The following is a 144,179-nucleotide window of genomic DNA, read 5'->3' as shown; positions in this document are numbered from 1 at the left end:
TTCTCGCCCCATGCTAAAACTAAATATTCAAGGACATGAATTTAATGGGCTACTGGATACAGGTGCAGACCTTAGCATCATCTCTCGTCAAGAATGGCCAAAACATTGGCCATTACAACAAGCCACTCAATCGCTTCGAGGCCTAGGAGTGGCGACTAATCCCAATAGAAGTGCAATGCTATTAGATTGGAAGGATCCTGAAGGATGTGAAGGAACTATACAGCCATATGTATTGGATCATCTTCCCATAAATTTATGGGGACGAGATGTCCTAGATCAATTAGGTTTGACATTAACAAATAATATCAATCAAAATGCACCCACTATTATGGCTAGACAAGGTTTTAGGAAAGGAAAAAGATTAGAAAAACAAGAACAAGGTATAGCAGCACCAATACAAATAGATCAAGGAACAGACAGACATGGGTTGGATTTTCACAAAGGGCCACTGAGACAATAAAAATTACATGGAAATCAGAAAGACCAGTATGGGTTCCTCAGTGGCCCTTGACTAAAGAAAAGACACAAGTAGCCCATGATCTGGTCAAACAACAATTAGCGGAAGGACATATACAACCTTCTGTATCTCCCCATAATACTCCCATTTTTGTCATCAAAAAGAAATCTGGTAAATGGAGATTACTGCAAGATTTAAGAGCCATTAACAATGAAATGGTCATTATGGGACCTGCTCAATCGGGGATTCCTCAATTGTCTGCTTTGCCAAAAACTTGGTATGTTTTAGTTATAGATATTTAAGATTTTTTTTTCAATTCCAATTCATCCTGAGAATAGTCCACGTTTTGCATTTACTATCCCTGCACTAAATCATGAAGGTCCTGATCAGAGATATGAATGGAAAGTACTCCCTCAAGGGATGGCTAACAGCCCAACTATGTGTCAAATTTATGTTAACAAAGTAATCCAGCCACTTAGAAATCAAAATCCTGAACTACAAATATTTCATTATATGGATGATGTATTATTAGCACACAAAGCTAAAAACACATTGCTAGAATGTTATGCCACACTTACAAACTTATTAAAAAATTATAATCTAGAGATAGCAATAGATAAAGTACAATTAAATTTTCCAAATAATTATTTAGGAGTTCTATTATCCTCAACCATGGTCCGTCCACCAAAAATTCAAATACGAGTAGATCAACTCAAATCACTTAATGACTTTCAAAAGTTATTAGGAGACATAAATTGAATAAGGCCTTATCTAGGTATTCCAACAGGAGAATTGGGACCTTTATTTGATATCCTAAAAGGTCCATCAGATCCAAATTCACCCCGAATGTTAACGCCTGAAGCAAGAAAGGCATTAAAAATCATTGAAACATATATGGAAAATATGCATTTGGATAGAATTGATATAAGTTTGCCTTTATTATTTATTGTACTACCAACAAAAAATATTCCTACAGGAGTATTTTGGCAAGAAGGTCCATTATTATGGATACATTTATCTTATTCTCCTAACACTATTCTTACTAGGTATCCTGAGGCTGTAGGACAATTAATACTCAAAGGAATAAAAACAGCAAAGGCAGTGTTTGGAATTTCTCCCCATAAAATTATTACTCCATATACTATGAATCAAATTGATGAATTAGCTAATGAGTTAAATACTTGGGCAATAATAATGTGCAAACCTAATGTTTCATTTGATAACCACTTACCATCTAATCCTTTATTGTCTTTTTGGTCATTGCATCCTGTAATTTTTCCAAAAATGACAAGAAAAACACCTATCATGAATGCTCCAAATATATTCACTGATGGGTCAAATAATGGTACAGCAGCAATAGTTACACCTGATCAAACTTTTACATTTTTAGTACCCAAACAATCAGCTCAAAAGGTAGAGCTTAATGCAGTATTACAAACTTTTGTGATGTTTAAAGATTCTGTATTTAATTTATTTTCTGATAGCCAGTATATAGTTAATGCTATAGTATCCCTTGAAGATACTGGTAGGATTTCCCCTTCTTCTACTGTTTTCTCTTTGTTTTCCACTATACAAAGTTTAATCTGGGACAGAAAATATCCATTCTTTATAGGACATATCAGGGCACATACAGGATTGCCTGAAGCCCTTAGTTTGGGCAATGATTTAGCAGATAAAACTACACATGACATACATATTTTCTCTACACTAGAAGAAGCTATAAATTTTCATGAAAGATTCCATGTCAATGCTAATACTTTACAAAAGCGTTTTAAAATAACTAAGGAACAAGCTAGACAAATAATAAAACAATGTCAAAATTGTGTGACCTTTTTACCACAAGTTAATTTTGGAGTCAATCCTAGAGGATTGATGCCTAACCGTATTTGGCAGATGGACGTCACACACTTGCCAGAATTTGGAAAATTAAAATATTTGCATGTTACAGTTGATACTTCTTCTGGATTTTTGATGGGCTCCCTTCATGCCGGCGAAAAAACTAAAGATGTTATAGCTCATTGCTTACAAAATTTTGCCACTGTGGGCGTTCCAAAACAGTTAAAAACAGATAATGCCCCTGGTTATACGTCTACTTCTTTTAAACAATTTTGCTCATCATTTGGCATTACTCATATAACAGGAATCCCATACAATCCACAGGGACAAGGCATAGTTGAAAGAGCTCATCAAACTATTAAAATGTACTTATTAAAGCAAAAAGATGGAATTGGGAAGGGGTACATATTCCCCAAAGATAAACTTAAAATAACCCTTTTTACTCTAAACTTTTTAAATTTGGATTCATCAGGACTTAGTGCTGCAGAAAGGCATATGTGTCCAAAAAATGTACATAAGCCCAAGGTACTTTGGAAAGATATTCTAACAGGACAATGGAAAGGTCCTGACCCAGTAATTGTCTGGAATCGGGGGTCTGTTTGTGTGTTTCCACAGGAAGAACAGCAGCCAATTTGGATTCCGGAGAGATTAACTAAAATCCTGACCCAGTGATTGTCTGGAGTCGGGGGTCTGTTTTTGTGTTTCCACAGGGAGAACAGCAGCCGATTTGGATTCCAGAGAGATTAACTAAAGCGATTTCTACAGACCAAAAAGAAGATGATTTAGCTCAAATCCATAATAGCTGATATCCAAAACTCCAATTTGGCTATCCTTACATCTGCCACAGAACCAGGATGCTTTTTTCAATATCTATTTTATTATTGCCCTTTCCCATATCATGAAGTTCTATTTTATTTTTTTGAGCTCATACAGACCTAGGTTAATGTTTTGCTGATCAGTTCTATTTTTTTTTTTGACTATAGAGTTTTTAAACATTGCAATAGAGATTTTACCTGTAAAAAGTTATAAGGCCTTTACTATTATGTTATGTGTTGTATGTATTATATTATGTGTGCACACTTGTGTTTTGTGTTATATGTTTGAATGTACGTATGTCCAATGTACGTATTTCCATATATCATATATGATGAGCGCTCATGAAAAGATGGATCCAAATATTTTTTTTTTATTCACGTGATTTAAATGGTTTAATTTAAATTGGGTAAATAACTGTTAAGAATTGTTTTAATATGTAAACAAAAAAGGAGGTTAACAGATCTGTTTGTTTACTCTCACCTTTCGTTTTCATTATATTTAATAATTCTCTTCACTATAATGTAAATTGTTAAGAAAATTGTTTTCTTTTAGTGCCTTCTGGAATGTTACCTAATTTTTTCTTTAGCCATTATTGCCAGAATTTCTATCTTCATCCCAGTGCCGATGAAGATAATATAAATTGTTAAGAAAATTGTTTTCTTTTAGTGCCTTCTGGAATGTTACCTAATTTTTTCTTTACCCATTATTGCCAGAATTTCTATCTTCATCCCAGTGCCGATGAAGATAATACAAATTGTTAAGAAAATTGTTTTCTTTTAGTGTCTTCTGGAATGTTACCTAATTTTTTCTTTAGCCATTATTGCCAGAATTCCTATCTTCATCCCTGTGCCGGTGAAGACAAAGATAAAACTAATCTACAGTTTCTGCAATAGCCATCACTGAACTGCTTACAGAACTTGCACTGAACTGCTTACAGAACTATGTGTCACTTGTATGCATTGTGAACTATCTGTTGGTTCAGCGACTTGTGGTAGTGTTGGGGTATTTTTGCTGATGATATCATCGGTGGTACAATTTTCCCAAAAGGAGCCGTCAATTGACTTGGTATATCTTCCTCCCTTCTGCTTGTCATGATCATTCAGCTAAAATTTGGGGGTCAACAGAGGTGAGGCAAAGAACCTCACCCCCCCCCCCCGCTGAGACCTCTCCACAGGTGTGGCTGTATACTGGACCGGTAGTCAATGACGGGTAAGATCCAATTTCAATGGTACCAACCTAAGACAGGAGGCTGACGCCCTGAGGTCAGCTCATCCGAAGACGGGTAAGGACCATATGTAGTATTGGACAACCTAAGGCAGGCACGGTCCCTAAGCCACATGCTTGTTGTTTAAACAGAGAGAGGGAGATGTTGAGAGCCACAGCCAAAGGGGCCCCAGCAAACTTCCAGCTGCCAGCAAGCTTCAGACTGCCAGCTGATGATTGGCTCACAGTGGCCCCAGCAACATCTAGCTGATTGGCTCCTCTGCGGTGATGTTCATTGGGCTGTTTCCCTGCCATTCAGACTGCCAGCTGATGATTGGCTCACAGCAGCCCCAGCAACATCTAGCTGATTGGCTCCTCCATGGAGCTGCTCATTGGGGGACTTCTTTGGCTCCGCCCACGCGACCCAGCCAATCGGCCTCAAGAGCAGGAGGATTGTGGGAGGTGGTGAGGTGGGTGTGAGGAGAGGCTTGTGGAAGCCGGTGGTGGCAGTTGGGCTCTGAGGGTTTTTCCCTGGAGCTGTTTTGTTTGGCATTTGTAGTTCTAAAAATAAAGTTAGTTTCTTTTTGACAAGTGGCTCCTGATTTGTGCTAAGCCAGACTTCGGGACCGGGCAAGAGCAAGGCCATGGAGGCAAGCACGTGAGTTTTTAGGAAGCCCCTTTAGCTAGCAATGAATATCTTAGCCAGGTTGAAGGTCAGGAAAATTGCCCAGCTCAGATCAAGCAGGTTACCATCAAACCAGAGTGTGGGTTTTGTGATGGTGTCAGGTCAGGCATACATGCAGATCTCCCCTATGCTCCATAGTGAGTGTTTTAGATACACAGTGTTTAACCCTGGGCTTCAGTGTGGACCCCAGGACTTGAATGAGCACTTCAAAACCAGCTTTCCCTCCAGGCCCAGCAGTGCAGGTTTCAAGACCACTTCATGCCTGAGAGGGAAGCTGGCAAATGGGAAGTCTGGATATGATATCCAATATCCAGCCCACATGTGACAAAGTCCAAGCCTGTCCTGGAGACTCTAAACCCCTGCACTGCACTATAGGAAAGCCTAGCCAGCCGTTGAGTGATGTGCACAAGGGCATCTGGGTTGACATCATATCCACAAGACCAAGCAGCCCATTGCTGCTATTCAGGGTTGAAGGGTTGGTGAGTTCAAGCCCACAGCCTGGGCTGAGCTTCCTGGGTGGGTTACACTAATTGAATGTGTTATGTCACTTTGTTTGGATTGTATTTATACACACAAACTCAACATAGACAATGCAGTGAATGATGACTCCACTTAGGAGGAGTTAACTTAAGAGACTATAACATATATACAGTGAAAACTACTTTCGTTATATGCTCTTAACATCCCATAATTGTGTTAACAAGTTCTTTCTGAATTCTTTCTAAGTTTTAGGTTCCCAAGGTCCACAGGCATGATTTGTGATCTTTTGGAAGTTTTCAGATATTTGTATGTCTGTTTATATTCCTTTCTCCCTTGTAGCATTTTCTTTTCTTGTATTGTCTAGTATTTTTCCATAAAGTGATCTCTTTTAGTTACATTCAATTTACTGCTCTCCCAGAGCATTCTTTATAACTGGAGGTTAAGTTTTTAGGTTACACCTCAAACTTTACATACTTTCTATCCTTCCTGATGGAAATCACCCCATAAGTTAGGAAAACCACAGTATTTCTATATCCTTTATTACCTTATTGTCCTCTGATGTCTCCTAACATAACCACACTTTTATATATGAAAATTAGTTACTTCCTCCAAACCAAGACAAAAAAGATCTTTATTGTCTCCAGTCTCTGTCCCTGTCACCAAGGGAATTATGATAGAGTGCTTAAACACTGCAATTCTTTCAGACTTTTGTTTCCTAGAAGCATTACCCTCCCATTGGTCTGAAATTACTTGAAAGTAATGGCCATATTTATTTTGCTCATCACCAATTTATAGGTAGTACCATGCAGAGAATATACTCAATAAATACTTATGAATGAGTAATTACTCTTGACCTTCACATTGCATATGGAGTTAGTGTTGTAACTACTACACTAGTTGTATCCTCACATTTTATCATAATCACCCTCTTCGAAAAATGATATATTCAAGAAATACTTTTGGTAATTGTTAATACAAAACATAAAATAGAGTTTGAACAGATAAATTTCTTTTCCCTCACACTTTGAAATGGAAGAGAAAGACATTACCATAAAAATAAACATAACTTTGACAGATTTTATTATAGCAATCTAAAAATATTATTTCCTTATATATTTAGATCAAAATCATAGGGAAGCACCCAAATATATAGTACTAAGTAAACTAAAATGAAATTTACAATCCACAATTAATTCCGAAGTATTGATTTGACAGATGAACTGATGAAATCTTATTATTAATCTGTTTTTTATTCAGTTTAGTAGTATTATCTTAAGTTTATTGAGCAGTTATTCTTGTTGTCAGACTGGAATTAAAGAGATGAAGCTAATAAGATGTAAGATCTATGAATTAGTTTATAAAACACACCCATATTTTATTAAAAGTGAAGAATGTTAACATTTCTCATTTGCAAGTTCTGCTTTAGTTCCCCAGAAATAAAAAAAAATCATAAAGGGAATAAATGACTCATGGCCAAAACATCTAATAAAAATTGTGATCATTCTTTCCAGAATTCTTTTTCGTGACACATGAATTTTTCATGTGGTAGTACTCTTTTTGTGCAGTTTACAGTGGAATGGAATTTGAGCATGAGTATCTTTTCTTCTATTCCGCAGTGACCAGTAGTCTCTTCAGAAGACAATGAATGATATCGAGGGTCTCACTGAGACAATTAAACTACCATTCCTCCTTTGGTTGAAGCTAATGCAAAAAATAAACAGTGTGGACCAGTTCTCAGGCCAGTGTGTCTGATTTTCTTTTCCCCTTCCTCCAAATGGGTGGTCTCCATATGGAACACCTCTCCACCATAAATGCTTTGTTTCTTTGGGGAAGTTTGAGTTTCCTGATGGGCCAGTCCAGGTGGTGAGTTCAGTTTTATGGCCAAGGAGGTGGGGCCTGCAAATGGGAAGGAGTAGAAAAATCAGAGTAAGAAAGACACTTCCAGGGAATAGAACATTGGTTCATAGTATTCTCTATTGGGAGCTTCCATGTTGCCCTCTGTCGGAGCCAGCTGCTCAGTTATATTTATTCATAGTTGAAAGCTAGTTGAGGGCAAGTATCAACAAATATTCAACAAGCCTTAGCCTAATTCACCAATGGTTAGCTGAGTGAAGAACCTCATTCCCTAGGTGCTGCAGTGCTCTGCTTTCAACCTGTGATGGGCTGAGTTCTCTGCTGCTTGACACTGACCCTGAATACTGATCCTCCCCACAAGGTCAACTGCTATATTTGATGACAAATACGCCACCTGAGGATCACAAGGCCAGGCCCAATGTGACTACTCATGTCCCACATGTTAGAAAGGTCTTCCTTTAATTGAGATTAAATTTAATCTTTTTGAGAAATAGAAAGCTGCTCTACTCCAGCTTCTTCAATATAGAGAATGTGAAGCAAAGCAAAGCATAGTGTACAGAGTCATGGAAACGGGCACCTCAGGGTTCTCATGAGGACACACGTCATGGAACAGTTTTATGATCAACGTCATGGTGCTATCAAACTCTTGACAACTTACGTAACTTCATTGCTGCCCTGTTTCTGGCCTGCTCACATTTCCTCCTGTAAAGCCCAATTCTGTTTTTCTATGTAAACACAATCTGCAGTCATTGTTACATCAGTTCCAATCCATTGTCATTTACTCTTTATAGTAATTTTAGATATTTTTTACTCTGCAGGATTTTCAAACTTTAGAAATACTGTTAAGAGAATTCCATATGGGAATTCTTTCGTAATTGATCTAATCAATCTTGTTGAACTAATCTTGTTGAGCAAACAGCTTTTACAGATTTTTAACACATCATTAATGAGGGAGACAGGCCTATATTATAATAGTTGAAAGTTTCATCTATACATGTGAAATACTGAAGTGTGTTTGCAAATGAATGCCAAACTTTTCTTCCTAGTGGGGGAGGGAAGACCACTGAAACTGCCTGGACAAACTTTATTTCCTGTCTCTCCATGAGAGTTCTTTGGAATGTCTAGGAGGAGTCACAGACTTTTCACATTTTGCCACATGTACTTTATCTTGCCTCTTTCCCTAATTCAACCTTTCTGAACAGTTTGAGAAGAGTATTTGTGTCTCCTACCCCTGTGCACTTGATGCCTTTACTGTGCTGTGAATTGTCCAGGACAGCACATTCTCTCCCATAACCCTGGAAAATTCCTACATTCAGGAAACTAACATTGACACAATACTTTCCTCTAGTCTATAGCCCAAATTCTTAGTTGTCCTGTTGTCATCCTCCATGCTTGGTTTAAGTCCAGGCTCCCACAGTTCATACACTTATCACATCTCTTTAGTCTCCTTTATAGTTTCAGAAAATTTTCAAGTTTGTCTACTTCTGAAACTTAGAGATAAACACTGTGGCATTTCTGTGTATGTGTGTGTGTGAGTGTGTGTGTGTGTGTGTGTGCACGTACACATATGCACTGCTTCATTGGTGATTATGTCTTCAGCTATTATGTGAAAAGCCAACAAATCACAAATATGTGGCACCAGGCATACAATATAGAAATAGCTGTCAACGTGTCTGCCCTGCTTACCAAATTGAGTCAGTCTAAGAACTTGGCAGGCAGGAGGTGACTAGAACTTGACAGCCTTTGAAGGAGGGGTCATATCCATGGGCTCTTCACTGGCAGCCTGGGAGGTTGGTGATGCTGATGCCCTCTGTGCCAGGGTGGAGGCCGGTGAGTGGTCCTGCACTGGCAGCGTGGTAACCGTGGGGGCATTGGGAAGAGAGGCTCTTTGCTGTCCAGCAGGGTTCCTAGAAGCAGGCTGAGGGGTGGGTGGTGGGACAATGGAATTGGACAGATTGGGGTTGGGTTGGGAGAACTGACGGGTTGAGGGGCTGGGGAGGACTGGTCCCTTTGCTGGCTGCCTGTGCTGCCTATGGCCATGGACATTGCTGTCACTGGATGCAGGAGAGGACAAAATGACCACCATGGAAGTGGGAGTGGTGTCCATGGCCATGTCCTCAGGCAGCACAGCGGGATTCTGGGAAAGGTGAGCCGATGACATGGCTATTAGGGTGGGAGGGACACTCCTAGTGGAGTGCTGGCCCTGGGTATTGGGGTTTGGGGTGGAAGGGACAGGAGTGGGTCTTGGGAAGGAATGAGGAGGAGGAGGAAGAGGAGCAGCAGGGCTGGGGAGGACTGGTCCCTTTGCTGGCTGCCTGTGCTGCCTATGGCCATGGACATTGCTGTCACTGGATGCAGGAGAGGACAAAATGACCACCATGGAAGGGGGAGTGGTGTCCATGGCCATGTCCTCAGGCAGCACAGCGGGATTCTGGGGAAGGTGAGCCAATGACATGGCTATTAGGGTGGGAAGGACACTCCTAGTGGAGTGCTGGCCCTGGGTATTGGGGTTTGGGGTGGAAGGGACAGGAGTGGGTCTTGGGAAGGAATGAGGAGGAGGAGGAAGAGGAGCAGCAGGAGGAGCAGCCAAAGAAGAGGGAACACTAGGAGGAGGAGCAGGAAGGGGAAAAGGAGGAGGAGGAATAGGAGCAGGAGGAAGTGGAAATGGAGAAGGGGGAGAGGGAAAAGGAGGAGGAGGAGGAGGAGGAGGAGGAGGAGTAGGAGGAGGAGGAGGAGGAGGAGGAGGGGAATGAGGAAGAAGAGAGGGAGTAGGAGGAGGAGAAGGAGGAGGGGGAGGAGGAGGAGGGGGAGGAGGAGCAGGAGAAAAAAGTGAAGGAAGAGGAGAAGGAAATGGAAGAGGAGGAGGAGGAGGACAAGGAGAAGGAGGGGGAGGGGGAGGAGGATCTATGCACATGGGGGTTGGGGATTCCATTCTGGAAGAGGTAGGATTGGAGGGGAAAGGGCCCTGGGTAGGAGGTATGGGAAGGTGAAACACATTAGGGGTAATTCCAACATAGGGACTGGGGCTCAAGGGAGAAGGAGGTTTCCTGGGAAGAGGCAGTGGAATATTAGATGAGGGGGAAGGTGGAGGGATGGGTAGGTTCAGGGGCCCAGCAGGCTCGAATTCCATTGGGATGGGGGAGGGGTCAGTGGGTGGGGGGAGGGGGCCTGCATTCCAGGTAGGGCCTGCAGGTGGGGAGGATGAATGGACAGTGGTGGTGCAGTCCTCCAGAGCCTCTCTTCCGCCCAGGGCGACCTGTGCCTCAGGCTTCACGTGGTTACTTCTGGCACTCTGAACCCTCCTCAGGGTGCCTTTTGAAGATAAAAGTGGCCGCTTTGCAGGTGGGGGCAGCCCATCCTGATGCCAGGCAATCAGTGATGGCAGGGCCACTGGCATGAGCAGCTTTCTTTTATGCGGCCTCCTGGAAGCAGCAGTTAGTGGGGGCCAACCCTGGGATAGAACACAGGTGGGCTTCAGGCCCTGCTCTCCCTGGATGGATGGGGAGGCAGACAGGCAGATCCACTTCTTGGGCGACACGGGGGGCCTCTCGAGAACACTATTTCTCTCTGGGGGCCAAGAACTGGCCTCCAGGGTACTGAGGTCTCCCCGAGTGACCTCCTCCGTCTTCTTCTCCTCCTCGTCCTTCTCCTCCTCCTCCTTCTCCTCCTCCTTCAGCTTCTCCTCCTCCTCCTCCTCCTCCTCCTCCTCCTCCTCTTCCTCCTCCTCCTCCTCCTCCTCCTCCTCCTCCTCTTCCTCCTCCTCCTCCTCCTCCTCTTCCTCCTCCTCCTCCTTCTCCTCCTCCTCCTCCTCCTCTTCCTTCTCCTCCTTCTCCTCCTCCTTCTCCTCCTCCTGGTCCTGATGGATCTTGCTCTTTTCTGGATGTTCCTGGGCCCTGAGCTCAGCTTCCTTAGCCGCACCAAGAGGGCAGTGAGCAGCTGTCATGGGCCCCTCAGCTTGGTGGATGAGCTGAGGAACTGAAGGCAGGAGGCGTGGCCAGCGCCCAGGAGGGGGGACCCTTACTGCTGTCCAGGGGCCGAACATCCGGGAGTTGTTCCTCGATAGCACCGGCTTTTTGGGGAACGGCCCCCAGGACGCGGGCAGCAGGATCCCCCGACAGAGGAGCGGGCCTCTGTCTCTGCCAGCAGCAGGAGGCCCCCGAGGTCGGGGATCCTGGAGGAAGCGCCTGCTGGCAGGGCTGGGGGGAGCGGCAGGTGCAGCCGGGTGGGCCCTGTGAGGAGAGGGAGCCTCCCGGGCGAGGCGCATGGGAGTTTGACGGGCCACCAGGGCCCTGTGGCGCAGCCTGCGACCGCACTTGGTGAGAAGACTGCCCATGGAGGGCACGGGGGCTCGTCACTAGGCACAAGTCCACACTAGTCCAACGCTGGTCAGCACAGAGCAGCTTGGCTGAGAAGCCAGCTCCTCCTTGGACCAAAGGCTGAACTGGAGTTCAGCCTTTGTGACGTGTGGATGGAACCTGTGACGCAGAAAGGACTTGGGCCAAGGCAGTTGGTCAAAGGGAGGCTCCAGGGTGAAGAGACCCCCACCCCCACTTGGTCTGAGCTTAGGCTCCTCCTGACTCTGCGCTGCTTCTTCTCCCACACCCACCGCACAGTTATTCTCACCCTCCAGAGGGTCATCCTGAGGCTGCTTTCCTCTGGGTTACTTAGGCAGTCATTCCACTTGGCTCCAAAAATCTCTCCAGGGTTCTACTGGACATGACTGTACCCGTCCAGAGTCAAACCACCATTGATTGCCCCCAGATAGCTCTAGTCAATTTTTCCTCATTGAGTTAGCTATTTATTAATTTCAGTCTTTGCATTTGACAAAGAACCATTTAACTTATGTTAATCCTTCCATTTGTAGTTTTCTAGTTTATTAATTTTTGATTTTATTTTAATTAAAGATTGTTTTGGGTTACTTCAGGTACATATTGGTTACATCTAATATATTTGCATAAATGGTATTTAATTTTTTTTCTTTTTGTTATGGGGATTGAACCCAGGGGTGCTTAACCAGTAAGCTGTATCTCCATCCCTTTATTTCCTCTTTAATTTTTAATTTTTTATTTTGAGACAGGGTCTCATGAAGTTACTTACAGCCTCGCTAAATTGCTTAGGCTGGCTTTGAACTTGTGATTCTCCTGCTTTAGCCTCCTAAACTGCTGGAATTACAGGCCTGTGCCTCTAAACTCAGTTTTCATTCTTTTTAATTGTTAATCAAAGTACTTGGTTGAGCATAGAGGTGCAGGCCTGTAATCCCATTGACTTGGAAAGCTGAGATGGGAAGATCACTAATTCACGTCCAGGCTCAGCAATTTAGCAAGGCCCTGAGCAGCTTAGTAAGACTCTGTCTCACAAAAAAGTAATAAATAAAAAGGGCTGCAGATGTAGCTCAGTAGTAAATCATCCCTGTGTTAAATTCATGGTACTGGACAAACAATTAAGTGATTGTTTTTATTAATTCATTCTTAGGAAATTTTCTTTGAAGCACTGCTTGAGTTGTATCCAGTAGCTTCTGTTAAGTAGTGCTTAGGACTATCACTGCTAGACACATGTACCTGTAATGCCATAGTTAATATCATTATTAAAAGGACAAAGATTTAGACTCATAAATTTATTTGGAAGAATATTATATCAAGTATTTAGGGGAGGAAATCAGGTCAAATTAATATAAGTTGGGTAAGTGTTTAAAAAAGTACCACATTGTATATATTGTTTGATATCTTCAACACATTGTTTCTGAACACTGTCTTTTGAACTAATAGCTATGCTTAAAAGGATTGATGTAACCTTTTACCACATGTTGTTCCTAAAAAAAGAAAAAATATAAAAGAAAATCACTGTTATCTTTGGCCTCCAAAAGTCCTTTCAACAGCAATTTTAAGAGAAGCTGACTATTTTAACATTCATAAGGGAGAAACCATAGTTTACTTTGTGGCAATGTATTTCAACTGAGCATTTACCTGATAGGCATTAAATAGTTTGGCAAATGTTTGAAGATACATTAATAAGAAGTAGTGCATTGTTCTCATGTATTGTTATTCAAGTTCAAAATACATTTATAGAGAACAGTTACATATCCAGCCCTGTGCTAATTCATCTACATTAGCTCATGTGGTAATACTCCTAACAATGGCTAAGATAGGTGTTGACTGGCCTTCTAAATTTGTGGAAGTTGAACCTCAAAGGAGTTATGTCCTTCTTCTAGGTAAAAAGGGACATAGGTGAGAATCAATACCAGAGCCACTGACACCTACTCTGGCTCTTGCTAAATGGCACGTGCTCTGCAGTGGGTCTGCTCACTTGACTAGAGGGCAGGTGATAGGGCTTAGAGCAGCAGAGCACCCCAGGAATCAGGAAGAAATCACTTGAGAAACATCTAACCTAGGATTCTGGAGGGTTCTCCAAGATGTAGTTGGAGGCTACGAAAAGCAGTCACAGCAGGCAGGGGGAGAGATGGTGAATGGTTCAGGATATCAACAATTATGCATATAATGGAGGTTTTGTTTTATTATGTTTTACTTTAATATTCTGCAATTGAAAACTAGTGGACTTAATGGCAACACTGATGAGAAGAAAAGGCAGAGGCAAAATAAAAGGAAAGGAAAGGAAGGTAGTTTTCAGAAGCCACAAACATTTACTATTAGGGGATATGAGATATTGAGGTATTATCCCATTCACTCTACTTCTTCATCGCTAGGGAGAATAATTCTCAAACTATTCTAATAAGATAAAATACCACTTCTATGGGTGTAATTATGTCTTCTCACCACCCACAGTTTCATATATTGATGCCCTAACCCCCAATGTGACTGTATTGGAAGACAGGGATATAAATAAGGTTAATCGAGATCATAGGATAAACTACATCCTGATTCTATAGAACTAATGTCCTCATATGTAGAGATATCAGTGATCCTACTCTCACTCCACCAACTGAGGACACCATGAGAAAACCAATAGGAAAAGCCTGAACCTGACATGGACAGACCTTGATCTGGGACTTCCAGTCTCCAGAACTGTGGGAACACATTTCCTTTGCTTAGGGTACTCCATTTGCAGTATGTTGTGGTGGCAGTTTGAGCTGACAGATGCAAGCACTTCATATTTTAGAATAGTTTCATAAAACTAATTAGAACAAAAAATTTAAAAATATAATAATAATAGTAACAACCAGTTCATAGATGATATAAATCACATAAATAAATAATGCTAAAAAAGAATAGTTTCCTAAAATTAGAACTATTCACTAATCCCTTCTAAGCACCAGTGGCTTTGGCTGTGACCAGCTATAAACAAAGGAAAGGTGAGCAATGAGGTGAGGAGGTCTTTCAGAGAGTCTCACTAAATCAGTAAGCAAGCTCTTTATTGATCTCATGTACCCATTGTTCAGAGTGCAGTTTTAGTCAGTGTTAAGGAACCTCTGGAAATTTAATGAAGATATTTGACAAGACAAATTAAAAGATAAATTAAGGATATCTTTGTGTGGAGTTGTATGTGGCATACAGACTTACAAAGATGTGATTGTTAGGAGACATTAGCCATCTTTAAATGTGATGTCAAGAAAGAAAATCCTTCCTACACACATATCATCCTGGAAACACAAGGTCATAAGTAGGCCAAAGGTTTAGGGCCATAATAAAATTCATTCATTCATTCATTCATTCATTCATTCATTCATTCATTCATTCATTCATCCATCCATTTTGGACTCCCCAAATATTTATGAAGCCCTAGTGTGTGCCAGGCCTTGGGCTCTGGTTAGGTCAGGAAGCTGATCACTTAGATTCTCTAACTTACATCATCTTTACCTCTCAAATTGCAAACCTTTTGGTTGATCTTCTTGGGTTTCTGATTCTCTTGGGTTGTATTGGCCAGAGCTCTTTGATAAAACCTCGTTTATGGTGCCCCTTAAGATCTTCACTATCAAAGTGAGGGGCCCAGCAGTAGTCTCCAAAAAGCTTCACCTTTGCTTCATAACCTCAGGAAGTATTTTTGTAACCAGTCAGGATGGAGAATCCCAGCTGGGTCTCTCTGCGCCACTGATGATAAGCTTTATTGAAACTTCCCTTTATGACTCTGTAACATTTGTGCCGATCAGGTATTCCACTGTGCTCATTACAAGGGCAGAAGGACCATATTTTCTTACACAAATGCTGCTCTGATTGGAGCTGAGAGGGGAGAATCATGAAAGGAATACCAGTTCATAGATGCTATAATTCATGAAAGCCCAACAGTGCCTTGAAAATTGGAGAAAAGATTAAAGACCACCCCCCAATAATGGCAGTGGCATTGCTATAAATACATTGGCAGATCTGTCCTTTTCCAGCTCTTCAGTGTCTTGGGCTATGGAGACTGTCTTAAGGCGCTTGTGTCAATTTCAAAGCTTTCCTCTGGAAGCTTAAGCCCTTCTTAACAGTTCTTTAATAGCTGGAAAGCGGAGTTGGATTCCGAAACTCCATCACTCAGACATTTTGTAAAACTGAAGTTATGAAGATTTAAGCCAAAATGTTGGCACCGCCATTCTTTTCTTCTTCATCTGCCACCCTGCTTGATTCTCTAGCCCCCACAGACACTCATGTCACGATCGATCCAGAATGGGACTGATCTGAATGAATCTCAGCACTGTGGAGTCATTTGTTGAGATTACCCGAGAATAATCTCCCAACTCAACTCTTGAGAAAAATCGATAAAAAGCTTATAAAACCATTATGCTATGACTTGATGTCACTCTGCCCTCATAAACACCTTTTAGCTTAAAATCTTTAAAAAACTACTTGCGGTTTTGTATTTTCCTCCCTAACCAATCTGGACAAATAAGTGAGATTTTATTCCCTCTATTTAGTTAGATTTTTTCCTTTTCCTCTAACAGGCTCACTAATCAGCATATTTGATTTACAAGAGAAAGAAGTTAATTTGGGGAATATTTATCATGAAGGTCTAATAGTGCAAACAGAAAAGGAAAGTCAGAGTCATAAAAAAGGGAAGCCATGAGAGAAAGGGACGTGTGGAGAAGGAAGGTGGAATTAACAGAGATCAACTGCTAGATGTAGAGGAAAGAGGAAACCCAATGGGGAGCCTTCAGGAAGACTCTGTTTTCAACTATTCCAATAAGAAAGGAGGGTCTTCTTGTTGCCTGAGATCACTACAAAAACTGACACTGTCCTCCAGTGTAGGATCCAGGATGTTTCTTCATAGAAGCAGCACCAAACCAACACTCCCCCCTAACGTTGCCCCCCCCAACCCTGTCCCTATGGAAACTGCTAATAATGGGTCATTCCCTACCCTTCACATATGTGAAGAGACCTAGTTTAAATAAATCCTGTTTTTCTTAGGATCATAAAATGAAGTTCAAAGAGAAAGTGTCTGGCCCTTTAATAAACTAGGTGTTAAAATAGAAGCCTCTCTCACTAAGCAGGAGGGAGGTTTTGTTAGTGGGGAGAGGGTGGCTAAGGAGCATCTGATGGGATCTTATCAGCTCTCTTTTAGGAAGAGCAGTTCAGAGCCTTTGGCAAAGACAGAGGATCAAAGACTCAGAGATCTACCAGCAAGGAGAGGGCCTTTGTGGGGAAAAATCAAGGGAAACTGGAGTTCTGGAGTTGTTATGGGGGAAACCCCACCTTGAAAATCACATGCCCAGAAGAGATAACCCAGGTACTGAGTCATGGTCCTTGCATGAATCTGAGCCAGGGGAAGTAAGTGTCCTCTAAAGGCAAACTCAGCTAACCATTTAGATAACCAAAGCACATGATGATCATGTATAGTTAATTTCTACTTAGGTTTTTTTTTTTTTTTTTTTAGCTTTTGAAATACAGATTATTGAGGTAGCTTCTAAGACAAAACCCTTGGGGGATGTTATTCTTGAGAGCTCTTTTCTAGACACTTGATGCTGCCTTAAAAGAGAGTGTACTTAAGCATAATCTCATCTTAATAATTTCAGAGTATCACTGTAACATCTACTATTTGCTCCTGTTGCATTATAATGTAATTTATTGGTTGTGCCACAGTGATGGGAAAGATGCACAGTTAATTACAAATCTGAAGACACTCACTATTAGCCAATCTTGAGTATAGTAGAGTGCAGAGGATTATATAAAAGGGTTGGTTATCTTTTTCCATCAATCACATTTAAATTTAACAGCGACTACTCAGAGGAGCACTTAGGAACTCTTCCCTCCTTTACCTTCCTCTTCAATTCATCTCTCACCTCCCTTCAGCTTTTCTACCTCTGGTCTCCCTACAGCACCCTCTCATTCTGTTTTTTGTTGTTAATTTTTTTAAAAATTGTTCTTTTTAGATATACATGACAGTAGAGTGTATTTTGACATAATATACCTACACAGAGTATAACTTATTCTAATTAGGATCCTTTTCTTGTGGTTGTACATGATGTGGAGTTACACTGGTCATGGATTCATATATGAACATGGAAAAGTGATGTCTGATTCATTCTACTGTGCCATCCTCCTTCCCTTCCCTTCATTCTCCTTTGTCTAATCCACTGAACTTCTATTCCCTCCCCGCTTATTGTGGTTAGCATCTGCATATCAGAGAGAATATTCAGCTTTTGGTTTTTCTCTTATCCTTTCAAAGGGAGCAAATATATTAGCTCCAAAACACTAAGATAGAAAGGACTTTCTGCAAATACATCTTCTAGACAGATCAATGTTTCTTTGCTTATGTTTATCACTTTCCTAGGTAACTTAAACACAGTCTTTTGCTGAAAAACAAATCTCTAAGGCCCTGCTAAGACTCCTTCCCTGCTGGGGAAAGAATGAGGGAGTAGAAAGGAGGGAAAATTCGGTGCTGCCACCATTGTGATATTTCCGGACTTTCTGATGCTGAGAGATTTGTGTATGGATGACCAAAGATGCAAAGATGGGTCACTTCATTCTCCCCTGAACATCTTGAACAGGCCAGGGCGACCTGATATCCTTCCTTTTGTGAAAGCAGTCCATTGCCTTTGGCCATGAAGGAAGTAGATCCTTCTCCTTTGTCCTGAGCTTTTCATTTCTGTTGTTTCTAAATGTGTGTCCAACATGGTGCTGGCTGCTGTCAGCATTGTTGATTGGGTGGTAATGTGGGTTATTATGAAAAAAATAATGAAAATACAAACAGGAATATAATTAATTTTAACTTGAGTGGGTAAAATTAAAATGGCCTGGCAGACAGAAATGGTGAGAAAGGAAGAGGTGTGGGTTGAGCCTTGAAGAGTGAGTGTAATAGCACTAGAAGAAGGTGGAGGTGGGGCAAGCAAAACCTGGGGAAGCCATGGGAAAGTCAGGCAGTTGGACAGTATGTGACCATGGGAGGACTGTAATGGATGGGAGCAGAGGAGATGAGAGTGGAATGAAGTTGGGTAGATGGATTGGAGTCCGATTTCAGCTACCTCTGGAAGTCAGATAGAAGGGCAGTGTAGAGGTATTAACCTTGTGCTGCTCAAACCTCATGCTCCACAAATTTGGGGCATCCTCCTGAAGAGTTAGTATTACAAAAATATTTGGGGCAAATTATTTTTTAAGTCATGCCCTAAAACAAACATGCATGTAGTTTATAGTTTGCATGATTGGAGTAATAAAATATGTATATCTGAAGAAATTTGGGCTGAAATTTGACACCTTCACACACCCAGATCCTTTTTTCCAGCCTGGTGTGTACTGGTGGAAGAGTTTGCCTATTCATTAGACAACAAGAAGTGAGGCCTCATTGCCCTAAGCTGTGGCCCTTTGAGTGGAGCATCTTTCTGGTGCTCTGAGTATCTTTAGGTATCACTCTGAAAGCTTATCTGACATCTGGTCTAATAGATCCAGATGGTTATGCATCACATTTATATTGGCCCATGCCAAGACATTATTGCTTTATCACTAGGCTTAATATCCCATGATAGGGCATTTGTGTAGTCCTTTGTAGGTTGATTTGCCATTATTCTCTTAATAGCCTTAGAAATAGTATTATCACCTGTTTTTATAAATGCAATGACATGTGGCAGGCATTGTAAATATGTTTGATGAGTTCTTTGAAGAAAGTGTCTCTGTTAGGACATGGGTCCTGGCTGGCAGGAGTTCCAACAGCCACAATCATGTGTGCAGCCCTTTGTCTTGGAAGAGTGCTTCATGTCACACGTGATCTGCCAGCCTCATGGGAGGGATGCTGACCTTCTTAATTCAATTCTCCAACTCCTGTCAATTGGTGCTTTGCTGGACAATATTTCATGACAGCTTTCAGCTGTATTTCTTATGAAGAATTTAACTGAAGCAAAACAGAATTTAGATGGGCAATTTAGCCTTGCAAATCTCTTTCTGTCTCTCAGTCTCTGTCTTTCTCTTTCAGGTTATTTACAATGCTGGCTCACTAATAAACACAATCATGATTTGAATGAACAGAATCACATGGTTTTATCTAACAGAGTGTTTTATATAATAAAATATTCCTTACAGTCTTGAAACTTCACGAAGCCCTGTCTATCTGACACCAACTTCCTGAAAGACTCATTAGTAATTAATGAAATCACTAAGAATGGTCCATGGTGACTGACACCCTCTTGGCAGCCGAATCTCCTCTTACACTTTGTTGAAATGCTATTGGCTCCGTAGGTTTGATTTGGGGGAATGGGTTGGGGAGGTGGAGAGGGAGGGAGTTTGATTACATACAGTTTTACAACAACCCTCAGTGAGAAGGGAAAGCTGTGAGTATATTCCTCCAAGTTTCTTTACTTAGGAAACTGCTGGGAGAAGTTTTCTGAAAATTCTTTCATATATCCAATGCTAATAAGAAGATTTTTTAAAAAAGAAATACTGCTAATGTCGTCGTTCTACTTAAATGATATTGGGTGGCTCAAGTCAATAAGCAAAGATGTAGTGTTGAAAATCACCCTCCTTTTTTTTTCCTCCCGTTTTCACACATTTCTTTCTTTCTTGGCATTGCCTAGATTTATTCTCCTTTTCTCCCTTTTAGGAACAGAATTTGGTATAAATAAATGATAACTGAGAAAATGGTATAAGCTGATGAGTAAATGTCAGTTTCTCTAGTCTCCTACCGTAGGATAGGAGATAACTTGTTATAACAAGCAGTTACCCACAAGAAAGATGGTGGTTTTGATGGATGTTATTCAGTTTGAATTTAATAATAAAAAACACTTCTTTTTGTTTCTTTAATTATGTCACTAAAAAAGGAAGGAGAACCCCCCAAATCCTTTCAGACTACTAGTGCACTCAAACTGTTAACTCAAAATAGGCTACTTTGTCAGAGTACTGCCCACAAAATGGAATTCTGTACATTTCATAGCCAAATGAATTTAAATTGTATGGAGCTAATATTTAATACAAATGCAAGTACCAGTGGAATTTGCATACTTAATATGCATCCTCTAACTCTCAGAATTAAACAGTTGATCTATGGGACACAAAGGGATCATCCTTCTCTCAAAGAGAATATTTTATGACCAGGCAGTTAAAAAGGCACTGACATAAACAACTGTTTGCAACTCTCTCTCTCTTTCCTCTTTCTCTCTCTCGCTCTTTCTCTTTCCTCTCTCTCATCTTCAAAAAGAAAAAGGTACACATAAGGACATGCTGTTTCAGACAAAGCATTTTAGAAAATCATTTGATATGTTTTCCTTTTTCTTTAGGGACAACCAAACCTTTGATAGTTGCCCAAGGGAGTTTCTATAATTTATTTATTTCTTTATTTTGGCATGAGGGGAGGGCCAGTATGAACAAAACTCCTCTTGGAATTGGAAATAATACTACTTCCATTATAGAAGTGTAATTTATGATTTTTATGCCATGACTAAATGGACCAATTTTTCTGGGACTATGTCAATTTTCAATGTTTCATTTAAATTTAAATTGTTAAAATTCTATCATTGTACATTTGTAGGAAGTTTACCTAGATAAAGTAGTAAGGTAGAAAACAATTATTTTGATACATTCCTTGTCCTAGTTTTTGATTCCTAATATACTGTCACTCTCTGACAGGCCGTGATTTAGAAAGACACTGTGGAAGTAACTGAATGTTGGAGGTGAGACCTCTCAAGAAAAGCATGTATCCCCATTCTTTCCTTTCCTTCAAACGCCTGAGGGAGAAGAAAGACATGGAGTGAAGAGCTGCCTCATTTTCCTGAGAGAAAACAGTGGTGCTGAGAGCCTGGTGTGACTTCTGTACCTGCAGCATTTCCTAGTGTTCAGTGTTGAATCTCTGGCTCCCAGACTCAAGGGTGGACCCCCTCCCCACTCCACCCAGTTGGGTGAGCATCATAGTGAGATCATGATTCCATGAAGCTCAGAGCTGTGCACACTTTATTGTTTTGAATTACGTTTTATCAGTCAGCCTGCTTATTGAGAGCTAGGTGCTGTCTGTGGAGTTATAAAGATATACATGATACTATCTCTGTCCTTCCAGAGCTTGGAATGTACTTAGACAAGCCAGGCATGTACACATGAAATAGAGACTCGATGTACCAGGTGGTGGAGGACATGCTACTGAGGATGCAGAGGAGGGAAAGAATTACAGTTGTATGACAGGCTGGAACTGTAGCCTGTCAAAGAAGTAGGGTCCGAGTTCGAGAAGCTTGGAGGACTAATTTCTGATTGATCTGGAACTTGATTTTCTATTTGATGAACTCTAGGGCCTCATACATTCTAGTCAAGGGCTTTGCCACTGAGCTACACCTTCAGCCCCAGAACTTGATTACCTAACAGCTTTATTTCAAAGACCCTTTCTAAATTATTTTTTTCCTCTTAAGTTCAGCTGCTAAATAATGTCCTTTCTATGTAGTGAACAAATATATTTAAAGGGGGGAGATCAAAACATGGGCTTTATGATTCTCTGATGAATAAGGAAAAGCTGTTTCCACTTCTTGGTAGGTTGGTTCTCCACTCTCTTCTTGTTTTGACTGATAATGTGAGTTTAAGCAATTAACTGAAGCCAGATCAGAATAAGCAAAACCAAGAGTCCCAGCAGAATGCTTAGATCAAGGATGCCTGTCCCTTGGACATTTCCATGAGGACAGTGAAAAACTCTAGACTATTATAGACTTCAAGAACAGCTCTTTGGAGATTCTTTGAATAGGGTGCAAAGGGAAATTGCCTACTTATGTTGGGGTGTTGAGTGGACTTGCAGGGAAAGAACTGACAGGTAAACTCTAGTTTAGGTACATAATATGTTCCCAAACGATCTAAAATGACCTTCACATGCCCTCCAGGATGTAAAAATATCACTATATTCCTTCAGCCCTCAATCTTGCTCTGCTTTCCAAAGCTTGTCTGACACCAGCAGAAACCCCATGGTTATAATTCTCTCTGCCCTCAGGAACATTTACCAGTAAGGGGGAAAATAAGGCCAGAAAATTGTTGCTATGAGCTCTGTTTTGTGGAAGTTAAAATGCTAGAGTGAGAATCTGATTGCTTCATAGCTCCACCTCTCTCCCTCCCTCTCTGTCTCTCTCCTCCTCTCTCTCTGCCCAATCCACTCCCCTTCTCAGTTCTCTCTCTCCCCCAACCCCTACCTTTTCCTACTCTCCTCCCATCCCTCCACTGGACTCCCAGTTCTGCCCCCACACCAGGCCAGAGAGAGCCTTACAGGTTGTCAATGAAACATGGAATTATTTCCTTTGATGGCTTAGATAATAGTAGCAACCAAAGCAATGAGTGAGGTTGGCTGAGACCAATGCAGTCCTGCCCGGGACTGGAGAGCCAATCACAAGAGCAGAGGGCGGGGCTTCGGTACCAGCAGATAATTGCTAAGTGCATCCCTAGCACAGTTGGTCCGAGCTGCTGAAAGGTCTGGCTGCAGAGACAGGAACGCGTAATCCTCAGCGTGCTCCATCCCTAGAGCATCCTTCCACCACTTGGCAGGGCAGCAAGCCTCTAGGCAGCAGCCCCTCTGCTCCGCGGAAAAGGTACCTCTGTCTGCGTGGGGTGGGGTGGGGGGGCGCTCCTGCATGTCGGTTCTCAGTGGCTTGCAGTTTAGCAGAGGCGCAGGGATTGCAGAAAGAAAAGTTTAGGGGAGGAAATGTGACAAAGGTAGGAATCCACTGTCTTTTGTTGGGAGGAAAACAAGCTGACAATTTGGAAAACTTCTGCGCTGTCAAGAACTGGGCTTGTTTACTACTCTTAATTAGCTGCACTCAGATCTGTGGGAATCGGTCTGATCTTGGGCTAGGGAGCCTGCAGGATTCAGGTGTAGACTCCGGTTCGCTGGGTGAAGGAAGCTAGACCCCAGGATGTGCAGTTTTCTGACCCCCGCCCCCCACCACGGACGATTCTGTGACATATCATTGGAAGGATGGTTCTGATAAATGTGATTGGTTGGTTGGGTGTTCTGCCATAGGGTCTACCCCGTCTACATTACCTTGACCTGCCTTCCCCAAACTATTGTGACCTTCAGGTTCAGTCTTTTCTCAAACTTCTGTCTCCTTCTCACTTCTGCTCCTTGCCCACTCTGTCTCCATTCATTTTATTCCATGAGAAGATACATTTCCTGGGGTCTGGGGGCCTGTCCTGTTTGACCTGGTGAGCATGTGCATGTCACACAACTTGGTGAGAAACCAACACAATCTTTGTCAGAGGAGGAGAATTGCTTCATTGATTAGCTCCGGGAAACTCTGACAGACTTTCCAGGTTTGGTGTGTCCCCCCAAAATGGGGATGGAGCTAAATTTTATCCCATGTGTGGCTTACACCCTTACCAGAGAAGTGTCCATCCTTGAGCATCCTGACAGCTCTGTGAGCTGAGGCTGGTGGGAGGGACAAGTGGTTCAGGGCTGCCTCTTTATGGGTGCGCAGGTTGTTTAGGTACGCAGGTGCAGAAAGATGGTGCTGAAGTCACCATCCATACTGCTGCTAATAACTGGTCTTCAAGTAGAAAACTCACCATGGCAGGTAGTGGTTCAGTCCAGCATCATCTCTGAGCATTCTACATTGTAGGACCATAAGGGCCTCCCTTGCTCTGAGACCTACTTTGGGTCCTGTGGAAAACTCTTTTTCTCCAGCTTCTGCCAGTGGGAGATGTTAGGAAAGCAAACCTTTAGGAAGTGGTGTCCCTGTGAGGGAGAAGGTGATGCACTTGGGTTTGAACTTCTTTCCTGCCTTTGCTCACACAGCTCCTGTTTTCACAATGGTTTGAAAAAATAGCTGTCTGACTTTTTGTTGTGGGTCAGGATGCACTCAGCTTTCTCTTCTGCACATGCTGTCTGACAGTAAACAAAACCAACTTGCAGGCCTGCACAGTGTGATTCCTTTGTGTTCTGGGGACCTGGAGTGGAAACTAACATTTGGTCAAGGACTTCATCCTCTGTGGTCTTTCTAGGGCATGCGACCCCCAGGGAGCCCAGAAGAGGCAACACTAGCCCACGGTGGTCTTGATGGCAGACCCCTTGGTTTTCATGAAGACAGTAATAAATTAGAAAATGCTTTTGAGTTTGAGGGGTGTCTAGGACCAGGAAGCAGGAGCCGAACCAGTGACCCCTTCAAGTGATCCTGATCTGCTGGATTTCTACAGTGATAGAGAACATTAAAAGTAAGGCATTTAAAACAGCTCCTGAGCGGTGACTCATGCACTGAGGAAAAAGGCTGGGCTGGGGGGTGGGAGCAGAGGGAGCTTTGAAAAGTACAAGTGGGACACGCTGGCGCACTTGCTTTTTCTCCCTCTCCTCCTCCTCATTCCTTTTCCTTGTATTTCCCCATTTGGAACAGAGATCATTAAAATAACAACTTACACTAAAGAAATACATACATATATATATAGGAGCTGAAGAATAATTGACAAAACATAAAACACCATCATTGCCATTTCACCTTGGGTGGGTTGGGGTGTGAAAAACCAGGATCCTGTGTCTCTGCTGTGATCCAGTTTGGAGAATTTAATTGCTGGTGTCGGGCTGATTAACTCCTTGTGAAGCTGGGTGCCTGTCTGTGTATGAAGGGACCGACTGATGTTCAGGAAATTAAATTTATTACTTCTCATTTTATCAAACATGATAGCTTTAGCCAGGACCCTGTATATAAGCACCATTCAGAAATCTAGCATTTTTTTTCCTTTCCCCAACTAGCCCAACTGGGATTTCTCTCATTTGACCACTGTGGTGTAGGTAGGGAGGTTGCATCTCCTGCTTTTCCAAGCCCAGTGCAATTTACCTGGCAAGTAAATGTCTGATCCCTACTTTCCTGACCTTCTGTCTTCATCATCCTCTCTGTCATGTCTTTTTGTCCTACACACATTAATAAATAACCTCTTTGCCAACCTGATTTGCTCTTGTCATTTTGTGCCAATTTTGCTGTTAAAGAAAACTGTCCCCTGAATAAGATGGAAAACATATTGTAATTTTTATCAGAAAAGTGCCTTTTTGTCTTCTCTTTTAAAATCTAATTTTGTGGTTTTGGGGAAATCAAATAAGCACATTGATTGGCTTAGGTGTTTTGATAAATGCTGTCACAATGTTTCCTTTTTCTTTTGTGGACGTCTGACTCCCCCACTGATCCTCAGGGAGGGTGTGTCTGGAGGATTGAAGCAGTCTGGAACATCCCTGAAAGTTGATGAGATTGGAGCACAATGTGCTCCTATTTATTCAAAGTGGGTAAAAGGCTGTTTTGAAATCTAGGCTCTGCAATGTATTCAACACACTCTGTTATTGTCCCCCACATTCTTCACTTAGGAAAATTTTATGGGCAGAGTTTTAAGCAAATAGTTCATCTGACTCATGCTTCCGTATACTCACGTGCCCCTTCCTTCCTCTGCCCCTTCCTTTCACCTTGATGCAGGTATCTGAATAATCATATTCATTCATACACCGCTTGTTCCTCCTTCCCTCTGGTTCTTCTTTCCTGTCATGTAAGGGCACCATCAGGTTGAGATTTGCTTTTAGGTGCCCTGCTCACCTTACTTGGGAAAAGAGTTCAGCAGAATACTTTAGGAATTGGGGAATATTCATAGGATCCAGCCTAGTGGGAGCAATGAGGTAAACTTTTCACCAAGTTCTGTTCTACTGCAGATCTTGCAAGAGTACCTGGGGCCTTGTAGGTGACCTGTGTGAGGCAGACAGGGCAGATATATCAAAGCCTGGGGAATTCCTACCAGCACAAGGCTCTGCTGCTCCACCCTCCTGAGGCCTATGTCCTCCCACAGCCCCACACCCAGCCCCGACTGACCTTGGAAACATTAGCAAGCAGCTCCACTGGTCTATCATTCTCCCAGGTTCTTTGTTCTCTGTTTTCTTGTCTATCAATAGTTGGAAAAGATTAAATCCACTCATTCATACTAAGGTGTGAACAGTGAACAGTATTGCCAATTAGAGAGGTATTTGAAATCTTTTAAATTTTTAAATTTTTTACAATTTTGGGATGCTGGAGATTAAAACAAGGGCCCACTCATGCTGAGCAAGTGTTCTACCACTGAGCTACACCCCCAGTCCAGTATTTGTATTTTTCATGGAAATCAAAGATGTGCGTAGTAGAAATTCAGACATCTGCTAGTGGGACTGGGAAGATGGTTTGAGTAGACAGCACACTGGGAGACCGTGGCTCTTTGCTTTTCAATTAAAGGTAGTTACCCACATTAAGGACACACTGTGGCCACTCAGGGCTTTGTGGCAGTATTTGATGTCTCATGCCTGGAGCCTGATCCCTGAGACTTGACCTTGGACACTGAATTTACTTACCCTTTTTGACCTTCAGTTTCCCTCTATGGATAAAGCCAGGGGCTTGGACTATGTTCTCATTGTACTCTGACCATCTCTCTCAATCTTGCTACAGAGCCCTATAGCTCTCTGTGGATGCCACAGCTTTAGAAAGATGTGGAGCTTGCAGAGCTACCTTCAGTTTGGGCCACAGTGACCGGCGATGCTTTCAGAGTTAGAATCCATGAAGGCAGGTCGGAAGGAATGGTGTATGTTATGCCAGAAGAAAAACAGGCTGAGGGGTGATGTCATAACTGATTTTGGTTTAGGAGGGGATGTTAAATGGAGGATGGCGACCAGCTGTTCTCCATCTCCAGTAAGGATTGAACGAGAGAAAATAGACTGAAATTGCAGCAGGTATGAGGAAGAATTTTCCATCAGCAAGAGTTTTTAAAAAGGGAAGGTTGTGGAGCCTCTGTGATGATCTTTAGGAAGTGGATAAGCTGGAGGTTTTAGCTGGAGGAGGAGTTAAAGGGACATGAGGAGGCTGGGGCTGCACAGTCTAGGGATCCATGCCCTCTCCCAAAGAGGTTTTCTCCAAAACCTTGCCCTTGCTCTGGGCCTATTGAACTCACTGAAAATCAAAGCCCCCCTGGGTGAGTAAGAAGGGAATACAGCCAACCTGTGCTTCTCCCACTCCCGGGCATGGAAACCCCTCAGTCTTCCTGCCATTGTGATGAGCAGATCCTGTCTATTGCTTGGGGAGGTCCCATCAAATCTAATCATTAATTTCCAGATGTGGCAAGTAAGGCCCAGAGAAGTAAGAGGCTTTGAAATTGCCACACAGTGATCTGGTGGCCAAACCAGGACCAGAATCAAGGTTCTCCATCTCCCAAGTCGGTGTTATTTGCTTCATAGCATCACTGCTGCCACTGCCCAGTAACAATACAGCAATCCCTGCCTTGCAGCCACCAACACCAACACCACCTGTGTGGTCTCCCCTAGGAAACCACTGCATGCTGCATGAGGATGTCACAGTCTTCAAGGGGCAAACCTATTCCTCAGTTCCTCACAGGTTTATGAGTGCCTCAAAGTCAGTGGACATTATTGCCAGGAAAATAATGACATCGATGCAGATAAATGAACTGTAGAAATTCATCTCTACTCTAACAGGATGACCCATAAAAGTATTTCACCTCGATGTGGAAGGGTCAAACTGAACCCACAGAGCATGTCACAGGAGTTCTAGCCTGGACAGGGTGAACCTCAGTGCCTGCTCCTCCTTACTATTGCCTCAGTGTCCCTGGACTGCAGAATTGCTGCTTCTTGAGAGGAACTGCATTTCACGTCCCTTCATGCCCACCTTCATAAGTAATCACTGAGGATCTCCAGTGGATATCATTTCTTCATTCAGTTATTACAATTTCATTCTTAGCCCCTTTGAGTGCTTTTTACCTTATTTCCAATGGATCTAAAAAACTGCCTTGTTCGAGTGTCGTATGAAAGAAGGAAATTGCCTTACTACACACAATGCAGCCAATGTGAGCTTGAACCAATTTGCAGAGGAAGTTAAGAAGTGTGGAGTTACCCTAAGAGTAAGCACTGAGGACACTCTTCTTGTGGAGAAAAGAGGCACCAATATGCTTGATTGCACTGTTGAGGATGTTGTACCATCCTCCAGCCAGATCACTGTTGACCCATTAAGTTTGAACAATTAACTTCCATGAACCACATGGCTGTTTCATTACTGCTTGTTGCATTTGAACCTTGGGAGAGCTCCAGTGCTGGGTGCTTTAGCATTAATTGATGGTGGAGTGAAGTATGAAGATGCAGCGCCATCCCTAAGACAAAGGCAGTGTGGGACTCTGAATAGCAAACAACTCTCATATTTGGAGAAGCATGAACTAAAAATGCAGCCATGCTTTAAGGGCTCCAGTGAGCATAGGAACGACTGCTGCATTCAGTAAGTCATGGTGCTTTGGGAGTGTAACTTGGGATGGGACCTAACTGTTTTTAAATATTATCCAAAGTGTTGCTGTCCTGGATGTATCTATCTGACGGAGTTTGCAAAGGAGTATTGGAAAGCAGTTTCACCAGGCTAAAGATGGACAGAATTTCTCCCTGTATGTATTGGTGATGATCAACCTACTTAGATATGGGGCAAATAATTCTTACTGTTTGGCAATTAAATGTGTTATGCCTTGGGTATAAGTTTTCCCATAGCTCATGGGAGACAATGCAGTAATGCTCACAGTGAAGTAATTAGATTATGAGAGCTGTGTCCTAACAGGGCACTAATCCGGATGGCTTAATCATTTGAGATGACTAAGGTACTATGTGGTAACTGCTAGCAGGTGATGTGACTCAGGAAGACAGAGGTCACTGGGGGCATGTCCTTAGTGGCTATATTTACTCCCTATGAGTTTGTGTTCTCTCTCTCTCTCTCTCTCTCTCTCTCTCTCTCTCTCTCTCTCTCTCTCTCTCTCTCTCCTTTCCTGCTGTCATGTACTAGAGAGCTTTCCTTTGATGTATCCTTCTGCCATGATCTTCTGCCTCTGCTCAGGCCCAGAGCAATGGCACCAACTGACCATGGACTGATTCTTCTGTAACTATGAAAATGACTTTTTCTGCTCTAAATTGTTTTTGTCAGGTATTTGGGTCACAGTAATAAAAAAGTGACTGCCAAGAAACTTACTCTTCATTTTTTTCCAGACAGAAAAAAATAATACTCATTTTATTTTAAAAACTCTCGTGAAATTGTATTCCATATGACATCCCATTTAAAAATTTAATGTAAACCAACCTGTGGGTTACTCAAGATATACAGAATTGCACAATATGTTTACAGATGCTAGAAGATTTACAAGTATTATTCATTAGGTAGTAACGGTTTGCTGCAATTTTTCCAGAACATATTCCATAGTAAAATAAAGGGCATATATTGGTGTTCTTCTATAAAAATTCCTAACAAATGGAAAATGGCAATTTTCCAGAGAGAAGATTTGTTCTTGAAATAGTTTTCTTAAACAATTAGGAATATAGAAAAGGTTGTAGATATAAAAGAATTATAACAATGTGTAAGTTAGCATTTTTCTTTTACATTATTGTAAGAACCATTAAGGTAAAAGGTTTATATTCATTATAAAACCACTCTTAAATCTTATGCAAATAATATAACATATGAAAAATATTTCTGCAATGAAAATTACCCTTTAAAAATATGTTGTATACATGGAAGAAAAATATCTTGTTTGCTACCTGTGTTCAAATTCCAACTGATCAGTCAGGCAAGATGAACTTTGAGAAACACCAATCACAGTGTATGTTAGAGTATCTATGAAGTTTTGGAAACTGAGAAATATTTTTACAAAAGATCCAGGAACTCACTCATTTTCTAAGATGTGTCCCAAGTGGCCTTCAATGATCTTCTCCCTGAATGCTTGTTAATCTGCTTATGGAACAGATATGCAGAAATTCTGGAATAACCAGAATCAATCAGAAGAAACAAAAGACTTGAGGATATAGGATCTCTCTCCATCTTCCTTAGCAGGCAATGCCCTGGTCCCAATCCCATTTTCTGCAAGGAGTGCAGGAGTCAACCCAGAGGCAGACTGACTGGAGGTGGCCCTGGGTGGATGAAGCTTGCCACGTTCCTGCTGCACTGACCCTTCTCCAGAGGAGCCTCATCTTCTTTTACTCTTCAGCAAGCCTCCTGGGGAAATACATCTCTTTCAGACTCAAAGGCACAGAAATCACACGTTGGAGCAATGTTCTGTTGGCATTGACCACTGTCGGGGCTACTAGACAAAATCAGACATAAGAGGTGCAAGGCCTTCTTCAGTGGTGTTCTCCCTGCCTCCTGGCAGCAGGGACTCAGGCCAGGGCCAGAGCATACCTGAAATCCTGTTGCTCTGAGGATGCGACACCAGCAAGCAAGGCCAGATTGATGTCTATGTAGAGCCCGCCCATCTTGACTGGAATCCCTGAGCTTGCTGTTCTGGGTTGGTGCCCCTCCTGCACCAGCCATTACTGGGGCACCTGCACTTGAGGCTGTTGGATGCGTTGTAGAAGAAATATTTTTGCTGCAATCCTCTTAGAAGAGGTGGCAGTTGGAGTCACAGAAATGCATTTATTGTTATGAGCAGAGCAAGTCTTTGACTTATTTACTTATTTACTTTGTTTCCTGGTTTAAACTTCTTTTTTTCATATCAAGTGGTCAAAGCACCCCATGAGTTTCAAGTAGAGTCCAAAAGCATTGCATACAGTTTCACCCTGAAGGTTTCTGCACCATAAGGTGGTTGTGGTGTGCCAGTTGGCACAGACAGTCTAAGCCTTCATGGTGAAGGCACATGCTTCTGGCTGATGAGGGGTCAGCTGAGGCCATTAATCTTGTTGTAAAGACTTTTAGTATGGGATTAGCTACCACAAACTTTGTGCGGGCAATGGCCAGTGTCCTCCAGATGTCCACAGAAGCTACAATTCACACACTAGGGGCTCTCTGCCAGGTTCTCCAGCAGGTCTGCACTGGGTTACTCAGGAACTGGAATAGGGCTCCAGGAGCTAGGCAGGTATCAGTGGTGCACTCATGTAGAGTGAGTATGGACTCAGTATTGGTGGTGGTAATAGGTGGTGGTAATAGTGGTATGTCTGGTTCAGGAGCTATGCCATAGACACTGAGCTGTACTTGTGCTCCTGGCTGCTCATGGGCGCCAGGGTGTACCTGCCACTGCCTCTCGTGCTGCCAGAGCCCCTGTTTACCACCACAGTTTAGCCTCCAGGATTGTGCCATTGGCCATGGAAGGGCTTGGCCAGTAGGGGAAGAACCAAGGTGTGCACCTCAGCCTAGCCAGGGAAGTCAGGCTCTTTGGCCCAACCACTGGCTACATTGATTCTTCTGCCTTATGGGGGACTGTGGGATGAGACTTGGGGCCAATCAGGGTCCCCATTGAAGATAGGCCAGAAAGACAGCAGTGGGTGCTAGGTACATAGACCAGTTACTGGCCGTCTCTGCAGCTGCAGCTACTGTAGCTGTAAATGTAGGAAGAAGCCAGGTGCACCATTGAAAGCGGCATGTCCCTAACTGGAGAGGGCAACAAGGATCAGGAAAATGTCCTCAGGCTGTTAGGGTACAAACTAGCTCAGCTTGGCATCCCAACTAGACTGTCACAGCTTGCTGGTGGTCTTGTTCTGGTTGAGCTCAGTGAAGAGCAATAGGTTTTCTCAGCTGGACAAGGCACTCCCAGGGAAAAAGACGCTAGCACCAAAGGTCCATGGGGAGCCCAGAAGAAATGCAAGGCTTATGGGTTGAGAAGCAAGGAATAGGCCAGGAATCCTGTTACTGCTTTTGTGAGGAGCTACGGTGTCCTGGTCCACTCTGGAAACAAGAGGAACAGGAGGAGGAAGGGATGGGGAAAAACAATGTGGAGAGATCTCACCATGGAAAAACCCTGAAGTCAACTGCGCCTGCAGCCTTGGCTCTACAATAATTTTGCAATCAGCCACCTTAAGCCATGGCCATCCATGCTCTGGAGCTGCTCCAGAATAATTTCTATCTCCTTGGGCATGCACTGAGCAGGGAGAAGGACAGCAGTGAGGGTTGCTTTTGGGCATTGAGAGAGACCCAGGGCTCCTGAAGGAGTATGCAAATTCCCTAAATGATGCTTACCATCTCTACAAATTGATTTTGCTTGAAATTCTACAATATTTACTTATGTTTTAAAATCTATTTTCATGCTTAAATCCTATCCATATATAAGAAATTTAGAAAGCTCCTGTGCCAGCACAGTACTTTTATTTTGGAATATAATGCAAAACCAAAGAACAGGTAGTAACATTCCAGATCTTGTGTAATGTATTTCTTCATTCAGGATGTACAGTACAGCCTGTGTTGTTCTCTGCCTGCTTACTTTTTGCTCACATCTCCCACATTTATACCAGTATGTGCTCAGCTTTGCTCATCCATTGGTTTTCTAGTTTTGTTGAATTTTATGGAATTTTTGTACAGGTCTCATGGTGACTTTGTCTCTCTATAAGTATTATTCTGTGCTATTATGAGAAAACTCTACTTGGAGCTTTTCTCTTTTTTTCCAGTAATGTATTCATTCAGGTTCCAGTCTCTTCCCTGAATGCTAGTTGGTCTGAAGAGTTTATGTCAGCACACCTCCAGTGCCCAGTACTTGCTGTTTCATACTAGAAAACTTTATCCTAGTGATGTCCCCTGGGTTCCACTCATGTGGTGGTGAGCCAGTTCTCAGTCCCCTACATTACCTGCACACCCTTGTTTCCTGGTCTTGGGTTCAGTCCAATCTCTCCCACTCCAGCCCCACTGAGATCTTGGCCAGATGTGTCTATCTGAGCAGGTCCTGCAAGAGATCAAATTTGAGGGGGGGCAATAGAGCCAGGTGGGTTTCTATGACCATTTGTGCCCTCTGTAAACCTCCCTCCATGTTTACTTTTCTTCTGATCATTTAAGCACACTTTATGTTGTGTAGTATGTGTTTATTGGGCCTGTGTTTTGGGCCAAACTTGAATTTGCCAAGAACTGGCTTCCTCGGCTGCCAGCCCCCTTGCCAAGGCTGCAAAATGGTTCCTTCCTTTGCCCTCTGCTCGATGCCTTGAGAGATGTCAGCTTCTTTCCCTGCACAGGGAGATCATGCAGCACATCTTTCAGGTTTGTTGGGCAATGTCCTTGGTCTCTAAATGCTCTGTACGCAGACAAGCCTTCAGCTTCCCCCAAAATGCATGTTCCTTTAATTCCCTTATCCCTCCACTATGCTCACGGAGGGACCTCTCTGGCTGGTGCTTTTGGCCTGGCCGTGGCAGTGTCTGTGCTGCTTTCTTGGTTTCACGCCAAGAAAAATGATTTTTTCTTAATTATGTTCTTTACGCCTATTCACAGATTTCCTGGGCCATAGCAGTGACATCAGACATTTTCCAGTGAAGACTGTACGAGTATTATGATGTCAATCATGTAGAGGTAAATTATTTAATGGGAGCAGAAAATTGTCAGGTATGTTAGAATTTCTTGAATAATATAAATGGTAAAAAGAATTCTAACACAATACTCATAAACTTGTCTAGATACCTTAAATCATAATTTTTGAAATAATAAAGTGCAATAAATTAAATGATTGAGAGAATATTCAGCCATTACTAAGACCCAAATCCATTCACTGGAATATTAGTGAGAAGAAATATCTCAAATCATCATAGATTAAAAACAAACAAACACCTTGAGATAAAAGATAAAAGGGTTGGAGAATAAATCTCCTTCACCAAACATGCAAATAATAGGATTTTACAAAGGGGAAAAAAAGAAAGAAAAGCAGAAATAAGTGATCAAAAAGAAAAATTCCCTGAGGGTTGGAGGTAAGGGATATATCCAGAAATTAAAATGATACAAGTTCCAGACAGAGTTGATGAAAAAAGATGCACACTTAGATTCATCCTGACAAAATTCTAGAGCTCTAATGCTAAAGGGACAATCTTATAAACATTCAAATAAAAAGAAAAAGAGACCATCACAGCAGAATACCTGATACTGGATGGCTGAAGTGGTGGAAATTTATTTTTTCATAGTTCTGGTGACTGAAGTCCAGACGAGGTACAAGCAGGGTTGATTTCTGGTGAGACTCCCATGTTTTGTAACAGCTACTTCTCTGCTGAGTTGTCTCCTCTCTTTTCCTCTGGGTGATGAGCTGAGAGGAAGATCTCTTGTGTCTCTTCCTTTTCTTATAGGAACACTAGTCCTTTTGGATTATGGCTAAGCCTCATGACCTCACTTCCAAGTAAGTACCCCTTTAATGACACTATCTTCAAGTGCAATCACTTTGGGATTAGGACTTAAATATGTAAATTTTGGGTGGGGCACAATGTAGTCCATAACATTACCTAAAATGGAAAAGGAACCAAATCCCAATTAGAATAAATAATATTTCTTGTATGTACAATATGCCAAAATGCACTCTACTATCATGAAAAATAATCAGACTGTCATCGCTCTTATTATCTGTAAGAACAGAGGTTAGGTGATGGTACGAAAACATTTAAAAATTTTTAAAAGAGCTAGAATGGAAATACTCAATGCTTAGTCAAATTATTATTTGTTTGTCAGGACAAAAGAAATACAGTTGCAAAGACATTAAGATTCAGAGTAGATCACTTATTCCATCAGAAGAAAATACGCAATGACCAATTCCAATGAACAGATCCATTAGAATAGAGACCTCAAAGTAGGAGAAATGGGAGAAGAGAGGAACATGTGGTGAGCAATGGACTGTGGTGTACACACATATATCTAAATGAACAAGGAAAGATTCTCTGGTAATACGAAATAGAGTACTAATGTGGTTTATTAAAACAGAAGGAGCATCTGCAATGAAAATTATAATAACTTGCATCTGAACTGAGTTAATTAGCTCTGTGAAATCAGAGGTGGGAGAGGGAATGAAAAAGGAGTTTTTGAAAGGCACAATCTGAGTGAGGGTTGAACAATGAAAAGAATAAAAGGAGAAAGGGAAGATGGAAGTATTCTAAGGACTCATCTCAAAAAAGGGCAAGGAGGTGGAGCTTCATTGATATATGGCTTAGGAAAGACTTGAAATCTTATTAGTAAATTAGGGAAGTCTGATTACGAGTCTTTGGAAGTGAAAGGTTTTCAGTCAGAATATGGAAAATGTACTGGAATATCCAAATTAAGAAGTTGAGAAATGGAATCAATCCCAACTTTAGCAAACTGGTGGAAAAGCCAGGCAATGTGGAGCATTTCTGTAATCCCAGTAGCTCATGAGGCTGAAGCAGGGGGATTGTGATTTCAAAACCAGCCTCAGCAAAAGTGAGAGGCTAAGACACAGTGAGACCCTGTCTCTAAATAAAATACAAAATAGGGCTGGGGATGTGGCTCAGTGGTCAAGTTGGCCTAAGTTCAGTCCCCAGTACCCTCCTCCCCCCAAATATTAGGAAGTCACCAGAAGCATTAAGTAATAGATATAAAGATGGGAGAAATAAAATTAATATACATATTTGGGAATGGATTAAATTTTTCCATTGGAAGTGACTGAAAGGATGAAATATTGGTTTAATGCACACCATTTATTTTTTTAAGGTGCATTTAAAATGTGTTTAAAATTTAAGGAATAAAGGATAAAAAGAGATATTAAACAAGTAAGAGCAAAAATGAGAGAAGAAACTACAACATTAATGTAATCAAAGTGCAGTTTAAGAATAAAAACAAAAAATTGAAATGTACATAATATAATGATAATAGATTCAACTAATGTAGAAGTTACTACTATCATAAACCCATACATACTAAATAACACAACAGCTAAATATATACATCTTACATGAATCCACTAGATAATCAAGGAGAATTTGATTAAGTATCCAATATAGCAAAAGATTTCTTATATTTATTTTGAATTAATCCAGCAAGCAGGAATAACTAAAGACATGAAGGAATTTAGTTATACAATTAATTATTTTATTTAATAACAGACTTTAATATTTTTAAAAGAAATAACATATTTTTGTGAATCCATATAATATTTAATAAGTAAATCCTTGCCAAATTTAAGATTTGATGGACCACATTCTGTGATTAAAAATCTATGAAATTAAATGTAACCTTAAAAATTAATACAATAATCTCTTTGCTTAGAATTGTGAAAAAAAAATAATAGGTATTCCTTGAATCAAAAAGTAAATCAAAATGAAGGTGTAGTAGCACATGCCTTTAATCCCAGGGATTCTGGAGACTGAGGCAGGAGGATTGCTCCTTCAAGGCTAGCCTCAGAAGTTTAGTGATTAAGCATTTAAGTTTAGTGATTAAGCATTTAATTAAGAATTAAAAATGAAAAGAACTGAGGCTATAGCTCAGCAATAACTTCTCCTTGGGTTCAACTCCTAGTATTGCTAGTAGGGCTAAGGGTGTGGAGTAATTCAAACCTGATAATAAAAACTATGCAGAAATAAATGAAAAGGCTATTTACCAAAACCAGAAAACTTAGCATAATGCACAATTTACATTAGGGTGGATTTATGAAGATATTAAAAATGGAAGTAGTAGATATTACTTAGATTATGATATTAGAATATCAAAAGAACAGCAAAATAACAACTACCCAAACAAAACAACAACAACAACAAAAAAAACAAAAACACTAGCCAGAAAAAATCAAAAACAAAAAAGAAATGCCAAATACTGCCTGATCCCATTCATATGAAGAACCTCAAATGTTGATCACTGAGAAGTTGAAAATAACAGGGTGGTCACCAGCAGCTGGGGAGAACTGATGGGAGGGAGGAACAGAAAAGGTATTTCAACAGGCACTAAGTCATAGTTATATAAGAGAATTTCTGGGGGTTTTTGCATGAGAGGGTGACTATTGATAACAATAATGCATATTTCAAAAAAGGCTAGAAGAGCCAGGCATGGTGGCACTTGCATGTAATCCCAGCAGTTCAGGAGGCTGAGGCAAGAGGATTTCAAGTTCAAAGCCAGATTCAGCAACTTAGAAAGGCTTTAAGTAACTGAGAGTAAATAAAAATTGACAAAAGGACTGGGGAAGTGGCTTAGGGGTTAAGCACCCCAGGCTGAAAATACTGACACACACACACACACACACACACACACACACACACATCCTAGAGAAAAAAGATATTGAGTGTTCGCACCACAAAGAAATGATAGCTGTTCACAAGAAGAGATGAGTGTATATGTACCTGATTTCAATATTATGCAATGTATGCATTTGTCAAGGCATCCCATGGTATCCCATCAATATATACACTGTAATGTGTTAGAAGAAAGAAAAAAAAAAGCTAAGCTTCATTTAAAACTAGTAAAAAGATTACGTAAATTAAATAAACTATTACTTGAAAAGACCATAAACTACATTATGAGCCTTATGAGAAAATGGAAAGGAAAGCAGAGAAAGAGGGAGAGGAAAAAAAGAGAAAGAAGAAGAAATGAAATATAAGGTTAAGGACAAGAAAAGAAGTATTGTTACAAACACACTGGTTAAGGACAAGTAAGAAAGATAAAAGAATACACAGCAAACATTTGAAATCCTAGAAAACAATAAATTATTTCCCAGCAAACCATAAATTTATTAAAGTTTATCCAGGAAGAAATAGAAACCTAAATTGATTGATGAATAGAAAAACAATAGAAAAACAATTACACATCTGATACCGGAATTCACCAAAGGGTTCACAGTTAAATCCTAGCTTTTCTTTAAGGAAAAGTTAATTTTAATATTATAAAATTACTTATAGAGCATCAAAAAGATTAAAAAAAATTCCAAGTCATTTTAAGAAGTCTTTTTAACTTTAATTTCTAAATTAAAATATATGTCTTTTAGAAGGAAGGAGTGAAATAGCTGGACATGGTGTAATCCCAGTGGCTCAGGAGGCTGGGGCATGAGGATCACAGGTTCAAAGACAACCTCAGCAGCTTATCTGTGCCCTGCCTCAAAATAAAAAGGGCTTGGAGTGTGGCACCCCTGGATTCAATCCCTGGTACAAAAAAAAGTGAAATAATGATATATGTTACAAATGCATGACCTCAAAATGTATGACATACCCAAAATAGTATCTCAAATGAAAGAATCAGGACATAAAACCACATATTATATGATTCATTTATATAAAATGTTCCTAGAAAGCAAATCTATAAACAGAGAAAACAGATTAATGGTAACCTAAGGTTTGAGTGAAAGCAGGAATTTGCCACTTGTGGGTACAATGGATATTGTTGTTGTTACCACCACTACTGTGCTGGGGATGGAACCCAGGGCCTCACATGTCACAGTCCAGTACTCCATCACAAGAGCCACATCTCACCCAACAAGGGATATTTTGTGGTCACAGTTGTATGACTGCAAATTTACTAAAAATCATTGAATTGTATGCTGCAAATAGGTGAATTTTATAGTATATAAATTGTATCTCATTGAAATGCTTTTGATTAAAGTAAATGGATATCAGAAAAGAAAAATCAATGCCATTTCTTATAAATGTACATGCAAAAGGCTTAAATAAAGTAGACTGATAGATTTCATGAAGGTATCAACATATTCCATGAAGTAGCATTTCTTCTAGGAAATAAAATTATAAAAGTCATTAGCTATTCCTTAGAAAGCAAAATAGGGATAAAAATATTTGCTAATTTTACCAATATTTTCAATCACAAATTACTAAAACCATTTCAATTTCAACCAAGAGTAAGAACACAATTGTCAGTCAATATTTTCTTAAAATTCTTACATAAGGAAATTAGAATAATATAAGCATGATCAAAATAATGGCAAATGTTTATCTGTTAGATAAAATTATTTATACCTAGAAAACCCATGAGCCTGTAATTAAAATAAAAGCAAAGTTCTCCTTTGATTGATAAAGACAATTGTACATGATAACATTTTGAAAAAAATGGCTGATATGACAATAAGGGCCTAGAAATTAAAATAGAACCGAAATTATATTCATAATGACAGAAAAGAGAACAATAAAATCTTAGGAATAAACATAATAACGTAATAAAAAGCTTTATAAGTAAAATTTCTACAAAATTAAAAGATATAAATCAAATTCTGAACAAAGAGAAAGGCATTAAATGGTCGATAAATTTTCTAAAAGTTTTGATTCTTCTAAAACCAGCATATTACTTAACATAATGCCAATTATAGTTCCACTATACCTTTCCTTTTGAAATTGAATAAAATTATTCTGAATTTATATGGATAAAAATAATGCCAGAAAGTCATGCAAAGAAAGAACAGAAATGGAAAATGAGTCACATAAAAGATCATCTGACATATCCATCCAGATCAGTTCATTAGAGTATTGGCATAAAATTAGACACATTAGTGAAACATCCTGGAAACCTTGGAACTGGAACTGAGGAGAAATAAGTTTCTAATACATGATAAAAGTAATATTTGGACCAGTATAAAGGCATAAATTATTTAAAAATTGTGGTAAAATAATTAGCTCTCTCTGAAGAAGAAAACACAGTTAATCTCTATCTTACCTAAAACCCAAAATAATACTGAAAGGAGTATTGATTTAATTTTAAAAAATAATAGAACCATAGTACATTAGAAAAGGAATATTTAGGACACTCATGTATTATTTAATATTTGTGTAAAAAAATGTGTTTATGGACCATGCAAACTTTTAAAAACTCTGCATGTGAAAATATTCTACAGATATGTGAATAGAGAACAATGATGAATCTGAAGGAAAATATTAATATAACTGATACGGATTAACATCCATTTTATATAAAGAGCTCTTTCAAGCATCCCAATAGAAAAATTAGCAAAGACTGTATAGAAGCAGTGTACAAAAAGGCAATTCCAAATGGCCAACAAACATTAAAATACTCAACCTTACCAATCATCAGTGAGTGCAAATTAAAGTAATGAGATATACCTTTATGCGCATCAGACTGGCAAGCACTGAGCAGAGCAATAACACCTACTGATGGCGGTGATACAGAGGAAAGAGCTATTTTAATATATTGCTGGTGAAAATGTGCATTATTATAGCTTTTTTTTTTGGAAAGAAATCTGGCAATATCTATTAAGTTAAAACTATCCATTGACCCACACATTTCATTGTGGGAAACTGTCCCAGAGAAACAAATGTATTGGCAGGTAAGGATGCATGTTCAAGGATATTTATTGCATCATTGTTTGTTTTGAAAACCTGGAAGCTAAGTGAATTTTGATTAGAAGAGAAATGTTTGACTACAGAGAATATTACAGAACATTATGCAACTTAGTACTACATTACTTGACATGAAACAATTCCCATGATGTGAAAAAAGCAGGATGCAAAAAGGTAGGTATAATATAATCTCATTGTTAAATGAAAAATTATATATTTCCCTAAATATATAACATGCACAAATATGTACATGCACACATATATATGTTCATATATACATCTGTGAATTATTCTACCTTTCTGTATTTGATTGAAGAAAAAATATCAGATTATATGAACCAGCTTGTTTAAATTGATCACCTGAGAGTAGCAATGGGAGATGATGGAATTAGAGGAATGTGGGAAGAGGAGGGAGCACAGCATAAAAAGCAAAAATACAAATAAAACCCAATATTTGTGATTTGATTTCATTTGACTCTATTATGGCCCTCAAGTTATGGTCTTTTTTGAAGGGATTCTGATCTTGTATAATCTTCTATCCTGAGAAGTGGAACTGTGACTTGTTTCTCTCAATTAGACATCACAAAGGTAATGAGATTCCACTTCCATGATTATGTCATTTATGATTTATGACTTCTGTCTGTTGACTTGCCCTTGCTGGCTTTAATGAGATAAGCTACCACATGAAATGGTCTATATGGCAAGGAACTGAGGGCAGCCATTAAGTGATAGCCAGGAAGTAAACCAGCAACCACAGCAGCTCGGAAGTGAAGCTTTTCTCAGTCGAGCCTTCAAATGAGACCACAGTCTTCCCAGTACCTTGACTGCAGACTTGTAGGGGACTTATATAGCATGCTAGTGCCTGAACTCCTGACCCACAGAAACTAAGATATACAAATACATGTCTTAATATCTTTCTATTTATTTTAAATAAAAAAATTTTCCAAAAAAAATCCACTCTACATTAACTTGAAGCTTCACAGAAATGTGTAAGAAATACATATCATTCTCGTGTTGCAGGAAAGGAACCTGACACTTAGAAGTTATCTTTCTAGGTGTCAGGAAACTGGTGTTTGGCCAGAGTGGAGGTTTGAACGTTAGATGTCTAACACAAAAGTTCCTTTGCTTTGTGCATGCATGAAGGTAGTTTCCATCCGCCCACTTAACAATCCAAACATAAAACAAAAGAGTAGATTGCCCTTGGCCCACTGACACACTGCTACAAACTTTTAAGCTTTTTAGCATTTAATGACCAAAGAAAGACATTTGCTGTACATGACAGATGGCTTTCAGTCAACCCCTGGGCAGCCTTTTGGCTTAGGTCTCCTCAGAACAATGTCCAAAACCAATAGGACAGCTCAGGGAGTGGCACGTTTCCCAGGACTTTGCACTTCAAGCCACAATGATGAATAACTAACTGCACTCAAAGTCAAAGGGTGGACACAAAAAAGTGGAACTGAGACAGAGCAAGCCATGGAGAGGGGTCGATGTGCACAGAGAAACTGCAAGTTAGGGATTTCTAAGATAACCTGTAAAGAGGTTAAGTGAGCATTTTATAGAATGGCCAATGGTCAATGAGTTTGCACAATAGTGAGGTAAAATTTCTTTAAAAAATGTCTTTACTGCAAAGATTTTCAGATAATTTAATATGCTAATGTACACAGAAGATTGAATTTAGAAAACTTCTTGATTAAACATTTTGTGCACTAATGCATTAATTTTTTAAAAAAATTTTTAAATTTTTTCCATTTTTTTAAAAATGAGAACTCCTTCTGTTATTTCTGCCTCCTTCTAAACATGTTCCTATGTCTCTACAAAGTCAACATGATATTGCACCCTATCCTCCTCCTCATAAATTTGTGTCATTCAAAATCAGTTGACAAAATTGCACTGTGTACATCCGTAAACGTGCCACAGTGAATTCCACCTTTATGGATATCTACAAATCACCAATTTTAAAAAAATAAATAAATATAAATATAGGAAGACCAGTAGGGTAGAGGAAGAGAAACAAGGGGTGAAAAGAAAAGGGAAGTACTGGGGACTGAAATCGAGCAAATTATATTCTGGACCTTAGAATTATATCAAAATGAGCTCCACGATTAGGTATAACTATAATGCACTATTCAAACATTAAAAAAATGAGCTATTTTGGGAATTTAAATCCTGAAGGTCATTGTAGAATGTTTTCTAAGTATGCACAAAAGGGGTCAAAAACATGTATTAAAATTAGACAAATAATCTTTCTAAAAACTAAGTCTAGTGTATTCCTTAAAATCTAAAACCAGAAGTTCTAGACATTAACTACAAAAATAAAGAACTAAAAAATCTTACTTTTAGTGGCGGTCTATAGTAGAGTAAGGAACTGAATTAAGGGTATCATAAAAGTATGTGTTAATACACATATTGATTATGATAATAGTAATGGAATGCTTTCTATGTGCACTTTAGTATGACATTCACAACCATAATCTCATTTAATTTGACTCAGTGAGTTTGAAGTCATGTATTGTGAATTCTAATTTTAGAGATGAGAGAAGTAGAGACACAAGAGATCATATCTTCAGAATCACAAATCTATTAAGTTTGAGAATTAGAATTGAAAATATATTTGACTTTTGTTAAATTTTATGAAGATAATGTTTTACATTTGGGGTAATTTTCTCAGATTAGTCTAGCAATTTGATGTTTTTTCACTTTTTCTTTCATCAACTACCTCTAGTCTGTTGTTCAGATTGATCACAGAAACCTTGTTTCATTTTATTATGCAATTATATTTTTCTTATCTAAAAATTCTACTTGGGCAAAATTCTATTTTATTTTAATTATGGACGACCAAAGCTTGTAAATGTACACTCAGTTCTGGCCTTAGTTATTTTCTGTGTCAGTCTTACATGTCTTGGGTAGTGAACTGTGGAAGACTGAAAGGAGATTATGAATTTCTAAGTCCTAAGCTATTTTTTAAGTTACTTTATCTGCTTCAGGTTTATGTCTCATGGGGAAAACATAAATTTGAATCTCAAAGTTATATACGTAATCTTTAACTCCATTTTTTTTACAGATAATTATTTTTAAGCACAATTCCTATAAGATTTTAAATATCCCTACCTCCTATCTAAGTCATGTAAATCAGTGTGTGTGCATGTGTGTTTTCTTAGCCATGTTTCAGGTGTGACATTGACACATTGTAAATGCCAGTTTCTTGTACCTCAGTAGTTCCAGCTCCATGTACGCAAGAGTCTATAGTTCTATCCCCAAGATTAGAAGGAAATTCACTGATGTTAGGTGACCACCAGATTCAGCAGTTGCTCAGTGTCCCAACTCTATTTTCACTAGATCTTTTTACTAGGAACATGAGAATTTTCCTTTCTTAGTGTTGGTTCAGCTGTCTGTTTATTGCTTGATTATTTCTATACATAAATATATAGCTTAGATGCATGTATCTATTTATTCATCCAAAAATTTAGTTAGCTGATTGTTTTATGATTTAAACTAGTAAGGGGAATTCCTTCTTAGCCACATTAAATATATATCTATCCCTTGTGTCTTAAATCATATCACTTCTCCATATTAATCTTTCACTTTGAAATCCATAAAATAATTGGCATTATGGAAACAGTAATTATGGCTTGTTCATAAGATCTCAGAAGAGCAGAATTAGGAAGCAGATCGTAAAATCAAAAGAAGCCATTTAAGAATGAATGAAAGGAAATATTATATTACTTTCCACAACAGGTAGCAAACCTACAAATGTGCTTCTCTAAGTGGTAATTTAGTTCAGTTAATGATGTGTTTGGCATCTTAGGAGGTAATTGTTGTGAAGAACCGTCTTTATTAAATCACGCATAATCCTGGAGATGGATTCCATTATCCAGTGAGGATACAGTGGTTAACAGGTGGGCTGTGCTTGATACCATGTTGGATGTGTGGGCCCCTGGCAGAAGACTGGAGCCATGCCCTCCCAGGAGATAGGAGCACACATCAGGCCAGGGAGAAAGCCTTTGGATAGATAATGTGTAAGCCAAAGCCTGGTGGCTGGAAAGGAGAGGCTGAGTTCAGCTTCGGTCACGTTGACTTGATGAAATTATCCAAGTGGAGATATTCCATAGTCAGCCAGATCCACATGCCTGAGCTTAGGAGATCACTCTGAGTTGGAGATATTGACTCAGTGTTTTGCTTGAATAGTAGTGTATTCCTCTATTGTATTTAATTTTAATTGATCTACTAACAAATGAAGAAGGTTTCAAAATCCAAATAGTACAAGGTGTACACAAAAATCGAGTCACTTTTCAACACTTTCAGGCCAGATACTGAATATTACCAATATAAGAATATATTACCTGTCTCTACCACTTTCTGAGGTTAGCATATACATGTTTCATGTTTTTAAAAGTGATATGACTTTATTCAAACTATTTTGCATCTTACACTTTTTACTTACTACCAAAATTATCATTTTGATGATAAGTCTGTATCATTGTAAATAGTCTCCTTATCTGTTCAACAGTTGTGTAATATTCTAATTCATATATCTGTAAGTCACAAAGTTGTGGATATTTATGTTGTTTTTATTTTTCAATGGTATTTTAAAAATATGAGCCTCCAATATCCCATTTTCCTCACTAAAAGTATTAAGCATCTTTTCATATGTTAAATTTTTGGTAAAATCCAGTCCAAACTTCTGATTCTGAATTTAAAGCCATTAGTATTGTGCACCTGCTTTCTTCTCTGACTACACCATTTACTTTTTTGCTTAGTATTATTTAAGAAAATTAGCATTATTATTATTATTATTATTTTGTTCAATCAAACTCCTTCTTATCATATAGGTTTTGTACCTGATATTTGTTTCTTAGCTTGTTGTTATCCTCAACTCTTATGTGAAGACTTGAGATTTTAATTTAAATTATAACTTAATTATTACCCACCTAGTCACATTCAACAAGTTGCCATACTACTTGAATTTTCTGCATATCGCTCTAAAATAAAAAATGAACGAGGACTTAGTACGACTCTGGAGTGTGGAAACCGTGTGAATCTACCACTCAGATCACTGATTGCAGGAAGCTGAGGGCTTCTGCTGATGTGCTCTGAAATCCATAGCTTGGTGTACAAAGCCACAGATCCCTTAGGCTGCATCCAGGCAATGAGTGACAGCAGGGTCACGTAAGCATGTCCATTTCTGGGTGATGTGGGAATTTTCTAAGAGAAGATTTTGACCTGCAGACCCTTCAATGCCTTTATCAAGCTTCCTTATAAGCATACTACAGTCCTAAACCCTTCTGCTCAGTCTTTCTTCCTCCCCCACTGCCTTTCTTTTTATCTTTCCTCTTCCGATCACTCAAAGTCAGACTTGGATTTCTGTCCCTTGGCTCCCTCCTTAATTTTTTTTTTGTAGCCTGCTACCCTATTTTTAAAATTTTGAAAATAAATGTATTTTTAAAATGTTTATTCTCATCCATCTGCTTCTTGGAGGACCAGGATTAAAACATTAAAGAACAAGGATATATGAATACTGGTTAGGGAAAGAGATCTCACAAAAGAGACAGCCTTAGGAATGCTCAGAACCATGAAAGGAAACCCAGCAAAATCTTGCAGCGCTGAAGAGAAGGGAAAGGAGTATTTCTGTATGGAAATACAGAGAACTGGCATTGTGGAGCAACCAGCGTAGGACTGTGAGCATCAGGCTTCCCCCACACGTTGGTGGTGGATGATCTCAGTAAAATATAGTTGCTCAACAGGTGAGTGGGAGGTGGAACAAAACAACCACAATTGCTGACAATTCCTTTTATTTTGCTTTAAATTATGATTAAGTGTAGTAATAGCTACCATTTATTAAGCCTCCTACCTCCTACCTTATGGTAAGATTTACATAAAAGAGAAGAGCCAATTAGCAACATAAGAAGCAGTGGATGGACCTTAAGAGGAGCGTGGGAGGAGTTAGTGCAGGTTCTGTGGTTGTGAGTTAGTGCAGGTTCTGTGGTTGTGAGAAGGATCTAGTAATGCTTGAGGCATGGATCACAGAAGAGAAAGAAAAACTAAAGGAATAAAATCCCCTGGGTTATCAGAATTGACAGGATCTAGAAATGCAGCTGAATTTATTGCCTCTAACTCTTCCCTTTATCATAGGAATAAAGGAGGAAAAGTAGGTTTGGCACAGGAGTTGAAGTGAGAAGTTAAATGTCTCTTCTGGAATTATGTCTTTTCTCTGTGCAACAGCAGCTGAAGATGTCTGCTGGATGAGAGGGAGGAGGAAACGGTTGTCTTGGGGAGAGTGGGAGGCTTAGAAATAAGGCTATGGGGGAAGGGAAGAGCGGGTCATTATGTGTCAGCAGTTATTGGTGACCATACATCTACAAATGCTTATGTGTTCAGTCATCGAATTTTCTCCAACAGCATGCATTTGCCTGTGTTCAGAGGTGAACCTGCAAGGCAGCTGATGGCATCCAGAAGAACCGTGGCCGGACTTCCATCATCCAAAGTCACTGGGAACAGGGAGCTTAGGAAATTGGTAAAAGCATGGAAATTGCTGTGCTTTGGACTCTTAGCAAAATAGGAAGCACAGGGAAGAAAAGAGACTTGCACAATGAGGAGAGGTCAGAGAACTGCACATTCTCATAAATTTAAAAAAAAGAGAGAGATAAAAAGAAAATTACTTGTGGGAATAATTGGAATAACTTTGTCTTCATTTGCTTCCTGTTGCTAATAGAACAAAGGTTTTTTGTGGCCCTCTGTTCTGGTCCAGTGTTGAGGGCTTGCAGTATGTGATGGCCCTCTTGCTTGGCAGAGTTCCAAGGTAGCATAGGGTGTCACATGCCAAGAGATACCGAGTGTACCCGTGTGTGTAGCCCTGGTCTCTCTTGTTCTCATGTGACCACTGGGATTCCATCTGGGCCGTTCCATCCCAAAGACTTCATTTTAGCTTAATCATCTCCCAAAGGCTGTACCTCCAAGCACTAGAGCTACATTAAATTTCCATACCCTTAATTCCTTGTGATAGAAATTAAACTTCCACCTGAGTTTTTGGAGGGAAAAAATCATATACAAACCAAACTAGATCTGAATGAAAGAAGATAGGACAAATGTGGTTATCTGAATTTCATTATCAAGAAATGGAGGGGAATGAGCAATGTCTAAGAGATAATGCATGAGAACTGAAGACTAGCAGAGAAGAGGAAAGAGAGACACAGGAGACAAGGAGATAAGGAATGGAGACATCAGGGAACTGGAAGAGTCAACTAAATGACGATTTAAATAACCCAAGATGTTAATCTTTTCCTCATGCTCTTCCTCCCTGTTCTGTTCTTAGTTGCTCTCTTTATATCAAAGAAGACATTTGGCATTTGTTTTTTAAGGATTGGCTAGCTTGGCTTAGCATAATCTATTCTAATGGCATCCATTTCCCTGCAAATTCTATGATTTTGTCATTTTTAGTGCTGTGTAATACTCCATTGTGTATAGATGCCACATTTTTTTATCTATTCATCTATTGAAGGGCATCTAGTTTGGTTCCACAGTCTAGCTATTGTGAATTGTGCCGCTATGATCATTGATGTGGCAGTATCCCTATAGTACGCCCTTTTAAGATCCTCAGGGAAGACCAGTGGGGGGAGAGAAAGGGAGAGAGAAGGGAAAGCATATGGAAATGGTAGGATACCCTCAGTGTAACACAAAATTACATATAAGAGGTTGTGAGGGGAAAGGGTGGGGGACAAGGGAGAGAATTAAACAACAGCAGATGAGGTAGAGAGGGAAGATGGGAGAGGAGGGGAGGGGGATAGTAGGGGATAGGAAAGGTAGCAGAATCCAACAGTCACTAATATAGCATTATGTAAAAATTGTGAATGTGTAACTGATGTGATTCTGCAATTTGTATTTGGGGTAAAAACGGGAGATCATAACTCACTTGAATCAAATGTATGAAAGATGATATGTCATGAGCTTTGTAATGTTTTGAACAACCAATAAAAAAAGAAAAAAATCTAAATAAAAAAATCAGTTGTATTTTTGCACACTAACATTGAAAAAATGAAATTATAAAAAAATAAATAAATAACCCAAGATAACTAAAAAATAAAGAGATTATAATAACAAGAAGATGCAGGAGATGACTCAGACAAACAATGAAAATTTAAAAAACAAATGAAGCAAATAGGGATTTTACAGAAGAAGAAAGAAATGTCTTTCTCTGCATGAAATATAGAAATTATACATATATCTAAGATCTATGACTCAACACTTTCAGGCAGAATATGGTCTGCTTCAGATGGGAGAGAATATTCAAGTGGCCTAGACTCTGGTGTTTGCAAATGTCTACAATGACCAGGTACTCAGAATTTAAGACTGAAACTTAGGATGTGACAAGTATATATTTACTTATACAATGTTGCAACAAAGTATTGGAAGTTAGGCTTGACAAAGGAAGTAAGGGGCATATGGTCATCATAACTAGAGTATAACTTGTAGGTCAGTGTGACAATAAGTGGAATATAGGAACAGGATCCCTGAAACATCTGTTTCTTTGCTTTAACTTTTTCCTCTGTGGCAGGATTATTCCATTACCCAGCCATAGCTAGAATAGCTTCAAATAAAAACAAGAAACTTAATAAAGAATTCTTTTGGTATCCGAGCTATACTTTTCAGTTAAACTTTCTAGCAAATGAGGAACATGCATTTGCAAATAATAGTTTACCCATTTCAGTTGCTGTTTCCTTTCATAGGCCAACACTTTTTGCTGCTTACTCTCTGCTGGACACTGAATTATATCCCAAGGATCGATGATGAACAAGCCATGATTCCTGATCCCATAAAGCTCACAGTAAAAGAAAGACAAGTAGCAAAAAACAAAACAAAACAAAAAACCCCCAACCGCGATGTAGTGCAATAATTCCACAGCAGAGTTTTCAACAGTGTTTTAAAAGCACCAGAAAGAAAATGATTTGTTTTGCCTTAAATTATGATTAAGTGTAGTAATAGCTACCATTTATTAGGCCTCCTACCTTCTGCCAGGTGCTGTCTGTACATTTCAGTTGTAGTCATGGCCTCGTTTCATCTTCACAACAGTACAGGTACGTATTTTTATTATTATCAGCACAAGAGTAAATTGAATAGTGTGGACAGTAAATAAGTTACCCAGAGGAAGGTACAGGAAGAGAATGTGAACCCAAGACTGTTTGACCAAAATCACCCGATGAGTTACTATTTTCATGTCTCAAATGTATGATGTTTTATCTTGACTTTATTTGTGAATCCTAAACTAGATTTCATATTCAAAATGGAACGATTACCACTATGTTTCTCAGTCCTTTAGAAACTATGTGAGAATCCACAGTTTCGTTGCTGTTCCTCTAACATGCTTCTAAATCACAATGCTGGTTCTGAAGCCTTTCTTTCCTGAGGCTATGGCAGACATTGCTAATCAATCATGGTGGTAGTTTCCAAAGAGCCCAATGCACCTGGATGCACTTCCAGCTGGTACTCCAGGTAGGCATGATTGATCGATCACTATCAACAGGAGCACACAACATATTTTCCTTTTCTGTTTTAAAAGATAAAATTCTTTGGTGAATACAAACTTAGAAGCCATATGCAACCTTAAAGGGTCATAAGGTAGAGAAGGCCTGTGATAAATATCTAGATGATGATGCAATGCATAGTAGGTGCTTTTGGGCTTAGTGGACTGTTTATAAATATGTGTTGAGTACTTTTTAAAGAGATAGCTTTTCCTTTCCTTTTTTAAAAATCTTTTTTTGTGGGGTTCTTTTTTCTTTCATTTTTTTTTTTTTTTTGGAACTGGGGGTTGAACCCAGGGCTTTGCGAATGCAAGGCAAACGCTTTGCCACTGATCTACATCCCAGCCCTCCTTTTCTTTTTTTTTACTTCCAGATTATATAATCGCTTACATCTGTGTTCATAGGCTATGGTTGTCAGTAGCCTCTCTACTTCTCTGTTGGGCATATGAAGACTTCAGCATGCCTTGCTCAGGATGAAGCCGGGGAGGCATTCTGAACAAGCTGCCACACAGGCTCCAAGGTGCCTGCTTCTGAACACTGAGGGATGGCTGAGAGCTGGCTGAGGGTGATGATGTTGGTCATCTGGAGGGCTTTCACCAGGCCCATAATCTGTCACCCCCTGATGCCTGTCTTCCTCTGCAAAGTGACAGATGATACATGGAGCCATGGTAGTAATGTCAACCTGGGTGTGTTCTAGAATCCCATGCCTGCTGTTCTTATGACAAGCACTTCTTCTATGTACAATTTATTTCTCTCTGTAAAGCTCTGTCTAGACATAACCTTAGTTTCCAGGGATATTCCTTATCTTTGATGTACTCTTTCAAGTTTGAGAAATGAGGCAAAGAGAGGCAACAGGTCTTTCCGAATTAGGATCTCTTTGGAATTCTATGGTCCATTCTGAATACACACCCCTTTTGCAGGGATGGTAGGACCATACCCCACCCTGCCTATGTGAGTTTCTTTCATTACACAAGTTGTTCTTGAAAATGAAATTTCTCTACCCTCTCCCCAACTAAAGGGATTGTATTCTACCCACGTGTAAACTAGATTCTATTTCTAGATATATAAAATGATATCTTCCTATAGACCTCTGCTCTCGTTGTCCCCCTTATCTGGCTTTTTTCCCCCTTCATCAGAAAATTTATTAACTTCTGACTTATTGCATATGGAGCAATGACTTTATCCATTTCACTACAGTAATCTTGGAACCTTGTACCTCCTTATACATATTTGTCCAAGTATGAATAAATGACTGATAGAAAAATAATGCTTCAAAACAAACAAACAAAAAACTTGTCTGGATAGAATAGTAAGGGGAATCAATCTAGAGTCAGAGTCTAATGATTTGAGTCTTTGTCCTTCTGTACATGCCAGTTTAATGTATGTGTGTGCATGTGTGTGGTGGGGGGGAGGAGAGGGAGGGAGGGAGGGAGAAGGATAAAGAGACAGAAGGTCTTTCTGAGACTCTGATTCACATTTTAAGCAGGGATCAAAATCTTTACTCTGCCTATTACAGGATTTCCATGAGGAGCATATAATATGAAAATGCCTTTAAAAATCAAAATCGTAAAATACTATACAAATATCAATTATCACACACCATAACATCTCTGTAAACTCAGGGATAGAAAGGCTGTGTTTCCATGGGCCATGGGTGTGCAGAACTTACAGGAGGATGATATTGAGGTCCTGGTTGCTGTGTGGTCCCTCAGAAATGTCTTTTCTCTAGTTTCTTTTAGCTTCCCTCCCTTCCTCTCTCCTTTATTTTCTCCTCCTTCTTTTCTTTCTTTTTTCCATTCCCACTATTATACATTGATTTTTTTCAAACAAACATTGCATAACTAAAAATAAGGAGTTTATCTGTGCTATGTCTATTATAAACTTAAATTATTAATGTGACTTGGGGATTTGTTTATTTTTAAAGTTCATTGAAGGGGCATGAAATTGATCCATTACTAAGTCATTCCATTTCTAGTCAAAACGTGAGTTTAAAGTAACTTCAAGGAATCACCATGGCTTTAGGTAGAGCCATAGTTGTCTTATGCCACAGAAGTGGTGGGAGAACTGGTTCATGCCTAGATTCAATGAGTCTCTAGCCCACACTGGTGGGAGTAATTCATAACTCTCCATTGTCCTAAAGATACAGGATCAATGTATTATATTCTTATTGTTCTAATTAGTTCTAAATGACATAGAATGCACTTTGATACATTACACATAAATGGAGTATAATTTCTCATTCTTCTGATTATACATGATGTAGAATTACACAAATCATGTAGTCATATATGTACATAGACTAATAATGTCTGACTCATTCTACTATCCTTGATACCCCTGTCCCCACTTCTTTCCTTTCACTCCCCTCTACCTAATCTAAAGTAACTCTATTCTTCCCTAGCTACCTCCCCTTATTGTGAATTATCATTCATATACCAGAGAAAACATTTGGCCTGTGATTATTTGGGATTGGCTTATTTCGCTTAGCATGATATTCTCCAGCTCCATCCATACCTGCAAATGCTGTGATTTTATTCTTCTTTAAGGATAAGTAATATTCCATTGTGTATATATAACACATTTTATTTATCCCTTCATCTGTTGAAGAGCACCTAGAATGGTTTCATGCTCTTAACACATATAGGTAGAGGCTGTACCTGGACACTCTTATGTTCTTGGAGAAAGAGTAATGTTTTAGGGTTAGATAGAGCTGCTTTGACTCCTAGTCTGGCCCCTGTTAGTTATGAATCTATCAGCAATTAAATATTCTCTGACAAAAGAATATCTATGCCATAAATAATTGTTAGACCAGATGTAAAGTGAGCATAGATTAGAGCCCATGAACAACCATCTGGCGTTAGGACACCATTGTGAATATCATACATACAAGATCCTGTCCTTGTAAGCCCTAATTTGTACCCTATGACCTTCTTAGACTCCCTCTTTTCTCAATTTCTGTCACTTCTGTCTTGATAGTTTCTATATCTAATATTGGAAACATAGTAGCCATGGCCATGTTATTCTCAAGATACCTCAAATGTACAGGATCATTATCATTTCTGAACATCCAGTTCATAAACATGAGGCACTCATTCTAATCCATTCTAATAAGCTAAAATAATTGCAGGATATAGAATAATCCCAGAGTTCTCTCTCCAGGGACTTTCTGAAGTAAAGAACATACACTGGTCATATGAAAATTGACCTTGGATTGCAATAAACAGCACTTTTAGTTTTATTATGTTTCTTATTATATTTACCAAACAACAACAACAACAACAACAACAAAAAGCCCATCAGAAACATCATTGATTCTATGTCTGTGTGTTTAGAGTTTAAATTAGGGGATGGAAGATATGGGCTAAAAATTTCTTTCAACACAGAAGGTTGGCTGAAATTGTGGATATTCTGAAAGTCTTTCTACATGAGGATTTATACACAGACTTGGAGCTGATTAAATCAGTAGATGCAATTGAAAGAATACAGGAAATTTTATTTAAATATTAAAGGCTAATCTGTGGAAAAAGAAACAAATTTACTCTACGTTGATCTGGAAGGAAGAACTAGAATTAATGGCCTAGAGTTTCAACAAATAAGTTTTCTTCATCAGTGTAAGGACAACCTTCCTAATCATTAGAATTGGGTACTGGGCAACTTCCCTGAGCTACTTCCCACCTCCTTGATAAATCGGGATTTTTTTCCCTAGATATTCCAGGCTCTGTTTCAGCTGTGTCCCCTGCCAAAGTCATTAATACCAAGTTTCTTTTCCTTCCGTTCTACTCTTCATGGACATGAATTGAAACATTCTGTATAGAACATAATGACAATTTAATTAGTTGGCTTCTGTTAATAATGGGCCAGTATTTTAAATATTGAGATGATTTTTTATTTGAAGGTAGATTTTTCCCCATGTTAGAATAGTCTTTAATCCTTTCCCCAAAGCCTTTTTAAATCAACATAATTTTGAACTTATCTTACCTAATAGCTGTATAATATATCTCAGGGAAAAAAAAAGGTCTGAAACTGTGGCCTACCTTTGCTCAGATGACCTTGAGCAGAACATTGCCCCTTTCTTGTTTTGGGTATCTTCATTTTCTAAAATTAATCATTTGGAATGGATGATCTCTAGGGTTTCTCCCAGCTCTAATTTTCTGTGATTCTATTAATCAACTTTCCCCACAGTGGAGTAGGCAAACTCTTAATTATCCAAGGGAACTTTGATGGATTCTGTATAAATAGTTGTAATTCTTTCTTTGTGTTTTATTCACTTAGACACCATCTTAAATAATCAGCTGTGTAATTTAGAGTTGTGTCCTCAGCCTACTTAGTGTTTACATGTAGGTCTAAAAGAGTAAAAAAAAAAAGAGGATTTCATTCACTAAAATGCGCTTCATTCTAAAATGCGCTTCATTCACAGTGCTGGACTTGGTAAACAATGGGAAAATGTCTTCAGGGTATTATTTGGTGGAAAGCAAGAGTGATTATTTTCTAGGTACACATAATGACATTTTTCCCTCCTATGAAATTGATAATTTCATCTCTCTCCTCAAAATTCAAATGCAGATCAAAGATGGAAAATTTGGGGTGGAGCAGAGTTAAAAAAAATATATATGTATATATATATATATATATATATATATATACATATATATATACACATACATACACACACACACACACACACACATACACACACACAATAAAAACTTACACTAGTTAAAAAGAAGGCTTTTGCTAAAAAATTATAGACTATTCTAACAAGGGGAAAATCTACCTGGAAATAAAAATCATTTGTATCCAGTTGCTTGCAAGACTGAGGCAGGAGGATTTCAAGTTCAAAGCAAACTACAGCAATGGTGAGGTGCTAAGTCACTCAGTGAGACCTTGTCTCCAAATAAAATACAAAATAAGGCTGGGGATGTGGCTCAATGGTGAGTGCCCCTGAGTTCAATTCCTGGCACTACTACTACTACTACTACTACTACTACTACTACTACTATTAATAATAATAATAATAATAATTTGTATATTTAATATAAAATATTTATGTATATTTTATATACTACATATTATTTCCTTGTGCTTTATTCATTTAATCTCTCTTTTATATAATCAGTTGCACAATTTAGAATTATGTAGAATATATAATTGCATATAGAGCAGGCATATATATATAGTGTGTATATATATTATAGTATGTATGTGTATATATATTATAGTACATACATGTATATACAATAAACATAAATTTATTTGTGTTATATAAACATATGAACATAAATTTATACATATATACACAAAAATGCTTAGTATAACATTTATTGGAGTATAATTCATATACTATAAAATTTGATCATTTAAGTACATAATCATGGTTTTTGGTGTATTTCACAGTTTTACAACAAACATCACATTCAGTTTTAGAACATTTTAATCACTCCAAAAGGAAACTCCACATTCACCCACTTCTTCATTCTACCCCATCTGTCCCTGTCCTGGGCAACCACTAATGATTTGTAACTGTAGATCCCTGTTCTGGATCTTTTGTATAAATAAAATTAAACAACATGTGGTCTTTTGTGATTGATTTTTTTCACTTACTATAATGTTTTTAAGATTTTTCTATGTTGTAGATTTTATTAGGACTTTGTTTTTTATCGGTGAATAATGTTTAATGGTATGGATTCATTAATTCAGCAACTCAGCAATGTTTTATTAATTGTTCAATTGATGGATGTGTGGGTTGTTTCCATCTTTTGGCTACTAAGAATCACATTGAGGCAGGTGCAATGTCGCAGTCCTGTGATCACAGGAGCTGGGAGGCTGAGGCAGGATAAAATTTAAAAATTAGGGTTGGGAATATGGCTCAGTGGTCAAGTGCCCCTGACTTCAATCCCTGGTTCCCCTCCAAAAAAAAATCATGTTGTTAGGAATACTCATGTACAAGTTTTGGTATAGAGGTATGTTTTGACTTCTCTTACATATGAAAGTGGAATTTCTTGGTTAAATGGAAGCTTTATATCTAAATTTTCGAGGAATTGTTAATCACTTTTCCTAAGTGTCTGCACCATTTCACATTTCCATCAGCAACTGGTGAGAGTTTTAATTTATCTACATATAAGCCAAATGTCTTTTTGATAATAACCATCTCTGGACATGAAGTTATATCTTATGGTGATTTTGATTTGAATATATGATTTGGTTTATATTTTCTCTCATTCTTTGAATTGTATTCACTTTCTTGATGGTGTCCTTTGAAGTAAAAGAAAAAGATTGAGTTTGAAGCAGTCCAATTTGTTTATTGTTTAAATTTTTTGTTGTGATTTGGTTATGTTTCTAAGAATCTATTGCTAAATTAAATGTCATGAGGACTTACCCCTGTGCTTTATCCTAAAGTTATATAGCTTTAGCTCTTTTACTTAGAACTTTGATCTATTTTGAGTTAACTCTTTTATACAATGTGAGGTAGGGGTGTAAGATCCTTCTTTTCCATGTGCATATGCAGTTGAAGTTACTATTGAAGTTACTATTCATTTCACATTAAACACACTTAACATAATAAAATGTTGAAAATCAATTGAGCACAGATAATCTGGATTTATTTTAGAATTATAGTTCTAATCTATTGAACTATATGTCAATATTATTGCCAGAAATACATTTTCTTGTTTATTGTTACCTTTCAGTAGCTTTTGGAATCAAAAACTCTGAGTTCTTCATATTATCTTCTTAAAAAAGAGTTTTTGTTGTTGTTGTTGTTAAACTGAGGGCTTGAGTTTCCACATAAATTTGGGGGTCAGCTTCTGAATTCTACAGAGAAGTCAACTGGGGTTCTTTTAGATATTATGTTCAAAGTAGAGATCAATTCTAGAAATATCGCTATCTTACCAATATTATGTCTTTTGATTCATGAACAATAATGCCACTATATTTATTGAGCTATTTTAAATATCTTCCAAATTTTTTTGCATTTCTCAGAGTATATATTTTGTGACATTTATCCTTTGAAATTTAATTCTTTTGGATGCTATTTTAAATGTAATTGTTTTCTTAATTTAATTTTTAGATTTTTTTATTGAGAGTATATAGAATATGAATTTGGGTTTATTGAAATTGTATCCTTCTATGTTATTGAATGCCTTTATGACTTTCGTGAATTCCTTAGAATATATATATATATATATACACACACAATATATCATGTATATATGTATGTGTATATATACAGATATACATACACAACTACACAACCATGTGTATATATATATATATATATATATATATATATATATATATATACACACACACACATATACACACACAAAATGTGGAAGTATAGATTCCTTTTCATTTTTTAATGACAAAGAATTCTTTAAATATATTTATTACATTTCTTTATATATATGTTGGTGTGTATACATATATATGCCTTTTTTCACATATATTTATTATACTTCTTTATGTGTATATATGTATGTATATTATATTTTTTCCACATATATACACACACACACACACATTATCTGTGAATAGAGAGAATAAGATCTCTCTTTTTAATTTGGATGTCTAATAATTCTTCTTATTTCATTTGTCTGGTTGGAACTCCAAATACAGTATTGGAAAAAAAATGGTAAGAATGAGCATCTTATCCTTGTTACTAATCTTAAAGAAAAGTATTTGGCTTTTGCTATTGAGCAAGGTGTTAGTTATGGAATTCAAGGGCATTTCATACTTTTCTTATGAAAGTCTGTTAAAGTTTTTAATTTTTTCTTTCTAAATCTATGGAGATAATGATACATTATTAATATTTTATTCTATTACTATGTTATATTTTATTGACTTTGGGTGTTAAACTAACTTTGTATTTCATGCACATAAACACAGTGTAATGACCCTTGTCATAGGTGATTGGGTTTTGTTTTCTAGTGTTTTCTTGACCGTGTTTTTCTGTGCATCTACAACCATAAGAGATATTAGTCTACATTTTTTTTTCAGTATGTTTGTCTGATTTTGGTATCAGTGCAATACTGATGTTAGAAACAATTGAGAAGGACACTCTCATGTGTTTTAAGAAAAGTTTGTAAGGAATTGATATTAATTCTTTTAAAAATATTTGCCAGAATTTATTAGAGCAACAATCTAGGCCTGGGTTTGTCTTTCTAAGTAGTTTTTGATTACTCTTTTAAGTTTGTCACTTTTTGTAGGTCTACTCAGATTTTCTACTTCTTCTTGACATAGTTTCAGTAGTTTGTGTCTTTTTAGGATTCAATTCATTTTATCTCAGTTGTTTAATTTGTTGGCATACAATTGTTCACAGTATTCTCTTATAACACTTCATTTCTATAAATTTGGCAATAATGTCCCCTTTTTATTTCAAATATTAGTAATTTGAGTCTTTCCTCTCTGTCTCAATATCCGTTGTACTTGTTCCTAAAATTGATTTGATATTTTCAGAGGGTAAACTTTCACAGACTTTATCCATTGCTTTTCTATTCTCTATTTCTGCTCTTACCTTTATTGTTTTCTTTCTTCTTGCTATAATATTCATTTGCTTTTATTTTCCTAGTATCCTCAAGGTGGAAGACTAGGTTATTGAATTGTATCCTTATTTAATATGTAGTTGTTTACAGTTGTAAATTTTCTTCTCAATGCTATATCCAATAAATTTGTGTATATTATGTTTTTGTTTCACTCATCTACAGTATTTTCTAATTTCCTTCACGATTTAATCTTTTACCAATTGGTTATTTCAGAGTATGTTGTTTAATATACTTGTGAATTTCCTCAATTTCTTTGTTACTTCAGCTTGAAAAACTTCCTTTAATATGTGTTGTGAAGCTGGTCCACTAGCAGCGAATTATCTCAGATTTTTCTTTACCTGAGTATATCTTTATTTTTACTGTATTTATGAAATAAATATTCCCAGTTTATGCATGTTGCTCTGTAGACTGGTGTCCTGCATTTCTCTGAAGGAATTTTTTTTTTCTGCTTCTTTAATCAAGTTCATTAACTTTTCCAACTATTCAGATACATTTTTGTGCCTTTTCATTTTAGATATAGTACTTTTTAAAAACTGGAATTTCCATTTCATTATTTAAGATATGACTTATATTTCCTTTTGTTATTTCTTGCTTGATGAAACTTTGCTCTCATACTTTCTTTTACTTCTTTAATCACAGTTTTTCCTAGTTCTCTTTAGGCCATTTTCTGTTAAATCTGACAGCTACTCACTCAGTTCATGTTACCTACTGTGTAGTTTTTTTTCCTATGGACAAGTCAAACTTCTGTGTTTTTTTTTTTTTTTTTGCATGTTTCAAATTCTTTTTGTTGGAAACTGAATATTTTAGCTAGTATTTTTTGAAAACTCTGGATTCTGAGTTCTGATCCCTCTTTGGGCTTGTTATTATTATTTACTAGAATGTTTTTTAGATTATCTTCCTGCAGTCTATTTCCCCAGCAATGAGTCATTATAAATGTTGATATAGAGTTATTCCAGAATAGATGCTTAGTGGAATTATGGAAGCAGAGTGCATAGAGCTTGCTCTCAATTTTGTAGGAGGAAGCAAATATATTTCTGCTCATGTGTGCATATTCTCTTTCTGAAAAAAAGACCCAAGAAACTAGTTAAGTGGTTGCTTCTGGGAAGAAGGCTTGGGAACTAGGGGGCTATTTGGGGAAACTCGCGTTTTTTTTAATTTTTTACATATATTTTCCTCTTGCCATATATATCTATCTATCTATCTATCTATCTATCTATCTATCTATATATATATATATATATATATATATATATATAATTCTTTGTAAATATTCAAATGTAGAACAACTAAGATTATTTTTCATCAGAAAAAAAATTTTAGGGATTTTCTCATAGTGAATTCTTGAGCATGTAGTTTAAATAGAAATCAAGTAACTTTATCTAGAAAGTTTGTTTCAATTACAGATAAAGCTTAATAAACATTGATATATCAAAACAGTTTATCCCAAATTTATTTGGCTTTTTTCAAAATCAAATTGGTCTTTGACTACTGTTTCTTCTGGTTAATTCATTAACAAAATCATAAAGCCTAACAAAATTGTCTAATTTTTCTCCAAATCTGGAGGAAATGCACAGATTCATTCATTGTTTCCTTCCCTGCTGTTATCAGCCTTCAGGGATGGTTGTCAACCCTGAACTTGGTTCATTTCCATAGCCCCAGGTCTCCTTTTACATGGCTTCTCCTGGCTCAATGACAGTTCCAAGATCTTTACAGGGTGAGTTTTTTTTCTCTGTAACTGCAGGCGACCAGTAAAACTGTGAACTCCTCAAGCTTCATTATCTGTGCTCCTTTTCCTCAAAAGGAGTTCATGCCTTCTCCTTTCTGAGTTTGGTTCTTCTCTGATCAGGTTCCCGGCAGCAAGATTAACCTGTCATTAAAACACATAATTGTACTTCAGTTTTTTTCCTCATTCTTAAATGGATGCTGAACTTAGCTCCAAACCCCCTTGCCAGAAAGCAGCTGAAAAGCCCTTGGCAACAGAAAGCTGATTATTTGCAAAAGTGGGATTCCTAATTGAAAAATGTGATGGAATGAAAATAGTGCGTCCTTAGTAATCTCCTTCTAAAATGATAATGTGTTCCACTTAATGAATATTAATGTGTCATATTTATGAGCCTGGAGAATTTGAACCTGTGAGATAAGAATTTGTTCTACCTACGAACAAGCATGCTCACTCATTCACACTTTCCCCATTCACATAGACAAGCCTGCCATTCTTAATGGCACACCTCTAGCAGATAGCAATTAGTGTGCATGCAGACACCTAATTGGTTGTGAATTTTTTTATGATTTTTTTTTCTGTTCCTGGTAATACTTACATGCTTTTATACTCTTTACTCTGTTCCCTTCTAAATCCAAACAGCAAATGATTATGTATTTTACCTCTTCTTTAATTTCACTGCCCATAGGGAATGTGCAACCTCTGAGGGGTGACCATAGTTAAAAGGACTGATGGTGTTTTTAAAAAGCACAAAGAAATCTATACATCCAAATTTGTGTTGTGCATATCAAGACTTTACCCGAGGCTCTACACTTATTGCAATGATGTAGTTATTACTTAAAATATATTTGAAACTTTTCTTTGAAACCAGGTCAATGTTCCCAGGAAACAGGGAAATAAAAGCCTGGATTATGATTAGTTTGGTGAAGCCAAACATGATTTGTTTCTTTAAGATACAGTCTTTGCATAATAATTGGGGCTAGATCTCATCAGGCCTGTTCTTAAGATAATTCTACTTTTCAAAAATTTGGGCTTTGAAGAAAAGTATCAGTTACAGTGGAAGACCTGTACACATAGAATTTATTTTCCCACCAGTTGAGCACATATAAATGAATACTTATAAGATTAAAAAAAAAGTGACAAGGGCTGGGATTATGGCTCAGCGGTAGAGCTCACCTAGTATGCATGAGGCACTGGGTGTGATCCTCAGCACCACATAAAAATAAAATAAATGTATCCACCTATAACTATAACAAAATAAATATTTTTTAGAAAGTGACAAGAAATACATTTTGTGGTGGGGAAAAATTACATTTGTGCCCTACCATATTCTAGGTAGGATGAAATCAAATAGTTTTGGGATATCTTTGTTCTCTTTTGTTTGGAGTTCAAAGCCAACCTTTGTATAATGGCTTCTTATCCTCACTGCTGAAATGTTGGCTCTGTGTAAGAAATGAGAAAACGTGGTGGAAGGGAGAAGTTTCTGGAAACATGGAAGAAACTGGAGGCGGTCTAATGGGAGAGATCTTCAGAAAAATATGAAACCCAGAAACAAGTCCAGAGAAGAATTTGAGAAAGAAGAGACAAATCTGAGGTTTGAATTATTTAAAAGTAAAATTCTGAGTGGTGTTATAAATATCTCTCTACTGTGTCTCTTATGAAAGCCTCAGTGAAAACTCAATTTTATTTTATGTAAATGAAGGTAAGAGAGAAGGGCTATTCTGAGAGTGTATAGGAAGGACTCCATCCCAGGACAGGGATCTGTTCTACTTGAGTGGAGCTCACAGTAGTGTAGGAACAGATGGGGGTACTTCTTTCTCCAATCTCCAGCACCTCCCCTGAAGCTCCTCACAGCTTGTTACCAGCCAAGTGAATTTCTTCTTTTCCTACCAATGCTGATGAAGAAACTTTGGGGAAATCTCATTACCATGACTCCAACCAAATCTAAGAGAACCATGTCTGACAAATCTACTGTGGGTAAAATCAGCTTTATAGCCAATAAGGATTAGATAAAACCATAAGAGTGCAATTCAATACATGCATGTCAAAAATAAATAGAAGTTATAAAGAATATCTGTTCCACCAAACAGGGCAAATTTTCATTATTCTGAGTCTGCTCAGGTAAGTAAATATCCATCTGAATGGTTATATTGAGTTATTTGGAGGAAGTTACTGCTGGACATTGGGGGACTGAAACAGGCTACAATGTTTCAAACCAATCATCCTACATCTGAAAATAAACATCTTTTGAACTTGCATCTTTTTTTTGCTTAATGCTTCCCTTGGATCACACAGCAGCATGGGTCGGGGTTAAGTGCCCAAACACTGAAGTTGGAAGGCTGAGTTGGAAGCTCAACTCTACCATGTAGGACCCAAGGCAGAATTACATAACTTCTCTATATCTCCTCTGCAGATGCAGATTAAAATCATACTTACCTGACAGAGCCATCATGAGGATTCAATGAATTGATTAAGTAAAAGACTTAGCCCAGTTCCTGGCACATAAGAAGAGCAGTGTCCATATGAGCCCTCCTTATATCACTTTTAGAAGATTGACAGGATGTCTGTGTCCTCTCTGGGACACAGTCAGTGGTTAAAAGTATTTTGGGTGGGGCTGGTGTCCTGTTCGCTCACAAAGAGGTTGGTGTGTGAAGAGATCTCTCTTGGCACTGGAGGTCTGGTGCAATGATTTCTACCACACCACTCCCTTCTCTCTAGTTAGACAGGATCAGGAAAAACACTGGACCCTGACTGTAAAGCTTGGCAAATACTGAACTTTGATTCTGATATTTGGTTCTTTCAGAGTTACTCATTCACAAATATTATGGTACATCTTTTGAAAACCAGGAATAGGATCTGTGACTTTAATAAGAAAAACTTTTAGCACTTAAAAGAGAGATACCTGAAATTGATACGACTCAAGGAAATTAACAATTTCATAATGCAAATGTCAATAATTTATATGACTATAGTCTTAATTCTTCTACTTTTACTATGATAAATAACAATGTAGTTGATGAATGATTATGACTGACACTCAGGGCCATCAGTGTTTTTAACCTATTTGGGAAGGAGAAAGAAAATGAACTAAGACATATATACAAACACAACAGAGAAATGGTAGTAAAATCAAGTTAGGAAAATATCAGTGTTATACATTTTTGATTCTTTCTTTACATATTTTCTTTATAAATATACCCATAGGCATAGTTTTTACAAAAACAAATAAAATAAACTTAGTATACATAATAAACTTAGTGGAATCTTTTATTCTCTTACTCACTTGTTCTCTTCCTGCAGTTTAGTCAATAAAATCCTCCACCTGTATACTCTCCTATCGCTTGTTAAAAATATAATGTGTACACTTCCATAGTTTTCTGCATGATTATGTCATAATCACAGATACAGAGTTTTTGTCTTTTCTCACTTTAAAAAATAGGTTATTTTGTGCTCAGTTTTTGCATTTTCAAAGAATGTATCAATAAAGCCAAGTCAATTGGACTAACTCTAATTCATCTTTTTTAAAAAATGCTATAAAAATTGTACAACGTGGATGCACCATAATCAACTATTCTCCTTAAGAAAGATATTCATTTATAGGATTTGGCCATTTTTATTCTTTTTCTAGATTACCCCCCAAAAAAATGTTTGTATCTGTTTTATTTTATTTGTTTATTTTTATGTGGTGCTGAGGATCAAACCCATTTTTTGCCATAATGTAGTGACAGCTTGCTGCTTAAATTTTTATTTCTTGGCTATTAATCAGTTTGTACATCTTTTCTAATTTTTTGGGTTTGGGGTTTACTGTCTGCTAAAATTCTTATGAATTCCCATGTTGCTTAACCCTGGTGTCATTTATAGGAGGATCTTAGCTTTGGGGCTCTAAATCTAATATTTGTCTATTTACTTAATGATATGATTTGTCATTCAAAACTATCAATTTTTTGGAGGAGTTACTAGGGATTAAACTCAATAGCACTCAACCACTGAGCCACATCCCCAGCCCTATTTTCTATTTTATTTAAAGACAGGGTCTCACTGAGTTGCTTAGCACCTTGCTTTTGCTAAGGCTTGATTTGAACTTGCAATCTTCCTGCATCAGCCTCCCAAACTACTGAGATTAAAGGAGTGTGCCACCAGGCCCAGCTCAATTTTTAACAAAGTTGCTATGGTTTGAATGTTAATGCTCCTCCAAAATTTATATTTTTAATTCTTATCTCCCATCTGTTGGTATTAAGAGCTGAGAACTTTGAGAAGTGGCTAACCCACAAAGCCATAGCCTTCATACATGGGATTAGTGCCCTAATAAAAGTTGCATGAGGAAGCTTGTTTGCCTTTTCAGCCACATGAGGACACAGCAAGAAGGTGCCATCCATGGGAATGAGACCACACCAGACACTGCATGTGCTGGGACCTTGAACTTGGATTTCTCAGCCTCCAGAACCATGAACATAAATCACCCAGTCTCACGTATTTTTTTATAATATTTTGTTTGCTTATTCTTTCCTTGGATCATGCAGCTTCATGGGTTAGTGGTTAAGTGCTCAGATACTGAAGTTGGAAGGCTGAATTGGAAGCTCAGCCCTACAATATAGGAACCCAAGGCAGGGTGACATAACTTGTCTGTGTCTGTTCAGCAAGTGGAGATTAAAATCATGCTTACCTGACAGTAGTATAAGACAGTAGTCAAATGCAACTATCTTTTCTTTTATAGCTTTGAAGTTTCTAGCCTGTGTCAGAAGGCTTTTCCTGCCCCTGGATTGTAAAAATTGTCCTCAAGATAACCTCTAAGTGCTCTATTACTTCATTTTCCACATTTAAGTCTTAAATCTACTTGGAAAGCTTTTCATATATTATATAAGTCAAGGTCCAATTTATTTTATTCCAAATGGGTAACCAATGCTCTAACACCATTTATTAAAAATATGTTCTGTTCCAACTGAGCTAAGATTTTGATATGAACTTTGATGTATTCCTAGATTTTCTATTGTCTTCTTTTAATGTCATTATTTCTTCTGGCCAATGTTATGTTGATTTATTTACTGTAGTTTTATAATCATCTGAGTCATGCCCATGGCCAGTAACAGCTCTCCTTTCTATTTCTTTTCTTCTTTTTAATGTTTGACTAGTATCTCAAGCTTATTTTTTCCATATAAACTTTAAGAATCAGTTTTTATGATCATAAGAAAGACTCTTGACATTTAACTGAAATGTTATTCTATTTATTAATTTAGGGAGATTTTATATTTTGTGACCTTATGTCTTCTACCCAAAGAGATGGCATGTCTTCCATTTGTTTACATATTGTAATAAGATTTATATAATTTATCATGCTCATATAATGTTATTTTAACAATTTATTTCTAAAGTTTTTTACAATTTATTTTTTCTATTAGTGTGGGATATTTTCTTCCTATTTCTATGAATAGTTGGCTATTCCTAACTTATAAGTCCTATTGTAAATTTAATTTTTTTAAGCAAGAATATACAATCTTTAAAAATCAATATTTGCATCCAGGCATGGTGGCATACCTCAGTGAAAACACAGCAGATAGGAAAGCTGAGGCAGGAGAATCACAAATTCAAAGTTATCTTCAGCAACTTAGTGAGGCCCTATGCAACTCAGAAAGACCCAATCTCAAAATAAAATAAAATAAAATAAAAAAGTCTGAAGATGTGGTCATTGAATGGTCATTAAGTGCCCCTGGGTTCAATCCCTGGTACCAAAAATCAAAAATGAAAACAAAAACAATTTTTTCTTTTTTTAGAATTATGTATTAGAGTCTTTTTATTTGTTAGTACCTCTAAGCTAATGTTAAATTATAATAGTAATCAAGAAAATTTCTGCCTCATTTTTTACTTTAAATATTAAATATCACCCACTTAATAAATATTTTCCTCCTTTGTTTAGTAGTTTATTTTCACCTTTAATTCTACTTAAGATTTCCAAAAAGTTCAGCATTTTGCAAATGCTTTATTCTTTATTTTCTTGACATCGTGTATTGTACAAATACATTTCTTGATATTCACTACCTTGATTTTCCTGGGATAAAAATTCTGTGATTATAATGTATTATTATTTTAATAACTTTGCAGAATCAATTTTCTAATATTGCAATTGTACTAAGAACATACAATGCTTTTCTTTGCTATAGCATATTTGTTATATTTTAGTATTAAAATGTACACATAAATGGATGGATAAATGTCCATCTTTTTATCTCTGAATTTTTTGAATAATACAGAAATACCAATTATTTAAAGATTAGTTTAACTCAGTTGGAAACCCACCTAATCCTAGTACCTTTGTTTTCTTTTCATTGATAACTAGACATTCAAATTTTATACTTATTGGTTCAATTTTGGCAACTGATGTTGCTAGGAAATCATCAGTTTGTTCAGGATTTCAAATTTATTGCCAGAGTTGCATGCTTGATGGAATGTTAATGAAAAATATAGAAAAAAATATAACTTAATTTATAATGTTATGTAGTGTAAATAAGCATAGTCATGTATTGGATGATATAAATGAAAAAAAAATTGATTTAGGACACATTGTTGAGTATTTTTTCCCATGGGATTCTGATATTTTCAAATGATATCATAAAGTTTATTAAAAAGAGAAGACATTGTAGTACAGTAGTTAAAGTAAGTTCTGAATTTGAGCAGACAGGGTCTCAAATGATGGATATTCCAGGTGTTCATTGTATTAGGTGAGCAATTTACTGAAAGTCTTCTAATCTCAGTTTTCTTATTGTAAAATGAGAACAGTAAAGGTGCCTTCTTGGTGCAGGGCCAGAGCTCAGCACAGTCTGATAACATTATTAACAACACCTTATTGTTAGCTATTATCATCAGAAAAGCAGACTCTTGGAGAACCTGCTTCTGCAGTTTGATTTTTATTGCAATTGATACCACTTAGGCCTCCATTGATTCTCACCTGCCCTAAGGGATGAGAAGACCAAATTGTTGCTTTGTTGATGTTAAACTTACAGGATTTTACTGGTCAAGAGTTCAGTCTAATGCAAGTTGATATGTAGATAGCAGAAAGTCTTTCCAACAAAGGTGTCAGATTGGCAAAGAGCAATATGAACATGAAGAATAATGGGCTTATAGAGGAAAAGCTGAAGGAAATTAGGAAGAGGTAGAAGAGTCTCATTGATGATATGCAAACCATTTTAGGTTTTCAGGATTTAAATCCTGTTTCCACCACCTACTGGCAGATGTTTGAGACTCAGTGTACTCTCCTTTAAGATGGGCTACTGGTGGGAGCAATGGCACATGCCTGTAATCCCAACAGCTCCAGAAGCTGTGGCAGGAGGATTGCAAGTTCAAAGCCAGTCTCAGCAAAAAATGAGGTACTCAACAACTCAGTGAGACCCTGTCTTTAAATAAAGGACAAAATAGGACTGGGGATGTGGCTCAGTGGTCTAGTGCCCCTGAGTTCAATCCCTAATACCAGGGACAAGAGATGGAGCTACTAATACCATTTGCCTCATAAATTTATCTTGAGAATTAGACCATGCAAAGTGATTGAGTATGGTAGTGGATACCAAATAACTTCTTACATTAAGAGGAAGTAATGCAAATCAATGAAGACTATCAGCAGGGCTCTTGACACCTGCCTATAACCCACCTACTCAGGAGACTGAGGCAGGAGGATTACAAATTGTGGCCAGCTTGGGCAACTTAGCAAGATCCTCAATAGCTTAACAAGAACCTGTCTCCAAAAAAAGAAAGAAAGAAAGAAAAAGAAAGAAAGAAAGAAAGAAAGAGATAGAAAGAAAAAGAAAGAAAGAAAGAAAGAAAAAGAAATAGAAAGAATAGAAAGATGTGGGGATATAACTCAGTGGTAAAGTATCCTTGATTTAATTCCCAGTACCAAAAAGAAGGAGAAAAATGAAGACTGTCAGGTAAAACAGGGAAGATGGAACCTAAGTTCCAGGATGAACTCATAGCAGTTTCTTAAATCTTTAGGGAAGATAACGGAATAGGGAATCCTAAGTGGTATGATTGTAAAGAGAGAGATAATGGAAAAAATAGTATGTCACTATTTTTATTTACCTTTACTAAAACTCATAACTGGATCTGGAAGAAGCCCATGTGGGTCAGGGTCATGCTACTCAAAACTCAATTGAATTTTCTGGATGCTAATGTTATGGCAATGCAGGTAATAAGAAGTGACTATCAGTGTGCAGATGTGCATTTAGAAATGACCCTGTCCAGGGCAATGTATCTGCAACAAGATGCTGTGGAGGGAAGCAGAGCTGATAAGAATAGCTATTGGGGAAAACAAACAAACAGAACCAGGGTGAGAGACAGAGAGAGAGAGAGAGAGAGAGAGAGAGAGAGAGAGAGAGAGAAGAGAATGAGTGACATATATTATGAATGTCGGAAATTTTGTATTAGGACTTTTTCTCTATTACTTTTTAAGCATTATTTATTCTTGAAGTTGCTATTTTTGTTTTGTTGTCTTTTAATCAGTTTTTTCCCTATGGTCATGATCATTATAGGAAAAGAAAGGGGGTTTTAAAGGACAAGTCTAGAGTGGCTATACAATGGGGGTTCTTTCTTTGAATGCAAAGAAAACAATTTTGATGGATCACTGAAGAAAACTTATTCCAGTGTCATTAGTGAGTTGTGTCATTAAGGTAGACCAAACATGTTTATGTCTTTCCATGATGTCAAAATTTGTTGAATAACAATAATCAAAGGCTAGAACATTTTCCTCAGTTGCAGTTCCCTGAATACTTCTAGGTCAACCCGTTAATCAAAAGTTAGACAATCACAGGTTCCAATCAATTATTCTCACATTTGAAATTCTCAAATCACACATCACACTTTTTGCAAATATATATATATATATATATATATATATATATATATATATATATATATATATATATAGAGAGAGAGAGAGAGAGAGAGAGAGAGAGGTATATATAAGAGGATACCATAGGCTGGCCAGGTAGATAAGTGAGAGGAAGAGATGACAAAGGCAAAAAGAGGCAAGGAGAAATAAATGCAACCATGAATGCTGAAATTCTGTGTATTTGGGATTTGCTCAATTTACCTGCTACTTGTACCCTAATATTGCTCTTAAAGCTATGAAACAGCCTGATCACTTTAAACAAACAGCTGAACTTGCTGCACCCAGGCAGAACAGGAGGTCAGAAAAGGAAATTCATCAGTGAAAAGCAAGGCAAGAGCCTTGGGGGCATTTGTCCTGCTTTCTTGAATGGGAGACAGAAAGATATTAATGACAACAAAGTCAAGTAGTTCATCATCAGAGCCATGTTTTTAACCTGGATGATGTCTCAGCATCTCTAATCAAAAGGAGGGTTGTATCAGGGGAGAATAAAAGAGAATGGGGAAAAGGTTCAGAAGGATGATCCTGGAAATGCAAATTAAAACAAAGAGAGATCATTTATCAACTACCAAATTGGCAACAATTTAAAAAGAATTATAAGACCTTGTGTTACCTGGATAAATGGAGAATGGGACCCCAACTGACACATTATTGGTAGGAATATTCATCAGCACACCCTTTTTGGACTCAAATTTGGCAATTTACACAGGAAGCCTTAAAAATGTGCAAACTTTCAAAGCCACTGTTTTAGTTAGAATTAATTCAACTGTATGTGATTTAAAAAAACCTTCTAAAGTGACTTAGAAAAAATAAAGAGAATTTTTCCTTCTTTCTGGAGTGGGCAGTGCAGGACCCTATGGAGATGCTGTAGACCCACCTTCTATCTTAATTGTTCAATTCACCCCAGTAAAAACGTCTCAGGTCTTGGTAGGTCATGGCACATACCTGTAATCCTAGCTGTTATGGAGGCTGAAGCAGGAGGATTGCAAGTTCAAGGTCAGCCTGAGCAAATTGGTGAGAACCCTTCTCAAAATAAAAATTTGAAAAGTAAAGGTCAGGGAATGTAGCTCAGAGGCAGAGTGCCCCTGGGTTCATTCCCTAATATCAAACAAACAAAGAATTCTCAGGTTTTTGGTGGCGTTTTTGGCTCTAACCATCAGAAAGCACTCTGTCAGAAAAAGGCAGCAAGCAGACTTCACCTCGTAACACTTTTTAGACATACACTTTATTATGGAAACTTTGGTGGAGTACGTGTATTTTGCGGCAGAACTTGGATTTCCCCCCAGAACGTGTTTGTATAGGACCGGTGTGAGTTCGGGAATAAAGAATTGCTGTTTGAAGCTGTGAGTGGCTCGTGATCTTGTGCCCAGCCAGACTGCGGCAATCTGAATACATTCTGGGATGGAGATGTAAATCATTCCATTCTACCTTCATTTGCTCACTGGCACCCTGGCTGACTTTCTGCTTTCCTGAAGGAATTCTGTTAGGACTTTCCAGTAATATATTGAATGCCCCAAATGTCATTTAAAATTTGGGAATGTCAAAGGGGTACATCAAGTGGGCCTCATTTCTCAAAAACTTGGCTCCACCTTACTACAAATATGCCTGTCTCCACTGAGGACTTTTCTGATAATACAGGCTACCAGAATGTTCTCCTAAGAATCCTTAGGACACCTTGGTAAATTCAAAGTAAGGGGTTTGGGCATTAAAGGCAGTTTCTCTCAGAGACCTTGGTACAGTGTAAGGAACTCAAGAAATAGTTGATGAAGAAAAGAATGTTACCTCTAGTATTGCCAGGCAGATAACCTGCCTGCCTGAAAATAAATATATAGTTTTAAAATATAGCAATATTTTTCTTAAGCAAAATATTAAAGAGTGTTTCAGAGAATAAGTAGGATGTGGGTATGACATAAAATACAGAGATTACTTTGATGTAGGGGATTTCATAGGATAAATGTCCTATCTTGGGACAAATATTCAGAGTTAATAAAGAATATTAATAGTGTGATATATGTGAACATATTTATAGTGTGATATATGTGAACATGGAGGTAAATCGGGTTTTTTTTTGTTTGTTTGTTTCTGTTTTTTGCCTAAGGATCCTAAGAGCTAAAATTTTTATGGCCCTGAACTTCTGTTGAACTATAGTAGGTTGAATAATTCCTGCACCAAATATCAAGTCCTAAGCTCTGGAATTTTTATATTTTAACCTTATTTGGAAAAAAAGGGTCATTTGCAGATGGACTAAATTTTGAGATGAAAAGATTACCTTGGATTACCTGGGTGGACTCTAATACTGTCGCAAGAGTCCTTATCAAATAGAGGCAGAGGGAGATTCCATGCAAACCTACCAACAAGAAGCCAAACAGAAGAGGAGGCAGTGGTCTGATGATAGAGGCAAAGATTGGAATGATGAGCTCCCAAGCCAAGATGTGCTGGGAGTCACCAGAGGTGGAAGAAGCGAAGCAGGACACCAGGGACTTGGGGACTATAGTCTGTGACATGTTGATTTATGACATCTGGATTTCAGAACTGTAAGGAAATAACTTTCAGTGATTTTAAGCAAAGAAGTTTGTGGTAGTTTGTTTTAGGGCAGCCCTGACAAATGAATACAGTGATTAAAATAACCCTTACATTGGAGAACATCCTCAGTGTGATTGGCTATGATGAAGTACTTCTAAACAGTGTGTTTGTAATTTGATGAGAGGTAAAATCAGTATTGAAGAGCAGGTCTGCAGAGGTGGTAGGTCAGCAGAACAGAGGTAAGAGCACTTGCTATCATAAGGCCACAGAGAAGGAGAGTGATGGGGGAGCAAGTGAGGGGAGGGGATCCTCTCTAGGTGCCTGTCTCTCTTTCAGTCAACATATTCCACTGAACCACCCAGATGAGATGGTTTTCTGGTTACTGTCCTAGGTGGGAACCTGGGCCATAGTCTGTGGCGTTATTTCTCCAAATTCTGCATTACTCTTCAAAATCATATGGGTTTTGGTAAACAGGATTTATCATGGAGACCATTACAAAGGAAGTTTCTAGACTAAGTTTGCTAGACCTGAACAACAGTTCTTTTTAAAGGAATGGATTATATTACTGGTTTGGAAATAAAACAACAACAACAACAACAAAAAACCTCTGCTGCTTCAAAACTCAAAAGAGACCACCTCCAAAAGCATTCTTTTCTCAAAATTCTCTGGTAGATGCCAGACTTGGTAAATTTACATTTGACAGACAAATATGAAACTTTTTCATGTTACACAAAGGCAACATTATAATCTAGCTGTCAGGCCTTAGCTCAAGTGAGGTACTGATATGTGGGCCAGATGAAGATAATTCAGGGAATCCAGCTGCAGCAAGAGTCTCAGGGAGCCCTCCCTCAGTTAGCTGAAATCTCAAACGCTTATTGCAAAAGCAAGAGAAATTTGATAATCACCTGGCAGTGGTGACCAGATTTATTCTTGCAAGAATAAGAAAAAGATTGACATACTCTTCAAATGATCAAAAGAGAAATGCAAGGGCTTTCTTTTCAGACATTAAAGTCACACTGAGTTTGGTCACATAGTGTGTGAGGCTCAGCAAAGTCACTTGTTAAAATATATAAAATGAAGTTGGGAAAGAAAAGGAGAGATTGGAAAGAATGAGCTATTTATTTACCTCATTGAAAAGGACCAATGAAACTGATCCCCTTTGTTAAAGGAGGAAAAGAGGACATTGCCAGGTATTTAAAATGTGTGGACAGGGCATTATTTCTAGAACACACCTAGGGGGTAGTTTCCATGAGAGGTTTCAAAGAAACAAAATTCCATCATGTCAGTTATCACAATATCAGTTTAAACAAATAGGTATTGATGTTTCTGTTACAAAAGTGATGCAGTTCATACCAAAACAAAATAAACCAGAGTTGAAATTAAGGTACATGACATGGTCGGTGACATTCCCATGGAAAACTAATCACTGGAGTCAGCCTTGGTTAACAGCTCAACGCACAAAATCATGAAAGACAGCCTGGAAATTTTGTAGATATCCTCTAATCCGATTACCTTGGTTTAGAGAACAATGAGATACAAATAAGGCTATGGAGTTGCTGAAACTTGTGCAGGTACTGAAAAGATTCTGGCTTGCTCTCATGTCACCTACAGACACAGAAACCCTTTATTTACATGTTTTTTTTTCCCTTTACGTTACCAGGGAAAGTTATCCTAGATTTCATGAACTAAAGTTGAGCATGGAAGACATTTTAAAAAGGAGAGCTGACTAAGGTGGGCAAATAAAGAGGTAGTTTATGACTTAATTATCATCTTGAATGCATTGTAGAAGCCTCCATTCTTAGTTTCAAATTGCAAGTAAACACAATAACAGTATTTACCAATCTCTGGAAGTTTCTTTATAGGAAACATGTATATATATTTCAGCTCTTTATCTGGGAACTCAAACTTCAGTTCATGAATCATTTGAATAGTTTCTATGTGCTTTTCCATGTCTCCTCTGCAATACCCCCAAAGGCTACTTATTATGTGTCAAATAATATCAAAAAATATTTAAGTTTCCTTTGAGATATCAAAATTTACTAAATACTGATACTTTTTCCTGTAAAAGAAATTTACAATTTTCTTTCTTGATTTCTAGACTTTACAATTTTATGTACTCTTTGCCTTCTTTAGGGAGAAGGCTGCAATACTATGTTCTTAGTTTTTTTTTTTTTTTTTTTGCTTCCTTCTGCATCATAATGCCTATTGGTCATTTGCAGACTAATTCTGTAATCATCCCGTTAAAAGAGCTCTGGAAAGTGGACTTTCAGGTTTCTCACCTTTGAAGCACACAAAAATATGAGAGGGAAAGTAATGATATCAGTTTGAACTGAAATCTCAACTGGTCCTAATTTTGTCAACTCAGAATCCACCTATATTCTTCCGTGCATATTTGAGCTTCAAAAACCACCACCAGACTTCATCTTCCACAGGATATGATAACTCTGCCTTATATAGCCATCCAGTTTACCCTCTCCACAGAGGGGTGGATACAAAATTCTGTCAACCACTGCATCTGTTTCTGAGTGATATTCATTCTTCTTCTGGACTTGGTTCCAATCTCCATTAATATTGTGAAACCTTTAGGCTGAGTTATAAGTCTGATGTTACTATTATGAATCATTATGCCAAAGATATAATAATTCAAGGCTGAATTATAAGGCCAATATTACTATTATGCATCAGTTAGTATGCAAATCCTTTGCCCATTTCCTTGATGATATAAAGAAGTCAAAGTGACTAGGTAAGTTCCATGGACTCATTGTTAGGTCTTCTAATGGATGCATTTATTTCTCAGAAATTCAGTCCTCTCAACCTGCAGAGCCAAAAGGGGGAAAACAGGATGCAAAGCTTTGTGACTGGCCCTTAAGGATAGCAGGAGAGAAGAACCATGTCCATTCCAACCTCCTGGTTCCCTGATGCATATATTCTGGCTATGGGAAAAGGTAGTATCATGCTTGTTGCTGGTTCAGAAAATACACCAAATCTTGTAGGACAGTACATCCCTAATGAGGTATTACTAATACTTAGCCAGTACTATAACTCTTTAATAGGATATTTCACTGCTGTCTCAAGCAAGCCAACCTGAGGTGATGTGGTATGGGCTAAGAGTTTCCATGGGTGTGAACCTCTCCCTCATTTCTTGCTGGTAAATATGTTCTTTGGCCAGAAGCTGAGTTGTGTAGGTATCATTATAGAGAACCATAGTAACTGTTAGCCTATGGTTCATAGTTATTGAAAAAACAGAGCACTCAGGGAAGGCAATTTATATCTACTCTGTTTGTTCTGGTGAAGGATGTTCCTTCTTCCATCATGGAAATAGTCAACATGGCGAGCAGATCCCAGTAGGAATGGAGCCACAAAGAGTCACTATCAAGCACCACTGATGGCATGTTATATGTTTAACAACAGTGACAGCTGGAATAGTTTTGTTGAAGGGAAAACTATCCTTTATGACCACATGTTTATCTTCTATACCTGATGCCTTGATTGTCTTGTGTATGAGCCCATTGTTCAAGCTGAAGTGACTGGAGAAAGGTTGACTGATGGTCACAGAAAGGGTTTTCATCTCCACTTTGCTACTGAAAAAAGGCTTTGCAGTTGGGTACTAACTTAGAACACAAATACTTTCAGACTTTTGCCATTTCCAGAAGTTTATTGCTTCTTATTCAGAACTTATTATCCATGCCTCAGTTTTTGTTACTTTCAAAATTCTGAGAAATGGGAAAATCATTATCCACTGTCCATTGTGTAGGTCTTTTAAGGAAAAGAAAAGAAAATGAACATGTTTCTGACTACTAGGAAGATTTCCTTTCTTGCCCTATTTAAGGGTCATTACATTGTGGAACTGAAATTTCAGAAGGTAGTACAAGTTTATTGATAGATATATCTGTAAATCAGCATTGACTTCTTTTACCTCTATCACTTGATCATGGACACCTCTTGAGGTCCAAAGTCAGCTTAGCTAGCACTGTTTCTTATAATACCTTTGAATTTTGGAGTCAGTTCAAATTCTCCCCAAAGTCCTATATTCTACCTGTCTAATGAGATAGGGACCTGTTACCAGACCTATATGAGCTTTAAACCCTTCAAGCTAATTATTCACCATCTTACTGAGTGTATAATAGATCCAAGTAGAGCATAAAGACAACTTGGATGTTTCTTATGGCCATTGTGACATTTTTCTCACAAGTTCCTTAAATAGTATAAAATTAAACACACAAAAAGGAGAAAATACGACTTTAGGAGTGTTTTCGCCTACTATTTTGGGGGATTGAGTGAGAGTTTGATAATCATTCCATTTGGCAGCTTTGGATTATTTTTATGGATTATGTCCCAGATGGATATTAGTGTATTGGTAGGGCATAGTCACATAAATGGTAAAGTTTTTTTTAAAAATAAACAGCTAGTAGATTGGATCCAACTGTTTCCTTAAAATGGCAGGTTATGTTTATGATTGGTGTTTTTAATACAGCTTCACAGCAGAGCAGGTTAATATAATTTGGCCACCTGCTAAAAACATCAATTTTAATCAATCACATATATCTTTGTCAATATACCTTATCATTGGTTAATGTTTGAGAATTTCAAGTAAATTCATGATAAAAATTAAGAAGCCATCTGGGATTGGAAGTGTTCCCTAAATGGTTTACAAGTCATCAATTTTAAATGTTGCATACATGGAGAGGATACACATGTAAGTGCACATTCATTTTGGCCCTATTTGCAATGCTGTTTGTGAGGACATTTTATCATAAATGATACAGAAAATTTACCTACTTAACACAGCCTCTAAATCACCACAGCCAGAAATATATTTGAGATATGCTGGTATAGATCTGTGTGTTTAGATAATGAATCCAGCTGCTCTAACCAGGACTACTCAGTGATTATGAGACAAACTCTGTAGCTTTTCACTTAGCATAAAATTATTGCAGAAACCAAAATCTGATTTCTGATATTTATTTTGAGTAAAACTGCTTTAATAATATGCCTCTAATTCATAGGTGATTTGGAAAGAAAATTTATTTTTGCTGCCTACGCAAGTTAGCAATCCAAATCAGAGTAACAGTTTCCTAAACTGTTTAGGAAAGACACACTCAAATAATTTGCACAAAGAGTGTATTATAGTCTGGATCTGTGGAAGAAATCATCTTGAATATCTGAACTAACAGTAATTTCTGCATGTAACCCATCAATCTGCTTAGTTTGATGACATGGCTTATTTTAGTTTTTCTTTTCCCCTGCTTATTTTGGATTTGTTGACTTATTCATTACTAGTGGTAGGGAATGTAGGGGTTGGGTTTTATCTTCTCTGTTGATTCTCCCTTTTGTACTTCTTTTATGGTTCATTTTAACATGCCACCTGTGGGGGTTTCTCTTGGAAATTACCAGAACTCCTCCAGCTAGAAACATATTTTATTAGATTTATAACTTATCCTTTACTATTATTCAAAATCAGAGGTTTTGAAAAAGACTGGATCCAAAATAAAAAAGGTAAAATGTAAAAATGAACAAAAATATTTTTAACAAAGATTTAGAAGTGTAAACAAAAGAATCATTCTTACCACTTATAAAAAATCCATTTAAAAGTCATTAGGGGATATAGTTTTAATTTTCTGCAGCCATATTGAAAATATATGGAGTCTTTAAATATACATTTCTAAAGGTGTACATTGACATAACACCTTTATTTCATTTGTTTATTTTTATGTGATGCTGAGGATCAAACCCAGTGCCGCACATGTGCTAGGCAAGCACTCTACCACTGAGCTAAAACCCCAGCCCATGGAATATGGAATCTTTATAGAGATTGACTTTGAGCATATAAATACACCAAGTCATATATATAACCCATCTTGTGCATCCTTTCTTTCATTTATAATTAATATGCTTTTTATATTTTAAGTGTATCTTTGGGTTATCATTTCATATTGAGACATAGAAGGCTTTAACACATTCATATACAGATATAATAGGCTGGGGACTTACTTATCCATCATCTGATGTAAAAACCTGTGAGGTCACAGGGTTCAAATCTAGGTGGTAATTTATCATCAATATACCCCATTATTTTTTCTGTAATTTTTGTGAACAAATTAGATGCCTGATATAGTAATTATGAATAAATATCTGTTTAGAAAATAGGGAGGAAATAATCTACTCCTCCTTGAAGTAGGTAATGATTTCACAGAGGAAATTGTATTTATATTGATCTGTAATATTAGAAGATGGGATTTATTAGACACCTTATATGATTGTGGATAGTCCCCAGTGGCCATCTGTGGAGTGCAGAGCCAGAGGACCCAGTAGCTTCCAGGCCAAGAAGCTGGAGTCTCAGAACAAGAGGAATAAGTGATGCAGCCTCAGTTTGAGACTGAAGACTTGGAACCTCCTTGGAAAGTCACTAGGGCAAGTCTGCATTCAAAGGCTGAAGAATCTGGAATCTGATGTCCATCCATGGACCACAGCAGCAGCAACACACAACAAATGCTCCCTAGTCTGTTTCCTCCTCTTGTTCCATCCAGGCTCCCAGCCCACTGAATAGTGCCATACAATGTGGGTGGGCCTTTGCACTGAGCTTGCTGATCCCCTTGACAATCTTCTCTGGATACATCCTCAGATAAGCACCCAAAACTGTGCTCTACCAATCTTTAGGCATCTCTCAATTGAGTCAAGTTGACAACCAAGATTAACCATCATCCAGGCTTTCATGGATGTGTCAAACTGAAAGGCAAGGTAAGGCATGCTGAGTATGAGAATAAAGAATTTATTCAGGCCTACATAAGGATGATCATCCAAGGAGACAACCATCTAATCATCCTAGAATTTGTGCTTCTGAAATGACATCGGAGTGGTCTGAAGCTTTATAGCTAACAAAATAAAAACAAAGGAGGTTACAGCAACTCCCTTGCTATAATATGCCTTGGGTGTCAAGAAAACACAAGACATAGAGTGTCAACCGGTCACTTATTCATTCCAGGTAAGAGTAACAATAATAAGGTAAAGGCTTTTACCAAAGTTATTTATTATTCTTATGGAATCATGGGATCACAGAAAATTGCTATATTCCAGGTCACAGTGACCAATGGGACTGCAGTCTCACACTTCACATTTCCCCAGGCTCAAGAATTTTGTGACCTCATTTTAGTTGTGTGTGGGTGTTATGTGTGTGTATGTCTATGGGTGAGAGAGAGAGAGAGAGAGAGAGAGAGAGAGAGAGAGAGAGAGAGAGAGAGAGAGACAGAGGGACAGAGAGACAGAGAGACAGAGAGACATTTTAAATGTTTTCTCAAATGCTTAGGAATATATCACACATATTAGAAATTAAGAGCATTCCAACAGAAAGAATAATATTGAAGAGTATTGTCAATTGAGAAAAGGCCTAGAAGTTGAACTCCATAGGATTGGGAAAGTAAACAAGGCACTTAAAGCTAGTTAAGGTCAGGATAAGAAGGGGATTATTGCTATTATAAAAATGTATTCTGTAGATAAAGAGCTGGCTTATTTTAAAGCAAAGGATTGACACAAATTGATGGGTTTTAATAACAGATTATAAAGTGTTACTATGGAGTTTGTGTCAAACACAAAATACTGATAGCAGAGCCAATTAAGCACAAATGGTATGGTCTAAGTTTTTTTTTTTTTCAGTAGAAAATGAAACCATAGGTTTTTCTTGAAAGACTTGGAAGACCTCTCATACATATGTCACCTACTAGCATTAGTTTTAATTTTAGATGATATTTAAAGACTTAAAAATGCTGCATATATCTAAATTTTAATTTTTTTATGTTCATATGTGTTTTATGTTTTTAAAACAACTCAGAAGTGACACCACTATCCAGTCTTTTTTTCTTTATTATATATTTTTATATATATTATTGGTTGTTCAAAACATTACAAAGCTCTTGACATGTCATATCTCATATATTAGATTCAAGTGGGTTATGAACTCCCATTTTTACCCCAAATACAGATTGCAGAATCACCTCGGTTACACATCCACATTTTTACATAATGCCATATTAGTAACTGTTGTATTCTGCTACCTTTCCTATCCTCTACTATCCCCCCTCGCCTCCTCTCCCAACTTCTCTCTCTACCCCATCTGCTGTAATTCATTTCTCTCCTTGTTTTTTTCCCATTCCCCTTACAACCTCTTATATGTAATTTTGTATAACAATGAGGGTCTCCTTCCATTTCCATTCAATTTCCCCTTTCTCTCCCTTTCCCTCCCACCTCATGTCTCTGTTAAATGTTAATCTTTTCCTCCTGCTCTTCCTCCCTGCTCTGTTCTTAGTTGCTCTCATTATATCAAAGAAGACATTTGGCATTTGTTTTTTAGGAATAGCATAATCTGCTCTAATGCCATCCATTTCCATGCAAATTCCATGATTTTGTCATTTTTTAGTGCTGCGTAATACTCCATTGTGTATAAATGCCACATTTATTTATTTATTTATCTATAGAAGGGCATCTGGGTTGGTTCCACAGTCTAACTATTGTGAATTGTGCTGCTATGAACATCAATGTGGCAGTATCCCTGTAGTACACTCTTTTAAGTTCTTCAGGGAATAGTCTGAGAAGGGCAATAGCTGGGTCAAATGGTAGTTCTATTCTCAGCTTTCCCAGAATTCTCCATACTGCTTTCCAAATTGGCCACACCAATTTGCAGTCCCACCAGCAATGTAGAAGAGTACCTGTTTCCCCACATCCTCGCAAGCACTTGTTGTTTGACTTCATAATGGCTGCCAATCTTACTGGAGTGAGATGGTATCTTAGGATGGTTTTGATTTGCATTTCTCTGACTGCTAGAGATAGTGAGCATTTTTTCATGTACTTGTTGATTGATTGTATGTCCTCCTCTGAGAAATGTCTGTTCATGTCCTTGGCCCATTTGTTCATTGGGTTATTTTTTATCTTATTGTTTAATTTTTTGAGTTCTTTTTATACTCGGGATATTAGGGCTCTATCTGAAATGTGAGGAGTAAAAATTTGTTCCCATGATGTAGGCTCTCTATTTACCTTTCTTATTGATTCTGTTGCTGAGAAAAAATATTTTAGTTTAAGTAAGTCCCATTTGTTGATTATTGTTATTAACTCTTGTGCTATGGGTGTCCTATTAAGGAATTTGGAGCCCTACCCCACAATATGTAGATGGGAGCCAACTTTGTCTTCTATCAGATGCATAGTCTCTGATTTGATATCAAGCTCCTTGATCCATTTTGAGTTAACTTTTGTGCATGGCGAGAGAAGGGGATTCGTTTCATTTTGTTGCATATGGATTTCCAGTTTTCCCAGCACCATTTGTTGAAGATGCTATTCTTCCTCAATTGCATGCTTTTAGCCCTTTTATCAAATATAAGATAGTTGTAACTTTGTGGATTAGTCTCTGTGTCCTCTATTCTGTACCATTGGTCCACCCTCCTGTTTTGGTACCAGCACCATCCTATTTTTGTTACTATTGCTCTGTAGTATACTTTGAAATCTGGTATAGCTGTGCCGCCTTATTCACACATACTGCTTAGAGTTGCTTTTGCTATTCTGGGTCTTTTATTTTTCCATATGGATTTCATTATTGCTTTATCTATTTCTACAAGAAATGCCGTTGGGATTTTGATTGGCATTGCATTAAACCTATAGAGAACTTTTGGTAATATCGCCATTTTAATGATGTTAGTTCTGCCTATCCATGAACTGGGGTATATTTTTCCATCGTCTAAGATCTTCTTCTATTTCTCTCTTTAGGGTTCTGTAATTTCCATTGTATAAATCTTTCACCTCTTTTGTTAGGTTGATTCCGAAGTATTTTATTCTTTTTGAGGATATTGTGAATGGGGAGTTTTTCCTCATTTCTGTTTCAAAAGTTTTGTCACTGATATACAGAAATGCCTTTGATTTATGCATGTTGATTTTATATCCTGCCACTTTGCTGAATTCATTTATTAGTTCTAATAGTTTCTTTGTAGAACCTTTTGGGTCTTCTAGTTATAGAATCATGTGGTCCACAAATAGTAATAATTTAAGTTCTTTTTTTCCTATGTTTATGCCTTTAATTTCTTTTGTCTGTCTAATTGCTCTAGCCAGTGTTTCGAGAACTATATTGAATAGAAGTGGTGATAGAGGGCATCCCTGTTTTGTTCCAGATTCTAGAGGGAATGACTTCAATTTTTCTCCATTCAGAATGATGCTAGCCTGAGGCTTAGCATAGATAGCTTTTACAATGTTGAGGTAAGTTCGTGTTATCCCTAGTTTTTCTAATGTTTTGAACATAAAGGGATGCTGTACTTTGTCAAATGCTATTTCTGCGCCTATCGAGAAGATCATATGGTTCTTATCTTTAAGTCTATTGATGTGGTGAGTAACATTTATTGATTTCTGTATATTGAACCATCCTTGCATCCCAGGGATGAATCCTACTTGATCATGGTGCACAATTTTTTTGATGTGTTTTGTATCAGATTCACCAGAATTTTATTGAGGATTTTTGCATCTATGTTCATTAGAGATATTGGTCTGTAGTTTTCTTTCTTCAAGGTGTCTTTTGTCTGGTTTCAGAATCAGGGTGATTTTGGACTCATAGAATGAATTTGGAAGAGCTCCCTCTTTTTCTATTTCCTGAAATAACTTGAAAAGTATTGGTATTAATTCTTCTTTAAAGGTTTTGTAAAACTCCACTGTATACCCATCCAGTCCTGGGCTTTTCTTGCTTGGTAGTCTTTTGATTGCTTCTTCTATTTTATCCATTGATATTGGTTTATTCAAATTGTGTGTATCCTCCTGACTCAGTCTGGGCAAATCATATGACTTATTTATAGATGTCTTCACTATCTTCTATTTTATTGAAATATAGGTTTTCAAAATAATTTCTAATTGTCTTCTGTATTTCTGTAGCATCTGTTGTGATATTGCCTTTTTCATCCCATATGTTAGTAATTTGAGTTCTCTCTCTTCATCTCTTCATTAGCATGGCTAATGGTCTGTTGATCTTATTCATTTTTTCAAAGAATCAACATTATTTTTGTCAATTTTTTCAATAGTTTCTTTTGTTTCAATTTCATTGATTTCCGCTCTGATTTTAATTATTTCTTGCCTTCTGCTACATTTGCTGTTGTTTTGCTCTTCCTTTTCTAGGGCTTTGAGATGAAGTGTGAGCTTATTTATTAGTTTTTTTTTTCTTTTTTTGAGGAATGACCTCCAGGTGATGAATTTCCCTCTTAAAACTGCTTTCATTGTGTCCCATAGATTCCCATATGTTGTGTCTGTATTTTCATTTATCTCTAAGAATTTTTTTGATTTCCTCCTTTATGTCTTCTGTAACCCATTGATCATTCAGTAACATAGTGTTCATTTTCCATGTGATGTAGGATTTTTCCTTCCTTCTTTTATCATTGATTTCCAGTTTCATTCCATTATGATCAGATAAAATGCATGGTATTATCTCCACCCCTTTATATTTACTGAGGGTTGCCCTATGGCATAATATATGATCTATTTTTGAGAAGGATCCATGTGCTACTGAGAAAAAAGTATATCCACTTGATGATGGTTGATATATTCTATATATGTCAGTTAATTCTAGGTTATTGATTGTGATATTGAGTTCTATGGTTTCTTTATTCAACTTTTGTTTGGAGGATCTGTTCAATGGTGAGAGAGGTGTGTTGAAGTCACCCATAATTATTGTGTTGTGGTCTATTTGATTCTTGAACTTGAGGAGAGTTTGTTTAATGAACGTCGCAGCACCCTTCTTTGGTGCATAAATATTGATAATTGTTATGTCTTGTTGGTGAATGGTTCCTTTTAACAGTATATAATGTCCTTCCTTATCCCTTTTGATTAACTTAGTCTTGAAGTCGATTTTATTTGATATGAGGATGGCCACCCCTGCTTGCTTACAAAGACCGTCTGCATGATATATTTTTTCCCATCCTTTCACCTTCAGCCTATGTATGTCTTTTCCAATCAGATGTGTCTCTTAGAGGAAGCATATTGTTGGATTTGTCTTTTTAATCCATGTTACCAGCCTTTATTGGAGAGTTTAAGCCATTAACGTTTAGAGTTACTATTGTTATATGGTTTGTACTTCCAGCCATGTTTGATTATTTATCTTTTTTTAAAATTTAGTTTGTTTCTCCATGATTAGCTTTTCCCCCACCCTTTGTCTTTACTGAGGAACTTCCCACTGTTCGTTTTGGTTATTGTTTTTCATTTCTTCCTCGTGTAGTGTTTTGCTCAAGATGCTTTTCGATGATGGTTTTCTGGCTGCAAATTCTTTTAGCTTTTGTTTATCATGAAAGATTTTTATTTTGTTGTCGTACCTGAAGCTTAATTTTGCTGGATACAAAATTCTTGGTTGGCATCCATTGTCTTTTAGTGTTTGAAACACGTTGTTCCAGGATCTCCTTGCTTTCAGCGTCTGTGATGAAAAATTTGTTGTTAACCTTATTGGTTTACCCCTGAATGTAATCTGTCTCCTTTCTCTTGTAGCTTTTAATATTTTCTCTTTGTTCTTTATATTGGATATCTTCATAACAATGTGTCTTGGCGTTGGTCTACTGTGATTTTGTATGCTCTGTGTCCTGTATGAATCAACAATTTGTATATCCATTTCCTTTTTTAATTCTGGAAAGTTTTCTATAATTATTTCATTCAGCAGGTTGCTCATTCCCTTGGTTTGAACCTCTATACCTTCATCTATCATGATGACTCTTAAGTTTGTTTTTTTATGTTATCCCATATCTCTTGGATGTTTTTCTCATGATTTTTTACCAGCCTTTCTGAGTTGGCTAGACTCTTTTCAAGATGATGTATTTTATCTTCATTATCTGATGTTCTGGCTTCTACTTGTTCCACTCTGTTAGTGATACTCTCATTTGAATTTTTAATTTGGTTTATAGTTTCCTTCATCTCTAGAATTATTGTTTGATTTTTTTTTTACAATCTCTATCTCCTGATAAAGATGCTTATTTGCTTCTTTTATCTGTTTATGTAATTCATTCTCAATGTGTTCTTTCACTGTTTGAATTTGCTGTCTCATATCCTCTTTAAGGTTCCATTCCATCTGTCTAAGGTATTCCTTGAGTTCTTTATTTGACCATTTTACTGATTCCTCTAGGTCCTCCTGAATATTTTGACTGTCCTGCATTGTTTGAACTCCTTTTCTTCCTTGCTTTTTCATGCTGCTCATGTCACTTTTTGTTCTGTTTGACTGCTGAGTTACTGTTTACTCCTATATATTTATTTGATGCTTGGGAGGAAAGGTATTAGAAGGTAAGGGAAGAAGTCACTAAAGACAATGAGAGTAAGCAGGTAGAATTCAAGGAAGGGGGAATATGAAAATTGAAAAGAAATGAAGACAAAAGAAAAAAATAGAAAAGAAAAAAGAAAAAAACTAGCAAAAATAATCAAAAAATTAAAATTTAAAAAATAATGGAAAATATTTAAAAAATTAAAAACTAAAAAAACAAAAAAAAAACAAATTAAAAAAATTAATTAATGTAGTCTTAGAGTTTGATTAACTTCTTGTGCCCACCGGGCCAAGCTTCTCCTCTCAGTTCTCGGGAACACATCACTGTGCAGCAGCTCCAACAACCAGACTGTGCAAGTCTCCAATCCTGAGTGCCTAGGGCATTCTCTTGTGTCTAGTCACTTCCCCACTTTTCTTCAAGCCAGGCCCCACTCACAGGTGACGCTCACCACAATACTGGCTACACACCAGGTCTGCTGCTCCCGGGAGCCCTATTTTCTTGAACAAGTGGGCACACTCTCCCTGTTTGCCATTCCCTCAGACCCTAAGTTTGTGGAGCTTGGGGCTGAGAACCCTCAGCAAATTTTGCTTGCCCTCCGGTAGCCATGCCCCTTGTACTTGTGCAAGAGACCTCAGTTGTCAGCAATGGTGGGAAAGGTAGCTGGGGGTTCCTCACCACGAGTCCTGAGTCACTCCTGATTCCCTCAGTCTCACTATCATGCTCACGGGGGAGCTGGGAGGGGCCCTTAAGGTTTCCCCGCTGTGTGGAGAGGGAGAGCTACATTGAAACCTGTCGCTTCCAGTTTCAATGTAGTTATCTCCTCTGCTGCATTCTGGTGACGTCAGTTCTCTGCCATGGTGGTATCCCATGCAAATGGCGACAGTTCGTTCCCTTTTACAGGTGACCAATGCAATGTGTGGGTCCTGACTGGCTCCCCCAAGCCCCGTCTCAAACTTGTGGCCACTGCCTATAAAGACTCAGATGGTATTAAACTCCATAGGTTCGGAAGGGCTGACCAGTGGTTTCAGCGGGATAGTTTAGTGCTGAGTCACAGCGGTTTGTCTGCGAGACTCAGAAGAAAGGGAGCTTGAATTCAGCTGGTCCGGGCCCAGTGTGTGTTCTAAGAGGTCCAGACTGTTCGCCCCAGATCCACGTCAGCTCAGCATTGCTTAGTGATCCTGAGCAAACAGCATTTAGATGGTTTACAACTCTCTATGCCTGCGTAGCTGAAGAGGTCAGAGACTTGATCTCTCCTCACCAGCCGCCATATTGGATCCCCTAAATTTTAAAATTTAACAGTTAAAAAAATTATCAACCTCTAATGATTTTAGTGCATCTTCATACATTTTTAAGCCTTGTGGTTTTTTGACTCCAAGTTACTATTGTATATGTTACTGAGATAATTCTGCAACATTGGCAAATGAACTCTTATAATCCCAAAATTTAAATTTAAATATAAATGTGTCCCCTCTAACAACATTTTACAGATATCAAAAAGCAAAGGCAATTTTTGTGTGTGTTTTGTTTCCTTTTACTGAATCTTCCTCAAAAGCACACAAACTGTAAATTACTAGAACAATATCCAAAGGCAGCACTCTGAATGAAGAAAAAAAAGGTATGTAAACAAGAAAACAACAGAAGATAATTTAATTCTTATGAAATTGAAAATCAAATCATAAAATGTCATGAGCCTTGGAAAATAGAAACTCTTGTTATGATAAGTATTATTACTGATATATACAGTGTCTTTATTATTTACTGCTACCTAAATATCCCTACTCTAATGTGTTATGAAACTGGGTATTCTTAGGCATGTGATTATTAGTCCCTGTCAAAAATTATTTGAAGGTTTTGACTTAATTTAATAGATCAGGTTAATCAAAACAAACAAGTTTCTATAGCAACTTAGTCTAATTTTACTGTAAAAATTTAGAGATTTTGTAATGATAAACATGTCAATTGTTCCCTGCAAAGAGTTTAAGGTCCTTGGCTGCCATCTAGCAATTAAAATATTGTTAACTTTAGTGAATATGTAAAGAAATAATTGGATTAAATTTTGAGCAAAGCAATTTATTTTCTTACTTAAAGCAAGACTAATACTAGTAATTCTTGTAATGATTGCCATAAAGATGATTTATATTTTTATGTGGCTTTATGAATCCATCGTCTAGCATAAGAGAGATGATTCTAGTTTAATTTCTACCATTTATCTTTTTGGGTTTCATTTCCCCCTGTAGTAACATTTGTAGAAATGACAAAAAATAAATCATTACTTAAAATATTGAGATTTAAAAATGGATTTTGAGGTTATTATATAAATGTTTTGTAAGGGATAGTGCTAGATGTATCATAGTTTATGTAACAGTATGTCTAATAAATATAATTTAAAATTTAATGGTTATATCAGCTTTTGGAAGTCAAAGTTTATTTAAATAATAAGCACTTGTAATTTGCTGTGTTTTCAACATGGGATAAGTAACTTTTTTGATCATTCTTCTCTTCTTCTCAGTCTCATCATCCATCCCACATTCATAATGTGCTAAATAGTGACAGATATATTGCTGTACAATGACTATATCAAGGCAAAACCAGCAATTTAGGATCAAGTCCAAATATCTAGTTGAGAGAGTTTTGAATGTAAGAGGTCATATCCAGCAAGCAGAAATGGAGGTTGTATTAAATGACTCAAATAAGGAAATAGTCAACATATTACAGTTCACTGTGATGCTTTAAGCATGTTCTTACAAGTAAAAAACAATATATGGGGCAGAAAAGAGGCATAGGAGGATAAAAGAAGAGGGAGGCACAATCTGTGGTTTCTGCTTTCAAAGAGGGTGAACTCATGATACAAAATAACCAAGTCACTTCAACTTAGACCCTGGACATTTGCAGGATTATAATGGCCTAAACAAACAGGGTAGACCTTATAAAAAATATTAACAAGATTAATGGTTCAGTGACCTCTTTCTTTTTCTTTTCCTTCTTTTCTTTTCTTTGTCTTTTTCTTTTTCTTTTTCTTTTTTCTTTTTTTTTTTTGAGTAGGAGAATATCATAGAATGAAAATGGTATCTAGGGAGAGTAATTTCAGAGAGCCAACTTGTTGAATAATTGAATGAGAGTTGTCCAGCATATGAAAGGTTTATTTCTCACATGGGCAAAAGAAGGGCAGTGAAATTGTTTGCTGAACATTAATGGAAAGAGTAAAGAGCAGAATTAAATGAATCTATGAGATTTTAAATTTCTTTCTAATGAAGATATGTAGACTTTTGTTCTATGCAGCCAATGGTGGGGCATTTACCACCTCAAACATGATTGGCCACACCAGATATTTGAAAGTGTATTCTTCCATTGGACCTAATACTGATACTCTGAAAAATATATTTAGTGACTCTAATTTTAATATGAACAGATATTCAATATAAACATCTGCATATACTGATTAGGATTAAAAATCAACTGGGCTGAGGATATAGCTCAGTGGTAGAGTGCTGGCCTAGCATGCATGAGTCCTTGGGTTCAGTTTTCCATGATGAAAAAGAGAAATTGCAAAACTATCATTTCACAGGTCATCATGGGTACAATGCAAATATAAGAATATTTTATAAGATCTAGGATATTTTATTTAAAATGATTCCTATTGTTGTCCTAGTGCAAACAATGAGAACAGGTCTCAACAGACTGTCTTTTATAAGGCTGGTTTTCATTGATTCTCAGCATGCTATGTCAGGACTTTTATCCTCCTGCAATATCATTTTAAATATGGTGTCCCATCTTGGGAAACAATGTCATTAGGAGATGATATACTTGGGAGCTAATAGATTGCCTTTACAATAGTTACTAGTCTTCATAACATGCAGTCTTTGTTTTCTTTGCTTTTATATTAAAACTGCATAATGAAGCCTTATTATATTTTTACTAGTTCATGCACCAGAAGGGGAACTTCACTCATGGATAAAAACATAAAGGTTTTCTCAGAAAAGGAAACTGACTCATTTGAAGATTTAATTTACCATTCAATTCCTAATTCCTTTGATTCATCAATACTTCCTAAGTTTTAATAGCCCTTTCCCTCCAGAATTCCAAGTCTTATTTTCATATTATTCTCAGTAACGAATATAATGATAGCTGAAGTTACTAAATTAGCTATAAGGTTAACTAACGCTTGTTAAGTGTGTCTAGTGCTATTCTGGATTCTTTGTAAGTATGAAGTTATGTAATCATATTACTAGAACTTTGAATGAACTAGTAATATAACCCATATTTTAAGGAAGCCCAAGGGTTGAATAAATCTAGGCAGTTCAGTTCAGGACCCTGTGCTCATTGCCACAATTCTAGGACAGAAAAATTTCCACCGATTTCCATGGTTCCGTATCTGCAAGACTTTATTTAACTGTATGTACAGACAAGCTGAAACAAAAGTCTCATAGTAAAAACCTTTGAGGAAAGATGAAGACATAATGAATACAAAAAAATGAATCACAATTATCTTGGAGACCAGAGAAATATAGCTAATTAAAATTAATCAGCTAATTAAAATTATCAAAGTCTCACTATGTCTTCATTGTCTTAAAGTTTAATTTATAAAATATTCACTTGGAGTGTATCCATTGACAGCTTAATGTCTTAGAACAGTAGTTTTTAAACTTTGTGAGCTTCCTTCTGCTTTTAAAAGTTATTCTGCACTCAAATGTTTGCTTATGTGAAGACTATATATATTTATGTTATTAGAAATTAAAATTCAGAAGTCATTAAATATAAAAATAATTTGTTAATTGTTAGTTCATTTAAAAAATATAATAATATATTCATTATATGTCTATCAACTAATACTTTTTAAATACAAGTACATTTTCTGGGGCTAAAGGTAAAACTCAGTGTTGGAGCACATACTGTACATGGGTGAGGCTCTGGGTTCAATTACTAGAGTGCATGCTACACAAACTCCACCCAAACTACATTTCCAAGACAAAACTATTCAGTGAGAAGAGTGATATTGTTTTTCATATTTGCAAATATCTCTAACATTTGGCTGAATAGAAGATAGCTCCATTTTCATATCTGTTTCTACATTTAACCTGTTGCACTACCACAAACCAGTTAGCCTCTGGTGAATGCCAGTATAAACTTGTGTCAAAAATAATGAAAGAAGTAAACAAGACTTTGGTGATATCATGAAATTACCATGGCAATCTTATGGACTCCCTGAAAAGTTTCAGGATGCTCAGTGATCATAGATCACCCTTTTCAGAAATAATATGTTAGAATGATGGGCTAGGAGAAGGACAGACCTGAGGGTTTCCATTAGATTATTACATAAACCCTGGGTTGTTCTATTTTCAGTTGTCCAACCCTGTCCCCTTGCCAAACACAGCTTTATAGAATGCTTCAAAATTTCTAAGGGATTTAAGTGCATTAAGTCCATTTCTATTCAAGACATAATCAATAACTTTCACATATTCACAAATTAATTTTCTATTTAAAAGCTTTTTATGAAGGTAAAAAGCATAGAAATAAGTAATGACAAATTGAAAGTATTATCAAAGCATTTTGAGGTTTGTAGTGAAACCCCTGGATTTTTTATTGTGAAAGAGCAAGGGTCTCCTTCAGGAACTGGATTTTCCCCATTTGTGTATTTCTCACATTAAGCAATCTGTAACAACCTATATTCACTTGTTTCCTCAAAGAGGATTCTATAAAACCTGGACCTAAGGGTTAGAGCTATGTGCTGTCTCAGTTTCCCAGAAACACCTTGCACTGTTGGCAAGACTCCTGTGCTTGATTGTCTTTGCACAGAGGCTGAATTCTTCCTGCATGAGCAAAATCATTCATGTGGGGACAGAGAAACAGTCTTTCTTTTATGAATCAGCTGCTTATGCTGAAGAAGACTGAAAATGAACAAAGATATAATCTAATGTTAGACAGTAATAAGTCCTATAAAAATAGTTAACCAAGGTATGAACAAAGAGAGAGACAGGGCATTTGATAAGGTGGTCAGTGCCATTACTGAGAACTCAGGTGACATTTGTCACAAGACCTAAAAAGATTGAGGGAGAAGTCCATTTCTGAAGTAAGAGCAGTCTGAATGCAAGCCATAGAAAATGTTAATTCTCTGAGGACAGAAGTAACTTGACTTATTTGCAGTTGAGGAAACAGCAAGACAAAGTTTGCTGGAACCAAAAAAATGGTGAAGATTAAGAAACATGGGGTGCTAATAGTTCCAGGACAGCTCATAAAGTATCATGAGAAGACCATGATAGGTTATCACCCTGCGTTACAAGAGTGCACTAAGCTATTGGGAGGTGGTCAGTAGGAGAGTCTTATTCAAAGGGGCTCATTCCTAATACAATGGGGATGTTGCCTGGAAGCAGGTAGCCCAGAGGGGAAAGATGTGCTGGAGGCTTTCCCTAGGATACTCACCATGAGGGAAGAGTGATGTTTCCTAAGCACAGAATATTTAATTCCTTTAAAAAATTCCTGAAAAGCACTGTTTTCCTGTGCAAAAAGTTTAAAATGTTTTAAATTCTTCATTCATATCAAAAAGTGGTGAGAAATAAAGCTTGTGGGACTCAATATGCCATCCTAATATAATCTGGGAATTTAACCCAAGAGTTGAAACAAAACAATCACAAGGATTTAGGTTGTCACTAATTCTATGTGACAACTTAGGTAGCAGAGGCTTGATTCTTTGATCTCTATCATGAATTCTAGAGTTTGAAAATGAAACATTTCCTCTCAAAGACATTTTCACTTACATGCGATTTGGCCTCTAACAGGGTCTTTCCAGTAGCTTCCATAGCAACTTTCAGGGATTAGACATGAAATGAAGCCTCTTTTCCATCCCCAGATTCCTTGATATATTAGTTTAACATGGTTTATTGACTACCTCCTATATGAAAGGATTTTGAAATATTTTTCAAACCAATGTATATAAACCTCCAAAATTTGGGAAGCACACTTGGAGGCTGGCCAATAATATATTGTCCTGACAGTATTAAGAGTGGAGTATTTTCTTCTGTTGGGAAAAGTGTAAATAGGGAAAAGGCAAGATAAAGTACATGTGGAAAAATGTGAAAAGTCTGTGACTCCTCCTAGAAATTCCAAATAACTCTCATGGAGAGACAGGAAATAAAGTTCGTCCAGGAAGTTTCAGTGGTCTTCCCTCCCCCACTAGGAAGAAAAGTTTGGCATTCATTTTCAAATACACTGACTTCAATAATTCACATGTATAGATGAATCTTCCAACTATTATAATATAGACTTGTCTCCCTCATTAGTGATATATTAAAATCTTTAAAAGCTGTTGCTCAACAATATTGGTTCAATAAGATTGGTTAGATCAATTAGGAAAGGCCTTATAAAAATTCTCTTAACAGTCTGATGGAATTCTAAAGTTTGAAAATCCTGCAGAATGAAAAGAAAACATCTAAAATGACTATAAAGCATAAAGCACAGTGGATTGGAACTGATGTAAGAAAGAGTGCATGTTGTGTTTACATAGAAAGCAGAATTGGGCTTTACAGGAGGAAATGTGACCAGACCAGAAACAGGGCAGCAATGAAGTTATGTAAGTTGTCAACAGTTTGATAGCACCATGACTTTGACCATGAAACTGTTCCATGATGTGTGCCCTCATGAGAACCCTGAGGTGCCTGTTTCCATGATTTTGTACTCTATGCTTTGCTTTGCTTCACATTCTCTATATTGAAGAACCTGGAGTAGAGCAGCTTTCTATTTCTCAAAAACATTCCATTTCATCTCAATAGGAGGAAGACCTTTCTAACATGTGGGACATGAGTAGTCACATTGGGTCTGGCCTAGTGATCCTCAGGTGGGGTGTTTGTCATCAAATACAGCAGTTGTCCTTGGCGAGGATCAGTACCAAGCAGCAGAGAACTCAGCCCATCACAGGTTGAAAGCAGAGCACTGCAGCACCAAGGGAATGAGGTTCTTGCTCAGCTAATGATTGCTGAATTAAGCTAAGGCTTGTTGAATATTTGTTGATACTTGCCCTCAACTAGCTTTGAACTATGAATAAATATACCTGAGCAGCTATCTCTGACAGAGGGCAAGATGGAAGCACCCAGTAGAGAATATTATGAACAAAATATTTTTTTCCCTGGAAGTGTCTTTCTTACTCTGATTTTTCTACTCCTTCTCATTTGCAGGCTCCACCTCCTTTGCCACAGCAATGAACTCACCACCTGGACTGGCCCATCAGGGAACTCAAACTTCCCCAAAGTAACAAAGGATTCAAGGTGGAGACATGCTCTATATGGAGACCTCCCAAGTTCTGCAGTGGCTAACTGCTGTGAAAGAGAATCTCTCTGCATCTGAGATCAAGAACTAAACAAGCCAGATATATGTGCCGCCCTGTGTGGCTTCTGTGAATGGGAACAAGAGGATACAACATGGCTGCATTTTCCTATCATGGTGGTGCTAGTCACCTACTAGACTGTTGAGAGCCACAGTTTAGTCAGAATGATGCCTGGCATTTTTGCCAGAGGGAATGGTTGAAAGGTGACCCTGCTCCAGGATTAGAGTGGCTCTGTGATTAGGATGAATCCTGCTGGGATTAGGTTGGATCCTTCTGCCTTTCAAGCCTGCTACTTTGGAGTCCGTGTTGAGTTCTCCCAGGGTTCTGGGAGAATTGGCACATGGAGCTCAGTGGAGGCAGTGTGTTCCTGGGAAGTGTGGGTAGAGTGCTGGTGAGAGTTTGGGAATAAAGGTTGCTGTTTGAACCTACAAGGCTGTGTGGCAGCTCGGTTATTTTGTGCCCAGCCATACTGCGGCACTAGACTGCCGTTCTCAAACCACCATAGAAGGTACTCCCTTATCAAAAAATGGACAAGGATCAGATATTTACCCACGATATCATGGAGAAAGGCATCGGGCTTCATTGCCAAAAAACGGACTGGGGGGCCCAATGCTCCGGGGCCCACAACCACAAATATACGGGGCAGTGGAGGAATCCAGCAACACCATCAGGGTGGTGCCCAGGACACATTGTCCATTAAATCCCTCATCAGACAAACCCGAGGGAGCACAGGGTTGGACATCTGCACCTCTGCCAGAGCAGTATTAACTCCAGAGATGGGAGTTCAAATCATTCCTACAGGAGTAAAAGGACCTCTTCCCCAAGGAACAGTAGGCTTATTGTTGGGACGTAGTTCATCTACATTAAAAGGACTTATGATAAGTCCTGGGGTAATTGATCTCAATTATGTAGGTGAAATAAAAATTATAGCTAGTTCTCCAGGAGGTATATCAGTAATTTCACCTGGAGATAGAATAGCACAGTTGTTAATAATACCCAGCCTACATAATAAGTTCCCTAGTCGTAATGTAGAAAGAGGTTCCAAGGGATTAGGCTCCACAGGTGTAGATTGGGCTATGTTGTCTTTAAATTTAGATTCTCGCCCAATGCTAAAACTAAATATTCAGGGTCATGAATTTAATGGACTGCTGGACACAGGTGCTGACCTTAGCATCATATCTCTTCAAGAATGGCCAAAACATTGGCCATTACAACAAGCCACTCAAACGCTTCGAGGCCTAGGAGTGGCGACTAATCCCCATAGAAGTGCTATGGTATTAGATTGGAAGGATCCTGAAGGATGTGAAGGAACTACAGCCATATGTTTTGGATCACCTTCCTATTAATTTATGGGGACGAGATGTCCTAGATCAACTAGGTTTGATGTTAACAAATAACATCAATCCTAATGTGCCCACTACTAGGGCTAGACAAGGTATCAGGAAAGAAAAAAGATTAGCTCAGTCGGTTAGAGCTTGGTGCTGATAACGCCAAGGTCGCGGGTTTCCCCGTACGGGCCACCAAAATGCCAATGTCTCAGCTTGGCACCAGAATCACGAGCCACCACACACCTTTGTAGGTTCAAACAGCAATTCTTTATTCCCGCTCTCACACCGCCTCCACACAGGTCCAGGGGCCATCGCGTTCTGCCGTCTGCCCGCACAATTCACCTACTCCACGAGGCTATCTCCAAATCCCATTTTAATCTCACGAGAACTCAACGGGAACAAGCAGCAGGAACACCCTAATCCCAGCAATAATCTTCAACCTCTAACTTCCCTAAAACCCATTATCTTAAACTGGCAATGCCTTAAACTCAAGGAGCCGGTTACTTCCTCAAACCTGATCATCTCTAAACCTGGATTCGCCTTGGTCCTTGAGCAAGGTCACCTTATTAACGCATGCATGCAATGTCCCATCGAATGTCCTCTAAGCAGCATGGGGTACGCTTGGCAAGGAAATTTTGATGCGTCATTCCTACTTGGTAATGGCCCTCAGCATAAACCCAAATGTCCTCAGAGGTCAACTGGCAGTCACTGCTCATTTGAGATTAAGAGCTGTCGTGCACTGCAGATTCATGCTACACACCCTGCCAACTCCGCAATGGAGGAGTCAAGGTTTCTAGCACCCACGATCCTGGGCAAACTCTGTACAAGACAGCCAGAGTTGGGTGCTATTGTATGTTACAGGGAGAACAGCACAGATCATCAGACTGAGCAGCACAATTTCATGGGCCTCATTTTTCTGCACAGAGGTGGTCGACCATCTTTCACTCTTAATGTGTCATATGTTAGGAACTAACAAACAGAGAAGACAATCACAGGGATCTTTGGACAATGACAAGAGTTGAAGGTGCTCATGGAATGGTTTTATTTTGCATTACTACTAGTCCACATCTGCAATTACATTTTTCACTTTCGGACAGCTTCTCAATGTGTTAGGGATGATGTTCAGATAAGGTTGTACCCTACCTGCTTTTTATTGGCATGAACCTCCGTTATAGGTTTATGACTCTATTTAGCTCAACTGTCTGGTATCAAAGTTCCTCAGGCACATTCCCACAGTGCAAACATCACACCACCCAACACTCACGACTTTTTATTGCTACTCTATTTTCTTCCAGTAACATGATGCTTCTCCCAGGAGGTGGTGATCAAATGTACTTAGAGTTCTGTGGACTTGCACACAGGTCAAGCCTTCATTATCCACTAAAGAAATAATTGAATAATTCACATGGACTTTCTTCATTGAATTTAACTGACCTCATCATGTTCTACTCAGGAGTAGGGACAATACTATTAGTTTACACTGAGCCAAGACCTCATATGAGTTTTAGAAAGAAGTATCCACAGACAAATTGGAAAATTTAAATAGGATTAAGTAAAACATTTCTCTACAAGAAAAAAATGACTGAATATTAATGAAGCATTTGAAACCAAAACAAGTGAATAATTTCTGACAGACTATACCAGGAAGAATGGTCACACTGCTGCATTGTTTTATGCATTGTCAAGACTCTACTTTTTTTTGCAAGAAATTTTTGAGGTGAAAAGATAGAGTTATAGGAGCTTTAATGCATGCATAGGATTAAACAAGAGACAAGTGTAGGCTGGTAGGTATTGGCTAGAAGAAGTAGTTCTATGTGAATGTGCCGAGGGGTTTCCATTTTGTGCCTGGTGAGTTGCGGCCTCTGTGCTTCCAAGTGGCCATTCCTGAGCTGCTTTCTTAAACAACACTCTTCTGACAGGATGTTTGGCCTCATATTGTGCACAGTTAGGAACACAGCTGACTGTGAATTACCTTTGAATCCAAGAAAGATAAATTTTTCCTCCTCTAATTATTCTAGTCATCTCTTTCATACAGACAAAAAAAAAGCCACCTAGAATAGAAATAGGTGTCAACAGGTGAGTTGTTTGCAGTGACTTGCCTGAATATTTGGTTCAGAAAGTTGTGGGGACTTTGATAATTGGGATAGATACTTTGAATAGTTTGGAGATGTAAGCTGGAAAAGCTCTGAACATTGTTAGTGAACTTATCATGTGATTCTGGTGGGAGCTCTAAAGAACTAAATGCTGATAGGATTGTTGCTAGGAAACACTGTGCTCATGAGTTTGCACAGGAGGAGGATTCTGCTGGAAAAGGGAGTAGAAGACATTTATGTTACATTCTGGCAAAGATGTTGTCTACTTTATGCTTATGTCCTATCGCATTCCTGTGGTTAAATTTAGAGGTGATATACTCATTACTCTGATGGAAGAAATGTCAAGGAAGCACAGCATTCAAGCAATAATATAGGTGTTTCTAGCAGCTTTTATTCATGGAGAAGGTGGAGCACAAGGAAGAGTGTAAGCTTGCATTTTGGTCAGAAAAGGGGAAGTAATTCTGGGCCTCAGGAATTGTGGTTGTTAATGCATTACAGTCACCAAAGAGATTCTAAAAAATTACACAGACACAGTAGAGAAGTAGCTTAAGGTCATTTCAGGAATTGGCCAGATTCACAAATCATGTTCACAAGGTATGAATATACAAATTCCACTGAGAAGAGAAACTACTAGGAAGTTTGTTCTCCATGCTCACTCAGCCACACAAAACTGGCCCCTTCCATGGTCCTCAGAGGCTTGGCTACTGCTTGAGATGGGGGCAGACAGTGGCTTCAAGCATGTGGTGCTGGTTCTGCAGGAATGAAGGATCCTGGAGTTAGATGGTCATAAAGGCTTCCACAAGATTGCAAAGGTTGGCCTGGAAGGTAAATTGTAACAAAGTGAGAATTCATGTAAGTAGACCCTGAGAGGGTCGTGTGTGTAGTTGTAGAAGTAAGTTGAAGCTTCAGTAGTGAACCCTGGGACTAAGAGATGCTGGCAATGTGGACTATATGTCAGAAGATTTCTGGCTAAGGATACAGTTAGCCTATGTGAGAGGACATGGGTCAGGGCTGCCCAAGTCCTTTGGAGCCCACTGTCCACAACATGTGCCCAGATGCTGAGCATGGGGAAAGAGGAGTTGTTAGCCCAACTACATTTAGGTTTTGATCATAGCCAGCTTTACTTTCTGTGTGTCTATTTCTCCCTTTGGAATGCAAATACCTACTCTGTGCCACTGTACCTTAGTTATACATGAGTTGATTTTGATTCCTACAAGGTCTGAAAACCAAAAGTCTAATTTGAGTCCCAGAAGAGACTCTGAACTTGCAGTTTGGGGCAATGCTAAAACTATTTAGATTTGGGCATCTACTGGAAATATACTGCACACATTTCCAGGGTGAGATGTTAATAGCTTTCGGGGATCATGGGTGGCATGTAAAATTTTGGAGTTCAATGTACCTCAAAAGCTGAAGTGAGTCAATGTGAGAATAATCAGAGGTGAAATTATTACATTATGAGATTTGTGCCATAATCCATGAATAAATCCATTGGGTGGATTCATAATTTGGAAGAAGTGCTGCATTGGTTGGTAAATGGAGAATGTGTGTGTCTGGGAGAACGAGGTCACTGCGGGCATGTCCTTGGAGACTATATTTTGTCACTTTGTCCTCCTTTCTTTCTGCTTCATAGAAGCCATGAGTTTAGAGGCTTCTTGCAAACTACCCTTCTTCCATGATAGTTTTTCTCACCTCATGACCAGAGCAATGGAGCTGGCTTCCCATAGGCTGAGACCTCTGAAACTCAAACTTTGTGAATCAACATGGGTCAGAGCAGAGCAGACAGCCTAACATTGACAAAGAGATCTCTGAGAAATGTTGTCCTCAGCAACAGCAAGTATATACTATCTACAACCATACAGCAAACTCAATGCAAAGTGGATCAAAGTCCACCCCAAAGAAATGTTAATGGAACCCAGGAAACAGCCCCCAACAGATTTGGAGATAGCCCATCCCAAAGAAGTGATAATGAAGTCCTTCCTGCCCAGATTACTTGTTTGGCCTACCTGTGTCCCAACCCTTCCCCCTACATTTTATCACCAAAATTATAAGAAGGGGAGACAACCGCACTTCCATGGATCCACCTCTTGGGTCCCCTTCTTCCTTTGGGAGAAATCTTTTCTGCTGTCCTTTAATAAACTTCTAATTTCTACTCTGACCTTGCCTCGGCATGCTACTTTGGTGTTATTCTTCAACATTGGGGAAGCAAGGACTCGTCACCAGTCAACAGCGGTAATATATTTGAGGTCCAATCTCGGAGATTCTTCTACACCGAGGTAAGCCCTCTCCACGCACCCCATGTCTATCTGATGTGTATCTTTCTCTTTCTTTCTGGAGGGTGAGGTGGGCACCCGACGACTACTTAAATGCAATTAGTGCAGCCACCACTCTTCAAGACTCGGGTAAGAGGTTTCCTGGCCTAGGCAGCTCTCAATCACCTGTTCAATACAGAGCAGGCATGTTGGGTTCTGCCAAAGCCACTTCCAACTTTTCTGTCTGGGCCCGCAAAGCAATTGGCCTCAGTACACAGTGTCCCGAATCCAGATCTGCCTTGATGGGTGGAGGTGGAGGAAGGAGTTTGGAACAACTGAGGAATTCTGGTCTGGGCTACACTCAGATGTATTCCTAAGGTTCCTTTCTCTTGAGCCCCCTCCCGACAGCCCTCAGGGGTATCTAAGGTGATCAGTAGATGAATGGCACTTAGGGAAAGCCCTGATTACATTTGCTTCCATATGGGCTATGCAACACTCCCAAATCTGCATCCATTCCCTCCTGGATGCTCCCCTTCCTTCGAAGGTCTGAAATTTTAGCAATTCAGGTTGTAGGACTGAGAGAAAGGCATGAGATAATTAGTAAAATCTGCCCAGGTTCCCTAAGGTTCATAGGTAACTTTCACTAGTCTGTTTTACCGCCCCTATGTGTTCTCTTTAAGCTGCTAGAGAGGCATTTTTAGAGTCAACTCCTACGGAAATCACTCTGATAGAAAGCGCTACCTTACAACCAGTAGATATCCCTTAACCTTTAGGTAGTTCCTTTAGTCTGCAGAACAAAGGCAATAAAAGAGTGCATGATTCTCTTTTGCAATGCGTTTTTAGTGGCCAGGAGGATAAGCAGTAATGCCCTTAAGTCTGAATCCTCCCAGGGTCTCTGGAACAGGGCAAACTGAGACCCTAGCACTTTGCTAAAGGGGACCAGAAACCCCTTGGCAAAGCAAGGTGAGAGACGGGTTTTCTGGATCATTTAGGAAGCCCAAGCTTAGGGAGACATCCCTAATGAGAATAGTTTTCTCTGGCACAGCACGGGCGCCTGAGACCTGTTTTCTTCTCACTCAGATAGGAGCTTCTCTCTCTCCAATACACCAGGTGCACCACTAGAAGTGTATTAAAAATTGGGATAGATTTGACCCTCAGACGCTCAAGAAAAAGTGCCTCATTTTCTTGGCCTGGCCTCAATACAAACTCTCTGATGGTGAAACCTGGCCACCAGAGGGAAATATCAATTTTAATACAATTTTACAGTTTGATAAAATTTACAAAAAAAGGAAATGGTGTGAGGTGCTGTATGTTCAGATTTTCTTTGCTCCAAGGGAAAATCCTAAATTATGCCAACAGTGTAAAGTAGACTTACCTATGATGTCTGCCATGAAGAGAGAAAATCTTGGGGATTCACTGAGGAAAAAGAATCAGGAGGACCCACAAAATCTCCATCTGCTGGCCTCTCTATGTCTGCCCCAACAGTCAAACCAAATATATTACCTCTCCAGGAGATGCCAGTAGGAGAATTTGGGCCAATCAAAGTACATAACCCCTTCCCCCTTCAAGACCTAAGGCAGATAAAAAATGACTACTGGAAAGTTAGGAGATATGCCAGATTGCCTGGGTTTGGACCTAACCGAAGGAGCTAATCCTATAAGTAAAAGGAGAGACTGAGGGACTCCCAGCAGCTGCCAAAGCCATTTTGCTTTGGGGAACCTCCTCATTCCTTCCCTGAACTGTAAGGATTATTCCATCTCTGTCTACTTAAAAATAAAAAAAAAGGGACACTGAATGCAATAAAGTCGTCACACTGAGACTCTTGATTTTACACCTGTAGTTGCCCCTATGTGAATACATCTGGTCCACTCGTGCGGAAATCTATGGTGCCACTGATGTAGAAGTCATAATTAAATGGGAGTTAAAAACCTGGAGAGATTTTTCTCTTATCTGCTCTGTCTGTTTTAAAGGTTATTATAGATTGTTTCTTGGGGATTATCTTGGCTAAATGTGTATCGAAAAGATGATTTTTCATTGTAACAATCTAATATCTAAATGAGTTTGAAGCATTGCATAAACTTGCAGTTAAAAGTTGGGTTTAGGTAATTGTTTAGTTTGTGATTTCAGATAGTTCATGCTAAATACTTAGGATGGAAAATTAAAGAACTCCACTTCCAAGTTGGCAAGTAACTTCCAATCATTTAGTTTTATTTTTTTTTTCATCAGTTTTTGAACAGGGTAGCCTGAGAAAATTTCACTAGGTGTACCAGTGCATTAACTTGGGCAAGGATAGTAAATTATGATGTGGTATCTGTTCTCCTCAGTGTGTAGGATTTAGAAAAAAAAAAGTGTTGAATTGGAACGTTGGTCTGGCTTATTAAAATGACATTAAATAGCAACAGTCTTGGAAATTTTTAAAGCTTAATTTTGGATATACATGGTAGCGTGTGGTTCTCTTTTGAAATTTTTTTCAGGAGATTTAATGTAACTTAATACTACTTTAGAAACTTCAGAACAAAAGATATGGCTTAATTATCCTAAAGAAATTTCTTTTGATGGTAGAGATCCTATTTTCAGTTTTGTGTGAGCAGGTTTTTCTAGTGTAGGAAAATGTGAAGGTATAAAATTTTGAGAATTGTATCTTAAACTTGTATCATAATTTTCAACATCCAAACCTGAAAATTGTGACTTAAGGTTAAAATGCCTTAGGCATAAGGCTTCTCCTCAGAATTCCAGTTTTTCTTGCTCCTCCCAGACCTCAGGCAGGATTTAAGTTTAAATGCAAATAGAAGAAGCCTGGAGCTCAGTAGGAGACAGATCTGAGGCCCAAGGAAAAAAAAGAGTAAAAGTGTCTTTTTATGGGAACTCAAACTAGTCCAAACCAAAAAGTAAATGGTATGGCATTTATTAATTACTGGCCGGTCATTTTTTTCTAGGACTTTTGCCTTTTCTTAGATTCTGTATTTTTTTTGTTTTTGTTTTTTTTTTTTTGAGCTCATGATTTTGATCCTACAGACATGTTAATGTTTTTCTGATAAGTTCTATTTTTGATCAACTGGAGTTTTTTTTAAACATTGCAATGAGATTTCACCTGATAAAAAGCTACAAGGCCTTTACTATTGTGTTATGTGTTACACTTGTGTTACGTGTTGTGTATGTCTGTGTGTGTGTATGTCCATATATCATGCAGTGATATGACAATTGATAGATATATGAGGAGCGCTCATGAAAAATTTAAAAAATGGATCCAAATATCTTTGATTCACATGATTCAAATGGTTCAATTTAAATGAGGTAAACAGATAAAAGTAAAGACATCTTTAAAGTTAAGCTTGTAAGTTTTTCTAGGTGTTCAAAAAAGGCCCTAATAAAATGTTGATGTCTATGAAATAATCTGCCTAAATTCAAAAATTTACAAGTATTGTTTCAAAATGTGAACAGAAGGAGGTTAACAGGTGAAAAGAGAAACTAGAAGGTTCTAGGTATGGATTTAATAGAGGGAAAATGTGTTTCTGGATAAGAGTCTATATAATTAAGTAATTAAGAGGGTTTAAGTAAGTGATATAAAGAAGGTTTGTGTAAGTTGGTTATAAGTGTAAGTTTTTGAGCAAGAAATCTTAAAGAAATTAAACAGCTGGTTAAACACATACTGTTGTTTTAGAAAATTGTGCTATGTCATTTCTTTAAAAGCTAAACTTGGTTAATGTAAAAACATCAATGTAGTTGTGGTGTTATTAATGTGTTCATATCTTCCAGGTATACAAGTCTGTAAGGTAGAAGCTTTAGAAAGAGCATTTTATCAAGCTGGTGTCCTACAGTTGTATGGTAATTTTAGGCTTAAAAGAAAAACAAGTTGGAGATTTATTTATATCATTTGTGTTCTATAACTGGACTTATTATCAATAAGATATGTAAATTTCTATGTTACTTTTTATACTAAGATACAATTTAAATTATTTTTAAGTTAATGAGAGCCTAATCTGTGTAAAGATTTTATTGTAAAACACAAAAGTACTTTGCTACTTTTCTATAAAAGGTTAAAAGCTTTCAGCTTTTCTTTAATTCATGTTTTAGTTGTGATATTATATTGTGTTAGCTAATATTCATGTAAACTTAAACAATTTATGTAGGCTTTGTAAAATGATGTTTAAAAAGCAAAGATCAGTTTCAGAACTACAGTACTTAAGATTTATGAAGAGCCCTGCCTTACCTGAGATAAGACTCTGTGTCCCATCTCACAATTACGAAAGAAGTAGGCCAGATTTCAGTACATTTAAAGTTCTGTCCAAAAATTGATTTTTGTCAAGATTACTAGGATCTCAAACAGGGGATTATAATGTATAATTCTGCCAAAAATCGAGGTAGCTATTGCTTGAACTAAATGTTTTTACTCTTGTTAATTTTATTTTGTAGTTTTCTTATAAATGGTCTAAAGATTGCCTGTTAGTGTTTTGCAGAGGTACTGATTTAAGAACACACAACCTGGGTTAATTTAAGATAAGGAGTTATCACCTATGGGATAGAGAGATAGATATTAAAGCCCAGTACTCTTAATATAAGGCTGTTGAAACTTAATTGCTGGATGTTTAAGATTAAGTTTTAAAATTAAAGTTAAATTAAAAGGGCCAAGAAAACCAATATTTGGCTCTTGCCTTCTGAGTCAGTCTGAATCCAGGAAACAGGGGATGTCTCCAAAGAGCTTTGCAACTCTGGGCCACATAACCTCCTAATCAGGGAGATTAATGAGACCACTGGAGGACAGAAAGCCAATCAGTGCATTTGCTGTGAAGAGGAGGGTCATCAGAAAAGGGAGACATCCCTGATGCTTCCAAGGGAAGCCACATGGTCAAGCAAGGCCTGGACCCATCTTAGGGCAAACAGCACTAGTGGAACTGAAAAGCTGCTGTAAAGTTCCCCCAGGACTCCCAGGGAAACTCAGCTGACTGTTAACAATAGATAGAAACAAGTCAGTTTGACTACTTCATCTTAAACACCTAGCAAAGACAGTTAAAGCCAAAACACAGCTGTTCCTGGGCATTTTAAATGATAATAATAGTTAAATGTAACTTCCAAGAATAAGTAAACTGGAGGCTGCAAAAGAGATTCTCAGACAAAAATGCCTGATAACTATTAAAAGGAACTGCCAGAAGAGTTTTTAGTTTGAGGCCTACAGATATTCCTAACCTACACAGGTAGGCTTAGTGTTTGCTAGTATGGTTATCAAGCCCTAAGTAACAGAATTAAAGATCTCTCTATTAGACACAGAGGTCATACTAATAAAAGAATTTTGCAAAATCAGATGACTTTAAATTATTAAACTGTATCTTAAGGAAAAGGACATATGTAACCCTAAAAGTTAAATGTTGTGCTTACATTCCTGACAATTCTGGTAATGTGACAAATATCCTTAAACATTTACATGCTCAGATAGAAGCCATGTCCTCAGCAATTTTGTCATAGAAACAATATCTTAGCTCCTGGTTCTCTAGTACTGCCTGGTGGAAAACATTGTTAGTCTCTGTCTTTGTCATCATACTCATTTGCATATTCCTGTGCTGTGACATTTATTGCTGCATTAATCTGGTTCCAGTACTAATGAATTCTTGTTTCTCCTATAGACCACCCATCACTCAAATGGCCTTCCAGTCTATTACTTCTCAATCAGACTTCTATTATGGACCAATCGATAGACCCTATTTTTAAAGGGGGACTCCAAATTGCTCGCCCCACATTGTCCCTTTTCAGCCTGAAGAAGCCATAAAGATCTTCACCCCTCTTCCCTACAGTATTAAGGAGTTCCCAAAATTAGAGGGGGGAATGAAGCCAGATTTAAAATTAGGTATTCAGTGTAGTTAGGTAAATCGGGTCTAATATCATATCGAGTGAAATCTAAAATGGAGGCCATGCCGAGAATGATTCCCGGGAAACACAGGACAACTCATGGAATGTTAATGAAGTCCCAGAAAGGCCCTAGGCCAAAGTCCACCCCATAAGAGCCCCAACAGATTTGAAGATAGCCCATCCCAAAGAAGTGATAATGAAGTCCTTCCTTCCCAGATTACTTGTTTGGCCCACCTGTGTCCCAACCTTTCCCCCTTACATTCCATAACCAAAACTATAAAAAGGAGAAACAACCGCACTTCCACGGATTCCACCTCTTGGGTCCCCTTCTTTCTCTGGGAGAAGACTTTTCTGCTGTCCTTTAATAAACTTCTAATTTCTACTCTGACCTTGCCTCGGCGTGCACTCTTGTGTTATTCTTCAACATTGGGGAAGCAAGGACTCGTCACCAGTCAACAGCGGTAACTATGGCACCATCTCATTGCTCTAGGGCTGGGAATGGGGCTGGGAGAAGCAGGCCCACTCCCTGAAACCATGGGAAGGATATTGCCAGACCTGCTCCAGCTTCTTGAGGCTGAAGCTATCATATATCCTGTGGGGTCAGATCCTGAGCCTGGTCTTTGCATGACCACTGCACTCTGTGCACGCCTGTATCCAGTTTCACTTCTGTGGGGACAGCAGCCATGTAAGCAGGAGCCAGCCAATGGCCTCCTTTCAGCTTGACCTCCCCTGCTAGAGGCTCAGATGAGGCCACCTTCACAGGGCTCCAAGTTAGGACTCCATGGTCCTTTCTGTGAAACAAATTCGATCCGTAACAGCAGGATGTGTAGAGCACACAGACCCAGCTGGAGTTCAGTGAGGCCTGGTCCTGGTCAGGAGACAGGAAGGTCCTGTCCCACAGCCTGGGAGGAAGAAGGCTCAGATGAAGAGGCGCTGGACTGGCAGACCTGCCCAAGCCTTCCGTCACTCCGCCACTCATTTTCTACTCACATCCACTTATTTATGAAAATGGTATCTCCCTCTCCTTTCCTTGGCTTTATCTTGTTCTTTTCCTAATTTTTCGAGGAGGACATCTCAGTCATTAATTTTACCATTTTTCCCCTTGTCAGAAACAGTCACTCTGAAGGTATCAATTTTCTCTCAAGTGCTTTTTTAACAGCATCACATGCACTTTGATAAGTAGCATTTTCATTACATTTTTTTTAGAGAGGAGAGAGAGAGAGAGAGAGAGAGAGAGAGAGAGAGAGAGAGAGAGAGAGAGAAGAGAGAGAGAGAGAATTTTTTAATATTTATTTTTTGGTTCTCGGCAGACACAACATCTTTTTTGGTATGTGATGCTGAGGATCGAACCCGGGCCGCACGCATGCCAGGCGAGCGCGATACCGCTTGAGCCACATCCCCAGCCCTACATATTTAGTTTCAAATATGTTCTCTTTCCCATTTGCATATCTCCATTTGCCCACAAATGATTTGGAAATGAATTTTTATCCAGTTGCAGTCAGAGAACATGATCTGTACTTTATTGATTTTTTTAGTACTCCTGAGACTTCTTGGGGATTTGGAAGGTGGTCAAGTTTGCAGGTGTCGCTTGTGCTCAGGGCACTCTCCCAAGCCACAAGGGAGGTCCTGCCCATGCCTCCTGGTGCAGCAGGCTCACAACGCTCGGGGTCTTCTGCGTCAGAGGCTGTGAGCTTCTTCTGCAAGGAGTCAATGACACCCCTGGTGATTTACTTTGCAGGCCGTGTGACCTGTTAGGAAGATTCTGCTCTCCAGTGCCCCTTGAGGGCTGCCATAGCCATGGTGAACTAGCCGGTGTGGCTGAGTCCAGCAGAGCTGTTTAAAGCGGCAGAGTGTGTGTACTGGGCCTTCCGTCAGCTCTGTGAGTCGCCTGGTGGCATGGGGCAGTTGGCCATGATGGGTTCATGGCGTCTTGAGGTGCCATTTGGATCTGCTGTGTCTACCTCAAGGGTACCTAGCATTAGGGGGCCCAGCACTAGGGGGTATTGCTCAGTGCTGCTGCTCTGTCCTCCAGGGCCAGCAGTGCCATTGTGCTAAACCACCCTCTTGGCTCACAGTGGTGTCTGTGCCAGAGGCTGCTCTGTGCGGTGTGGGTGGTTCATGCTGCAGTACCTGAACTTTCAGTTTGGTTTTGTCCTGGTGGAGATGCACTCTCCCCCTGCTGCCTGAGTGGCCACATCCCAGGTCCCCCAGTACTCCTGGACGGCACACAGGGCACACCTGCTTTGGGGGGCGGGGACTCCTTGTGTTTTACTCGAGGTGGAGACCAACTGTGTCCACCAGAAGGCCCCATCCCTTTGCATGTGTCTAGGGTGTGGAATCCAGGGTTCACGTCCCCCTTTCCATTCTTGTGGGCCATGTTGTTGTTTGTTTTATTTTTCCTCACATTGGTTTAACCAACTTGTCTTTATTTTCCTCCTTTTTGCTTACCATTTTGGATGTTGTTTGTAATGATCTTAATCCTTTTAGTTTTCCTCAGTTTTTTTCTCATATTTTAACTTGGCAAATCCCAGGTTAGAACCCACCTCCTCCTGCTCAGAGCATGGTGTGAGAGCCACAGCTTGGATCCCCGGACTCCCAGGCATTGGCGTCCATGTCTCCCTCACACCTGGCTGGATCTTCTGCTCTCACTTCTTTTCAGGGTTCCCAGGGACAGGGCTGTGCACCAACCCTGGCTCCTTCCCACTCTCCTCCAGCTCTGCAGCACTCCTGTGGGGAACAAACTCATGGTGAATGGCTCTTGCTACTCTTGGTTCAAAATGCCAAAGCCAGCACTGCCCCTTCTCATACTTGTCACTGGACCTCAGAGGGCAAAAGGCACAGAGCAGATGGGAACCCCTGGAAGACCCCAGGCCCCTGCCACTCCCTTCCCCTCTTTCTGTGTTCTTTTCTCATGAGTATTTTTCCATGAAAATATTGCCTATTTTTTTCATTATTTTCTTTCACTGAATCACTTTCAAAAGTAAATTCTTAGCCATTCTCCTTGCAGAAATCCCCACCTCTTTTGTTTTTAGGTATCCATCATTGTTCCCCGGTGGAACAATAAAGGATAGGATGGATGGATGGATGGATGGATGGATGGATGGATGGATGGAAGGATGGATGGATGGATAGATGGATAGAATGATAAATGGATGTATTGGATGAATAGATGGATGGATGGAAGGATATATGGATGGATGGATAGAAGGATAAATGGATGGATGGATGGATAGAAGGATAGATGGATGGATGAATGGATAAAAGAATGGATGGATGGATGGATGGATGGATGGATGGATGGATGGATGGATGGATAGAAGGATAGATGTGTGGATGAATGGATAAAAGAATGGATGGATGGATGGATGGATGGATGGATAGGTTGGTTGGATAGATGTATGTATATATGTATGTATGTATAGGTTGTTGGTAGATATATGTATTAGTATGTATGTATGTATGTATGGATGGATGGATGGATAGAAGGATAGGTGGATGTATGTATGGATGGGTGGATGGGTTTGTGGTTGGATGCATGGGTGGATAAAAGGATAGGTGGATAGATGGATGGATAGATGGATAAATGAATGGATGGATGGATGGATAAATGAATGGATGGATGGATGGATGGATGGATGGATGGATGGATGGACAGATGTATGGATGGATAGGTTGTTGGACAGATGTATGTATGTATGGATGCATGGATGGATAGAAGGATGGTTGGATGTATGTATGGATGGGTGAATGGGTTCATGGTTGGATGCATGGGTGGATAGAAGGATAGATGGATAGATGAATGGATGGATGGATGATGGATGCTTAAAAACAAGTGTGTTAAGGGCTTGTTGTGTGTTCCATGACTAGGACAGCACATAGTGACCACTGTAGCAGGAGTGTGACCTCTAGATAGTACTGGACACTTAAGTCCAAAATCCTAGTCATCCTTCCTCTTCCAGCCTGCTCTGACACTATCTCTTTAACTGAGGAACAGGACCCCACCCTGCTCAAAGCTCAGGAGCGGTCACTGCCCTCCTTGCTTTCCTAAGCTTTGCTTTCTTTCCTTTCCGGTATTGGCCACTGGCTATCTCCTCAAATCTTGTGCAGTCCCTCAGCCCCTCCATGGACCTACGCCATTATTGCCTCTATTAAAAACCACCATGACCCTATCCCTGGCACTCTCTAACTCCATTTCATTTATTTTACTCTCTAGCAGGGTGTGTGTGTGTGTGTGTGTGTGTGTGTGTGTGTGTGTGTGTGTGTGTGTCTGTGTCTGTGTGTTTCATTTAACATCCTTTATGTTGTACTTGTTTCTTTATTTCCTCTATCTCCACATTGGAAATTCAGTTGTTTGCTCTGTTGTCACCCAACTGCCAAAAATGAATGGATGAAGAGAAGGAAAGATGGGTGGATGATAGGTGGATGATGAGTGGATGATGGATGGATGATGAAAAGATGATGGGTTGATGATGGGTGGATGATGGATGGATGGTGAATGTATGATGAATGGATTATGGGTGGATGACAGATGGATAGATGGATGGGTGGGTATATGATGGGTGGATGATGGGTGGATGGAGGATGGATGAATAGATGGAGGATGGGTGGGTGAATGGATGAATGATGAATAAGTGGATAGATGGATGTGTGAATATGGAGTTTTTCACTATCCAGTGTCTTTTTCTCTGTTAGATCAAACTCTTATGATACATGAAAACCTGTAGCCTCCAGTCCAGCTCTGCTTTCCATAGTCTTTATTTTTAGACTTCTGCCTCATTGTGGAGGCCTCTTGCAGAATGATTTGCTGAGATCCCTATCCCTCCATGGTGTTCTCAGGAAATGTCAGGATTGAGGGAAATGGGAACAGGAGCTGCCCTCCTGCCCACCTCAGAAAGCACAGCCTAAGTGAAAGGGCCAGTCCCAAGGTGACTTCCCTATATCAGAACACAAGTCAGATCTAGGAAAGGAATCTAGGAGATGGAGGACATTGGTCCTCCCTGGCCATACAGTTGAGGTCACTCTTTTTCCAGGGTAAGGCATGCAAAAGCCATGAGTCATTTGCCTAAGCATAATCTTGTCTCCAGTTGCTGTGGTTGATGGGATTCCTCCCAGATCTAGCAAGAGTGTGGTCACTTGCTTATCCTCAGTGTGCCTGAGTCCCTGACCTTCCCTTCTCTGATGCCCTCACACACATTTCAGTGGGTGGTAGAGGAGTCACCAAATGCTGGTGCAGGATGATTTGGCTCAGGAGAGGCGAGAATGCCATTTTCACAGGGTGCTCTCCTGGCCCCCAGGTCTCCAGCTCTGGATTCCAGCCCTCAGACTCTCTCATCCTTAGGGCACACACTGTGGAAGCCACATGTCCAGGATTCACTCAGTGTCAGTGGCCAGAGACCTTCCAGGGCCTTTTGTGGGGATGTGGTGGGCAGAGCATATACTGAGGACCTCATCCCCAAGGTGGGTTCCTTCAAGGCCCAAGCGCTCTCTCTGGGTAGATGGTAAGAGGAGTGGAGAGCTGCTTCCACCAAAAGTCAGATGTGGGCCGGGACCCAAGTGACTGCTAGGGAAGGGGGCCGCTGGAAGGGGATCACAGTGTGGATTCCTTCTAATGGGAGTAATGTCCTTATCAAACGGTCTTCAGAGAGTCAACGAGAAGGAGACTCTGTGTTCTGGAAGAGGGCCCTCCCAGTGTCCAGCCATCCTGGCACCCCAGTAAGACTTCCCACTCCAGAGCTTCATCACTGTGAGAAACACACTCTGCTGTTCACAGGACAGTCCTGGATAGTGAAGCAGGTCCAATGGACTAAGATGATGATGTTGTTGTCCTCAGAACAGTTCTACCATTGGGCCACCACTGTCCCCAGATAAGGAGGAGGCACCTGTGGGAGCCCAGGCTGGGAGCAGGCTCAGCACTCCTGGCCATTTGACTCAATTCTCAGGTCTTGCTGGAGTCCTCTACGTGAGGGGATTGATGAAACCAGGCCTGCGGGACACTCGTTTTTAAGCAAAGGCCACAATCACCAATTGAAGCAGGGGCAGGGCTCAATAAATGCCACCTCCCCTTTCTCTCCTTTCCCGGGGTGTTCAACTGGGATCTGCCCTAGAGTCGATGGAAGGCCACATACATGTCCACGAGGCTCCAGGATAGATGTCCAGGCGCACGCGGCCCCTTCTTCTGTCTCAACAAGTGGCACAGTGTGAACAGCCCCACGCTGCTGTCCGGAAGCCCTGACAGCTGGCAGTGTGTGTGGACTCGATGCCAATCACCAGCTCACTGAGCCTTCTGCTCCTTTGAATCTGCAGGAAGGCAGCCTGCTCCGTGCCCCCAGGAGCAGGCAGGAGGAGAGGGGCCTGTTTGCTTTCAGGCCAGGCAAGCCTCACATTCAGCTCCCCTAATTAGACGTGATGGAGAACTGTGATATGACATTTTCCATTTGAACCTCACAGGAGAGATGGTGAGCCTGGAACTTTGAAGTGTGGGGATGAAATACACCTTAGAAATGCAAATGAGGGAAGAGAATTGATTTCAGGCTGCCTTTGCCCTGGCAGAGGGGCCTCTGCAGACAACTGTTCCTCCTGCCCCCTCCTCTGTTCAGCCCAGTGCTAATCTCTTTCCCCAGGGGGACTGTTACTACTTTGTGCTTTGTTGTACTGGGGGAGGACCCTGGCCTTGCAGGAGCAGACCCCTGGGCTCAGACCTCCACCCAAGCTGGGCATACCCCAGAGTGAGCAGTCCCCTTGACACAGGTGACAAGACTAGATGCTATAGCAACCCCTAAATAGCTAGGGACTCATGGCAGGTGGGCAAATGGACCCCCATTCTGTCCTCACCCTGTATGTATGTCCTCCTCATGGGTTTGCCACTTCTTCCTGCAGTGGGTGGGACTGACCCCCACACTCTGGGCTCAGTCAGATGAATGGCTTTGGCCTTGGTCCTTGTAGCTGTGATCCTGGTCATGAGGACGCATCTGTGGGAACTGCCGGCAGCTCCCCTGCCTCTTCCTGACAGGCAGCCACCCAGGGCCAGGTCCCGGGGTAGGTAGACATGAGAGTGTGGAGCAGGACACGCCAAGGCCAGCAGCCCACAGACTGGGGACAGATTGCCACCTGTGCTGGATCCGCTGTGATCACGGGGCTTGGGGGACTGGGCTCCAGGACTTTCATGATCACCCTCGTGGTGGTGTGGGAACCCGAGTGGCTTTGTGTGGCCTCCGCGTCCTGACCTTGGGCTTCTCTTGCCTCCACTAGGGCACATGACCCCTCCTCTAGAGCACATGACCTCTCTTAACTGCTTAATGCCCACAGACAGGGACAGTGGGGAGGGACGCTCACTACCCAGCTCCGGATCTTGGGAATCTGCACCCCAAGTCTTTTGCCCATGGGGAGGCGGTGGCTGGGGGAGGCAGCCACAGAACAGTCTGGAGCCCAGAGCCTTTGCCAAGCTCAGGATAGCGTTGAATACTTTTTAGCAGTGTCCACTTGAGCTGAGTGGCGGCTCCCAAGGATGGTGCATCCCCGTCCAGAGACGCATGGCCATGCCACCATGAGTCACACATGCTTCCAGGCAGCACTTGGCATGGACATAAGGGCCTGTGAACCTCTCAAATTTCCACCTCTCCCACTGACAGTGGAATCAGAACACCATGATGTGAACCCCACAGGACATGAGAGGCAGCAGCCCGTGGCCAAGCAAAGAAACCAACCCGCGTCTCCACAAATGACCAGGCAAAGCCAGGCTGGCCCACGTCACATCAGATGACATGCTCTCCGAAGCCTGAGTCAGGAGACACAGGGCCAGAGTCAGGGCAGCGAGCACTGCCTGGGTGCCTGGAAAGGCCCTGCCAACGATGAGTCCCCAAGTGGACTGTGAGCAAGAGCCAGGAGGGGTGGCTCCCGCATGCTCCTGTGTATATGTCACATGTGGACTGGAGTTAAAACAAGAGGCACCCCTCCCCTGCTAGCCCTTCTCTCATGGCAAGTGTGAGCAGAGGGTCTCTGCATCCTAAGACACAGAGGGGCGCTCTCACCTGAGGAGGGAGAGAGGGGCAGGTACACTGCTGGTCAGGGAGGAGCAGTTAGATCCTCCTTCCTCGTTATTTGCAGGAGCCTCAGGCAGGAAGCTGACCTGTGCCTCCAAGCAAGTGGAGCAGCTCCCAGAACACTCCCAGAGGCCTGCTGTCTGGGATAGAAGGATGGGTCAGGACTGGCCACTGTGAGCTGAATGCTTCTTTCAGGGGGAGTCAGAGCCCTTGACCTTGGAGGCAGGGCCCAGGAGCACAAGCATCCTCAGGGAGCGTGTGGAGTCCTGAGATGGCTGGTGATTGAGGGGCCCTGGAAAGCCATAGCAGTGGAGTTCCCAAGTCACTAAGTATCTCCTTTTTACAGCCACTTAATCTGAGAAGAGGCTGAACTTGTACCTGGGAGGAAGTCCTCACTGAAGTTACATGAGTTACATGGTGCAGTGCCTGCCAGGCTGTGCTGCAGTCGGGTGATAAGTCACAGTGTCCACAGCAGGGGCAGCGCCAGGACTGAGCGGGGGAGTCTGACTCTAATGGGCACTTCTGGGGACAGAGGCATCCTTTACCGCCTGCATGTTTAGAAGGTCCAGGGGACTGGGCTCATAAATTAGCCACAAAGACAAACCGGGTGCTCCACTTTTAATTTAATCTCCTATTTATCTGCCTTTATGGCGGAACATGGTGCTTTCTCGGGAATATGGCTATTTCTGCCATAACATGTCAGCAGAGGGGTGAAATGTGGCAAGGAGTCAGGACGGCAGGCAGCGGTGATGGAGCACCACAGCCTTGCACACTGGCCTGCCCCCGCCCCCGGGTTGTCCGCAGGCGCCAGTTACCAGGGAAATGCACTTTCTGGTAGGTCATCCTGCAGACCCGTAGGATGCAGGGTGTGATGCTGCTGCGCAGGCACACAGCGAGGATTCTTTTTATTTTAAACGACAGATTTAGGAGGTGGGGATGGCGGTCCTCAGGTTTGTTGCTGGACTCTGCTTGCTTGGTGTTTGTGAGAAGAGTTAAAGTCCAACAATGTTTCTCTTAAACCTGACTTGGACAAACCATCCCCGGGCCTTCTTTCTTTCTTTCCTCTTTTTCTTTTCTTTCTTTCTTTTTTATTGTGGGGGTGCTGGGGATTGAACCCATGGTGTTCTACCCCTGAGCTACACGCAGCCCTTTTGTACTTGTTGAGACAGGTCTCTCTAAGTTGCCAGTCTGGTTCTGAGCTTGGATGCTCCTGCCTGGGCCTCCCAAGGCTCTGGGATCTTGGGGTGCACCCCTGGGCCTGGTGACGGCCACCTCCCTGCACTTCCAACGGGGATTGCCCTCGGCTCCAGCTGCCTTCCCTGTCTCCCATCCATGGCAGCCTTCGCCAGAGGCCCTGAGCCTCCACAGCCCCTTTTGTGGATGCCCCTCCTCTGGCTGACGCCAGGACTGCCCCTCTGTACTCCTGTTGGGGGGGACCCCTCCTGTTGGCATTTGTCCTGTGTTGACATGGATGGGTCCTCGCTTGTGCTGCTCCATCCCCACCCTGCCTCTGAGACTGTCCGTGCCCCGTCGTCCTGTTCCCACTTGGCAGTGTCCCTGTCCATGGGGTCCCTGAAGGAGAAGTGCCGACAACTCTGAAGGACGCTCTCCTCCCGCTGTCCAGTCCCACCCTCCTGCACGCCCTGCCTCCTGTTTGCCTGCTCTGGCCTCTCTGCTCTCCAGTCCCAGGGTCTTTGTCACTAGGAGTTCTGCCCCTGCCTGCTCTCTCTGCCCTGGTGTACCCCCTAGAAGGTTGGAGGTCTGATTTCCTGGGTCCTCTGGGCAGGATCTCACCCTAGGCATGTTGAAGCTCCTTGGTGCAATACCAGGGCCCTGAGACGTGCCCTGGCCTCCCTCGCCAGCCTCCAGGTTCACCTGCCCTTACCTGCTGGTGGGTTATTGCACTGTGCAGAATCCCCAGGGTCCTGCGACTCCAGCCCTCCCTCTCGTGAGACTCCTGGGACATCACTGCATCCCTGGTGGCTGTGTGCACCAAGGGCCTGTGGCCGGTCCTGCAGCTGCTCTAAGGCCTCCCAGCTCCAGCGTCCTGGGCTCCCACAGTGGTGGGAGTGGGTGCTTTCTGTGCCAGCGTCAGTCACAGCAGGGCCACAAGGCACCTCGGAGGGACAGAAAAATGGATAAGGGATGGATGAAAGGACAAGTGGAAGGACCCGCGGGGAGGCTGCAGGGAGGGCGCGAGGAAGGGAGCAAATGGAACTGAATCTGCACAACTGCAAGAGGGGCCTCTGGACCCATTTCGGGAGAGACAACGGGACAGAGGAAACCCATGAAGTGATGTAGGAAGAGGAGCCATGGGGCAGGGCTCCAAGGGCAGTGGAACCCAAGCATGAGGAACCCAACCCTGTGCTGGCAGGTGGACACTGTGTGGCCTGCAGTCCTGCCGGCTCCCACACTCCCTCCTGGCTGAGGCAGGAGAGACACTGTGTGGACAGCCACCCGCTCCTCATGCACTGGGCTCCCTATGGCCAGGAAGCCACACCATGGGAAGAGTCCTGGTCAGAGCAGGCAGCAGAGGGCTTCAAACTGACTCCCAGGCCCTGGCTTCCTGTCCCCAGCTTGGTCCACTGCACCAGTGGCTGCCAAGGGACCTCCAGGAGGCCTGCTGGACGGGAGCACCCCAGACACCTCTGTCAGCATCTGGCTCTCAGGCCAGGCCCTGGGCAGGAGGTCTGGGATTGCAACGGAGCCCAGTCTCCAACCTGGCTGGCTACACTCCTGTCCGATGGATCAATCAATCTGTCAATGGATCCATCATGTCTAACCCTTATCTGTCAGTCTATGATCTATCCATATCTATCATTCCTCTCTATCATGAGTCTTTATCTGACTATAACATTTGTCACCTCTGTTCTCTACCTGTGTATCATTTATCAATCTGTCATCGACTACCTGCCACTTCCATTATCCCTCTGTACTTTTATTACCTATCCCTCTATCACCTCTCTCATTCTGTCTTGTGCATCTATCATTTCTCTATCACCTATTTCTACAATCGTAGCTGTCTCTCTATCATCCCGGTCACTTCTTTCTTCCATCTGTCTTTATTGGCCATCATCAGTCACTTCCATCTACCAGCCTATCAGTTCTGCCGTCTCTCTACCTGCGATGCATCTCTCTCACCTGCACCATCTCTGTCTCACTTCCTGTATCATCTCCACTTATCTCAGCCTCTACCGCACCTGTGTCGATACCTATGCATGTCTATCTCTATGTCTCTCATCTCTGTTGACCATTATGAAACATCCATCATTCACTTATCTATTTATGTGGCTATCTTTCCATTCGTCACTCCATTTTAAAAGAACAATAATATTCTTACTTGTCAAAATGACACAGGACTATTTCGAAGGTCACGAGACTCAGAGCTGATGGAAAGGTAAGGGCTCTGCAGTTCTCAGACCCCAGGAGGAAACACAATCACCATTTGGACGTTCCCCTGACTCTTGGCTGCACAGATTGGAGGCACCTTGGCCGACTGATAGGAACATATGTGAACCAGGTCCCCAGGCTTGTGGGACAGAGAGGGCCGTGGCCATCTGGCTTCAGTATGAGAGCTACACATGACCTGATGGGGCAAGAGGTGCAGGAACCAGCAGGAAGGGCACAGCAGGGGGCACTATGGCACTGAGGGCTCACCCAGCAGCCACGTGGCCCTGGGCCAGCAGCTTGACCCACTGTCTCAGTTCCTCCCTGTGGTTGGTCAGTAACGTGTGCTTCACACTCGTGGGAAGAAAGTAACCCATGTGAGCAGCAGACGTCAGCAAGGCCAGGCCGGAGGTGACGGGCACCGTGTGTCAGACACCATGGGTGGAGGGCAGCTGTGCTGGCAAAACCCGGGAGTTTCAGGTGAGTTTTCTCCTGGGAGGACTTTGTTTAAGACTGCGCAGAAACAACCTTGCTCTTGCTGACCTACTCTGCACTCTGTGATGACTCCAAGAGGTAGAACGGCCACAGCGCAAACCACTCCTCTGAAACACACAACCCAGAGCAGGGTTACCGTCCTTGAGAACGTCAGTTCTGAAGTGACCTGAGCTGGGAGCTCTGCCCTCCCCACCCAGCCTGGTCTCCTCCATCTGGACACCTCGTGGGGTGGGATCTTCCCAACACGTGGGCCTTCCTGACAACAATTTTCGTGCGTAATGCGTTTGGCTATGGCTTGAGTTCGCAGGTGGCTTGTGCACAGAACTTGAGCCAATGTCGCCCCTTTACGGCCAATAGCCTTTCACCCTGCAGAGGTCACACTTCACCCATCCGCTCACCGCTGGGGCCCTTGTGGGTCTTTTCCACTGTGTCCTCAGGGCCCTGAGCGTGCTCCTGCAGACAGGCTCCTCCTTCTTGGAGGACAGTGCAGGTCGGCGTGGTTGTTCTGCTTCACACTGTGGAGCACTCAGACCATCCTCGCGGTCACTGAGGATGTCCCTCCTGCAAGACCTGCAGCTTCTTCTCTCCATGCTCTTCAGCGCGGGCCACCCTGAGCCATCCTGAGGCATCGGCTCTCCAGCTGTGCCCTGAGTGGGTTTCTCTGGAGCCCTCCGACGTCCAGGACTCTCTCCTGGTTCACTGGCTGCATGCACCTCTTCCTCAGAGAGCGTCTGCTCCATCCTTTAAGGTTTAAATAGTGGGATTTGTCTTTTTATAAGGAAGCCATAAGGATTCTTGCCACATCCGGAACACAAGCCTCTCACTACAGAGACAACTAGCAGGTCATTTGCCCCCATTCTCTGGGTCCTTTCACTTTGTAGATGGCATCGTTGAAACACAAGTTTTTAATTCTTATTGAGGCCACTTTATCTGATTTTCCTTTTTTTGCTGTTCTGCAGGTGTCAGGGATACATGAGAAGGCACTGCCTGAGTCAAGGTCACAAAGACGATTCTGTTCTCTTCCAAGAATGTTAGTGTTCCGGGTTCTCCACTTAGATCTTGATCCCTTTGCAGCTAGTGTTTGTGGGGTGGATTTGGGGTTCAATTTTGTTCTTGGGGGTCCCCAGTTGTTTCGGGTCCCTTGGTTGAGAGCATGTCCCCTCCTTGCGTAGCCATGATGCTCCTGGTTGGGAGCAACCTTCCTGCATCCTGACAGAGATCAACGTCACTCCAGGACTAACCACTGTGCTGCGACCAGGAGACAGCAGTGCCACCTCGGTCTGCCGCGCTTTCCTGCTGCTGTCACTGTGTCCTTTGTACCGATGGCTCTTCCTCTGCCTGGCGTCCCACCAGCCCACAGCCTCCCCGGTTACTTAAATTTAGCTTGGTATTTAATAGTCTCAGTGCTCATTCCCTGTTTTCTGGTGCTGGATTCTCCATTTGTATTTATTTAGATTCATTTCTCTGGGAGAGAGAATTTTCTCTTTCCCAGGAAGCGCTGGTGGGAACTCCTGTCTCGGGCCTTCCTGTGGGAAAGGGCCTCTTACCCGAACACTGCTCTCCATGTTGTGCTGCTGTCTCGGCTGTTTTCCTGACTGTGGCTGGGAGATTTCTGGGCTTGCCCCTCCCTGGACACGGCCTCTTCCTGTCCTCCCAGGAGCCCTGAGGCTGTCCCCATCCCTCCCTCCTGTCTTGGTTTGCAGATTCTTTTGCTACGTTTTTTTACGCAGGTGCAGCTGTGTGTTTCTGTTTAGTTCTTGAAAACGCCCACCCCATGTGGCATTTCCTTTCTTTGTCCACGGTGCTTGACCCCCTGAGACCAGCCAGCACCTGCAGAGCCAGCTGCCTGTGACACAGCTCTTATTTCTAGAAGGGCTTGTTTTCCTTTGTGTCTCCTAATGTTTCTTTTAAATCGTTTCCTCCCATATGTTTAGGTAGATGAGGCTCCCCTGGGTGCCTCTGAGACAGGGGTTTCTGTTGGGTTTGGGGGTCATGCCACCTCTGCAGGGCACCCTGGGAGGCAGGTCTGGGGACAACAGTGGGATGGGAGACCTTGGCCTGGGCTGGCTTCTCTTCCTCCCAGGATCTCACAGTTGGTGGCAGAACAGGACACTTGAAGAGCACTCTGGACCCACTCTGGTGAGTGCTAATGGTTTAATGCCCCGACCCTGGACCCTGAGGTGGCCCAGGAGGGGCCAACAGCCAGCCTGGGTGGGCACCTGAGGTCAGCCCCAGCCCAGAAAGGCAGGTGGCTCAAAGGGAGCTGTGGGCTCGGGCAGGAAGCACGGGGCACCTTATGTGTATCAAGTGCCCCTTCTACCATCTGTGTTCCACTGACAGCTAGAGGCTCAGTTTAGTAAATCCTGCTTTTGTTTTTCAAAATCATGCATTTAGAAGTCCATTTTTATTCATCCCTGTTCACTGAGGATGTCTTTGCTGACAGCTCAAATGGTCCCTGACTTACCAGTGATTCACTTCACTGTGTTTGAAAGCGGCACACATTTAGGGGGCGTTACTCTGAGTCTCGATTAGTGAAATGCACATGAGACTGGGCTGTAGCAGTGACCACAGCTCCCAGGCAGCCAGGTGACCACAGGGAAGTGCAATGTTCCATAGTGAACTGTGTTGACCTGCAAGGGTGCTCAGCACGTCAGGGATATTCAGTGGGTTCCCAACTCACAATGTCTCCCATGTACAATGCATTTTGGGGATGTGACTCCACCCTAAGCCAGGAGTACCTATGTCTGCCTTCACGGGCAGGATCCAATCATTCAGAGAGAGCAGAGACCAGAGAACATACACCTACACAAGAATGAGCCTTCAGCAGGGCCGTGCACCGTCGTCTTCAGGGAACAGCTTGGCCGAGGAAGAGGCTCAGCCCAGACTCTCACAGGTCCTTACCCCCATCCCCAGTCTAGCTGCCCTGCCTCAGGTAGTGACTAGGTCCTGGAGAGGAGTGCACTGGAACTGTGTCCATGTGTTTCTCAGGTGGAGGACACGACTGAGCACTGTCCCAAAGAGAATCTATTTAGCTATTTAGCAGCCCCTGAATAGTTTCCCAGGCCCATCCCCACATTGTCCCCCAAACCAACCCAACCACCATCTTCCCCAGTATCAACCCCATTACCATCCTCCCAGCACCACCTCACCACCATCTTCCCCAGGACCACCCAGCCACCATCTTCCCCAGGACCACCCAACCACCATTTTCCCCAGGACCACCCAGCCACCGTCTTCCCCAGGACCACCTAGCCACCATCTTCCCCAGAACCACCCAGCCACCATCTTCCCCAGGACCACCCAGACACTATCTTCCCCAGGACCACCCAGCCACCAACTTCCCCAGGACCACCCAGCCATCTTCTCCAGGCTTGTCTCTATCATCATCTTCCCCAGAACCACCCAACAATCTTTCACAAGTCCATTTTTCCTATCATATTCCCGAGGACAACCCCCAAACCTTCTACCCCAAGACTATCCCACCCCCTTGTTCCCTGGGACTATTGTACCACCATCTTCCTGAAGGGTTTACCTCACTGCCTTTCCAAGACCCATCCCAGCTTCCCCATATCTCTTTTTACCATCTTCCCCAGGAACCATCCCTTGCCCTCCTCCTGTATCCATTCCCTATCATCTTCCCCAGGACCATTCAGCCACCATCTTCCCCAGGACCACCCAAGCACTGTCTTCCCCAGAACCACCCAGCCACCATCTTCCCCAGGACCACCCAACCACCATCTTCACCAGGACCACCCAACCACTGTCTTCCCCAGGACCACCCAGCCACCATCTTCCTAGGACCACCCAGCCACCATCTTCCCCAGGACCACCCAGCCACCATCTTCCCCAGGACCACCCAACCACCGTCTTCTCCAGGACCACCCAGCCATCATCTTCCCAGAACCACCCAGCACCATCTTCCCCAGGATCACCCAGCCACCATCTTCCCCAGAATCACCCAGCCACCATCTTCCCCAAGACCCATCCCAGATATTCCCCAGATCTCTCTTTACCATATTCCCCAGGAACCGTCCCTTGCCCTCCTCTTTCATCCGTTCCCTATCATCTTCCCCAGGACCACCCAGCCACCATCTTCCCCAGGACCACCCAGCCACCATCTTCCCCAGGACCACCCAGCACCATCTTCCCCAAGACCCATCCCAGATCTTTCCCAGAGCTCTCTTTACCATCTTCCCCAGGTACCATCCCTTGCCCTCCTCCTGCATCTATTCCCTACTGTCTTCCCCAGCACCAACCAATCACCTTCTTCCCCAGCATCAACCTCATCATCATCTTTTCACCCCATTCTCCCACGGACCACCTGCCCTCTCCCCAGGGCCATCCCTCTCTGTTCATTCTCTCCATCTACATAACTGTGGCCCCAGAAGTTCCAACTCACTTAGACATCTGCTCCTTTCCATGTTCTCGTGACCTCTACCTCTACACTCATGCTTCTGTCTGCCTGGAATCCTTTCTGTGCCCACAGCCTCCTCCTCACTCCTCCTGTAGAAGCACCAGTTTCACCTTCTGTCTGGAGTTTTCTAGAGCTCCTGAACACCCCAGCCCTGTACCTGGGGCTCCCATCCCACTGCACACACACCCACGAGGAATAGCTTTGGTATAATGTTTGAAAGGACCTGCTGTGGCACAGCTGACAGTTGTTCAAGAAAGTCCAGTCTGCTTTTTCCTGAGCACTCAGCCTGACCCCATGTCCCAGTGTGACACCTGACCACATCCCACTGAACACATGGTGCTTGCCCTGACCCATGAAACACCTGACATGCCCCTTCTTGGTCTTCTCCTCCCTTATCAAGCACAGAGCACCCTGGGAAGCCAGAGGATGAAAGAAGAGTGCTATGGCCTCCTGCCTGCATTGGGAGGACACTCTGGGCCAGAACTGGGTTAGAGGTGACTTGATACTGTGGCCATAAGTAGATACGTGCTAGCTGAGAAGGAAATCGCTGTCTTGCTTTTGCAAGTAATTAAAAATTGTGGGTCCACTTCTTCTCTCTTCCTAGAATGCCCCGATTGTTACATGTATTGAGACGGGGGGCAAGCATCAGAAATCTCAAGTCTGTGCCCAGGGCATGGCATTCAGTTGTGAGTGCAGGAAACGGGCTCATGCTAAAGAGCAAAGACCCAGGAGGAGCAGTCAGGATGGGCAAAGCCCAAGAGAGCTCTGCCTGGTGGGGACGGGCCAAGGCTGGGAGGTAGCGACCGCTCCTGTCACTTATTGCAAGGATTTATAGGAAAGAGATGAGCACAGGCAATAATTAAATAGTCAGCAAATAAAATCAAACAGAATAGAGAGAATCCAAAAATTTGGGTTGGGGAAGTGCTCATGGAGGCCAAGCAGCAGGAAACAAGATTGAAAAGGCATTGAGCTTCAAATCCCATTAAGACTTCTCAATTAAATGACGGAATTTAACCAGGCAGCAAAGAAGAGATTAAGGATGCTGTCTATTTACCAAACTCTCTCACCCCTGCACCCTTAACCTCGAGAAGCGGCCATTAAATGACAGAGAGAGAGGAATGGGGGCAGAGAAAGTAACGGCTAATGGAGATTTATAAGTGACGTCTAAGGAAAACACATTCAATATGGTCACTGGCTCATGGAAATGATCTGCTTTGCTCCCACTAAGTCTAGCAAGTTCTATTTCTAGAGAAGCCTCGCACATGGCCACAAAGGGCATTTCTTGATATATCAGCAAAGAATCAATGGGACACCTGGTCCTGTACCTGTGGGAAATGGACAGGAAAACTAAGTGACCCCTAGGGGGCAGTGCTTCCTGTGCCCAGGGTAGATGTGGTCATGGGTCCGGGTGGGCAATGGGAACCCCCCAGAAGGTGAGCAGAGCCATGGAGCTCAGTGCACACGGGGCCTCTCTTCCCAGGGAGCACCCTGGAGCCACTTCCCAGCGTGGGAGGAGCTGGCACCCTCCTCAGTCATTGCCGTGGACGGGGCCGCTGTGTGCAGATTCCCTCACCCAGCCTTTGTGTTATGCTGGGCACATGTAGTGCACAGAAAGGGAGAGGCTGGTACGTGTCTTCTTGCTTTCCAGATCCTGGACCAAGAGGAGCCATATTTTGACCTGGAGGAGAGGGCTGAGCCTTTGCTAGGACACCTGGGGTGTGAGCTGGTGCAGTCACTTCAGAGGACCTGGTTTGTCGTACCCAGTAAGAGGGTGGGAGTTTGTACATAATAAGAGGGATAAATGGATCTCTGGTGACCACAAAGTCAAACTAGGGCAGTGATGTCCACCAAACTCCATTTGTTCCTCCTCCTGGGCACACAGTGGCACTGCATGTCCAGATGCCTGTGAAATTAGAGTGGCCACCTGACTGAGTTGTGGTCAGAGGGACAGTTCTGGCCCAGAGAGCCCTTCCAAGTCAACACACCACCACTTTCCCTACCTGGCTACAGGTGATTCTTGTACTAAACATGGTGGAGTGGCCATCACCCAGGAGCCCTGAGGAGCTCCCTGTGGAAGCTACGTGAGTTCAAGATTGTGATTTAGCAGATCTCTTTATCTCCCCAAGCCACTGGTACCCAGAGCTCTGCTGTTACCAGAGCAGCCCACTCTGATCACCAGGTCTTCCCAGTGGGCTGATAGTCCTGGAGGATTTGTCTCCATCTCATCTTACAACTGTTGTCAAAAGGTTTTCAGGCTTAGTTTCTCTATTTTTTATTTCATTGACCCTTCTACCGTGATGACTATGGCTTTGGAAGTTGGTCATAAAAGAAATGGAGAATCTATTTGACTTTTTCCTCCCCCAGTAAATTCTTGAAATATACAACAGATATGTCAATCTGGAACGCCATCCACAAATGAGCAGGAGATTAATGTTACAGTTAAGGAAAGGCATGCAGAGTCCAAAGAATAAGCATCTAAATCTCCAACACAAGTGTGTCCTATAAACTGGAGCTGACCAGGGTCTGTGGATGAGCCCGTCCCTAGGTGGTGACACCCAACCACAGGGCAGGCACCATCATGGGTTCCTGACGTGAGGTGAGAAGAGTCCGAGGCCCCCTGTGGAAGTTCCAGGCAGAGAGGACATTCCTTGGCACTGTAGTGAAGCCCTGCAGGAGCCGAATCTCACCAAGGAGAGCATTCGTGGGAGATGCAGATGGCTCCAGGGGTGAGCTGTGGCCACACACGTCCAGGCAGAGGGCTCCCAGGCAAAGCATGAGATGGAGAGATGAAGGTTGTGCTCAGTGTGGAGGAGAGAGGGTCAACGTGGATGTCAGGACCCAGGTGTCCAGGGAACACTTGACTAATGAGCCAATGAAGCCAATCCTCAGGCCCCATTCACCTTCCCTCTGCTTTTTAGAAACCACAACAAATTAGATGTGGGTCCCTCCCTTTGTGAACACTGCCCTCCTGGGCTGGGTGCAGGTGTTGAGCCAATCACACCTGTGTGGGAAAACACCTGTGGGGTGTGGTGGGCACTGACCTGGGAGGAGATGCTGGCATCAGAACCTCAGCATGCTGGGAACTGATTCTTAAATGCCCAGCTTCACCCAGCAGGTCCTGAACGATGCTGCACTGAGGTTGGAGCCGAGCTTGGGCAGGAATGTAGGCTCTGAGCCTCTGGGGGTTGGACGTGAGCAGCACTGACCATCCTGCTCCTTTAAGCCCCAAGTGTGGTTGCACCTCCTGGCCCCGGGTCCCCTGACCTTCAGCAATGTGGCACTTCAAAAGCAGGCATGCAGGCGTCTGACACTCCCCTCTTGCTTTCAGGATTTGGCGAGGTGAGTCGGTGAGAGGAGGTGAGTCCTGGCTAGCTCTGATCTAGGGTGCAGCAGGAGAGCTCGCTAGGGCACCCCCTCCACTGGGTGTACGAGGATGGAGTTTGTGGAGGTCCTATGAGCCACCCCAGGGAGGAGAGGGTTCTTGATTCCTCTCAATGCTCCTCACAGATGTTAGTCTCTCTGCCAGGCTTGACTGAAGCTGCAGCTTTGATGGTAGTGCACGCGCATGTGTGTGTCTGTGTGTCTGTGTACCATTCCACAGCTCCACAGAGCAACAGGACAAGTAGAAGCCAAGCGTGGCAGTCCTAGTTTCAGATGGATCAGAGTGAGCACACTCTGTGTCCCATGGAAGGAATTAAATGTCCTGGGTAGGACACCTGTAGAAGTGGACAATCAGGGAGGGATGGTCAGAATCTAGAGAAACACCTTTTGGCACTGAGGTGTCCTCTGGACTCCTCAGCCTGAATTTGGTGCAGTGTGGAACCCAGGAGTGGCCACCTGAGACAGGCACAGAAGGCTCCAGAACCCTCCAGCTTTGGCTAACAGACAATGTGCCTATGACAGCTCAGAGGGAGTGCAGAATGGCCCACTTTACTTTTCCTTTTTCTCTGATCTTCCATATTCCATCCCCTGAAAATACCTGACAATAGTTCAGCAGCCTCAGAGCGAGCCCATAGCAGCCACAGCCACAGGAGGAGACCCCCACATGAGGGTCTAGGATTTCACCAGTGTGGGGAAGCCCCTTCACTCTACTTCTGCCCACATCCTCCTCCAGCTTGGCTCCATACACAGCTGCAGTTGCAAAGTGTGTGCAGAGGGGCAGCTGGCCAGGGAGCCAGAGGGAACGGAAAAGCTCCAAGGTACTTGTGGAGAGGGAGGCTGCACCGGAGCCCCGGACTCATGCAGGGATGTATGCAAGTGCACCTCATCCCAGACAGTCTCTGCGACATTGAGAACTTATCTACACAGTAGCCTGCCCGCTTTCCAGGTACAGCAAGCATGATGAATCAAATGGCTCTATCAGGTTTAACACATGTCCTGATTCTCCAGCCACAACCAAGTCTTGTTGGAAATGCAGGCCTGAAGTCCACTGGCTTACTGCTTACTGAAAGAAAGACATCAACACTTTGTAGGATTTCAGCAAGACCCCCCATATCATAAAGAAATATGGAAAACACCCAGGATAGAATCCAAATATGCAAAGACCCAAGGAATCCCAATCTGCAGAGGAATAACCACCAAGGGCAACACTGCATGAAGCAGATGAACCTCTAACAAAGATGGAGGAGCAGCTTCTGTAAATATGCTCCAACAAGGAAAGACAAACATTCTGAAACAAACGGGGAGGGGGGGAACCTCCTGAAAGAACTGGAAGCTATAAAGCAGAACCAGGTACTAACTTTGTTAAAAATATAACAATCAAAGTTAAATAGTGACTAAATAGGCTTAATGGCAGATTGGGATTGACAGAAAAATAATACAAATTATCCAACGTGAACAACATAGAGGAAGAAGATTTTTAAAAAATGAAATATGCAACCTAACACACCAAAATAAAACTGATGAGGTGTAGAGACAAGATAGAGTCTTGATGGCATCAAGAAAAATTGCCTGTGTTACTTGTGGCGACACAATTTTATTAAGTGCAGGCTTCTCATTGTACCCTGCGGAAGTCAGCAAGAAGTGAAATGACATTTTAAAACTGATGAAAGAAGAAACGATCACACAAAATTTAAATACAGTGAAAATCCCTTCAAGAATAAGGTGAAGTTTTGCTCTGCTCAAGTGAAGGAAAGCTGAGAATCCACTCTCAGGTCTGCTCTGAAACTGTTCATAAAGGAAGTAATTCTGACAGAAGAGAAATAATGCCTGCAGGAATCATGGAGAAAATCAGGAAGGAGGAAGGATCACTGGGAACCGTAAATAATTGAAAAAATGCAATAGACTACTGTCCCATTGAATTCTCTAAATTATTGACAATTGAAAGCAAAATTATCCCATTGCCTGATGGGCTTTCAATGGATGTAGATGTAATGATAAGACGCCTATGACTTGGAGTAGTGAGAGGGGAGGCTTTATCTCTGCACTGTGTGTTGATCTAACATCAGATAAATCAGACCACAACAGAGAGAATCACCAGAGACAAAGAACATGACAATGGAATTCCGACTCACCAGGGAGACCCAGCATCCTAGACATGAATGCACCCAGCAACAGCACTTAGAGAAGCTGAGGCAAAGACCACACAGTCGGAATGAGAAACAAGCCCCTGTGCACTTTGGACAAAGGCTTTAATACCCCTCCCAGGAGTGGACAGAAGAGGTAGACAGAGAGCAGGTTTTTCGGGGATGGAAAACACATCAGCCATGGGGTCCCTTGTCTTGAGAGCAACACCACTACCAGAATTGGGATGCACACACTTTCCAAGAGCACATGGTACCAAAGAAGCCATATCCTCCGTCAGAGGTCAAAGGGCCGAAATCTCACCACGTATGTGCATAATGGAGTTAGATCAGAAAAAAATAACAGAAAATCAAGAAGAAATTCACCAAAGGATTGACAAGTAAACCATATACCATTGGATGGATCAAGGGTCACAAAGCAAGACTCAAGAGAAATTACTGAGAAATTAGAATGTAGCCTATGACAATTTGTGGTAAGCAGCTAAAGCCATTCTTAGAGTAAAATTAACAGCATTAACATCTTACCTTGAAGAGAATAAAGATATAAGCCAATCTCTAACTTCCGCCTTCAAATCCAGACTGAGGAAAAGGAGAGAAATAATAGATGGGCAGAAATTAATAAAGTTGAAATCACAAAAATAGGAAAAATGTATACAAAACAGAAAAAAAAAGAAGACCAGGGATGATCAGGACTGAAACAGGGGCCAACGCTAGAGACCTCACCAACGTGAAAAAACCCATGGGCGGACCTGCAAATGCCCTCACACAGCGGTGACAATCAGGTGAATAGACCACTTCCTGGGAAGTCACAAGCCCCCAGCACAGACAACCCAAAGGGATAGAAGACCACAAACCATGCTGTGGTGGGTGAGGCCATTGCCTTCCCATCCACTGCTTTAGGAGACCAGTGTCCTGGTGGAACAGCTTTAGGGACAGATTCTCTGACCTGTGTGTGTGTGTGTGTGTGTGAGAGAGAGAGTATGAGAGTGAAAGTGAGTGTGAGTGTGTGTGTGAGAGTGTGTTGTGAGAGAGTGTGTGTGTGAATGTGAATGTGAGTGTGAGAGTGTGAGTGAGAGTATGAAAGTGAGTGTGACAGTGTGTGTGGTTCTCTCACTGGGAGTTTTACACAGTCATTTTGGGTGCTCTTCTCCTTCAGGAGATGTAATCAACTGATTTCCCTCATTAAACTGGTGACCTCATGCAATCAGCTGACTGATGTTTCAGCCCCCCAAGCCTTTGCCCCCCTCATCAGCCCGCTGTATTGGGGTGCACACACTCCCACGGGGGCTGGGTGTGTGGGCTGCACCGTGGCTTCCTGCCCATCGAGGGTCTCCTCCTGGGCGTTTAGTGTTTTGCTTTGCTCTCCTGTCCTCGTCTGGGCTGGGGTCGGAGATGCAGGCCTCCTCCTGGGGGTGAGGAGGTGTCCCCTACTCCACGGGAGGCTGCAGTTCTCTCCCTTCCGTTCATTTACTTATTTGTGGTACTGAGGGTGGCACCCGGGGCCTTGCACTTCCCAGGCAAGTCCTCTGCCCCTGAGCTGTTCCCAGCCCCCACTCAGAAGACAAGCTGGGACCCATGGATGGCAGTGGCCACAGCCAGGACGCCTCAGGGGCAGCCCAGAGCCACGGCTCTCTCCACATACACATACACACACAGAGACACACACAGATACACACAGACATAAAGACACACAGACATGCACACATAGATGCACACACAGACACACTATGCACAGAAACACATAAAGACACACAGACATAAAGACACACAGACACACAGGTACCCATTGCAGCTTCTATGGGACGCATACAGGGGGCTCCCCCGCCACAGCCTGCCCCTGCATAGGAGCCAAGTGTGCTGACTCCCCTGCAGGGATGGTGAGAGAGGAACTGCATCCCACCTGGTGTCCCCAGGGATGAGTCAGTGATGGCAGTTGGAGCTGGCAGGCACTGCACACTCCCTGCTGTCAGCAAGGCTCAGTGGACAGTCGGCTTCTGCCCTACTGGCTCCCACAGGAGGCTGTGGGTGGGCCCTCTGCTCCTCCCTGCATGGTGTCCAGGGGTCCATCCAGGCACAGCAGAGGGGGCAGGTACACCTGGAGGAGACAGGTGGGTGGAGGGCAGAGAGCGCCACCCTGCACAGTAGCAGCACAGCAGATGCCCCGCCCTGGCTGAGAGCTGGGCAGGGCCCAACAGGAGCTGTACAGTGCATACCCTCCCAGCCATTCTGGGCACTGGATGCTCTCCTGGGTATGGCTGGCAGGTGACCTCCCAGGCCTTTGCTGGACTCTCCACCCTCACAGCAGCTGTGGTCACAGAAGAGAGTCTCTGATTGATGGGCGGAGGGGAAGCACTCTTCCTTCAGGGCACCTGCTCTCTGTGTTGAGTCTGGGAAGGTGGCTTCCCCCAGATCCCATGGGCTTCCTGGCACGTGTCTTCTGAGGCTCTGCACCAGTGCATGACCTGAGCACCCTGCGCTGGTCAACCACATCAGGAGGATGGCTGTGACTCTCTGCATCCTGCAGAAGACCTGTTTCTTGGGATGTGTCCCCAGGCTTGTCATGAGCCAAGGTTGAGGCCAACACCAGTGGCCTGTGTGAAAGGGTCCAAGGCTGAGCCCACAGGCTTCTGGCTGGGCAGCTCTCCAAGGTGCTGAAGTGTGAAGGTGCAGGTGAAGAGCGACTCTGGGGCAGGGCAAGCAGAGAGCTGGCAGAGGGCCATGGTGGGGTCCCCTGGGCCAGGGCAGGAGCTTGGTGGCTTTTCCCCCTGGTGGGTGAATTTACAGTGGAGATGGGCATCTGCAGGCAGGACAGAGAACACGAGGCAGAAACCAGAGGCCTGTGGGGAAGGCTGGGCCTTCCTGACTCCACATACCCAAGGCGGCCATTTGCCGTGCCCACCAGAGCCACTGCCCAGCAGTGGTCCTGGTGGCCCATGAACTCTGTAAATGAGAGGCAGAGACACATTGGGATAAGTAGGTCGATGTCTCCAGAAGTCCAGGGCTGGATGGAGCACTCCACACTTGTCTGTATGCCTCCCTGGAGCCCACCTGTGGCCACTGAGTGGATGGCTCTGGAGGAGCCCAAAAGGACAGGGATTTGGGCACCTGTGTGAGGCTCTTGTCATAAAAGCTGGGGGCTTCCATTCCATCAAAGTTCCAAAAGAGGGGGCCATGGCTGGTGGAAGACAGGGCCTCGCAGGAGACACAGGAGAGCTGGGCAGGGCCACAGCTGTGGGCATCCTGATCCAGACCGCCAGATCTGGAGCTTTCTGAACATGAATGTGATGTCACTCATGAAGAATTCCACACCATGAAAACTCGTATCCTAACCCAAATTATCAATGTATGTAAAATGGCCACCAGGCTGCGTGCACCAGTTGCACCTGCGCATGGTCCGTCTTGGGGGCCTCGTCCTCCAGCACCTTGCTGTGCATATGCACAGGTTTCAAAATCTGAAAACACCTCAGACCCGCCACACTCCTGGCCCTGAGCATTTTTTATAAAGGACACTCCACCCCACTAAACAGCGACTACTCTAGACCCAAGAATGAGGCAAGGGCTGGTGGAGCTCAACACGGAGCATCCTGGAGATGAAGGAGAAGGTAGAAGCTGGTGGCTCTGCTCCCAAGAGACTTTGATGTCCAAATGCACGTCGTCTGTGCAGCTCCCTTTGAAATAGCAACTCCAATTGCTTGTTTTCAAATCAACTCTATAATTACTGATGCTACACAACATCTCCCAAATAATTAGGGAGCAGTCCGGGAATCACTGGTTATGAAATGTGACCAGAGTTCCATGAGGCTCTTAATCTGCAGAGTTATAAATAATGTTAAATGCCCAGGAGCTTCAATTAAAAGATGTTTACTTGTGTAAAATGAATAACGAGTTGTGTGGAGCAGCGCTCCTTATTAGCAAGGACTTGAAAGAGGAGTGAGCGGAGGCTCCCACTGAGCCTCCACATATAGGGGGCGAGTCCTCCCTGCTCTGGAAATCTTCAAAGTCAGGGAGGAGGACGAACATTTCCCGAGCCAGAAACTGGGACAAACACCGGGGTAGCTAAACCCACCTTCAATCATGTCCTCACCTCCTTTGAAAGTTTAAAGCACAGAGACCTCTTCTCTCCACCCCTAACTCAGGGCTGTGTCACCTGGGCCAGACCCAGGTCAGAGGGTTTTGAGTTTTGTCTGGCTGGTCCTCGCCTGGAGGGCCTTCTGCTCCCTCTTTTCCTAACCATGTCTGTCCCCTTCACTGGATGATGCCCTGTGCTCTCTGGGCCAGGAAAGGACTGGACTAAACTGTGCAGTAAGCTGAGAATCGTCCCTCCCCTGTCTCCTAGGACTGAGTAGGGTACAGCTAGGAATGGCACTTCCTGGAGTTGCAGGAAGCCACAGTGTGGCACTTCCCGGGAAGTCATGGCTCATGATGTGTTAAACATTCCCTCCAAGGAAACGGCCATGCCGCTGCCTCTGGTCACTCCAGACACTAAGAGGCTCTGATGGGGAGGAGGTTTTGGGGACAGACTGTGCACCTTTGGGCATTGGGCTCAGTCCTCTGTTGAGGGGTCGATTTTGAGTGGAGTCAGGACAGGACAAGGCACTTTGGCAGGTGGCAGGACAATGCTCACTGCTCTACCACTTGGACGTGAGAAGCTGCAAGTCAGAGTGGCCACAGCAGACCAGAGGGCAGCTGCGTAAACCTAGGATGCCGCAGCTCAGAACCCCAGCATTGCAGAGCAGAGCCTGGGCCTCTCTTCTTTGAGGGCCACTCCCAGGTCCTCCTGGGCCCAGGTACAGATTGAAGCACCAAGTCAGTCAGTGGCCTGTGGCTGCTGTAGCAAGTGACCACAGACTTCGTGGCTTGGAAACCACCCAAGTTCATTGTCTTCACAGTTCTTGAGGTGAAATGGGCAAACCAGGCCTCACTGGGGCAAGGTGTAGGCAGGCGGCTCCTCCTGGAGGTGCTGGGGGGTGTCCTGGCTGATCTCACTCTGGGGTCACCTATGCTCCATGGCCCATGGTCTTCCTCCCTCCAAGACTTGTGTCCATGGCCACATTCCCATCTTCTCTGATTCCTGTCTCCTCTTCCCCTCATAAGAACCCTGGAGCAGTGACTTTGGGACAGGCCACTCACCTGGTGGCAGGGGTTGGGTCGGGCCACTTCCATCCCAGGAGAAGCAGTGGGCTGTTCTGTGGCCTGCTCACAGTGCTCATGGGCCCCTGGGAGGCCCCAGGACCTCAGAGTAGGTCTGTATTTCAGAGGTGGTGCTGAGGGTCTGGGGGATCCACTGCGGAGGGGAGGTCAGGATTAGATTGATTTCCTTGCTGACCTCCAATCAAAGAGCCCCAGGGAAGAGGCTGGGTCAGGCACACCCCTCAGGAGGCCACTGCAGCGACCCCGGGGACTTATGAACAACCAGCAGAGGCTGGGCTGTGAGCTTCGGGAGGTGGAGGAGGCAGATGGACCCTGGTCCTCTGTGGCCATGCAGGGGGATGGCAGGAGGAGCTGCCCCCTCCGAGGCCTGTGTGTTTTATTGGACTTTCATCTCTGAAGCTCGTCACAGGAGAGAGCACTCCTACCTTCCCAGGCGGCTTCTGTCTTCTCTAAAGGCTGCTAGTGCTCTCTCTGGATGGAATGATGATGGATAATGGGCTGGGAAAGCTGCCGCGGAGTCCGAGCAGTGAAGAAGTAGATGTCACAATCAGAAGCACCGGCAATTCAGACAGAAACACGCCAGATGAGATTACCCTGGGAGATGCTCCAGGCCCACTTAATACCTCAACGCATCTCCGCGGCGCGCGTGGGTGGGCGCTGCTACTCCAGCGGCTTGGCCTGCTGCTGGCAGTCAGCTGGCCTCTGGCCTGCCCCCGGCTGGCCTCTGGCCTGCCCACGGATGGCACGGCCTGGAAACCAGAGAGCTCAGCTCTGCCTATTTTGCTCTGTAGTTATTTTCTTCCCCGGTTTAAGAAATAACTCCGAGCAAAAATCACAAGTTACATAAGGTATCGCAGTTGAGGACCACAGAGTCTCAGGCTGGAAAGAAATGTTGCTACTCCTCAGTCCCGGTCACTTGTTCTCCAGGAGGGAACTGAGGCCCCAAAGAGGGACTAAGCCTTCCATCACCTAATCTGCTCCTGGGTTTTGACCCAGTGGTTTGCAGGTTCTGCTGCTGCTTGGAGTTATTTAGGGAAATTTAAACATCCTGCTGCTCAGGCCACCTCCAAGGTCCCTCAGCCAAGAGCCTCCCAAGTGGGACCTGGTGTCAGCATTTTCAGGTTTTCACAAAATGCTGCCAATCAAGCGAGGTGCTGACCCATTTGGGCCCAGCCTCACCTCCGCACTTGTTGCTCCCGGGGTGCCTGGGCTGGGGCTCCGGCCAGGCACCACCTGTCTTTCTGTTCGGGATTGGACCTGGCACCCTGTTTGTCCCTGGAGGTGTCTCTGCACTGTGCCTCACCCATTGCACACCACATGGCTCCTTGTGTTTCTCCTGCTTCTGGGCGATGGAGCGCAAAGTTATAAATAGCCACAGAGTTGGGATGGCAGCTCTCCTCTCGGCTGTCAGGACCAGGCTTGTCAAAGGCCTCCTGTTGACAGTCACATACATTCTGCTGCCCATGCCAGCCCATTTTCAACAGGCCCAGAGCTGGGCCCCGAGGCAGGGGCTCCCTCCTTGGCCTGGGAAGCCTTGGATTCCTGGGGCCCCAGGCCAGTCCTCCTCAATGTCCCACTTGCATCCTGGCCCTGTGAGCTGTGTCTGTCCCCTCTCTCCTGGGCTGGGGGGCTATGCAGTTCAGTTGTGAGCCTCTCCTATGTGTGCATGAGGTGGCTTTGGTGAGCAGGTGCTGATACTGAGGAGGCTTTCTCTGGGCCTCAGCTCTGGAGGCTCAGGAGAAGCAGGAGGAGGCAGGAGTCGTCTCTCCATAGCCGATGGCAGCCATACACCTGCTCGTCAGGCCACCGTCACTGCCCTGGAGTCTGTGGACAGGCACTGGAGTCGGGTCCAGATGTCACCTGTTTATGGTCTGATGGTGAACAATGGACTGAGCCCTGGGGACCTCGGTTTCCTCAGGTGCAAAGTGGGATTAAGAAGGGCACCACTCTCTGACCCTCAGGCGGCTGGTGTGAGAACCGTGAGTAGAATCTCTGACACTATTTGAAAGAGAGAATGTGGTGTGTGTGCTAAGAGGAAATATGGGGGCTGGGGGGCTCAGCAGTGGAGTGGGTGCCAGGTGGGCGCCAGGTGGGCACAAAGCCCGTGGTCACCCAGCCTTGCAGTCAACCCAGCAGCGAGTCGATGGTGATCCACTCAGGAACCTTGCAGTGCTGCCCCCCTCCACGCCCTCCCCATGTGGCTGTGCTGCCTGTTCTGCTGCCTCCCAGGGGTCACACCACACCACCGTGTCAAACTGCTACCCCTGCCTGGCAGAGGGAGGCCCTGTGCCATCTCTGCTTGCATGGAGTCCTGGGAGTCAATGGGACCAGGGCTTCTGTGGACAGGCCACCGGGCAGCAGTTGTATTCAGTGTGTTGGAACCGGTGGATTGAGGAGGCTGGTTCTCTGGAAACCCAACTCTAGGTTAGAACTCTCCGCTCAGAGCAGTACAAGTGGAAACTGGGTCTCCACACTGATGGACATGTTGTGTCATACCTACCAGGGAGAGGGACAATGACACTGCTTCTGAATACCATGTGCCCTCAGGTGTTAGGGTGGCATCTCCTCCTCAAGTTCAGGCCACAGGATTTGTGTTAAAGATGGCCACAGATTCGTTGTGGGCCTAGACAAGGCCACCAACTCACAGAGCCTCAGAGTCCGCACCGAGGAGGAGGAACACCCCTATCTGAAAGTCACAGGGATGTGCCGAGGCCACTGGTGGAGGGAGTCCCAGCAGCCATACAGAACCCAGGTGGAAGAGGATGTGAGCCGTCAGGTCTGGAGGAAAGATGGCATTATTTAAATGTCAACAGAGAGACACGGGTATTCCCACACAGCAATCTGAGTCCTACCTAGAAGAGGGCGCCTGACCTCGGGGAGGCTGGCCTTGTGTGAGGAGCTGGCCCAGGTGTGGGGGACAGGGCCAACAGCTCTCACCTGAAAGCCAGGGAAGGAGGAAGCACAGGGGGTCTGGTGTGGCAGAGGGGCCCAGGGCATTGTTCTCCCTGTGGTGGGGCAGGAGACCAGGCCTGGCCAGGAGACCACCACCAAGTGGAAAGTCCTGGGGGTGCAGCCAGAGGCACGGCGAACGTGGGCCAGGGTCCCCAAGGGCGGGCGTCCTTTCCAGACCAGGAGTCTGGCCTGCTGCCCCTCTCCCTGGGAGCCTTGGTGGGGTCCCTAACCAGGCACCTTTTCCTCAGTGCTGGCCACGGGGTGACTCAATGGCCTCAGCACAGCAGCTCTTCCCCTGCACCCCACACAGCACCACTGAGATCCTCCCGTCTGATTTCTGTGTAAAAAGTTATTCCAGGAAGAAAGCGCTAGACATGCTGCAGCTCAGGAGAGACTCTGGCATCCAGCAAATCAGAAAATACATATACGGCCTTTGGAGGCATAGACAGTCCCAGCGAAAGCATCTCCAAGCAGGTGAACGCAGGGGCACCCAGAGCATGGGTCAGGGCGGAGTTGGTAAGGGGTTCCGGCTGGTTGGCGGGCACCTAGTAAAGCATGTGCTCCACAGGGTGAGGCTGCCATGGAAGTGGGTGTCCATGGGAGGGGGAAGGATTTGGAGGATGCCAGCTCCTGTCCGAGCCTGACGGGCTGCCATGTGCGGTGCAGAGCAGGTTGATTCTGCACAGCCACAGGGACTACAGGGCAGATGGTCCCACAAGGACTATAGGGCAGATGGGCAGAGGTTGCAGGGAACAGATGGACATCCAGAAATAGGAAAAATTATCAGAGCATGCCTAACATTTGTTGAGCCAGACCGCGGTGCCAGGCACTGGAATACATAATGTGCAGTGCAAGCCCCCATCTTTAGGAAGCCTCCGGAGGCAGATGTTGCTGTTGTTGCAGGCACAGGGGCTCAGAAAACTTATGCAACTCATCTAAGGTCCCACAAGTGGTGAGTTCAGAATCCAGATCAGGCCTGGTTTGGCCAATGCACCTTCCTGGCAACTGCTTCTGACCTGTGAGCCTCTGAGGGACATCTTAGGCAAAGAGCTGGGGACAGACAAGTGAAGTATTCGACCCCTGCCCCGCATGGTGCATTGGTCTGAATGACCTTCAGATTTTATGCTCCACCCTCACATGGCACACACTAAGGGAAGAATCAGTGATGCAGATACCAGTGAACAGATTGATTAGAATAGAGGGAGCCTGATTTTGGAACCAGTGTGTTGTGTTTGGAGGGGGCTGGCCGGTAGCTGCAAGGTGTGGCTGCCTTCCTACAGGATGAGAGGACACACCTGAATCTTGATCTGGACCACATGGGGCCTGGTAGTGGTGTGGAGCAGAGCCGAGAGCCCCGCCTCACCGTGCTCCCTGAGCCCCGCCCCACTGTGCTCCCAGAGCCCCGCCCCAGGACACTCTTTGTTCCTGCGTATTCGTCCACTCTACAGACAGCGTCTGCGTCCCTGCATGGGCAGAGATCTCCGCTGGGCGTGGGGAGGCCAGGGTGTAGCCATGCTCCTGCACTTGGACAGTTCACAGCATCAGGTGGAATCAATATCAAAGAAATAATTATGTCAATTAATCATGACTTATGCACAGAAATACAAGCTCATAAAGCAGAAGTGTGGTTCAGTGAGGGATGTCAGAATCACTGCGGAGAGCCCCAGGGAGGGCCTTCCATGGCGAGGACCCTAGGGATGACACCCAGACGATGGCAGAGGGGCGTGGGGGCTGGAGGTCTGAAGCTGTTGCAGACCTGGGTGGGTGTGTGAGGGTTCTGGGAGAGGAGACTGGCTCCTGGGCATTGAGGAGAGGGGATGGAGGGTGTCAAAGGTGACAAGGGAGGAGGGTGATATCCTGGCATAATATGGATAAACGCTGGCATTTTTCGAAGAAAAGCAAAGAGACAGAGAGAGGGAGTCCCTGCACGTGGGCACTGTGTGCATGGACACAGACCAGATCTGTGTCTGGAGCTGGGCTGGATTGCAGTGAGGGGGCTGCAGGGAGACCAGGAGGCAGGCAGTCCTCTAACCCAGGCAGCAGAGCCAGGTCGAAAGCGTGACCTTGGAGTCTCTGCAGACCCAGGGCCAGTCTGGTCCTCGCTGAGCCCTAGGCCTGCCTGGTGCCCTGTGCTCTTGCTCCACCTGCATCCCAGCTCAGCACCCCACGCCCTGCAGGAAGGAGCTGCTGGGACGCACTGGTCACCTCTGCTCGGAGCAAACACACCACCGTGCTCTCAGAGCATTGGCCAGAGTGGTGTGTGACCTCGGCTAACTGCAAGGGAGGCTGGGCAGCCCATCCCACCACACAGAAGAGCCCATGCATACTTCCGCCCGTGTGGGAGACGGTGGGAGAGAGACGGTGACAATCCCACACCCACGAAGAAGTAGAAGGAGGCTGCATGTGACAGCCAAGGACAGGGAGGGAGCTCTCAGAGGTGGCTTCCTCAGCCTGGGAAGTGGCCAGGTGGTGGTGCTCACTGAATGGCCCTAGGGTCAGGCTGGGTGAGGACAGAGTTCCAGGGTCAGCTCACATTTCTTTGAGAAGCCCCAGGGAAAATGTTCAGGTGGACACGTGGGTCTGAGTTCCAAGGGGAACCTCAGGGAGTATCCAGGCCCCATGTGACCTTCTTAGTGGCTAGCTGCCTCTTGCGTTTTGCCTCATCACCCTTTGGTCAGTTTTGCTAAGGTCCTGTTTCCTGGGCGATGGTCATCCCCCTAGCACTCCCTGCTTGAACACTCCTGGTCCTGCTGCTTGGCCGCTCCTGGCAGCCTCTCCGACCACTGCAGGCTCCCTCCTCAGCCTGCCCATCCTCTGGGCTGATCTGCGCCTTTCATTCTTAAAGCGTAGCCTCTGGCTTCCTGTCCTTCCTGGTCTCCCCTCCTCCTTTCTGTCCTCTTGTTCTGTCCGCAGTTTCACAGGACCCAGCAGGACTCAGAGCCCCTGTGACCCTGAGCCATCAGGTTTGGTGCTGATGTGCCTCAGTCAGCCCAGAGGGGCCCCTGGTCTGCAGAGCTTAGAGCTAAACAGGGAGGACAAAGAGCACAAAGCACCCTGGATGCAGCCCACATATGGCCACACGTTTGGCAACGGTCCTGCCTACAGACCTCAGGGTTATGCAGGAGGAGCAGCCACCCTGTGGGAGCAGCCTCATGCTGAGGACATCCCACGCCATGCGGTTTAACACCCCATAGTGTGTCTTTATCACTGTCACTTCCCATCTTTGGAGTCATCAGGCCACACCTAGAGAAGTTGATGGTGATCATCTCCAACTCTTGTTGTTACAGGGTAATCCGTCCCTCGGTGCCTTCTAGGAACACCAGTGGGATATGACACTGCTCGGGGTCTCGTCTGCAGGGGCGCCCTGCCCAGCGTGCCTCGTGTGGACCATCGAAGGAGCAGGGCAGCCTGGGCTCCACGGGGGTGATTCAGGGCCTCTCAGCGTCGGAGACATTGATGGGCTGTCTCCTCAGGAGGATGTGCATGTGCAGATGGCCATGCCAGCAGCTTTGTTGCCATGACAAAGACCCCAGATAATCCACTTACAGGAGGAAGGCTTTATTTTGGCTCTTAGTCTCAGTTGTCTCAGTCCTGTGTCACCACCCATTGCTTTCAGCCTGTGGTGGTGCAGGACTTCAGGGTGGGAGGGGGCGTGCCACCAGGAAGCAAAGAGAAGGGGCTGGAGTCACCACCACACCCCCTCAGGGACACTCCTGCAGGACCCACTTCCTCCCACAAGACCCCACATCCCAAAGGCTCCAGCACATCCTGATAGCACCTCAGGTGGGGACCAAGCCTTCAAAACGAGGGTCTTCAGGTCATTCAAGGCCCAAACCCTGATGCAACCTAAAGTTGTTTTTCTTTTTTAAAGTAATTGAAAAAACTATTTTTTGATGTTGTGTAATTTCTTATCTTGGGATGGAAAAAGAGAGGCATGAAATCCAGAAGCTGTGTAGACTTTAAGCATGTGTCCTGCAGGCACATCCAGAGGAGGCCTCAATGGTCACTACTGGCTTCTTCTTTTCCCAATGTTTTGCTTGCCATTCTGAGCTCTCAAAGTGCCCTCTGCTGCTGACGCTCCTGCAGGGTCCTGGGTTAGGAACTTGTGTGTACGGACATCTGGGTGTTTTCTCAGGGTCATTGCTCCTGCTTGGGGGCAGCAATCACACCCCACCCAGCAAAGGGTTAACATCTGGGGATATCGTGGAGTATGCAGCGGGAACCTGAGGCCGATCTGCTGGGCAACTGTGCACAGCTGCAGGAGTGATTCTATCTCTGGGTTACTTTTAATCCCCATTATTAAAAATCAGAAATAGTTTGCTCACCTTGGCCTCAGTGGAGCAGACTTGGAACTTTTGCTCCTGCTTCCTGAGTCAGGACCTTCCTGTCACCCCAGCACACATTTGCTACAGGGACATCCCCACGGAGGTGTTTCCTGGATGCCCCTTATCCTTGTTTTGCTGCATACCTAGAGTTAGGAGGCGGGGTCCCTGTCCCCCATAGCCTCCTATGGCCCATGGTTGCACCCCACCCCCTCAAAAGAGTCAGGAGCTCTCCCTGTTTTGGCCACCTCAGCCCAGGCTCTGGGGACCCTCGCCCCAGTGTTCTCCAGGCAGGCAGGCAGCCTGGCTCTTCTGGCTTTAGGTTCAGCATCCTTGGACGGAGGGATGGACCACCAAACCCCACCTGCTGTAACTGTGGAGACTCTCCAAGTCTAAATCAGGGACAGCACAGGCCAACAGCAGCAAGGGGCTTCCACAGCCATCGAAGCACAAGGGAGAAGACCAGCCTCAGGGCCTGGCTTCCCCAGGCACAGCAGGCCGGGGAGTCAGGGAGCAGGCAGGCTGGACAGTGGCCTCCCTGAAGCAGTGGACGTGGGAACCTGATGTGTCTGTGATTATTTATTCAGCTCTGATACTACATTAAACAGCCTCCCGGGGAGAGCGCAATTGGATTCCCGTGAATTAAGGCACACGGTGAGGAAACCACAGTGGCAGCAATTTAATTTAAAATGACAGCGTTGCTTCTGAAGGAAACAACAAACACACTCACTGAGAGAAGCCGGGAACCTCCAGATAAGGCAGCCTCAGCACACAACTCCTGTGTCACACAGGGGAGTAGAGGGCTTGTGCTGCGTCACGCGAGGCTCCAGGGTCCACTGTCCACCGCTGAGGCCAGCACCCGGGGCTCTGCAAGTCCAGGCCTGTCTGGGCCCCACACAACGTCCCCCAGGCCCTCTGCTGTGTCCAGAGGTTGGCTTTGCCCATCTTGTGGGATTTCACTGGACAGAGGGTAAGAGGTGGCCCAGCCCCTGGCCAACCCCTGGCTCATAGTAGATGTCTGTGTGTTGCACCCAGGGGCATTGCCAACTATGCCCGGTGGTTTAATCATGTGTGGGCTTTAGGACCCACATGTGCATCGAGAGGAAGGATGTACAACAGGGACATTGTAGGCATTTCCAGTCCTTGACCTGAGATCTGGAGGTGGGCAACTGAGTGGCCTGCCCCTCACAGCCCAGGGACCTGACCCTCCTGCCCCACTTCCTGTGTAGCTCCCTTTCCTGACCCTCTGGCCAGGCCACACAGGCATCCTGGCCCTGACCCCACCCACATTTTCCCCGTGCACTGATTTACGACCTGCTGCCACATTCTGAAAGGTTGTATTTTTGATTTTGTCATTTAATACAGGAACTCTATCTGCAGACAGAGATTAAACTTTGAGAACATTTGGAGAAGAAATGTTATCTATGTACAAGGGGCGATTTCTGGTGGATTGGGATCAGTGGCTTTTGAGGGCTTGGGGAGAGAAGATGTGAAGGCAGAGATTGGCCTCAGCTCTGTTTTGAAGAGCGCTAAGACCTGCTTGTGCTTTGAGGGACTCAGTGTGGAGACAGGTAAGGCTTGCTCAAGTCACAGAACAAAGCCCAAAGGTGCAGGAGACACATGTCCAGGCAGCGGCGTGGCTGGCTGTGGCAGACACTGGGAACAAGGCCAAGAGCACAAACTAATGGAACCAACCCCCTGAGCCCCCACTCTGGGCCAGAAGCTGTGCTAGGGTTTGGGGGATAGAGAATAGAGAAATAAAAGACATCACTCAAGCTGAATGGAGACTGATCTTGGGTGAGCCATCTCTAGGGGACCGTCAGACTTTTATTATAGCCGCTTAGCGGGAAGCCGAGTGCCATCTTTTCACTGTAGAGGCTGGGGATCAACTCTAAACGATCCCTAAAGCCCAGGAAGATTAGATGATTAACTCAATCACTGAGTATTGATTTAGTGCTGCAGTAATTAAGGTGAGTGAGATTAACTGAAGGTTGCTGTGGTGAGGAAAGAGGCCTCGCTGAACGGGAGGACTCCTAATGAAGAGGACAGAGTAGGTTGCTGGGGTTCCTACAGGCACACGGGATGGGCAGTGCAGGCCCTCGGCCTCTCCAGGCAACTGAGCACGTGTGAATGCCCCCAGAGAGCCCAGCGCTGCCACTGCCCACAGTCTCACAAAGGCCTGCCGTGGGCTTCTGGGACACACACTGACCTCCTCTAGGATATGGAATCTGTTTGGGGTGGCCTCAGGACACATGGCTGATCTGATCACCTGTGTTGACACTGCTGTAGGCCTTGACCAGGGCCCTAGGCCTATGCCCAAACCTCATGAGACTTGGCTCAGGAGCAGCCATGCATCAGGCCCAACTTGAAGCGCTGGCCACAGAGTAAATTATTTGTAGAGGAGAGAGCCAGGGACACATGCTTCCCATTTCACCCCTGCACATTCCCAGGCAGGGTGGAAGTGTGCCTGGATTCTGATAAATAAAAGAAGGAAGAGGAGGGACAGGTGGGAGAAGTATTCATGGGTGACTTGAGGGATGGACAGAGGGGTGGACAGAGGGTGGGTAGAAGATGGATGAGTGGGTAGATGGAGAATGGATGGATGGGGGAATGGGTCCTGATGGATGAGTGGATGAGGACAGATGGATTGATCTGTGGGTGGATGAATGGGTGGGTAGATGGACAGATTGATTAATGGATGAATGAGTGTGTGGGTGGGAGAATGGAGGGAGGAATAGGTGAGTGGGTGGAGGCAGGGAGGGGTCAGCAGCTGCCTGAAGAGATGGATGGATGGATCAATTGATGGATGAGTAGATGAATGGATGGATGGATGGTTGGATAGATGAATGGGTAGGTGAATGAGTAGATGGGTGAACAAATGGATGAGTAGATGGATGAGTGTGTGGATGGGTGGAAGTATGGCTGGATGGATGGGTGTAGGGTGGGTGGGTGGAGGTATGGGTGTTTGGGTGGATGGATGGATGAGTGTGTGTGTGAGTGGATGAGTAGATGGGTGGATGAATGGATGGTTGGATGGATGAGTGTGTGGGTGGGTGGGTGGATGGATGGATGGATGGATGGATGGATGAGTGTGTGGGTGGGTGGAGGTATGGATGGATGGGTGGATGGATGGATGAGTGTGTGGGTGAGTGAATGAGTAGATTGGTGGATGAATGGATGGATGAATGGGTGGGAGTAAGGACGAAGGTAAGAATAGGTGGTGGCTGGAGGCAGGGAAGGTACACTGGCTGGCTGGATCGATGGCCCAATGGATGGATGAACAGATGGATAGATAGGCTGGAGATGGGTGGACTAGAGGAGCCGAAGGCCACACTTGATACTCTCCAGTAGTGGCAGTGAGAATGAATAAACCCAAGAGCAGAGCACAGAGTGGAGGGGTTGTGGAGGCGTCACCAGATCTTAGATGTGGAAGAGGCTTCAAGGGCATGTTGGTTCTCACTTTCCATTTTACAAGTTAGTAATAAATGTTCCCTCTCACTTAGATCAAACTGCATGTGAATTCTATGCCAGAGTGGATTTCAGAGCAGAGCAGAGCAGAGCAACTGGCTGTCCACCACAGCAGCGCCAGCATGACCCCATGGCTGGAGACCCACCCATCTCCCAGAAGACCCAGTTCCAGAGATGTTTGCCTGGGGGCTTTCTTTACCTGTCTGTGTGATCCTAACAAGCACCGTGTCCCCTGATGCAATGCCTGCAGCTTTGCAACCCTGACCATGATCGACGCCCCTGCCAAGCTGACCTGTCCCTCACAACATGCCCTTTGTGTAACCATGTGGGCTGCATTGCTGAGTCCACCCCATTTTTCAAATACTCCAGGATCATGGAGAGGACAGAAAATCATGGCATAGGGTAAACAGGGGATGGGGACACTCGATCCCTCAGGAACTTCTTTCCCACTGACCCCAGCTCATTCCCTGCTCAGCCATATGTGAGCCAACCTGATGCCATTTACTCTTCAGTCATTTGAAGAAGGACAGACCCCTGGAGACAGGAGGGGCACAGCTTCAGGGCTCTGGTAGAGGGCCTGAGTGCAGAGGCAGTGGAACCACGCCCTCCCTCCCCCCACTGCTGTACCCTTCTGCCTCTTGCTCTGTCTCTGTTTCCTCCAGTGAGCTCATTCTCCAGCAGCCCCAGGGACCCCTCTGCAGCACAGCAAACAGACCTCGGGCAGAATTCTGCGGCATTGTAAAACGGATCGTGAACAGCACATATCGTTTGACCCACAGTCTCTGCTCAGCGAGTGTGTGCGTGTGTGTGCCTGAGGGCAACATGGTATGCAAGTGTACCAACACGTGAGGGCTCACACAGGCCACGCAGCCTTACAATCCACCCTGATGCAGACCATGAAGTGCAGCATCAGGGCTGTTTCTTCAGGTGGCCGCAGACAGGGGAACAGGTGCAGTGTGTGCGCGGTGAGCACAGAGCCACTCTCTTCTGCCACTTGGTGCCTTTCTCCCTGGTGTGACCCTCAGGCTACCTTCCCATTCAAATACCTGGCCTGCAGAGCTGCCACTGTGGAGCCATCAAACTAGGGTCAAGGGTCAGCCTCAGGATAAGCCTCTGTCCCCAGAGACCTCCTGGTACCCTCAGTCTCTGCCCCCTGCAGAGACTGTGTCCCCCAGCTGTCCTGTGTCCCTCAGATGCATAATGACTGGGATTTGCTATAAAACGGCTCCTCAGGAAGGCTAGGGAAGGGGCAGAGCATCTCACTTTAATACCCGAGGCCATGCCACGAGGAATGACAGATTTTGGGGAACAGGAAACATTTTCCCTGAGACAAACTAACAAATGACAGCATCCTCCTGGCATTCCAACGATCGTGTACTCAGGGAGGGGATGGCTGGTCTGGATTCACAGCCCAGCTCCTTGGCTTGGGTGGCTCTCCTGGGCTGGAAATCCTCACTGGTTCCTCAGACTGAGCTGGAGAAAACACTAACGTATGCTCTGCCAAGGTTAAATATGTGGTGTCCCCAGAAGCTCACATGTGCAAACTGGAGGAAGAGACAAGCCTTCCCTGAGTG

The 144,179-nt window shown here is 42.2% G+C and overlaps 1 long non-coding RNA gene and 1 pseudogene across 4 annotated transcripts; one reads left to right on the top strand and one right to left on the bottom strand.

Moving 5' to 3' along the window:
- Positions 1–22,900: 22,900 nt before the first annotated feature.
- On the top strand, positions 22,901–93,775 carry LOC144370339 (uncharacterized). Of its 4 annotated transcripts, none has more exons than XR_013430330.1 (4): positions 22,901–23,229; positions 33,841–33,951; positions 34,680–34,729; positions 93,196–93,775. It is a non-coding gene; the product is annotated as an uncharacterized LOC144370339 (long non-coding RNA). The 4 variants fall into 4 exon arrangements; XR_013430331.1 differs by having other exon boundaries at positions 22,902–23,229; positions 33,841–33,918; XR_013430329.1 differs by lacking the exon at positions 93,196–93,775 and adding an exon at positions 47,013–48,367 and having other exon boundaries at positions 22,902–23,229.
- LOC144370641 (transcription factor GATA-6 pseudogene) lies at positions 30,816–31,646 on the bottom strand (annotated as a pseudogene).
- Positions 93,776–144,179: the final 50,404 nt, after the last annotated feature.

The sequence above is a fragment of the Ictidomys tridecemlineatus genome, chromosome 14, assembly GCF_052094955.1.
Source record: "Ictidomys tridecemlineatus isolate mIctTri1 chromosome 14, mIctTri1.hap1, whole genome shotgun sequence".
In the NCBI taxonomy this organism is placed as follows: Eukaryota; Metazoa; Chordata; class Mammalia; order Rodentia; family Sciuridae; genus Ictidomys; species Ictidomys tridecemlineatus.
Note: the sequence above shows the minus strand (reverse complement) of the source record. Positions and strands in the feature narration are given on the sequence as shown.